This window comes from Rhinoderma darwinii, chromosome 4 (assembly GCF_050947455.1).
Source record: "Rhinoderma darwinii isolate aRhiDar2 chromosome 4, aRhiDar2.hap1, whole genome shotgun sequence".
Classification (NCBI taxonomy): Eukaryota; Metazoa; Chordata; class Amphibia; order Anura; family Rhinodermatidae; genus Rhinoderma; species Rhinoderma darwinii.
In genome coordinates this window covers 171,146,077-171,290,255 of record NC_134690.1, presented here as the reverse complement: position 1 = coordinate 171,290,255, position 144,179 = coordinate 171,146,077, and the positions used below count along the sequence as shown (strand labels likewise).

The window sequence follows — 144,179 nt, the reverse complement described above, 5'->3', positions numbered from 1 at the left end:
TCTTTTCGTGTGGTTTCCTGGCCCAGCTACAGCTCCTTCTATTTTGATCCTGCTCCATACAGACCCTGGCTTACTGACTACTCTTCTGCTCTTCGTTTGGTACCTCGCACACTCCTGGCTTGACTCGGCTCGTTCACCACTCTGGTTGCTCACGGTGTTGCCGTGGGCAACTGCCCCTTTCCCTTGCTTGTATTCCCTTGTATGTTTGTCGTGTTTGTCGTGCACTTACTGAGCGCAGGGACCGCCGCCCAGTTGTACCCTGTCGCCTAGGGCGGGTCGTTGCAAGTAGGCAGGGACAGAGTGGCGGGTAGACTAGGGCTCACTTGTCCATTTCCCTACCCCCCGTCATTACAGTCTTCACTCTTCTTCTTTCTCTTTGCTTTCTCTCTCGTTCTCCCCTTTCTTTCTTCCCTCACAGCGCTCAATGACCATGAACACTGATGTGAAGCTTCTCTCCTATAATGTCAGGGGCTTCAGAACACCCGAGAAGCGCTCTGTGGTCCTCGCGGAGCTGTGGAGACTTGGAACCCAGGTGGCGTTCCTTCAAGAGACGCACTTCAGAAAGGATAAGGTACCCAAGCTCTCCAATAGACGCTTTCCATATTGTTATCATGGTTGCTCAGAGGATTCTAGATCTAGAGGAGTAAGCATTCTTATAGCACAAAATGTACCATGGGTCTTCACTGATTCTCGAGCTGATCCCCGGGGTAGATTTCTGTTAGTAAAGGGCACAGTCTTCTCGCAGGTGGTCACATTGGCTAATCTATACCTACCAAACTCAGGACAATCGGTGGCTATTGCTGATTACATGGAACAGCTCCAGTCTTTTGGGGAGGGCCTTATTGTAGTTGGAGGGGACTTCAATGTGGCACTGGAGCCACATTTAGACGTCTCCAGAGGAGCTTCTCACCTTCCATTCTCACAAATCCGATCCATTAAAAAAACTATTCATGATCATCAGTTGGTGGATGTGTGGAGGACTCTGTACCCGGGTGTTAGGGATCTGCCAGGTACTACGTCTAGTTATACTCCTGGGATTAATCAATCCACACCTGAGGCCAGACCTGTTCGACTGACACCATCTCCCACCAACCAGGGTGGCAGGCTCAGGAGTGGGAGAGCCTATCGCGGCCTGGTCAGTCGGAGTTAGCTCCGCCCCCTGTCCTTTATTACCTGCCGTGTTCTCTTCCTCAGTGCTTGTAATTCTTCTGGATTCCTGGCCTCACTGCTGCTTGCTCCAGCCTGCTTCTGCCGTGCTTCTGCCTTGCTGCAGTTCCGCTTAACCTGCTTTGCTTTGCCCCTGGCTTGCTTCCTTCTCCGTGCTCACTTTGGTATACTCCACTTCATCCTGGTCCTGACTACGCATTCACCGCTCCGTTTCCTCGCGGCGTTCCGTGGCTACTGCCCCTTCCCTTGCGTGTTCCCTGTTTGTTCTCCCATGCACTTAGACAGCGTAGGGACCGCCGCCCAGTTGTACCCCGTCGCCTAGGGCGGGTCGTTGCAAGTAGGCAGGGACAGGGCGGTGGGTAGATTAGGGCTCACTTTTCCTTCACCTCCTTCCTGCCATTACATAATTACAAGCCCCTACCTAGTCTACCATTTCTCCTACGCTGACGCTATCATGGACCCCCTTGAGACCCTGACCCAGCAGATGCAGGGCCTCTCCCTACAGGTCCAGGCCCTGGCCCAGAGGGTCAACCAGGGTGACGCTGCCTTAGTAGTACCCCTCACCTCACCTCTAGAACCCGACCTCAAGTTACCTGACCGGTTCTCAGGGGACCGTAAGACGTTTCTCTCCTTCCGGGAGAGTTGCAGACTGTATTTCCGCCTAAAACCCCACTCCTCAGGTTCCGAGAACCAGCGGGTGGGTATCATCATATCCCGACTCCAGGAAGGGCCCCAAGAGTGGGCCTTCTCCTTGGCTCCTGACACCCCTGAACTTTCCTCTGTTGATCGTTTTTTCTCTGCCCTCGGACTCATTTACGAAGAGACTGACAGGACTGCTTTAGCCGAGAGTCAGCTGGTGACCTTACGTCAGGGTAGGAGACCGGTTGAGGAATACTGTTCTGATTTTAGAAAGTGGTGCGTAGCTTCTCGGTGGAACGATCCGGCCCTAAGGTGCCAGTTTAGGTTAGGATTATCTGACGCCCTGAAGGATCTGCTGGTTAGCTACCCATCTTCTGACTCCCTTGACCAGGTTATGGCCCTAGCAGTACGACTTGACCGACGTCTCAGGGAACGTCAGCTTGAATGCTTCAATGTGCTCCCCTCTGACTTTTCTGCGATCCCCCCCGAGGTCCCGTCTCCTCGCCCCTCCACGGAGGACTCGGAGGTACCTATGCAACTCGGGGCCTCCATGTCCCCTCGACAACGTAGGGAGTTTCGCAGAATGAATGGTCTCTGCTTCTACTGTGGGGACGACAAGCATCTACTGAACACCTGTCCCAGGCGCAAGAATAAGAAGCCGGAAAACTTCCGCGCCTAAGTGATCATCGGGGAGGTCACTTGGGCGCACAGGTATTTCCCGTTAATGTGAAACGCAATAAAATTTTGCTTCCCTTTCAGGTCTCGTTTGCTGGCCGGTCTGCCACGGGCAGTGCTTTCGTGGATACTGGCTCATCTGCTAATATCATGTCTGTGGAATTTTCTATGTCTCTAAAGATGCCTTTTATTGATTTACCGTATCCTATCCCTGTAGTAGGTATCGACTCAACTCCCCTTGCTAATGGTTATTTTACTCAGCATACTCCTGTTTTTGAACTCCTGGTTGGCTCCATGCATTTGGAGCAGTGCTCTGTACTGGTGATGCAGGGATTATCGTCTGATCTGGTATTAGGTCTTCCCTGGTTGCAGTTGCATAATCCCACGTTTGATTGGAATACTGGGGATCTCACCAAATGGGGTAGTGAATGTCTTATGTCATGTCTTTCTGTTAACTCTATTTCTCCCCGGGAGGAGGTAAACACGCTTCCTGAGTTTGTTCAGGACTTCGCCGATGTGTTTTCTAAGGAGGCCTCCGAGGTGTTGCCCCCCCATAGAGATTACGATTGCGCCATCGATTTGGTGCCTGGTGCCAAGCTTCCTAAGGGTAGGATATTTAATCTTTCATGTCCTGAACGTGAAGCTATGAGGGTGTATATCCAAGAATGCCTGGCCAAGGGTTTCATTCGCCCCTCGACTTCTCCTGTAGGTGCTGGCTTCTTCTTCGTGGGGAAGAAGGATGGTGGTCTTAGGCCGTGCATTGATTATCGTAACCTGAATAAGGTCACCGTAAGGAACCAGTACCCACTTCCTTTGATTCCGGATCTTTTTAATCAGGTTCAGGGAGCCCAATGGTTTTCTAAGTTCGATCTACGGGGGGCATATAACCTTATCCGCATCAAAGAGGGGGATGAGTGGAAAACTGCGTTCAACACACCCGATGGTCATTTTGCATACCTGGTCATGCCCTTTGGGTTGTGTAATGCCCCTGCTGTCTTCCAGAATTTTATTAATGAAATCCTGAGAGATTACCTGGGTCATTTTCTTGTTGTGTACCTTGATGACATACTGGTGTTTTCCAAGGACTGGTCCTCCCACGTGGAGCATGTCAGGAAGGCGCTCCAGGTCCTTCGGGAGAATAATCTGTTTGCTAAGACTGAAAAATGTGTCTTTGGGGTACAGGAGATACCATTTTTAGGGCAAATCCTCACTCCTCATGAATTCCGCATGGACCCTGCCAAGGTTCAGGCTGTGGCGGAATGGGTCCAACCTGCCTCCCTTAAGGCGTTACAGTGTTTTTTAGGGTTCGCCAACTATTACAGGAGATTTATTGCCAACTTCTCGGTCGTCGCTAAGCCTCTTACGGACCTTACTCGCAAGGGTGCTGATGTCCTCCATTGGCCCCCTGAGGCCGTCCAGGCCTTTGAGACCCTCAAGAAGTGCTTTATCTCGGCCCCCGTGCTGATTCAGCCCAACCAAGAGGAGCCATTTATTGTGGAGGTTGACGCATCCGAGGTGGGAGTGGGGGCCATCTTGTCCCAGGGTACCAGCTCCCTCACCCATCTCCGCCCCTGTGCTTACTTCTCTAGGAAGTTTTCGCCCACGGAAAGTAACTATGATATTGGCAACCGCGAACTTCTAGCCATTAAATGGGCTTTTGAAGAGTGGCGACACTTCCTGGAGGGGGCCAGACACCAGGTAACGGTCCGTACGGATCACAAGAATCTGGTTTTCCTAGAATCGGCCCGGAGGCTTAATCCTAGACAAGCTCGGTGGGCACTATTCTTTACCAGATTTAATTTCTTGGTTACCTATAGGGCTGGGTCCAAGAATATTAAGGCTGATGCTCTGTCACGTAGTTTCATGGCCAATCCTCCTTCCGAGAAGGATCCTGCTTGTATTTTACCCCCTGTTATAATCGTTTCTGCCACGGATTCTGATTTAGCTTCTGATATCGCGGCTGATCAGGGTGCAGCTCCCGGGAACGTCCCTGGGGACAAACTGTTTGTTCCCCTGCAATACCGGCTAAGGGTACTCAGGGAAAACCATGGTCCTTCTCCTCCGCCTTCCATCCCGAAACTAATGGCCAAACGGAAAGGACTAACCAATCCCTGGAACAATATTTAAGGTGTTTCATCTCTGACTGTCAATTCGATTGGGTCTCATTCCTTCCCCTTGCTGAATTTTCCCTGAATAACCGGGTCAGTAACTCGTCAGGGGTCTCCCCGTTTTTCTGTAATTTCGGGTTTAACCCAATGTTCTCCTCCGTTTCCCCTGGTTGTTCCAATAATCCTGAGGTAGAGGATGTTCATCGGGAACTGTGCACTGTCTGGGCCCAGGTTCAGAAGAACCTAGAGGCGTCCCAGAGCGCACAAAAGATTCAGGCGGATAGTAGACGTTCAGCTAACCCCCGGTTTGCCGTCGGGGATTTGGTCTGGTTGTCGTCCAGGAACTTGCGCCTTAAGGTCCCGTCCAGGAAGTTTGCTCCCCGATTTATTGGACCTTATAAGATCATTGAAGTCCTCAACCCTGTATCCTTCCGTCTGGAGCTGCCCCCATCCTTTCGCATACATGACGTCTTCCATGCCTCCCTCCTTAAACGCTGCTCCCCGTCCTGGTCCCCCTCGAGGAAACCTCCTGTTCCCGTTCTCACCCCTGAGGGGGTGGAATTCGAGGTGGCCAAGATTATGGACAGTAGGATGGTCCAGGGCTCCCTCCAGTACCTGGTCCATTGGAGAGGATACGGGCCGGAGGAGAGGACTTGGGTACCTGCCCGTGATGTTCACGCTGTGGTATTGATCAGGAGGTTCCACCTTCTCTTCCCTACTAAACCGGGTCCTCTTAGTAAGGGTCCGGTGGCCCCTCATAAAAGGGGGAGTACTGTTAGGGATCTGCCAGGTACTACGTCTAGTTATACTCCTGGGATTAATCAATCCACACCTGAGGCCAGACCTGTTCGACTGACACCATCTCCCACCAACCAGGGTGGCAGGCTCAGGAGTGGGAGAGCCTATCGCGGCCTGGTCAGTCGGAGTTAGCTCCGCCCCCTGTCCTTTATTACCTGCCGTGTTCTCTTCCTCAGTGCTTGTAATTCTTCTGGATTCCTGGCCTCACTGCTGCTTGCTCCAGCCTGCTTCTGCCGTGCTTCTGCCTTGCTGCAGTTCCACTTAACCTGCTTTGCTTTGCCCCTGGCTTGCTTCCTTCTCCGTGCTCACTTTGGTATACTCCACTTCATCCTGGTCCTGACTACGCATTCACCGCTCCGTTTCCTCGCGGCGTTCCGTGGCTACTGCCCCTTCCCTTGCGTGTTCCCTGTTTGTTCTCCCGTGCACTTAGACAGCGTAGGGACCGCCGCCCAGTTGTACCCCGTCGCCTAGGGCGGGTCGTTGCAAGTAGGCAGGGACAGGGCGGTGGGTAGATTAGGGCTCACTTTCCCTTCACCTCCTTCCTGCCATTACACCGGGATCTCGCGATTATTCCTACTACTCGGCGACTCATGATATGTTCTCCAGAATAGATTACTTTTTCATAAGCCATTTTCATCTTGATAGAGTAGTGAGAGCGGACATTCACACGTCCCCTATATCGGATCATTCGCCCATTTAGCTTTCTCTCTCTTTCGCTCCGCCCTCCCAGACGCAGGGCCATTGGAAACTTAATGAGTATTTGCTTCATCACCCTGAGGCACAGGCTGAAATACGCAGTGAGCTGGAACAGTATTTCGCTACCAATGCTGGCTCAGTGTCGAACCCGCTCATTTTATGAGAAGCTCATAAATGTTACATAAGAGGCTTTTTCATTAAATGGGGGGCGAGGCTCAAGAGAGAGAGGGTGGTGAAGACAAGCGATCTGTCGACTAGAATTTGTGAAGTGGAGATCAAACATAAACAAAGTCAGACACAGGAGACTAGGGGAGTCTTGATGTCCCTCCGGGAGGAACTTAGATCACTTTATGAAGTGAAAGCTAAAGCCACCCTGGTTAAATGCCGTAGAATATTTTATGAATGTGGAAATAAACCAGGGAAAATTCTGGCAAATGCCTTGAGGGCCCAGAGAGCTTCCACGTATGTCCCCCAGATTACTTCAAATACAGGTATGAAGGTTACCTCCCCGAGGGATATTGCCCGCTCTTTTAGGGAGTTTTATTCGTCTCTTCACCAGCTAGAGCCGCATTCCCCACCCACTCGTGTGGCTATTCAGAACTACATATCCTCTTCGGGTCTCCCTCAACTGTCCTCCGATGATTGCTCCGCATTAGACCACCAAATAACTCTTGAAGAGCTTTCAAGGGCATTGCAAGACATCAAACCAGTCCGGATGGACTGATGGTTGGCTATTATAAAATGTTCATGGCTCAGCTGGCGGACAGGTTTCTGGGGGCTCTCAATGCAATATCATTGGGCAGCTCAGTCCATTCAGATTCCTTGAATGCTACTATAGTGGTTATTCCAAAGGATGGCAAGGACCCCTCCTCATGTACTAGTTATAGACCAATATCCCTGCTTAACGTAGACCTGAAATTATTTTCTAAGATATTGGCAAATCAACTAGCCCCATTGATGACCACAGTGGTTCATAGAGACCAAACAGGTTTCATTCCATCTAGGGAAGCGAGAGACAACACGACTAAGGCTCTTAATCTTGTCCACTGGGCCAACTCACAGAAAACTCCTGCGATCGTTTTGTCTACAGATGCGGAGAAGGCCTTTGATCGGGTCGGGTGGCCATTTCTATTTGGAACTTTGGAATATCTGGGTCTGGGGCCCAACATGCGAACTTGGGTAGGTGCTCTGTATTCCTCGCCTTCGGCTTCTGTGAGGGTAAACGGTACTTATTCTTCTCCTTTCCGGATTCATAATGGTACGAGACATGGCTGCCCACTGTCACCTCTGCTTTTTGCTCTTGCGCTGGAACCCTTCTTGTGCAAGATCAGGGGTAACGTTAATGTGCAAGGCTTGAGGCTGGGGGATAAATCTGTTAAAGTGGCCGCATATGCCGATAATCTTGTAATGGCAGGGGGGTAGGGAAACAGACAGTGAGCCCTAATCTACCCACCACTCAGTCCCTACCTACTTGCAACGACCCGCCCTAGGCGACGGGGTACAACTGGGCGACGGTCCCTACGCTCAGTAGGTGCACGACAGACAAACAGACAAGGGGACACAAGCAAAGGGAAATGGGGCAGTTGCCCACGGCAACACCGTGAGCAACAAGAGAGGTGAACGAGCCGAGTCAAACCAGGAATGTACGAGGTACCAAACGCAGAGCAGGAGAGTAGTCAGTAAGCCGGGGTCAGTATGAAGCAAGGTCAAATAGCTAGGAGCTGCAGCAAGGCCAGGAAACCACACGAGAAGAATCACAAGCAAAGGAGGAACAGGAAATGCAGGTATAAATAGACAGAGGGCGGGAGCTAGCTCCGTCTGGCCAGGCTGCGATAGGCTCTCCCACTCCTAAGCCTGCCATCCTGAGTGGTGGAAGATGGAGTCAGTCTCAGAGACATAGAACCAGGTGCAGACTGATTACCCATGGGCGTATACACAGAAGTTGTGCCCGGCAGATCCTTTACAGTACCCCCCCCTTTTATGAGGGGCCACGGGACCCTTTCTAAGTGGACCTGGTTTATTGGGGAAACGAAGGTGGAACTTCCTGACCAATACCCCAGCGTGAACATCCCGGGCGGGTACCCAAGTCCTCTCCTCAGGCCCGTATCCTCTCCAATGGACCAGGTACTGGAGGGAGCCTTGGACCATCTTGCTGTCCACAATCTTGGCCACCTTGAATTCCACCCCCTCAGGGGTGAGAACGGGAACAGGAGGTTTCCTCGAGGGAGCCCAGGACGGGGAGCAGCGTTTAAGGAGGGAGGCATGAAACACGTCGTGTATACGAAAAGATGGGGGCATCTCCAGTCGGAAGGAGACAGGATTGAGGACTTGAAGGACCTTGTACGGCCCTATAAACCGGGGAGCAAACTTCTTGGACGGGACCTTAAGGCGCAAGTTCTTAGACGATAACCACACCAGATCCCCGACCATAAACAAGGGGTTAGCAGAACGTCTTCTATCAGCCTGAGTTTTTTGTATACTCTGGGACGCCTCTAGGTTCTTCTGAACCTGGGCCCAGACTGTGCACAGTTCCCGATGGGAGGACAAGTCCTTGGAAAACACGAGTATGTCATCAAGGTACACTACAAGTAATACCCCCAGGTAATCCCTTAAAATCTCATTTATGAAATTCTGGAAGACCGCGGGGGCATTACACAACCCAAAGGGCATGACGAGGTATTCGAAATGACCTTCGGGCGTGTTAAACGCAGTCTTCCACTCATCCCCCTCTTTGATGCGGATAAGGTTATACGCCCCCCGTAGATCAAACTTAGAGGACCATTGGGCCCTCTGGACTTGATTAAAGAGATCAGGAATCAAAGGAAGGGGATACTGGTTCCTTACAGTGACCTTATTCAAGTTACGGTAGTCAATGCATGGCCTAAGACCACCATCCTTCTTCCCAACGAAGAAGAAGCCAGCACCTACCGGAGAAGTAGAGGGGCGAATGTAACCCTTGGCCAGGCATTCCTGGATATACTCTCTCATGGCTTCACGTTCGGGACAAGAAAGGTTAAATATCCTACCCTTAGGGAGCTTAGCTCCTGGTACCAAATCAATAGCGCAATCGTATTCTCTATGAGGAGGTAACACTTCGGAGGCCTCCTTAGAGAAAACATCGGCGAAGTCCTGAACAAACTCAGGTAGCGTGTTCACCTCCTCAGGGGGAGAAATAGAATTAACAGAAAAACATGACGTCAAGCATTCATTACCCCATTTGGTAAGCTCCCCAGTATTCCAGTCATACGTGGGATTATGCAACTGCAACCAGGGAAGGCCTAAAACCAAATCGGACGATAATCCCTGCATCAACAGTACAGAGCACTGCTCCAAATGCATGGAGCCAACAAGGAGTTCAAAAACAGGGGTATGCTGTGTAAAATAACCATTAGCAAGAGGAGTGGAGTCGATACCCACTACCGGGACAGGTTTAAGCAAATCAATCAAAGGCATAGCTAGAGACATAGCAAATTCCACAGACATGATATTAGCAGAAGACCCTGAATCCACGAAGGCACTGCCGGTAGCAGACCTACCACCAAAAGAAACCTGAAAGGGAAGCAAGATTTTATTACGTTTCATATTTACGGGAAATACCTGTGCGCCCAAGTGACCTCCCCGATGATCACTTAGGCGCGGAAGTTTTCCGGCTGCTTATTCTTATGCCTAGGACAGGTGTTCACTTGATGTTTGTCATCCCCACAATAGAAGCAGAGACCATTCTTCCTGCGGAACTCTCTACGTTGTCGGGGGGGGCACGGAGGCCCCGAGTTGCATAGGTACCTCCGAGTTTTCCGTGGAAGAGCGAAGCAACGGGACCTCGGGAGGCATCATGGGGGAGTCAGAGGGGAAAACACAAAACCGTTCAAGTTGTCGTTCCCTGAGACGTCGGTCAAGTCGTACCGCTAAAGCCATAACCTGGTCTAAGGAGTCAGAACAGGGATAGCTAACTAGCAGGTCTTTCAGGGCGTTCGACAGACCAAACCTAAACTGGCACCTTAAGGCAGGGTCATTCCACCGAGAAGCTATGCACCACTTCCTAAAGTCAGAGCAATACTCCTCCACAGGTCTCTTACCCTGACGTAAGGTCACCAGCTGACTCTCGGCAAAGGCAGTCCTGTCAGTCTCGTCATAAATGAGTCCGAGAGCAGAAAAGAAACGGTCAACGGAGGAAAGTTCAGGGGCGTCAGGAGCCAAGGAGAAGGCCCATTCTTGGGGCCCTTCCTGGAGCCGGGACATAATTATACCCACCCGCTGGCTCTCAGAACCTGAGGAGTGGGGCTTTAAGCAAAAGTAGAGCATACAACTCTCCCGAAAGGAGAGAAAAGTCCTCCGGTCCCCTGAGAACCGGTCAGGCAACTTGAGGTGAGATTCAAGAGGTGAGGTGAGGGGTACTACCATGGCAGCGTCACGCTGGTTGACCCTCTGAGCCAGGTCCTGGACCTGTAGGGAGAGACCCTGCATTTGCTGAGCCAGGGTCTCAAGGGGGTCCATAATAGAGTGAGGGACCAGGGTAGCCTAGGTATATGGGCTTGTGATTATGTAATGGCAGGGGGGTAGGGAAACAGACAGTGAGCCCTAATCTACCCACCACTCAGTCCCTGCCTACTTGCAACGACCCTCCCTAAGCGACGGGGTACAACTGGGCGACGGTCCCTACGCTCAGTAGGTGCATGACAGACAAACAGACAAGGGGACACAAGCAAAGGGAAATGGGGCAGTTGCCCACGGCAACACCATGAGCAACAAGAGAGGTGAACGAGCCGAGTCCAACCAGGAATGTACGAGGTACCAAACGCAGAGCAGGAGAGTAGTCAGTAAGCCGGGGTCAGTATGAAGCAAGGTCAAATAGCTAGGAGCTGCAGCAAGGCCAGGAAACCACACGAGAAGAATCACAAGCAAAGGAGCAACAGGAAAGGCAGGTATAAATAGACAGAGGGCGGGAGCTAGCTCAGTCTGGCCAGGCTGCGATAGGCTCTCCCACTCCTAAGCCTGCCATCCTGAGTGGTGGAAGATGGAGTCAGTCTCAGAGACATAGAACCAGGTGCAGACTGATTACCCATGGGCGTATACACAGAAGTTGTGCCTGGCAGATCCTTTACAGATCTGTTATTTTTTGTGACCTCTCCCCATATTTCCTTTCCCTAACCTTATGAAGGAATTTCGGGTATATGGCTCACTGTCCAATTTTAAAATTAACTTTCAGAAATCGGAGGCGATGACGTTAAATATTCCACAGGATCAAGGGAGGGCTCTGGGTGCTAATTTTCCTTTTAGGTGGACACGTGATTCGATCGAATATCTGGGTATCAAATTACCGAGTTGTGTAGAACGGGCATTTCAGCTTAACTTTCCACCGCTACTGCAGGCATTGAGGGGTGATTTGGCCCAGTGGACAAAGGGGACCTTCTCGTGGTTCGGACGAGTGGGTATCATCAAGATGAATGTTCTACCTAGGCTCTTGTATCCGCTGCAGGCACTGCCAATTAAGATACCCTCTTCCTTTTTTTAAACGGTATATCAATACCTTACTTAATTTGTGTGGGCCAACAAACATCCTAGACTTCAGAGGAGAATCCTGGTTCTTGCCAAGCGCCATGGGGGGGATTGGGCTGCCTGATGTGGAGCAATATTACCATGCCATTCATCTGGCTAGATTGGTGGATTGGTGCCGCCATGAACCCTTTAAAGATTGGATAGCGGTAGAACAAGGTTTTACAGAACTCCCATTGAAATACTTACCTTGGATGGCTGCGGTTCATTGGAGATCACTAAGTGACCATCCTACCATATATCCAACTTTACAGGTGTTTCGAAAGGTGCGGAGTAGAGAGGGAATTTCACAACTGTTATCACCCCTCACACCGGTCTTGGGTAACCCGGAGTTTAGCCCGGGTCTGACTGATCAGACCTTTAAGACTTGGGTACAGCAGGGATGTTTTAGAGTAAGTCATTTTTATAGCGGCAACACTTGGTTGAGCGGAGGAGAGCTTTCCCAGCCAGAGGGTCTTCCGGGGACCTCCCAGTGGCAGACTATACAATTGACTCATTACTTATCCCGACTGCCTACACCGGCTTCCTATCACCGTACACTTACTCCCTTTGATACTTTATGCTCTCAAACGGGGAATGTGAGACGGGCCTTGTCCAGTCTTTACTGCGTGCTGCTTACTCCTGCTGAGGATTTCATCCCACCATATGTTACGAAATGGGAAAGAGATCTCCAGATTTCTCTAACGCAAGAGCAGAGGGAAAAGATCATGCTCCTCTCACATAAAGCATCTATTAGTAATGCTTATCAGGAAACAAATTTTAAAATACTATCCCGTTGGTACAGAGTCCCACATATGCTACATAAAATGTTCCCGGATGTTTCTTCTCTCTGTTGGAGATGTGGCAGGGAAGAAGGAACACTTCTACATATATTCTGGAGCTGTGAGAGCCTTCGCCCCTATTGGTCAGAAGTTCAAGATATCATATTTGAGATCACGGGAATCACGCTGGGAAATGATCCGGCATGGATTCTGCTGCATCATCACAACATATCCATAGTGTGTTATAGGAAGATGTTAGTGAGACATTTGTTGAATGCAGCCAAGGCTTGTATTCCAATGGGTTGGAGATCCTCTGAGCCTCCAGTGACTAGACAATGGCTAGAGCGGGTCCACGAAATTCGGAAAATGGAGGAGTTGCTTCATTCCACACCTGAGCGGGCAGCTCAGTTTCAGAAAACCTGGTTTTATTGGTTTGCCTTCTGCAAATCGGACAGATATAAGAGGGTCATGGGTGAACTGATTAGTGGGGGTTCTGGAAGTTCTTGAGTTCCCTTGTTTTGATGGGCTGTGGGGGGGGGGGAGTGATGGGAGAGCCATCTCCCTTTCTCCCTCTTAATGATTTTCTCTTCTACCCCCTTCCCTTCTCCTTTTACTCTGTCTTCCTTTCGTTCACTTCCTTCTTTGGACCAATCGTTTACTTATGATTGGTTGGGATGTGGGTAATGGAGGGTCTGATGAGGGCTCAGTGCTGGTATTTATATCTCTCTATACTAATGTTTGCTATGTACCTGAGGTATTTTGTTGAGGACCTTAGTTGCATACTTACTTAACTTTGTTGAAATAAATGTTGAAATGATATGCCCTTACAGGCATTTTCTGTACCCATGTCACCCTTTTCTTTTTTCTGTATCCCCACTTCCTTTCTTGAAAATAAAAACTTGAAATACAAAAAAAAACAAAAAACAGTGTGCGTCCTTATGACGCAGATACTATTGAACAGGTATCTCCCTATTCTGCTATCTACTAGGCCAGAGGTTCCCGACCGGGGTGCCATGAGAATCCTCCAGGGGTGCTGCGACACTCCTCTGAACCACAAACACGGCTGTGCTTTCTCTCCTCCTCCTCCTCACAGCGTGAAGTGCATGTGAGGAGGAGATTTTTTGCAGCCCCCTGTTGATAGCACCCCCCCCTCACCTCCATAGATGGCACCCTCCACCCCCCTCTTCCAGTACATAGCGTGACTGTAGCTCCCTGAAGGAGTGGAATCCCCCTTTGGCTGGGGATTTCGCTACTGGATACAGCGCTTAATGTCTCTGTCCATATATGGATAGTGACGTCAGGGGCAACTCCTGAAGCGGAATCCCTGTCCACAGCGTTGCCGGCGTGGTAGACAGTGATTCAGCTCCAGGAGAAGCCCCTGCCGACACTGTCCATAAACAGACAGAGACGTCAGGGGTTTCTCCTAGAGTGGAATCCCGGTCACAGTGTCGGCAACGCTGTGGACGGGGATTCCGCTTCAGGAGTTGCCCCTGTCCATATATGGACAGAGATATCAAGTGCTCTGTCCAGAAGCGGAATCCCCGGTTAGGAGGATTCCGCTCCTTCAAGGAGCTACAGTGGCGCTATCTACACGAAGGGGGTGGTGCTATCTACAAGGGGGCTGTGTGGCACTATCTACAAGGGGGTTGTGTGGCACTACCTGCAAGGGAGCTGTATGGCACTACCTGCAACGGAGCTGTGTGGCACTACATACAAGGGGGATGTGTGGCATTACCTACAAGGGGGCTGTGTGGTACTACCTACAAGGGGGCTGTGAGGCACTACCTACAAGGGGGCTGTGTAGCACTACGTACAAGGCGGCTGTGTGGCTCTACCTACAAGGGGGCTGTGTGGCACTACCTTCAGGGGGCATCTGTGAGTGGCGGACTGATGGTCATTTTAATGTGAGTGGGGGGCTGATGATTACTTTACTGTATGTGGGGGGCTGATGGTCTTCAAGTGGTTTCCACCTCTGACCTCCAATTGAAATTAATAGGAGGCAGAAAATACCCATGGCACTCGTTTGGAGTGCTTTTTTGCCCGCGTCTTTTGCATTTGCTTCAACTGCTTAAAAAAACACAAAATAATCTGTCAATTAACGCTGTCAATTAAAAAGCAGGTTTTTTTTTGTCTTATGAAAAACACTGTGTGAACAAACCCTAAGAGTGTAGTGCTTGTTTTTAGCCGTTTTCTGTCTTTCTTGTAATTCTTGGTAGGGGTGCCCTGAAGACATTTTTTCAAGGGGTGCCTCAAGTCTGAAAAGGTTGGGAAATTCTGTACTAGGCTACAGGCCTTTTGTTTGGGGGCACTGTCTACAAGGGGGATGTGGGGGGCTGTATGGCCCTATATAAGGGGAATGTGGGGGCTGTATGACACTGTCTACAAGAGGGAGGTGGGGGTTGTATGGCACTGTCTACAAGGGGGAGGTGGGGGCTGTATGACACTATCTTCAAGGGGGAGGTTGGAGAGACTGTCTACAAGGAGGTGATGGGGGGCTGTATGGTACTGTCTACAAAGGAGAGGTGGGGGGCTGTATGGCACTGTCTACAAAGAGGAGGTGGGGGATTATGTCACATTCTATAGGGAAGCTGTATGGCACAATCTACAGGGGGGCACTATCTATGAGGGGGGGCTGTGTGTGGCAGGGGGGCATTATTCTGTGTAGGGGCACTACAGGGGGCATAATACTGTGTGGGCACAATTAGAGGACAAAATACTATGTCCTTCAAAGGGTTATAATATATTATAATATTAAATATTATTATACTGTATGGGGGGCACTAAAGGGGCATTATACTGTGTGGGGGCACTATATAGGGCATCATACTGTGGGGGGCATTATACTTTTTTATGGGGCATTTTTTTATGATGGGGTGGGGTGCCGAAAGATAATTTTGCACAGGGTGCCATCTATCCTAAGGCCGGCCCTGTCAATGATGAATTGTGTTTCAGGGTCTTGATCTTCTAAAGTCAAAGGAGCGAGATAAGGCACCAGCCTTGACGTTTTTGTCAGGTGGGTCGATAATTGAGAAATAAATTAAATCTTGAGAACAGAGCCTAACGTACTTGACAAGTGTTTAGACAATGTGCCATATTTAGAGACAATACATTTTTGTGGTCGGTATAGATAAACATGATATGATGAGCCTCTATAAACGAAATGTCTCCATTCTTCAAGAGACAAGTTAATGGCCAGAAATATGCAATCTCCGATGCCATTTTTTTCTCTGCTGGGGAAAAGTCCTCGTAGAAGAATCCACAGGGGAGGGTTTTCCCATTGTCTTTTTTCTCAGAAAGAAAAGCGCCCACTCCTACATATGAGGCATCTACTTCCAGGATAACTTATTAAATAAGGTCCGGTCTGTGAAAGACAGAGGCATATGAGAAGGCCTGTTGAAACTGAGAAAAGCTGAATTAGCCTCAGGAGTCCAAATTTTAGCATTTTTTTAGTGAGAGCTTAGATGGGTGCCATCAAGTGTCGATAGTAGTTGGCAAATCCTAGAAGACGCTGAATGGCTTTGAGTACCTGGGAACGAGGACACTTAAGTACTGCAAACAATTTAGATCCATTTGAAGTCCCTGGTCAGAGCTAATATATCCAGGGAAAGGCAGACTGGATCTCTTAAAAAGGCATTTTTCTGGGGAGAAAACAAAAATGTCATCCAAATAAGCCACAACACAAGTGTAAAGGAGACCACAAAAAAGTTATTAACTAGTTCTTGAAAGACAATAGGAAAATTACCTCGGACCAAAAGGCATAACCAGATATTTAAACTGTCCATCTCTTGTGTTAAACTTGGTTTTACACTCATCCCCTTCATGGATACAAATCAAATTGTAAACACCCCGTAAATCTAGCTTGGTGAAAATCTTGGCTCCTTGCAAATAGTCAAAGAGCTAGGAAATAAACAGCAGAGGGTACTTGTTCTTTACAGTGACTTTATTTAGCCCGCAGTAGTCAATACAGGGCCGTAAAGTACTGTCCTTTTTCTCGATGAAGGAGAAGCCTGTTCCAGCAGGAGAAGTTGACTTGTGAATGAACTTTCTCTCCAGGTTTTCCTTCTCGCCAGGTTTTCCTTGATGTACTGCGACATAGCTTTAGTCTCGGGAACAGACTGTAATGCCCTCGGCCACGGACCACCGGAATCCCCCTCTTACCGGCAGCCACGACCGCAGGACTATGCCTCTTTGCTGCAGTCAAAGAAATGGCGACAGCACACTGCGAACACTAATGCCACCTAAGCCACTAAATATAAATAAATATGCATTACTGCTAAATCTACTTACAAATAGGGAGGTTCTTAGTGCACATTTATGCCTCTTTGCTGGCGTCTCCCTTTCCGGGGATGCCGGCGCGCTCTGCTCTCTGCGTCCTTTCCCTATTTGTTGCACACCAGTAAAATTGCCCCTAGACTATCCCTGCGCACCCTGGCCCTTATAAGTGACCCTGCCCCTTTTCCTAGGGCCTGAGCAATGTTGTTTGCTAACCTTGTATTAGTCTGCAAAGGTACCGTAGCCTGTTCCTGATTCCCGTGTCCGGTATCCGAGTCAAGTCCAGTGTCCGTGATGACTTCAGTTTCCAAGTCCGTGTCAAGTCCAGTGTCCGTGACAACTTCAGTGTCCGTGTCCGGTGTCAAGTCATGTGTCCATGATGACTTCAGTATCCGTGTTTGGTGTCCGTGTCAAGTCCAGTGTCCGTGACGACTTCAGTATCCGTGTCAAGTCCAGTGTCCGTGACGATTTCACTATCTGGGTCAGGTGTCCGTGTCAAGTCCAATGTCCGTGACAACTCAGTATTCGTGTCCGAGTCAAGTCCAGTGTCTGTGATGACTTCAGTATCCGTGTCCGTGTCAAGTCCAGTGTCCGTGACGACTTCAGTATCCGTGTCCGGTTTCAAGTCATGTGTCCATGATGGCTTCAGTATCCATATTTGGTGTCCGTGTCAAGTCCAGTGTCCGTGACGACTTCAGTATCTGTGTCAAGTCCAGTGTCCGTGACGATTTCAGTATCCATGTCCGGTGTCTGTGTGAAGTCGAGTGTCCGTGACGACTTCAGTATCCGTGTCAGGTGTCCGTGTCAAGTCTAATGTCCGTGACAACTCAGTATTCGTTTCCGAGTCAAGTTCAGTGTCCATGACGACTTCAGTATCCGTGTCTGGTGTCCGTGACAAGCCAGCTTCCGATAATCCAGCACAAACCAGCATCCGATAATCCTGCACAAGCCAGCTTCCGATAATTCAGCACAAGACAGCATCTGATAATCCAGCACAAACCAGCTTCCAATAATCCAGCACAAGCCAGCTTCCGATAATACAGCACAAGCCGCTTCCAGCTATCCGGCACAGCCTACCATCCAGGTACCACCGTCTAGTGACTGTCCTATATTGTTTGACCAGCTGTTACTCCATTACGGCGGAGTGGCTCAGTGGGTTCACATCCCCGGTGGACGTTACACAGACAAAGGTTGTACTCTACCCCGAGGAGGAGTGGAATTGGCTAAGTCAATTGCACAATCTATGTGATGGAAGGGTTTCCGCTGGTGTTTACAGAACACGTCTGAATAACTGGCATAAGGTTTAGGTAAACCGTCCAGAACTGATTCCATAGGCCGATGCCTTGACAGACAGATGACAGGCAGACATTGTCGGTTTATCTGAGCAGACATCCAATTGATCACTGGAGAATGTTTTCATAGCCAAAGAAGATCTTGTAAATGAGGACTGAGGGAATTTCTCAGCACGTAGAAAGAGATCAGTTCATGGTAAAGGGCTCTTATTTGTATGAAGACAGGCTTGGTAACCTAGTGGATAAATTCCGATAATAATTTCCATCCACGGATGCAATAGAAAGCGGCTTGTCCAGTTGGAGCACAGGGATCTGATAGCGAGTAACCAGAGAGTGGCAGAAAACGTTTCCCTGCAGAGATGGAATCCAGAAATGCTTGGTCTGCAAAGCAAACTCCAGCAGTACACAAACTGACAGGTGTAGTAATTTTTTGAGAGGCAAATTCCCTGCCAATGGTAGCCTCCTAGGCATTTGAGTTTCCAGGGTTTACTAGACAAATATTAAGAAAGCGTGTCACAGTACAGACAGGTTATTTGTGCTTCTTCTAAAGCGTTATTCAGAAGAGAAGCTAGAAGAGGTCTCTGAAAGGTGGGTGCCCGTTAGGGTACCTGACAGGCATATCTATCTCATGTTGTTTCCCTCAAAACCGAATATCAATACGATTGGCCAAGAATATCAAGTCATCCAATGTTTTAGGTAGATCCGGACCTGCCAATTTATCCCTGTTGTGGCTTACCAGACCTCCCCAAATTATAGCAACAAGAGCTTCGTTGTTCCATTGTAATTCTGTGGCTGGATGGCATATTGGCCAAGAGTAAAGATGGCTTGAAGGAGTTTGAAGAATTATCAAGCCGCAGATGATGCCCAACCTGGTTCCTCAAACACCTTTTAAAAAGTTGTAAGAAAAGCTTAAATGGTGTTCATGATTGGACTGTTTTTTACTAATAAAGGTGATGCCCAGGCCAGCGCCTCTCCAGACAGTAGAAATAAGATGTAGGCTAACATAGCCCAGTCAGAAGCAAACTGATGGCCATCACCTCAAAATAGATTGTGCATTGATTCAAGAACCCTCTACAGGACTTGGAGTCGCCTTCATAGGAATGGGGAGTAGGTAGATGCAATCCATGATTTATTTTTTTTTACTGCTCAGTGATTACATTTTTGCCCACTGAAGTGTTTTCTTTCTCTTTCCCTTAGACAGAAATGGCACTCGAACTAGTCATCTACTGTTATAGCCCATCCATGCTAAGGAATGACAAGTTGTGCATACGGACACGTTAGTTGGAGCACCAGCGTTGTATGTGGCTGCAATTTTCTTGACTGAGCACTGCCTGTTTGTCAGAAAGATTCTTGACATCCTCCTCTGACCCCTTTCTTGATGAGTTGTTTATGTCAACAGGATCCCCTGTCACTGTATGTTTTTCCTTGACTGTTCTCTGTATAGTCTTGACACTGTTGCATGAGAAAACCCCACAAGGTTGGCAGTTTTGAAATACTGGCCCCGGCTAGAGTTGTACTGATGACCATGCTTTGATCGAAGTCGATCAGATCGCTCGATTTTGCCATTCTAATTGGGAATCACATTGGAACTTGCTAAAAATTGTTAACTTGTTTTTTTGCTGTGTGTCTAATATCCATACAGGGCAGCTCCAATCATGAAAGGGCAGGTGTCTCTAATAAAGTGGCCATTCCGTGTACTTCTTCCAGTGACATCACCCCCCCCCCCCCTAATACAAAATACGAGTAATTGTCTATCAGCTGTCTCTAACATCATGTCCTCTAAATGAAAAGGAATTTTTCAACAACTGAGCTCCTTGTATTTCCACCATCTACTAACCTTCCTAAACCATCATTTCAGTGTGTGGCACCACCATAATTCTTAGGCAGCACGTACGCTGTCGTGAGGTTATTTTGGACTCTGATCTTTCCTTTAGTCCTCATATTCAATCACTTTCACGCTCATTTCAACTGCACCTCAAAAACATCTCAAGAATCCGCCCTTTTCTTTCTCTGGAAACATCAAAACTCTCATTGTCGCTCTGATTCACTCTCATCTTGACTACTGTAACTCATTACTGATCAATCGGTCTTCCCTTCTCTTTAAAGAGGCTCTGTCACCAGATTTTGCAACCCCTATCTGCTATTGCAGCAGATAGGCGCTGCAATGTAGATTACAGTAACGTTTTTATTTTTAAAAAACGAGCATTTTTGGCCAAGTTATGACCATTTTTGTATTTATGCAAATGAGGCTTGCAAAAGTACAACTGGGCGTGTTGAAAAGTAAAAGTATAACTGGGCGTGTATTATGTGCGTACATCGGGGCGTGTTTACTACTTTTACTAGCTGGCCGTTCTGATGAGAAGTATCATCCACTTCTCTTCAGAACGCCCAGCTTCTGGCAGTGCAGATCTGTGACGTCACTCACAGGTCCTGCATCGTGTCGGCCACATCGGCACCAGAGGCTACAGTTGATTCTGCAGCAGCATCAGCGTTTGCAGGTAAGTAGCTACATCGACTTACCTGCAAACGCTGATGCTGCTGCAGAATCATCTGTAGCCTCTGGTGCCGATGTGTCCTCGCTCGTCTGACACGATGCAGGACCTGGGGAAGTGACGTCACAGCGTGATCTCTCAAGAACACGGCTGTGTCTGCACTGCCAGAAGCTGGGCGTTCTGAAGAGAAGTGGATGATACTTCTCGTCAGAACGGCCAGCTAGTAAAAGTAGTAAACACGCCCCGATGTACGCACATAATACACGCCCAGTTGTACTTTTACTTTTCAACACGCCCAGTTGTACTTTTGCAAGCCTCATTTGCATAAATACAAAAATGGTCATAACTTGGCCAAAAATGCTCGTTTTTTAAAAATAAAAACGTTACTGTAATCTACATTGCAGCCCCTATCTGCTGCAATAGCAGATAGGGGTTGCAAAATCTGGTGACAGAGCCTCTTTAAGGAAATGTGTCGCCAAATAAAAAAAAGTTTTTTAAGTTACTTATTTTTATTATATTCTTTAAACATTTTTGCTGTATTTTATATTTCTTCTACAAGGTGGAAAGTATTAAAAATTAAATAATAATTTCACATGTTTTCCTATGTTGGCCACCAGAGGGAGCATTTCTTAGAATTACAGCAAGGTAAATCAGGCAAAGCAGCCTGACTTACAGCTGCTGTAAATGGGAGAGGGAGACCCCCTCCCTATTTTTGGCTACAAGCCAGGAAAAGTTGTCAAACTGCTAAGCAGTGTCCAGCTCCCATTTTGGGAGTGTTTTTGGCAGAAGCTACAGTACACACCAAAAGGCTTAGAATGATGAAAGTCAAGAGGGAAGACCCTGTGGTGAATGACTTTTCAGTTGGCAGGTTCACACAGCGTGTTTTTGACGTGGTTTTTGATGCATTCTACACGCCGAAAAACTTGTCAAACGCTTGATTAAGCTTCCGTTAGTACATACAGCACGATTTTTTACGCAAGCGTTTCTTAAAAACGTGTTGCGGAAAAAAATAAGCATCTTGTCAATTCTTTGGCATATAAAACGTGCCAAATGTACCCATAGTCTGTGGGACTTATAATTATGCGCAAAAAACGTGCTAAAAGCATGCAAAAACATGTAAAAAGCCTCTTGAAAGACGCGTCAAAAAACACTTGATTAAGCTTCCCATTTAAATCAATGGGAAAGCGCACGGTTAGTACATGCAAAACGATTTTTTACGCAAGTGTTTTTAAAAAACGCGTTGCGGAAAAAAAGAAGAGTCTTGTCAATTCTTTAGCAAGTAAAGCGTGCCAAATGTTCCCATAGTCAATGAGACTCCCAATTATGCAAAATGCGTAAAAAAAAAAGTATTTTAAAAGGCGCTTCACAAGAAACGCTAGTGTATTTGATACATCTACACGTCGTGGTTTTTTTTTTGAGCGGCGTGTTTACATGCCCTAAGGGAATTATTTTTCATTGGCCTGTAGCTTCTATTGCGGTGCAGGGAGAAGACAGAAGTCACTGTAGGTCAGAAGATCTTTCTTTTTTATATTCCGAACTTTATTTTTAAACTAGCTGTGCCAGCGACTCCGTACTCGCAGACCACTGAAAAAAGTACCGATGACGTTTTTTATAAGTATACTCCTAGTCTTGGGCCATACTCAAAACAACGTGAAAAAAAAACAAAGACAATAAACAAACTTCAATGAACCCTTTACCGACATATGACGAAAATGAACGTCATGGTCGGCTGCTAGATCGCGCATCATGACGTTCATTTTCGTCAGTATTTCGAACTGTCACTCTGTGTAAACACAGAGTGACAAGCACGCGCTGACAGCTGTCCTAGACAGCTGTCACATCAGTCTTGCCGGTCAGCGGACCATCGCCGCTGCTTTAGGCATTTAACCCCTTAAGTGCGGCGACGGATTGCCGTCGCCGCATTTAAGTGGTTTGAAGCAGATCAATGGGGGCTGCCGATGCTTGTTGTGGCAATCGGAGGCTAGACAATAGCCTCCGGGTTGCCATGTACGGAAGCCTCGGAGGAACAGCCTCCGGCCGGTCTTCTTTGGCTTCCTGTCAGAGTGACAGTTACGTCACAATGACAGTTAGAGTACATTACACTACGTGTGTAGTGTAATGTACTCTAGCAGCAATCAAAGCTGCAAGTCTAAATGTCCCCTAGTGGGACACGTAAAAAAAGTAAAAATAAGTATATCTACAGGGGGGCTATATACAGGGGTGGGCTATCAGTGGAGCACTATATACAGGGGTGGACTATATCTGGAGCACTATATACAGGGGTGGGCTATATCTACAGGGGGGCTATATACTGGGGTGGGCTATCTGTGGAACACTATATACAGAGGTGGACTATATGTGGAGCACTATATACAGGTGTGGGCTATATACAGGGGTGGACTATCTGTGGAGCACTATAGGGGGAGCTATTTGTGGGACACTATATACATGGGTGGGCTATATGAGGGCACTATCTACAGGGAACTTTATGGGGGGCACTATCTACAGGGGTCTCTATGGCAGGCACTATCTACAGGGGGCACGGTATGTGTGTGTGTGTGTGTGGGTGTGGGTGTGGGACACAGTGTATGGTGTATGGTACGCTATTATATTTAGGGACATAGTGTGTGGTAAAATGAGAACTTTACCTTTGTTTATAGGTGTAGAAATGTTGGAAAAGTGAGAAGCTGAAGACAACTGAGCAGCAAACTGCAGAAATGGGCTGTGACCGGGAGAAGTTATCATAGAGGTCTGGACCGGATTGAGAAAAAGAACTAGAATCTGAGACGTCACCGGTGAGTCACTTAATGTAAATGTTTATTCTGCCTCTAATCAGTAATGTAGTCACTGTATGATCTGCAGCGAGATGATGGGTGGTATGATTATGATATGATTTATTTTTTGTGAAACAGCAACTCCCAGCATATCCTTACCATTGTTCGGGCCATGCTGGGAGCTGAAGACAATTTAGTGCAAACCTATACGGCAGGGGTTGCACTAAATTGAGCTGTATTTGTGCTGGTGCTGTATATATGTACTGAGCTTGGTTCTGGTGTTGTGTATAGAACTATATTGCTTGTAAAATGTACAAATGTTTTTATGCTCGAGTTACATTTAAAAAAAAATGTGTAAAAGAAATGACACGTCATTGATTGGTAGAGAAAACAAACATGGCGAGGAGGGAGGAGAAGTCGGGAAAGAGGTTGGGGGGGCACCAAACTGAATCTTTGCCCTGGGTGCTGGAGAACCTAGCTAAGCCTCTGGGTGCGGGCATACCATATTGGGAGACAGAATTACCCCCTATAGATGTAACTATGTCTTGGATAGCCAGCAAACATTGATTCATATTACTTTCACGCAACATGTCGTTCAGTTCGCCGTTATTGTTTAGTTGTGCATTCCTGAAAAAGTCTTCAACTAATTTTTCCTGATATTTTTGCCACAACTGTGCAGCATCCGAAAGTCCACAAAAAAACAGCAAAATGGCAATCAAATGACACAAGCAATGTGGACTATCGCTGACGCATGCTTCGGTCAAAGCGCCATCCCAATGCTAATCACCATCTAGCAAGTGACGCACTCGGCAAGCAGCCTGGTAAGTAGGATATTAAATATCGTCAACCTTTTGCAATTTGGCAAAAGAAGTAGGTCCTCGCACTGTATGTAGAAGTAAGCGTAAGTAATTGCATTCAGAGTTGTTTGTATAGACTCTTCCAATGACGTGTTCTTTTAAAATGACGGGCTCGCCATTCACAGCTGTTTCACGTCTTCTACGGTTGAAAACACCTTGCTGCTTATTATAAGTATAATATGACGGAACTTCGTTATATAACAGTGTTTTTGCGAAATCATCTGTTCTACAAAGTTGAAAGTATGCCAGCAAAGTGGTTTGTCTCGGGTTTTCTCACCACTCTGCCACATTTTCAGGGTTGACGTACACCCGTTGCCCGCCTTCAAGGTGAACATCAAGATATATCACTGGAGGATGTCTGTCGTGAATGTGGAAGCTCAAAATGCGCCCAATACCTCAGAAGAGCTTATATATCGGCCAGATTGGAACCTCGTGACTTCGTCGTATTCATTATTATTTCTCATTGCAAACGTGGCCTGGTCACTGCCCTTATTGACGTATTTACAGATATATTTGATGGCTTCGACGCTGTTACATATTTCGACGTTGATGTGAGCTTGAAATGTTCTTGATAACACCGGTGAATAGGGTACAACCCATCGATTGTCCAAATCAATTTCTTGACCATGTAACCTAACTGTAGCTGTGAAACCGCCTTGTAGGGGGGATCTTCGACGATACAACGGATACCCATTTTCCCCTGACACAGTTTGCTCTAATAGCGCTCTAGGGTATCTTTTAGAGCAATGACCATACTGCATGCAAGGAGAGTTTCTATTAAAAGCGCCGCATGGCCCATGAACCATGTGCGTCTTTACAATCTCATGCAATATCGTATCCTAGTTCCGGTCAGGAAATTCAGCACTTATGACCGTGTCAACAGCATCGTGACAAATTTTTTCTTGCAGCCACAGGAGAATGTGGGCGTGTGGCAAGTCACGCATTTGCCACTCAACGCTGTACATGAAACAAAGAGCTGAACTGAAAACTTTTTGTTTTGTGATCAGGTCGATTAAGTGGAAAACTCTGGCTATAATATCATGTCTATCATAAGACGCCTGTCCTGCGAGAAGTTCTTGGGAAATTTCGTACCACTTTGGATTAGTTGTGAACGTTATGAAAAGGTCAGGCCGGACATATTTTCGTATGTAGCAGAAAGCATCTTGTGTACGTTTATGCATGTAACTGGATGGCAAGATAACTAATCGCCCTAAGTTTTCCACGTTATTATCTTGTTGAATGGCATCAACTAAAACCACTGCAACTTCATCTGTGACAGGTGGGCGTTATACCTGGCGTGGTGTTTAGCAAGCGGACGACTATCTGCGCTGATGATCAGTTTGTAATCATTGCATTGCCCCTGGGGAATAGACTGTAATGTAGATTTGAAACTATGCACGTACGGATTCACCTGATGCAGCATGTTTTGAAATGGAGATATAAGGTTACTATTTAGTTGTGGAAAGTTCTGATTTCTGATATTGGCCTGTTCATTGTAATCTGATTCTAAGTAAGTCTGTAGAAATTTTGGCTCATCTTGTGGTAGCAAAGATCCGATGAGATGGTAAACTTGGGCCTGCACCTTGAAGGTTGGCAGGAATGGTCCCTCTTTAATTAGTTTTGCCCCAAAAGATGTAATTTTAAATGTGCTGTTATATAAACGGATACTGTCTAAGAAGTGTTTTGATTGTGGATGGTCACCATTTAAAAGTTGGTTTATAAGCTCTGGAGGTTCTTGAAATTTTTTAAATGTGAACTTTACCACTTGAACAACAGATTCCATTTGGTTCTTTTCACCATTTGAGAGCACCACAAAAATTGCAGATTACGACCATACTACCTACGGAAGCGAAATCAGCATAGTCAATCCGAGGCGAATACATAAAACCTGCTGTTTCCTTATTGACCCAAGGAACAAATTTGTTTGCTGCACCATACTCCTGAGGCTCATCGGAATCTTCTGATGAAATAGACATTCTATTAAGAGAGTGTCGAATTCGATCAGCTTCTAAGCGTGATTGACGTTGTTCTTCTGTTTCTGCCTGTCGTATTTCATCTACTCTTTCCCTTTCAGTCAATAAATAACTTTCATTATCTTGGTGCGTGCGTTCATAATTCTCTCTGGCTGATTCCAATCATCGTTAATATTGGTCTTCGCTTTCGAGAGCTCTGGCATAGTTGTGACGTTTGCGATCGGCGTTAATCGTGCTTCGCGTTCTTCACTACTTTCAAGCTCTCGAGAGGCCGCTGTGCGAGCTCTCTGACAACTCAAGCGAGATTCTCTGTCGGTGAAAGTTTCAGACTCGCGTGACGATGCATGGCGCTGTCGGTCAGCATAGTCGCGCTTCGCGTTCCTCGTTTCTCTCCAGAGACCGAGAGGCCACCATGCGAGCACGCTGTGTACTTAGCCAAGACTCACGCTGGGTAGAAGTTTCTGATGCGCGAGTTCCGGCCTGACGTTCTTGAGCTGCAGTAAGTGTCGCCCCATGATCTTCTTCAGATTCTGTAATGACGGGGTAGGGAGACAGACAGGTGAGCCCTAATCTACCCGTCACTCAGTCCCTGCCTACTTGCAACGGCCTGTTCTAGGCGACGGCGTACAACTGGGCGACGGTCCCTACGCTCAATAAGTGCACGACAGACAAACAGACAAGCGTACACAGAAGCTAAAGGAAATGGGGCAGTTGCCCACGGCAACACAGTGAGCACAAAGAGTAGTGAACGAGCCGAGTCAAACCAGGAGTGCACGAGGTACAAATCGCAGAGCAGGAGCGTAGTCAGTAAAGCCAGGGTCAAAAAAATGAAGCAAGATCAATAATCATAGCAGTAGCAGCATAGCCAGGAAACAGAAAAGAATCACAGGTAAAGGAGGAGCAGGAAATGCAGGTATAAATAGACAGAGGGCGGGAGCTAGCTCCGTCTGGCCAGGCTGTGATAGGCTCTCCCACTCCTCAGCCTCCCAGCCTGAGGCCTCATTTACACGAGCGTAATATACGCGCGTGCGACGCGCGTGCTTTTCACGCGTGTCGTACGCACCTATATTACTCTATGGGGCAGTTTAGACGATGCGTGAATTTTGCGCAGCGTGAGTGCGTTGCGTAAAACTCACGACATGTTCTATAATCGTGCGTTTTTCGCGCATCCACGCACCCATTGAAGTCAATGGGTGCGTGAAAACCACGCATGCCGCACGGAAGCACTTCCGTGCGAACTGCGTTATTCGCGCAAGAGCTGTCAAAAGGATGAATGTAAACAGAAAAGCACCACGTGCTTTTCTGTTTACAAACATCCAAACGGAGTGTCAAATTAGAGATGAGCGCACCGAACTTCACCGGGTTCGGCCGAACTCGTTTTGACCGAACCCGGCAAAAAATGTTCGGGTACGCGACGTCAGGAGACAGTCACTGCCCACGGTGCTGAAAGACTTAAACTGTTTCAGCACCATGGACAGTGACTTTCGATCACAATATACATATACGTGTAAAAAAAAACAGAAGTTCGGACTTACCGATAAGTCCCGGCTCCTTCCTCCAGTCCGACCTCCCGGGATGACAGTTCAGTCCAAGTGACAGCTCCAGCCAATCACAGGCCAAGCACAGGCTGCAGCCAATCACAGGCTGCAGCGGTCTCATGGACTGCCGCGTCATCCTGGGAGGTGGGGCCGGACGACAAGAGAGGGACGCGTCACCAAGGCAACGGCCGGGAGACCGGACTGGAGGAAGCAGGCAGTTCATGGTAAGTTTGAATGTCTTTCTTTATTCACAGGTTGGTGTATATTGTGATCGGCATTCACTGTCGAGGGTGCTGAAAGAGTTACTGCCGATCAGTTAGCTCTTTCAGCACCTTGGACAGTGACGGGCGTCGACTAGCCTCATCTCTATGATGGCGGCTGCGCGAAAATCACGCAGCCGCGCATCATACACGGATGACACACGGAGCTGTCAAGTGCCTTTTGCGCACGCAAAACGCAGCGTTTTTTGCGCGCGCAAAACGCACACGCTCGTGTAAATCAGGCCTGACTGGTAGAAGATTGTGTCACTCTCTCAGACTTAGGAGCAGGTGCAGACTGATTACCCACGGGCGTCGACACATCTGCTGTGTCTGGCAGATCCTTTACAGATTCTTGAGAACTAATTAGACTCATTCTTTTTGCATTTCTGCTATATTGAGAAATATTTGATCTTTTTCTGAAAGGCATTTAGGCCTTATTCACACGACAGGGAAAAACGGCCATGTGATGTGAACAGGCCCTTACTCTCTTGAGACCGAGAGGCCTTTGTGCGAGCCCTTTGAACCAACCAATCAGATTACAGTTTTTTGAGGCAGCTAGATGCATGAAAGCAGCGAGCGGATTGGGTGCTTTATCTCTCTTCTATGTGCAACATCCAATACAGACAAATGTTGGAACTGTTGTCCATAGCAACCAATCAGATTACAGTTTAGATTCTTGTGAAGTAGCTAGGAGAATGAAAGCAGCAACCTGATTGGTTATGTTATCTCCCTTCTATGTGTAAGAACCAAAATAAACAAATGATGGAACTTTTGTCCATAGCAACCAATCAGATTGTAGTTTACATTCTTGTGAGGCAGCAGGTAAATGATAGCAGCGATCTGATGTTACTTCAAGTTGACCCCTATGTTTTTCTAAAAACTCCATCCGAATTGGGTCAGTAGTTTTTACGTGATGCGTGCACAAACAAACAGACAAAAATTCCAAAAATAATCCTATCACTTATCCTTCAACCTCCAATTATTTTTTTTAGCAATTATTTTCAATGTACAGACACGCAAAGTTTCCATATTTATTATACGTAGAGATTTTGCAGGTTCTGCTCGACCATTTGGACTACGTTGTAGATACGTTGGACTACTTTGATGATCTATGTTTTGCTTTTTTTTTTTTAAATAAAATGGTTAACACGGGTTGTGCGGGATAGTTTTTATTTGAATAAAAAAAACATTTTCTTAGGGTGTATTCAAACAGTTCGGCAGAAAACCGCACTGGAAAAACTGTGCTAAAAATGCATGCGCTATTCGATGTGGTTTTTGGCCGTGCGGGAAAGATGAAACAAAACTGCACTGTGTGAATACACCTTTAGGCCCTGTTGACACAAATTTTTTTGCAGGCGGAAAAAAAATGTGCCTCAGAATTCCTTCAGGAATTTTGAAGCCGATTTTAGACTGCCTGCACTTTTTTTCTGCTATCTTCATCCACTGCCATTGAAGTTAATGCAAGAACCATTGGCAAAAACGCCTCTGAAACGATTTCAACGGGAGGTCAGAGGCGGAAGCCGCAAGAAAGGAAACGGTGCTTTTTTTCACCCCGTGAGCGGACAAAAGCCACCGGAGGAAAAAACGCCTCTGCCTCCCATTAAAATCAATGCAGAGAGATTTCGGGGGTTTGATGGCACTGATTCCCGACGCGATTTCCACATCAAAATCAGCGCCACCAAGCTCTGTGTGAACAGGGAGTTATAGCTGTTTTTTAATACTTTATTACCACCTTAGTAATGGCAGTTGTCTGTTTGACGACGTCCATTACTAAGGCGGGGCTTAGTGTTAGCCAGTAAAAAAGCTAGCAGTAACCCCTCATTATTACCCCTTTACCACCACCACCAGGGGTATCAGGAAGAGCTGAGTACGAACCAGTACCGGACCATCTGTAGTGATGGTCGGCCACCAACTGTTATTATTAGGCTGGGAAGGGCCAAAACCAGTTACCCTTCCCACCCTGGTAATGCTAGGCTGTGGCTGCTTTATTGTATCTGGCTGGTTATAATAAATAAGGGGGACGTAGTTTTCGTAAATTTATTCTTTTTTTTTTTTTTTTTTTTTAAATTACGCAGGGTCCCCCCCCATTTTTGTAACCAGCCAGATACAGTAAAACAGCCGCAGCCTAGCATTACCAGGGTGGTAAGGGCCACAGTTTTTGACCCTTCCTGGCCTTAAAATACTAGCCTGCGGCCGCCCCGGTGCCCGACCCTCACTACAACTAGTCGGGTACTGGATCGTACCCAGCTCTTTTCGATATCTCTGGTGGCGCTGCGTACCGGGGTAATAATAGGGGTTTAGTGCTAGATTTTTCACTGGCTAACACTAAGCCCCGCCTTAGTTCTGGATGTCGTCAAACAGACAACTGCCATTGCTATGGTGGTAATAAAGTATTAAAAAAAACAGATATAAGAAAATAATTTTTTATTGAAATAAAAACTCCCCACACAACCCTCTTTCATAATTTTATTAAAAGAAAAGAAAAAGTAGATAATCTAAGTAGTCCAATGAATCTACGATGTAGTCCAAACGGTCCAGTGGAACCTGCAAAACAAAAAAAATAAAAGTTAGTAATATGCCGCTGCTTCTTCATTCATTCATTCATGTAGTTACACGCCGGTTCACAGTAGGAGCAAGGTACGACGAAGCAGCGGTGCTTGCCGCTGATCCTTCAAAACATCCGCCAATCAGCTCTTTTGAAGGAACAGCGGCAAGCACCGCTGCTTCATTGAGCGCACCCCCCCCTGCACAAACTAACCCGCCCCAAACATGCAACCACACCACACACAGACCACGCACACACCTTACCTGAATGTTTGGGGGGGTTTGTGTGTGTGTGCTGGGTCGCTCTGAACTGCACATGCGCAGTACAGAGCGAGACGGCAGAAGCACAGGATGTGACGAACGGCTTCCTTTCATTATGTCCTATGCCCTGTAGCTACCGTATTCCATCTGTGTATGTGTCGTTAAAGAGGCTCTGTCACCAGATTTTGCAACCCCTATCTGCTATTGCAGCAGATAGGCGCTGCAATGTAGATTACAGTAACGTTTTTATTTTTTTAAAAACGAGCATTTTTATCCAAGTTATGACCATTTTTTTATTTATGCAAATGAGGCTTGCAAAAGTCCAAGTGGGCGTGTATTATGTGCGTACATCGGGGCGTTTTTACTACTTTTACTAGCTGGGCGTTCTCACGAGAAGTATCATCCACTTCTCTTCAGAACGCCCAGCTTCTGGCAGTGCAGATCTGTGACGTCACTCACTTCCTGCCCCAGGTCCTGCATCGTGTCGGCCACATCGGCACCAGAGGCTACAGTTGATTCTGCAGCAGCATCAGCGTTTGCAGGTAAGTAGCTACATCGACTTACCTGCAAACGCTGATGCTGCTGCAGAATCAACTGTAGCCTCTGGTGCCGATGTGTCCTCGCTCGTCCGACACGATGCTGGACCTGTGAGTGACGTCACAGCGTGATCTCTCGAGAACACGCTGTGTGTCTGCACTGCCAGAAGCTGGGCGTTCTGAAGAGAAGTGGATGATACTTCTCGTCAGAACGCCCAGCTAGTAAAAGTAGTAAAAACGCCCCGATGTACGCACATAATACACGCCCACTTGGACTTTTGCAAGCCTCATTTGCATAAATACAAAAATGGTCATAACTTGGCCAAAAATGCTCGTTTTTTTAAAATAAACACGTTACTGTAATCTACATTGCAGCGCCTATCTGCTGCAATAGCAGATAGGGGTTGCAAAATCTGGTGACAGAGCCTCTTTAAGAGACACATACACAGAGGAAATAAAACATGGCAGCCCCCAGTGAATTAAAAAAGTGTTAATAAAAAAAAATATTTGTGAAAAAATAAAGTACATATAAAAATTGTATTAAATAAAAACACCTAAATTAATAAAAAGGTTATTCAGTGATTGGTGCAGCTTTATAAATAGTTTTATTAAAAAGCAGTTGTACCTCAAAAAGTAAAACAAAATTTTAATAAAAACTATTTATAAAGTTGCACCAATCACACGGACTGAGCTCTTTACTAAAAAATTGACATTCAAAGGTTTACATAGCCTTAAAGAGGCTCTGTCACCAGATTTTGCAACCCCTATCTCCTATTGCAGCAGATCGGCGCTGCAATGTAGATTACAGTAACGTTTTGTTTTTTTTTAAAAACAAGCATTTTTGGCCAAGTTATGACCATTTTTATATTTATGCAAATGAGCCTTTCTTAAAGAGGCTCTGTCACCAGATTTTGCAACCCCTATCTGCTATTGCAGCAGATAGGCGCTGCAATGTAGATTACAGTAACGTTTTTATTTTAAAAAAACGAGCATTTTTGGCCAAGTTATGACCATTTTTGTAGTTATGCAAATGAGGCTTGCAAAAGTCCAAGTGGGTGTGTTTAAAAGTACAAGTCCAAGTGGGTGTGTATTAGGTGCGTACATCGGGGCGTTTTTAATACTTTTACTAGCTGGGCGCTCTGATGAGAAGTAACATCCTCTTCTCTTCAGAACGCCCAGCTTGTGACAGTGCAGATCTGTGACGTCACTCACAGGTCCTGCATCGTGACGGCCACATCGGCACCAGAGGCTACAGCTGATTCTGCAGCAGCATCAGCGTTTGCAGGTAAGTCGATCTTACCTGCAAACGCTGATGCTGCTGCAGAATCAACTGTAGCCTCTGCTGCCGATGTGGCCGTCACGATGCAGGACCTGTGAGTGACGTCACAGATCTGCACTGTCAGAAGCTGGGCGTTCTGAAGAGAAGAGGATGTTACTTCTCTTCACAGCGCCCAGCTAGTAAAAGTATTAAAAACGCCCCGATGTACGCACCTAATACACGCCCACTTGGACTTGTACTTTTAAACACACCCACTTGGACTTTTGCAAGCCTCATTTGCATAATTACAAAAATGGTCATAACTTGGCCAAAAATGCTCGTTTTTTAAAAATAAAAACGTTACTGTAATCTACATTGCAGCGCCTATCTGCTGCAATAGCAGATAGGGGTTGCAAAATCTGGTGACAGAGCCTCTTTAAGTACAACTGGGCATGTTTAAAGTTATGTCCAACTGGGCGTGTATTGTGTGTACATCTCGGCGTTTTTACTTGTTTTACTAGCTGGGCGTTGTGAATAGAAGTGTATGATGCTGACGAATCAGCATCATCCACTTCTCTTCATTAACACCCAGCTTCTGGCAATGCACAGACACACAGCGTGTTCTCCAGAGATCACGCTGTGACGTCACTTCCTGCCCCAGGTCCTGTATCGTGTCAGACGAGCGAGGACACATCGGCACCAGGCGACAGAGGCTACAGTTGACGGAAAAATAAAAAGGTTATGGCTCTTGGAAAGAGACGATGCAAAAACAAATAATTTCAGTTCAAAAGTATTTTTATTGTGCAAAAGTAGTAAAACATAAAAAACCTCTACTTATGTGGTATCATTGTAATTGTACCGACACATAGAATAAAGGTAACATGTTATTTGTGCCGCACGGTAAACGGCGTAAATTTAAAACTCATAGAACAATGGCAGAATTGCTGTTTTTTTTTCTATTCCCCCCCCCAAAAAAGTTAATAAAAGATAAGCAAAAAATTATATGTACCACAAAATGGTGCCAACTAAAGTACAACTAATCCCGCAAAAAAAAAAAAAAAAATCCTATGTAGACAGCTATTTAGACGGAAAAATAAAAGTTAGAGCTCTTTAAATCAGACGATGGAAAAACTAGAAAAAATTGCTTGGTAATTAAAGAGGCTCTGTCACCAGATTATAAATGCTCTATCTCCTACATAATCTGATTGGCGCTGTAATGTAATGTTATTTTTATGCTAATTACTTTCTTATTGCCCAAACTAGGAGTGTTTTTACTTTTTGACCAAGTGGGCGTTGTACAGAGGAGTGTATGAGGCTGACCAATCACTGACCATACATTTCCCTCCATTCATGTCCATTTGTATTCACTGCACAGCGTGATCTCGCGAGATCACGCTGTGCTGTCACATACACCCACATTAACTTTACTAAAGTTTCTTGAGAGTGAATAGACATTGCCTCCAGCCAGGATGCGATGTCTATTCACACTGCCGACACTTCGGTAAAGATGACGCTGTGCTGTCATTCATAGCATGATCTCACGAGATCACGATGTGCAGCGATTAAGTCCCACACAAACTTTACCGTTGTGTCAGGATTGTGAATAGACATCGCATCCTGGCTGGAGGCAATGTCTATTCACTCTCAAGACACTTCAGTAAAGTTAATGTGGGTGTATGTGACAGCACAGCGTGATCTCACGCTGTGCTGAGTACAAATGGACATGAATGGAGAGAAGTGTATGACACTGATTGGTCAGCATCATACACTTCTCTTTACAACGCCAACTTGGTCAAAAGTTAAAACACGCCCAGTTGTATATTAAGAAAGTCATTAGCATAAATTCAAAATTGCTCATAACTTGCTCAAAAATGATCGTTTTTCAAAATAAAAACCACTGCTGTTATCTACATTACAGCGCTGATCAGATTATGTAGGAGATAGGGCACTTATAATCCGGTGACAGAGCCTCTTTAAGGCCTAAAATAGGCTGGTCACTAAGACTTTAATTTAGGGGTACGGTGTCTAAATTAATTTAAAGGCCTGTTCAGGGGTCTGATTAATATTGGGGTCTGGTTTTCTCATTCCAATGTTTGGTACCTGGGCCAGCAATTTCTAGTTACGCACCTGCTCCCTAGCCCAGGCTATTGAAGATTTTTGAATTTGTTACTTTATTAAATTTAGGTTGATGAAGAATTAGGACTCCAAATGACTATTTCTGCCTATATTATGGTGTAGAATAGACCTTTAATTAATGGATCAGCAAATCTAAGCTGTGGGCTATAAAGATGATAACATGTCAGAATTACAATAGTGGTTCTGGCAGCACAATAAGAGGGACCGTCACACCCAGGCCTAAAATGGCCTCACTCATATCTCCACACAGAACGTTCCAGAGGGTGCTGCCGCAGCACGAACGTGGGGGCGTGGCTCCGGCAAGAGGCCATCCCACGCTTCTCTTTGATAGCACAGTGACGCCTCTACTAGGCCAAGCGAATCCTGGGAGTTGAAGTCTTTAATTAGCATTTCTCCGAAGCTGTTCAGTTATACAAGAACTACATTTCCCGTCTACCAACGAACTACAGCCAGCCTCTACTGACACTGAGCAGGCGCAGTGCATTTCTCCCTGGACTCCCCCGCCGCCCGGCTGCTTGTTTTGCTGAGTTGAAGAGCCGCAGTGGAAGAGACAGGACCGGAGCTTGTAACAGCACTGAACCCCAGCTACCTGCGCTCACAACCTGCCAGGTAACGGGGCTCCTTAGCGTCACCGACGTTTAGAGGAGAGTGAATTTGAATGAGCTGTATGAGGGCGCAGTCAAAGTTACCCCCATATTCATTCCTAGCGTCAGAAGCTCTCCCATTGTCATTCGACACCTGAGGCTCTAGGAGCAGAACACAATAGTCATGAGTCTGACCGTTAACGGCCCGCCGCCTTCCTGACGCAATGTCGGCCTTTATTACTAGACAGAGGTGACATTGCTGGTGCTATTCTTCTAATCCGGTTACCTCACACAGTCGGCAGTTTTAGCAACCGAAGGAGCGAAGTGACCGCTTCCTGAGAGATATATTCTGACCGCGTCCTCTAGAGATGCTGCTCGGTCCGGCTGCAGGGTGTTCGGCTCTTGCTGTGCCGCTTCCCTTTTTTTTGTTTGTCTGTCTAATTTTTATACCGGACTCTAGGGGGCGTACTTAGCATATCGCTGGTTCCTTTCTCTTCGCACAGTGCAGGTGGGGGTGGCATACTGTATGCTGGTATTGTTATATAGTTATTACTGGCACTGTAGTTGGCAGAGCTGCCGCACTGATCCGCAGAGATACAGGTATTTATGAAGACTGCAGCATGAAGCGCGATCCCTGGGCTCTGATAAGGAGGAGATGCCGGGTATTCATGGACTTGTGCTAGATTGTGTGGCCTTGTTTCAGTGGAAGGTGACTGAGCTGGAGGCCTTCATTAACCGAGCTATAACTACAGGTCTTGATATTCCATGGTCTTCAGGCACTACAAGTATTTAGTCTTAAAATAAGAAAAAACTTGAAGTGATCAGTAAATAATTTAGTGTTAAACTTCCCATTTCTCTATATGAACAACTTCTGATCTAAGACTAGTGCTGGCCATAACCATTGTAACCGGTGTAATATCAATGGCTTGTATTCTGCCAACCCTGATGCGTCTATTCTGCTCCTATTTTTCCTTTTTATACTGATCCGCCTGCTGCTTTTTCTCCAACCAACGTATGATGTCATGATTCAAGCTATGCAGGCAGAAATGAAATGAAGCCATTCTAATAGAATCCCTCGATTCGTTCTATCAGCCCCCACTTATTGCAGACTTGCCCGGGCATGTGCATAGTTTTGGATAAGCATGTGACCAGGGGCAATGAAATGACTAGTCAGCTGGTTTTAGAGGAGTTAATGGTGATGCGAACTTTTATTAAGTAAACATTTTATTTTTGTTTTCCAGTTTTAGTGAACGCTGAGTCTCTAGAGGCACTCAATGCTAAGAGAAGATGAAAGATTTAGATCTAGGAGTCGAATATGTCATACCCAGCATTGGGTACAGAAATGTTCGAGAGCAAACCAACCAAGATGAGAAAAAAGAGCAAGAGGACTTCAGATATTCCAAAGCAAAATCACCGGTTAGTTTGACTTCTATTTTGGTTTTGTAATAATTTTGGTCACCATCTTCTAACGTATAATAAAAGATATGTATGTATATATTTCGTTTGGAAAACTTAATAATTGATCACAATTATAATTATATATAGATTTATTTTAAGAGGGAGGATTGTTTCCTGGTATTGTGGTTGCCACAATCCCATAAAGGGTGCAGCATCAGGCTTGTGGCAGCCACAATCCCATAAAGGGTGCAGCGTCAGGCTTGTGGCAACCACAATCCCATAAAGGGTGCAGCATCAGGCTTGTGGCCTTCGGTACATAGTGCATTATGTTTAGAGAACACAAAGGAATAGTTATACTCTTACGCTACGTATCAAAGCAAAATAAAAAAACAATATTAAATAATGGCATGATCTACGTGCAAATGGATTGGTTTACCAGCCGTTTCTGAAAATCTCTTTTGTCCTTTGTTGTTGTTCTTGTCCGTTTGGGTCACTGTTGTAAAATATTTAATTAGATCTTCTCCATATTTATCATTCTGCATACTTACCAGTCTATAAAAATGACTTGCCTACTGTTTTCTTAAATTCGACAAAAGCGAAAAGATTGAAGAAAGGCAGTATCACTAGTTTTCCATAAGCTAAACATTTGATGGGCCGAACATGTTCAGCATTATTGAATAAACCCCCCCCCCCCATATGTATCCTGTCACACTGATCTTTGTTTAAGGGTCACACAATAGTATTTTGTTTCTTTACAACTGGTTTGGTTTCAGTGTGCTTAGGGGCATGGAAAATTAGAGAATGTTTGTATTGTTGAAACTCTATTGTTGACCCCATGAGGGTTTATATTAATGACTGCGCACCTATATATTTATCAGGTATGGTTTTGTTTTGTTTTTTAGTTTTCCCAGCCTAAGTATGTAAATAAGATGACTGCTTCACATAAAAGGAATGTATAACGCGCACAAACACACTCAGGCGTACGGTTAATTCCGAACATCCGCCTACACCCAAGTGTGATATTTAATAACTAGGTAATCACATGATTGGGCCATCATAATTAATGTTAATAGAGGAACAGTTAGAAAACCAGTTCTTTGTGGTCTGCAGATAGGAAACAGCCCATGAATGTTGGTAGCAGATGGTGCTTGAGAAATGGCACCTATTCCAGGTTTCAGTGACGGAGCAAGAATAGTACAGCAAACCTTCATCTGCATTCCTGATAAACTGAAGAATGTTAAGCTGTTGACTGGGAAGGAAGAGTTCTCCAAATGGCAGTACAGTATTATTGAGGTAGAAAAACCACAACGAATGCACGGCACCTTGTCACTGATGCCTGTAAAACCAACCGTACCAAAATAGAGGCATAACTTCAAAGCCCTTCACAACAAAAATAAACCGGGACAAGAAGAATCTTAGCGCTCATCTACACTTTAAAAAGAAAACTTCAATACATAGCATATGATCATGACTAACCACCGTCACAACTGGTGGAAACAAGCTAAAGGTGGTGTCGTAGAGATCACCTGTCTTACTTTCAGCTGTAGTTTACCATTCAAGACCTGTCTGCTATAACAGCACCTCTTCACCCAAATGTTAAAAACAAACCGCTTCACATATTAATTTGTAATGGAGTAGTCTTCTACTTAACCAGTCAACTACAGGTTTACACCCCTGCTCTGTCTGCTCATCTGCCTATTGTGGATCAGCACTCAAAGCGAAGACCATCTACATGATGTGTACATAGGAAAATAGCAATGTTTTTATACCCACTCTGGTAAAACATGCACCAGTCTAAAAAAATAAGAGATTGGTAATCTGGTTTACAGCAGTTGTCCAGGAGCCAGCGTGTTTTTAAAAAACCCCAAAAACAAATACTTAAAAAAACAAACCAAAAAAAACAACCCCTATAATATACTTATCGTTTCAACTGCAGTGGATCTTCATAGTCTAATGCGTTTACTAGCCTACCATGATGTAATGTCACACAGACGAGTGAACCGTAACTGCCCAATAGCTTAAATTTCAAGTAATGGTAGCGATGGGACAGAAAAATTCTGATTTTATTTTTCAGATTCTTTTCGGCTCCAGGGGTTTTGGAGAAGGACCATATGCCCAACAGCCGTTTTGAAGGAGGTTTCCTGGGGTTTTAGAAATGTGGTTAAAAAGGCCAACTTTGTCCTAAACCTTCATAATGTTCAGACCACAAAAACGGGTTCTTGGCCGAAGCTTTCACTGCCGTTTTGTTTGTTACGTGTTGATTGCTCCCTGCAGTATTATCTAAGTCTTGTATGGAGGTTTCTATAAGACACACATCCTCTCTGTACGGACTGTAATTTGTAGGACTAGACATCGTAGGCTTTTACCCACTTATATAATCCCAGAGGACCACTTGATAAGGCAGCCTTGTTCCAACATTCGTGTATACTGTGCAGAGGCAACAAAGGGTTTGGTGCTAACATTCAAGACAAAAATCCTTGTACCCATCCTGTCAGCCATGTAAGCAGGCGGTTTTGCTGTAGCAGACTGGGAAATGGCGGGTGTTACATGCTATTCACAGGGTGAATTTTCAGCCATCAATCCATTTCTAGGTATATATTACATACCCATTGGCCAGACCTTTTTAGAAATCTTAAGATATTTAATTGTACCAATGAGAAAGATGTGCCTGCCTTATTCTCCCACTCGTATTCCTCTCTGCTGTGACTCACAGTTGTGGTGATTGAAGCCGTGCTGGAATCCAGTCATATTACTCATATGTGAGCCTAAAGAGTCATCCGTTTATTTACAATGATAATGGAGATGACCTTGTTACATTAATGCTGGTTTACTGATCTGTGCCTTCTCAGAGCTTTGTTGTTCACAAGGAAAACCCATATACATTTATTATTATTAGGTAAAATAACACCATATTCAACAAGCAGCTGTCTTTCTACCAAGCAGTGGAGGCAGTCATGTTGTACTTCTGTAACATTTATGTTTTTCGATGTCCATCAAATAGGTTCTGTGCCACTTAAATGGTGATATCTGCGAATCCTAGGGCAGATTAAGGATAACATAAATATATTTTATGATTTAGTTCTCTATCCAAAAGCACTTGTGCAACTCAAAGACAGATCTCCGATATAGCTTAAAGTTAAGCACAAGGAGCCTGTATCACAAGGGGAGAGATGCGAGCTTATGACCGCTATAGCTGTTAATGTGGACTTTAGGACTCTTTCACACAGCAGTATTTTGCTTCAGTATTTGTAATCCAAAACTAGACCGAAAAAATATAATAGACAGATTTGTAAGTCTTTTCATGATTTGGAACCAACTGGTTTTGGCTTTCACATACTGATGCAAAATACTGCCGTGTGAAAGGGGCCTGAAGGTTATATTAGTCTAATGACATCCTCTGATAATAACGTACGTGGAACCTAAAATGGATACTAACTTTTCAAACCACTGATGCTAATCTAATCGTATACCTGATATACATCAACTTTGTCATTTACTTACTGTTAAAATTTAGCCTCTTTATCCATGCAAATTCTGTGTGAAGCTACTGCCACTAGGTGTCTCCCTTCCTGTAATCTGCTGTTCACCACCTGTTGTCAAGCAAAATCCGTCCCTAGTTCTTCTGCTTTGATAAGTAAAAGGCTGTGCAAACAGAGGACAGTTCACGTTTTATTATTTTGGTGGCGATGTACTATAAAAAAGCATTTCTCATAAAAATGCATAAAAGTAGATTTTTGTATTTATTTTTTTTCGTGCAGGTTATTTTCTTCACCCAACGAACACTATTCTCCTCTATGTATCTTAATCAATGTGACTGCTCAGGAATATTTATTTATGTCCTGTCCATTACTTCCTTTATCAGCCTAGATCAGGGTTAGATAATTTCCTAGAACAAAATAGTATTAGCTCCTATGTGTAGAATTTTTTTCCGTCCCTTGGTTGAACTTGATGGACATGTGTCTTTTTTCAGCCGTACTAACTATCTAACCTCCTCTATGCTGACAACTGACTGGTCTGCAAGTGACCTCACCTACATTGTTGACCAACATTTAATGTGATTGCTCAGAACAAGTCTACAAGATCCAGCATGAGCACTTAGTCTAAGATCATTGCCAGTCATTTGTATCTAATTAAAATTTTATTAAAAACTGCTTAACGAGACGCTAAAAAGATATGTTCTTATCTTTTTAGCATCTCGTTAAGCAGTTTTTAATAACATTTTGATTGAATAACCTCGACAAAATATTATAACGTGTAACTAAGCTTTCAAAAAACTTCTGACGTGTCATAGTTACCTGTCAGAAGTTTTGGTCCTTGTGGGTCTGAGCACTGAGACCCCCACCAATGGCTAAAACAAAGTGGTGGAGTAGCCCGGGTGAGTGCCTAGCCGCTTTAGTTTCTGATCGGCTTTTCTCAGAAAGCCAAGCAATTGGTGTACGGGCTCAATAGAAAGTTTAAGCCCATACACCGTTAACTCGGCTTTCCGAGAAAAGCCGAACAGAAACGAAGCGGCACAGCTCACCCGAGCCCTTCTGCTGCTCCGTTTTAGCTATCGTGGGGGTCTCAGTGCTCGAACCCCACCGATCAAAACTTCTGACATGTCAAGTTTTTTTGAACGTTTACTTACCCTATAAGTGATAATTTATTAAAACTAGATGTAGTGACCATTGCTCTTTTATGGCACAGACATTGCTTTTTTGGTTACATGCAAAATACATGAGGCAAATTTTAGTGACCGCTCCTGTAGCCTGTCCTCACTGGTTGTAATTGTGGCCAGTCTTGCTCAGCGACCGTGTTCTCAGTACTGGTTCTGTACCGTGGTTGTCCTCCGTGTTGGTTTCTCAATGCGCAGCGGGCAGTATTACATCTACAATACTTTTGGCAGTTTAGAACCTGGCATTGTGCTGTAAAAACGCTGTACATAAGGCTTCATTCACATCTCCGTCAGGGCTCCGTTCAGGCGTTCAGTTGGAGCTTTCCGTCAGGGGGAACCCTTGAATGGAACCCTGACAAACAAACAAATCGAAACCATAGGTTTCCTTTTGCAACACCATTGATTTCAATGGTGACGGATCCAGTGCAAATGGTTTCCGTTTGCCTCCGGTGTGCAAGGGTTCCATCGTTTTGACGGGATGAATACCGTAGTCAACTACACTATTCATTCCGGCAAAACGGCGGAACCCTTGCACAACAGAGTCAAACAGAAACCATTTGCACCGGATCCATTACCATTGAAATCGACGGTGATGTAAACAGAAACCTATGGTTTCCGTTTCTTTGTCAGGGTTCCGTTCATGGGTTCCCCTGGCGGAAAGCTCAGACAGAACGCCTGAACAGAGCCCTGACTCCGATGTGAACGAAGCTTAAATTGTAAGTTGTCCGTCTGACATGACCTTGCATATAATAAAGGTTTGTTTGGAACATTTGGTTCACTAGCGTTCAGTTTTTCCTTGGGGCTGAACTGGCTGGGTGTTGGGTGGTGACTTTTCACCTACATTTGGTCATACATTGAGACTTTGTGGTTTTGTGAACTTACAATTCAGCTACAGTCATGTGGATCTGATGTGCGTGGTGACAACCCAAGACCATTCTATATTCTACATGTTTAATGTCTAATTTTCATTACTTTTAATGTCATTTCTAATACTATTTACAGCCGGCTGGTTCTTTTTTCCTTGTGTGGTCCTCTGATATTGTTGAAACGTTTTACTTGATTCGAATTAATAATAGCAGCCATTGCCTTTTCTTCTCTTGTTTGTACTGTACAAGAAGAGTGCTTGCTCATTTCTCTGGAAGTCCCCCTTCCCCCTCTTTCTTTGTCTTTACAGCTGTGTGTAGGGGTCTGCTTATGTGAGGGGCCTTTCTGCTCGTTTTTTAGTTACCACGGTTAGGACTTTGTAAAAATAAAAAAATACTGGATGCTTTTAATGTGACGTTATACTGCTTATATGTAACCGTTATTGCTTGTGTATTTGTCTCAACACAATAGTTGTCCATAGTCACGTCAATGAATGTACAAATATTATAATTTTTTTATATACTGTAATGTTTTTTTTATATTCTATTTGTTATATCACAAACATATGGTTTGTTAGGGCTAAAAAACAACAACTAAACCCTGAATATTTGTCCTACTATCTTCAGTTATTAACCTATTTAATGTTCACACGTTTCTCTGCCTCCTACCCTATAATGTTTATCATACAGAAGCAAAGATTTGTATTGTACCCTAAACAAAACAAGCCATCAACTCTAAGTGGATTTTATATATCCAATAGTGTGAACGGGTGGAAGGATAGGGTTAATCAGGAAGTACTGGATGTACCATATTTGCATTATGTCAGCTTTTTGTAAGGGTGAGTCAGCAATGTGTGAGGCCGCTTCCCTATTTTTCCATCCTTTGGGATGATTTTGCAATGTGTCGCCGGCTGTGGCCGCATACAGCCATTGTCATCTTCCTGCATGTGATAATTGTGGCTGTTCATTGGCCAGTAACTAGTCTCTGATGTCAGTGTTTCCTATGACAACAGCTTTCTCATTGGCTGAATACCTTTTATCCCAGCTAGTAGTCCTGTCTGCCAGTTAACTAGAAGGGAAATGCTTATTGGTTGGCTTTACTTTCTGTTACTTCCTCTTTCAAAGTGCACATTTAGCAGATATGAAGGCATGTGTCTGGGTAACTGGAAGAGGTGTGTTTTTTTTTTTTTTTGTTTGTTTTTTTTTTTCTGACTTTTTTTTTTTTTTTTTGTTCTTGCAACACTCCTAATGTTAACTATATATGATGACCTGTAACTCTCTTTACTTTTAGATATGTAGACGTTACATATAAAGTACTCAAATTGCCAATGATCAGGTCTATAAAACCACAATTTTACAAAACTCTACAGAAACAAACCCTCAGCCATGAAATCCCTATCAATTTTGGCATTCTATATTATAATTTTTTATTTTTTTTTAAGGGCGTTCACAGTGCGGGTTAAATAACTAACTTAATAATTTTATAGTGTGATGTTACTAATTATGAGTACTTTTTTTTTTTTTTTCTCTTTCTAAATATTTTTTTTTAATATAACCGTTTTTGTTTAGGAAAAAGGGTTTGTCTAGTTTTACTAATATTTGTTAACATTTTATTGATCTTCCCTTTTTTTTTGTAGTCGTCCCACTAAGGCACTAGACCAGGCGATCGTTTAATGGACACCCCACTTTATTTTTTTTATTGTACCCCCCCCCCCTCATTTGTACATTGGTGTTTAAGTGGGGTGCTGTGTGTAAAAATACTTGCCGATCCCCGCATCTTGTATTTTTCTGGTCAAGCGCTGCTCATGTGATTCTCTCTCTGACTTGTCTGGAGTCACTGCTTTTGAATAAACCGGAACTCGGGCTCTCAATGCATTCCTATGGGAGCCAGAACGAGGCTCCATAGGAATGCATTGAGAGTCTTACTTCCGGTTTTCTGAACAGCGGCAATTCCAGACCAGGTCAGAATGAAGATCACGTGAGCGGCGCTTGACCCGGAAAACGACAAGATGCGGGAAACAGTAAGTATTTTTGCACACAGCACCCCACTGAAACACCAATGTACAAATGGAGGGTGAAATAAAAAAATAAAGTGGGGTGGTTCTTTAAACTCATATAATACGCTGCAATACTTCTGTATTGCAGTGTATTATGCCTGTTAGCTGAACATTGACAGGTGTTCTATTAGGCCTCATGCACACGACCATAGCCATGTGCATGGCCGTGATTCCCGGGTCAACCAGCCACAGAGTGACAGCGGCGAGCTGCCCGCAAATCGCGCGCTGTTTACATTTCTGCGGCCGTTATTTTCCATGAGCCCGGACCGCAGAAGCATTCACAGAGCGGGTTCAACAACACTATATTGTGAAAGTTCGGACTTTTACTGAAGCGACGATACCTGTTATGTTAACAAAAATTTGTTTTTTTTTATACATTGATTTAGGGGAAAAACGTAAACTTTTAATAAGTTTTTTTTGGAACATAACAAAAAACCTTATTTAACAGTTTTGTTTTTTTTTACTTTTTGGATCGCTTGCATGATATACTGCTATACTAATGTATTGCAGTATATCGTGATTCTGACAGACTCCTCTGAAGCCCTGCCGGAGGCAGAGCTTCAAATGAGTACAAAGATGGCGGACCTGGGGGCCTTTGTTAGGCCCCCATGCTGCCATAGCAACCGTTGTTACCGGCCGATCGCGCCACAGGGAGGGGGCGCGATGGCGTGTTTGAGGTGGTGTCCCCCTGATTCTAACACTTTAAATGTCGCGATTGACCGTGGCATTTAAGTTGTTAAACGGGCGGAATCAAAGTGAACTTTGATTCCGCCCGTTGCAGTGAGGTGTCGGCTGCGTGTAACAGCCGTCACCCGGTGTGTATGGTGCGTGCTCAGCCTGTGAGCTCACTGCATACTTTCCCTTTACCCTCGTCACATACAGTTACATGATTTTGTGTTAAGGGGGTTAATCCGGTATACTATTAGATCAGCATAAATTGTTTGAAAAGTTAAGGCTCTCTTACACAGTCGAATCGGGCAAACGAGCGTTCATATGAACGCTCGTTCCCGATAATTGCCCTATGTAAACAGGGCAACGATCAGCTGATCAACGAGCAAACACACGTTCATCAGCTGATCGTATCGTTTATGCAGCAGAAAATATTCTAGTTTTCAGCAGCACATCTCCCTGTGTAAACAGCAAGATGTGCTGCCGACATAATGGTAATGCATGGGGACGAGCGATCATAGTAACGATCGCTCGTCCCCATCCACTACTGATCATGGCTCCTTGTGAAAGGAGCAAACGAGCGCCGATAAATGAGCTGCCTCGTTGATCGGCGCTCGTTGTTACGGTCAAAATTGGCCAATGTAGAAGGACCCTTCGTGTTCATGTAAGCCCACCGTTTGACCTATACGTTAAATATAGACTGGGATGGATGGCTGACGGTGGTAGCTATCCCCAGTCCTGACTAATATGTCAAATGTGAAGATGAAATGCAGTGTGAAAGGGGCCTTCTATGATTATGGAGACAGCCGTGTTGCCTGAGCTGTTGCTCAGAGGGCCGTTATTTGTGGAGAGGTTTATCAGTATACTGTGTTGGCTTTTTCTTTTTTTTTTCTTTTGGTAGTTGTCGAGTGCAGTACTTGGAAATGACAGATCTGCATCCTATAAATAGAAGCCCAGACCAGGTCACAGATCACGGCGGAGGTTGATTGGATACTTTTTATTTCAAATTGTGACATTGTCCAGAACGACAACCTTCACAGATCAATCATGAAGGACAAGTCATTCAGATAACGGCCGTCTGAAATCACTAATGTATGGCCGGCTTTATCTGTACATGGTCTGATGACCAATTGGTGGCCGCTGGGTTCCATCACATATCTATGGCCTACTTAATATATACGCTGCACTATAAAAACACTGTGAGGTCTTGACGATTTTAGTATTTTTTTCAACTGTTTAATTGTTTTCTTTGTGATGTCTTGCATTTGTAAAGTTTAAAACATTCTCTTTCTACAGCAATAGTACTTTGGGCTCGATTGTGATTTTGACTTTTAGGCTAAGTAATGCATTAATACTGAATGTACCGGATAAGGAAGCATTGTCGGCTATTTTTACATTTCTGAGACTAAGGTTGCATTTGACAGTAATTCTCATTGGGTTTAGCTTCACAATGGAAGAATCATTCTGTGCAGTGTTTTATTATGATGAAGCACCATTGAAGAACACTTAGAGAAAGTAGAAGGTGGTTATGACATCTATTTGAGTTCTTTGTTTTATTTTAGGAGTATTCCGTACATTGTGGAAGTTCTTTTTTGATACTTGTCTCTAAATCTTTTGTTAATGCACATAAATTGACTTCAATAATTTTCAGTTTGATTTATTATTTTGATATTGTCTCTTGTGCAAGTCCAGATGTAGAGTGGTGTGCTGGTGTCTCTCGCCAGTGCGGCAATTGCCACATTTATCAACAAGTTGCAGGCTAATATGTGCCAGGCTAAAAACAAAGCTTATATATCAATGTATTTATGCCAGGTTGTGCCCCATTGTATCTCTTCCAGTGCAAACTAAAAAGCTTGTTAACCCCTTAAGCACGCAACTATTTTGGGCCTTATGGAAACTGATATTTTTTATTTATTTATTTTCCCTCCGCATTCCAAAAGACATTTAATTTTTTTTTACGTCGACATAGCCACATGAGGGCTTGATGATTTTCGGGACGAGTAGTATTTAAAATAGTACCATTTTGTTACATATAATGTGTGTTGTATATTAAAAAAAAACACAGCAATTCCACTGTACTTATTTGGGTTTTGTTTTTACACGTTCACCGTGCGGTATTTTATTCCCTGGGTTTATATGATTACAGCGATATCAAATCGATTTTTAATTTTTTATCTTAAACTACTTTTGCACAACAGAAACGCCTAATTTTAAAATCATTTTTATTTGTCGCCGCTTTCCATGCGAATAACATTTTTAGGTGGGATTCACACGACCGGGTCGTTCCCGAGCCCGAGTGTCGGCCGGTAAAATCGGCCATTTTGCCCGGCCGGTTTGCATTAAGTTTTGCATCCGTGCCGGGCTGGGCAGATCCAGACAGTGACATCAGCGGCAACTCCTGAAGGGGAATCCCCATGTGTTCGGGGATTCCGCTTCAGGAGTTTCCCCTGATGTCACTGCCCAGATATGGACAGAGACATCAAGCGCTCTGTCCAGGAGCGGAATCCCCGAAAACACGGGGATTCCGCTCCTTCAAGGAGCTAAAGTGCGGCTAGCACATAGAGCGGGGAGATACCTCCCCGCTCTGCTATAGTGGCGTCGCTAAAGTAGCAGCAGCTGCTAGCGGCGCCATCGAAGGTGTCGCCGGGCCAGGGTGCTTTTCAAGCAGGGGAAGGGAGCCAGCGCAGCGCTCCCTTCCACCTGCTGTACACCCCGGCCCTGCCACACAGTGTACAGCGATGCCATTTGTCAGAATGGCATCAACTCCTCCTCCTCCTCACATGCACTCTGCGCTGTGAGGAGGAGGAGATAGAGCGCAAGCTCCGGAAAACCCGGCCATCACTCGGGACACATCCCGGTGATGGCCGTGTATTACCCGGCCCCATAGACTTCTATGGGAGCCGGGGGGCCGGGTACCCGGGCGAAGATAGCGCATGTCCTATTTTTTGACGGCCGGTTTTTCCGGCCGTCAAAAAATCGGTCGTGTGAATAGCCCCATTAGGGGTCTATTATTCCTAATGCAGCCGGGTGCCGGCCGATTTATGAACGGCCGGCACCCGGCCGGAAAACTCTGCCGTGTGAATGAGGCCTTATTTATTAGCTGTATGAGGGCTTGGTTTTGTGGGACGAGTTAAAGCACTAGCACTATTTTGGAGTACGTTCGACTTTTTATTACATTTTATCCTGTTTTTTTTTTTTGCCAAGGTCATGTTAAAAACAGCGTTTCGGTCATTGTTTTTCTGTGTAACTCTTGTGTTTTTTTGCGGCGTTTAACGTGGTGAATAAATAACGAGTATTTTGTAGTTCTGGTTTTTATGCATTCGGCGATACCAATTACGTGTAGATTTTTGTATTTTAGATTTTATTTTTTTTGCCATAATAAAGCCTTTTACATAGTACAGTTGAAAAAAGACACATGCTCAACCAAGGGAAAAATAATTTTTGTTTATTTTATAACTTTCTATCCTTTTTTTTTTTTTTTTCATGCAATTGTTTTATTCAATAGTACACTGCAATACTTCTATATTGCAGCACATTAGGTTTCCCAGCAGAAAACAGCTTATTGTTGGGTGCCCCAGCACTGGGGAATTTTGTGATCTGCTTATTGTCAAGGGACCTTTCTGACAAGTAGGGATTGCTCAAAGTGGACAACCCTTTTCATGGTAAAGAACACCCCCCCCCCCCCCCCCCCACACACAAAAAAAAAATAGATGCTGGAAGATAAGGAGTTTTTTCCTACTTACCTGATTTTCAGTATACTTGATTCCACCTTAACTTGTTCCTTGGCAGAAATTATTGGTTGCTCAGTCCGCAAACTTTTGATTGTCTTGATTTCACTAATATGAATGAGAAGAACATTAATGCCTGCCCTCTGGGGCTGCACTGAGGTGCCATTACTGTGCATATGCCATCTCCTCTGATAGATATTCATGTGTCTCTTTACAAGTCAGATGTTACTGATGCCCCACTGTGCACTCATACAAGCTGCTTATTTATGTTGCATGTTGTTATTTAGTAGGAGCCTTTATTGTTTACATCCAGTGGATACAATTCTCTCCACGGTCACATGTCCATGGTCATGTGATGGACACACTGGTACATGGCTCTACAGTATGTGTATCAGAGCTGTGTCTTCTAATGATCCCAGCACTTGCAGGACCATGGACAGAATTGTATCCACTGGAAGTAAACTATGAATGTTCCTACTAAATAACAACAAGCAGAGATCTTGCAACATTGAGGGATAAATACAATATTACAGTATATTGGAAAATGATATAACTCAATCATACAAAAAATAATTTGCTGAAACTAGATAATCCCTTTAATATATTTGCCATATATACTGCTGACGTAAATTAGTTTGACTGGCATTTCAAACACGTCTTAATATGTTCCCTCCATTTAGCTAGTATGTCGGTAGCCTTCCTGACGTACACGCCAAACGTGGTGTGCACTTGTCCTTATGATGCGGCAATCTGCGTTATGGGATATCCGGATGCAGGAAAGCTAGCTGTGCATGTTCACCAGTGAACTTTGTGACATGCTGGTAAATCTAGGCTATGCAGCAAGTTCTGTGTACGCTTGCTGAAGTTATTTCCCATGATGTTCATTCTCACTCTGAATTATACTCCGCTGATTAAAATTGTCCAGTTAAAGTCTATTCCTAGTGCTATAAGATTATTCTTTTCTGATACCTGCAGTATTCTTTCCTAATCCTTTGGGTTTTTTTTTGTTTTATTTGCAGAATGTGGACTGCCAGGATGCCTTGGAGACTGCTGCACGAGCAGAGGGTCTTCCATTGGATGTTTCCATGCACTCACACTTGCAGTTCTTGGGTGAAAACCATCACAATAGCAAATACCACTATGGTCTACACTTGCTCAAACCTTTTCGCATTACTTCCAAGTAAGTTATTCTTCTGCGGGCTAGCATGGTTTTATTTTCTTCTTTTCCCCCTCTTAATAAGTGAAATCTTATATTTGCCTTTGTCCTCTTACAGACACCAGCACCCTGTAGATAATGCTGGACTGTTTTCCTTCATGACATTCTCTTGGCTTACGCCTCTGGCACATAAAGCATACAAGAAGGGAGAATTGTTTTTTGAAGATATTTGGCCATTGTCCTGCCATGAGTCTTCTGATATCAACTGTAAACGGTAAGTTATTATTTATGTAAATGCCAGTTTACTATAAACATTATTTTTCAACAATTATTTGATTTAGGCAGAAATGTGTTTATATATCCTTAGAAAGCGAGGAAAGGAACTGTAGTACTCAAGATTATCTCATAGATTGTAAACTCTTGCGAGCAGGGTCCTGAATTCTCCTGTCTGAATTAGGGATGTCACGATACCAGAATTTGGATACCGATACTTCGTTTAGTATTGCGATTTCGAGAAAAGTTCTTCCATTTTCTGATGTGAGGCGCGTGGTGTGATGATGAATTTAACCTCCATGTGCCTCACATTACTAGTGATTACTAGTGATTAACCCCATCATGTTTCTCAGTCATAATGGGTTAATGCATAAGGTACATGATGGGGTTAATTATTATTGTGAGGCACATGGAGGTTAAATTCATCACACCTTGTGTCCCACAATAAGTGATAGAAAGCAGTAAATGATGCAAAAAATTTGTTGTGCAGGTTATTACAGATGCCCCAATACCAAATGTGTGAATATTTTATGTATTGAAACTTATTTTAATGTTTATTGTAAAAAAAGGTGTATTTTTGTATTTTTATTTAACATAACTTTTTTTCTTTAACTTTTTTAAACTTTTAATGTACTGGCATATACAGTGAAGGAAATAAGTATTTGATCCCTTGCTGATTTTGTAAGTTTGCCCACTGTCAAAGACATGAACAGTCTAGAATTTTTAGGCTAGGTTAATTTTACCAGTGAGAAATTATATATATATATATATATATATATATATATATATATATATATATATATATATATATATATATATAAAAAAAACTGAAAATCACATTGTCAAAATTATATATATTTATTTGCATTGTGCACAGAGAAATAAGTATTTGATCCCTTTGGCAAACAAGACTTAATACTTGGTGGCAAAACCCTTGTTGGCAAGCACAGCAGTCAGACGTTTTTTGTAGTTGATGATGAGGTTTGCACACAAGTTAGATGGAATTTTGGCCCACTCCTCTTTGCAGATCATCTGTAAATCATTAAGATTTCGAGGCTGTCGCTTGGCAACTCGGATCTTCAGCTCCCTCCATAAGTTTTCAATGGGATTAAGGTCTGGAGACTGGCTAGGCCACTCCATGACCTTAATGTGCTTCTTTTTGAGCCACTCGTTTGTTGCCTTGGCTGTATGTTTCGGGTCATTGTCGTGCTGGAAGACCCAGCCACGAGCCATTTTTAATGTCCTGGTGGAGGGAAGGAGGTTCTCACTCAGGATATGACGGTACATGGCTCCATCCATTCTCCCATTGATGCGGTGAAGTAGTCCTGTGCCCTTAGCAGAGAAACACCCCCAAAACATAATGTTTCCACCTCCATGCTTGACAGTGGGGACGGTGTTCTTTGGGTCATAGGCAGCATTTCTCTTCCTCCAAACACGGCGAGTTGAGTTAATGCCAAAGAGCTCAATTTTAGTCTCATCTGACCACAGCACCTTCTCCCAATGACTCTCAGAATCATCCAGATGTTCATTTGCAAACTTCAGACGGGCCTGTACATGTGCCTTCTTGAGCAGGGGGACCTTGCGGGCACTGCAGGATTTTAATCCATTACGGCATAATGTGTTACCAATGGTTTTCTTGGTGACTGTGGTCCCAGCTGCCTTGAGATCATTAACAAGTTCCCCCCGTGTAGTTTTCGGCTGAGCTCTCACCTTCCTCAGGATCAAGGATACCCCACGATGTGAGATTTTGCATGGAGCCCCAGATCGATGTCGATTGACAGTCATTTTGTATGTCTTCCATTTTCTTACTATTGCACCAACAGTTGTCTCCTTCTCACCCAGCGTCTTACTTATGGTTTTGTAGCCCATTCCAGCCTTGTGCAGGTCTATGATCTTGTCCCTGACATCCTTAGAAAGCTCTTTGGTCTTGCCCATGTTGTAGAGGTTAGAGTCAGACTGATTAATTGAGTCTGTGGACAGGAGTCTTTTATACAGGTGACCATGTAAGACAGCTGTCTTTAATGCAGGCACCAAGTTGATTTGGAGCGTGTAACTGGTCTGGAGGAGGCTGAACTCTTAATGGTTGGTAGGGGATCAAATACTTATTTCTCTGTGCACAATGCAAATAAATATATATCATTCTGTTTTGTTTTTTTTAATATAATCTATCTCTCACTGGTAAAATTAACCTAGCCTAAAAATTCTAGACTGTTTATGTCTTTGACAGTGAGCAAACGTACAAAATCAGCAAGGGATCAAATACTTATTTCCTTCGCTGTATCTATATTACAGTACATTAGCCTGATAGTACACAGGCAGTTATTAGGACATAACTAAGTATGCCCTAACAACAAGAAATATGGTAGGACAGCCCTGGGGTCCTTCAATGGACCCTGGGCTGTCTGCCCATATATGGTATGTCCTTTAATCGCGTCACAGGAATTCCCTGTGATGCGATCCAAGGGGCAACCTCCATTCTCACTTTCCTCTTGAATGCTGCAGTCCGCTTTGATTGCAGCATTCATGGGAATAGCGGCAGAGATGAGAGATTTCTCTGATCTCCACCAGCGGGGCTGCGGCCGTGTAATACAGCCATTGCCCCGCTCCGGACAGGAAGTGCGCTCGCGGTCAGCATGAGGTGATGCGGCCGGCGCTGCACTAATGAGCGGCGGTTCAGGCACTGAAGACAGAACATGGGGGTGTTTTGCACAGCACCCGCCGTGTTCTGTCTTCAGTGCCTGAACCGCCGCGCATTAGTGCAGCGCCGGCCGCATTGCATCATCCTGACCACGCATACTTGTTATCAGGACTCAGGAGCGGGGCAATGACTGTATCACACAGCCGCAGTCCCGCTCTCATACATTCATGTGTTACTATACTGGGCTACGCAGCTAAGTATCGAAATACATGAAATAACGATATCGAACCGTTTGGGGATGCTGAGTATCGAAGTTTCGATGCATCGTGCATCCCTAGTCTGAATTGTAAATTAGCTTTGTCACTATGTAATGTCTGATATTGTCTGTTTATGTTCCCTCTAAATTGTAAAGTGCTGTGTAATGTGTTCGCACTATATAAATAAAGATTATTATAATATTATCCAAAAATTTTTAGTTTTTATTCACCAAGCATAAAAACACTTGCAATGTTTAAACGCAAATTGGGTCTTTATCAATTTCAATCAGGATGCTTGATAATGACCCAATTTGGGTTGAAACATTGCAAGTGTTTGTATGCTAGGTGAATAAAAACCCACACATTTTTTGGATAATCTGGAATTCTGCAGTTCCTTCCCTCGCTTTGTATGCAATTTGTTTCCCTTGGACGGGGATATCTTTCTCTGCGTGCACCACCCATGATTGGCGAGTTGTCCTTTCCTGCTGGTGAAACCTCCCTTGCTGTGCTGCTGATGTCTTGAATATCCTATGTAATCTTAACCATGAATAACTTCAGTTAAACGTGTCTATCACACTGTGAAGTTCACTAACCCTGCACTTCCAACGAAGAACATTATTTAAAAAAAAACAAACCTACAACTCTATGCAAATGTTGTGATTGGTCAGATTTGAATCCAAAACTCCAGTGCTGTGAGGTAACAACGATTGCCACTGGACAATGGGGCTGCCCCTGCGTAGACAGAGTTAAAGGGGTTGTCCCAAATAAACAGCTATTGTCCATATACCCAATTAGGACACATGGACGTCATTGAGGGGTGTACACATGTCTGTTTCCCTCTATTAGCCAGGTCACAGAGATGCTAAAAAGATCATTTTATTGGACACAACATTTCCACTGAAGGGAAAATATGTGGCCATCTGTAGCTTCCTTTAGCCAAATCCGTTGGGTTTCAGGAGCCATATTAGGGGCGATCAGCTGATAGCCGGGGCAGCTGCTTATTAATAAGTGGTTATGCAGTTGTTAAGACCAACCTTTAAATAATAAAATCCTGTCTCTCTGCAGATTTATACAACTCGAATTGAACATCCATAGATATTTCATATACAATAATGATCTAACCCCTCTTTCCCCAGTGTTAACTGTCGGCAACCAGAATTTTTAAATTTAACTCTATGGCTATAATTTGGAGCAAATGATACATTTTTAGAAAAAACCCACACAAAAACAGCCAGGGTAGAATAGAGTTCCCCTTGGTAGTTAGTTTCACATGTAGACACTACTAGAAAGTTGTATTGTTGTATTTAAGCATCAGAGATGGAGATTTATAGCATCCTATTCACTTTAACATTGTTTAAATGAACACTACTTGAGCATTGCATAATAATGCACATTATTATTATTATTTTTTTTTACAGACTGGAGAAACTGTGGTTTGAGGAGGTGAAGGAGCGAGGAGGAGACGAAGCCTCTCTTCGGGGTGTTGGGTGGAGATTCTGTCGCACAAGGCTGATCATCTCCATCATGTGCCTGATGCTCACTCAACTGGCTGGCTTCATTGGTCCAGTAAGTAGTTTCCACCCTGTTTCATGTGCCCAGAGGTAATATCATCTTTAGATTTTTTTATTTTATTTTGGCTTTTTTTTTTTTTCCTTTCTCTCTCGCTGTGCGCTCTTTGCCCTACTAGTTAGTTCTTTAGTTTAGATTTTCAGAATTAGTCCTGGTTTAATTTCTTTTTGTGTAGTGTACAGTTGGCCTCTGGCAAATACAACACATTGCAGAACCAGGGACCCAATGATGACACACACACACACATACACACACACACGCTATGTTTTATTTAATATAAAGTAGTAGTGCCGGCTTATGCCTGTCACTAAGGACGTATTATCTGTGCAGAACAAGCGTTCTCTTGCTTAATGTAAGACAAAATAAGCAAGAATTACTTTTCTTAAACCCTCAGTAGGTACCATATACCTCACATTATTCCCACAGTGGTTGTATGTGCATGTATCCAGAAAGCCATAGTATCCTATTCTCTCCAATGCTACTTATTGCCAATTTTTCCTAAGGTGTAGAGCAATTCACTGCTTTTTAGTACTAATTTTCAGTGTGCTGTTTAAAGATGGAGGTGCAATAGATGGGTAAGTACATATGGGGCACTGTTAAAATTTGTTAAAATATTTTTTATCTATTTTATTTTAAATTTTTACTAGCAACTTTTTTTTTTTTCATGAGGATACAATTGTTATGGTAATGTTGAGTCTAAAGGTGTAGGTGTACTGTTAATCTTAGAATGCCCCAAACTTAACAAAACAAACTTCATTAAGAAGAGCTTCTGTCATTGTTACACTACATAGGTAATGTAATGTAATAGAGAATATAGGATTTCATAGAGGACAAGGCTGTATTAGTTTTGTCTGTGTTGGTTCCATTGTCTCTAGATCAAGGTTAGGAAGCTACATGCATGTTAAATATTTAATGGATTTAGTAATGTTGGTATTTTATGGCTACATCAGGTGATCTGATTTTATCTTATTGCAAATGTGCAAATTTATCTTATTACAAAACAAACCATGCCTTCCTGTAATATGAAGTATACCATGGTAGAAACCCGTACCTGTTCTAGTCCATAGGAACAAAATGAGTGCCACTGGGCAACTAATGCATGATACTCTTAGAGCTGTTATGTGTGGACCCTTGATTTGTGAGCAGTAGGCATACATATCTTCTGCGTTTAAACATTTATTTTTTTTAAGCCATTTTGGGAAGATTGCTTTAGTAGTTTCTCTTCTTTCCTTTTATTTTTTTAATGATCCGATATGGAGTCATATGATTCTCTACCGCTTAGAAAATCCTTTGGCAGATGACCTCCAATCCCAAGGTGAAATATTTTTGTACTTGAAAAGTTGGTTTAAAGGCTGTACCAGATAAAAACAATGAGAATATTTGGAGATCTGGAAGGTACAATACTCTATTTTATACTCTACTGTATATTTGAGAGCTAGAAGACTATTGGATTGGACCATAAGAGTACATTGGTTTTGTTTTACATGTTTTTGTCTCTTTAATCCAACCTCTCCTGTTTTCCATGTGAGACGCTGGACTAATGGTGGGGTGGGAGAGGGGTCATTACTAACGTAACCTCTGTAGTGGAACCAATGACAGAAGCTATTCTTTAGAATTTCCAGGGTGGCAGTTCTGCGGCCAGATTCAGCCAGGCAAGCTGGGCAGAAACACACGCAATGCAAGATTAAGGTAAGGTTTTATATATTCCACGGGAATGCTTACAACCACAAGAAGCTTCAGCCTATGGTAACATTAATCTGCAGAGATTCTCCCATTAACTCTTAACAGTGCTTTCATTATTTGCTTCCCATTCTACATATGTTTTTGTTTTTTTGTTTTTTTTCACCTGGTTGATAAATTTAAAATTGTGAATGCTGAGCGTTTCTTTTATTATCCTTTTTTTCATTGGATATAGAACGTACTGCTTTTTCTTGAGTCTCTGCCTGGCGTCAGGAGGTGCGCAAACCTCCTACAGTGCCTCTGCAAGGCTCTCTAGAAGCAGGTCTTCAGTTATCTTGCTATATCTGTGTTCTTTTTTTTATTTTTTTTATTATTATTTTTGTTTTTTCTTATATGTATCCGGTGTCTTAAAAGTAGACTGCTTCATCCTTCAGTGCCAAAATTTTATACAAGCAGGTACCCCAGTACTCCTTTCCCAAACAAGCAGCCTTATTTGCAGTCTCTCCGCCTTTCCAAGTGCTGCCTTTCCCTTATACAATTATGAGCTGAAAGTTACCCCAACAGGGCTGATTTGGGGAAACCACAAGGACATGGACTCATCGGACTCATCCTGTAATAGGAAAGGCAGGCTGGGTAATGCGTAACCTCAGGTTCCTCCATACCTGCCGATGGCATACGCTCTCAAAGCTTTTCATAATCTGTGCCAGCCACATGCCAACTGATTGCTTGATTGGCTCCGCTTGAAAGACTGATGTACAAGGACTAGAAGAGACTCAAAAGATTCCAGCCATCCTATTACCGTTCTGATCTTGAATCTTTGTTTATCGTCTTGATAAAATCTCTTTTGGTCATCTTGATGATGAATTATTGGATACAGCTCAAGAAAATTATGAATAGGAGTTTTTTTTTTTTTCTCTTATACTTTTTTCCAGAACCAGTTCGAATGGATTGTTAGAATGTTTGAGATATGTATATTACCCACTTGCTCTCTTGTTTTGTTTCTGAATTGTATGTGATTCTGTTATTACAGAAGTGCTTGTTGGAATCTGTTTGGTGAAATACAACCCCACTCCCTTAATAAAATTTTGTTTTTTCCCCTAAGTTCATAGTTTTTTTATCCATAATAGTTAACTGTTCACTTGTTGGCGCCATAGCTTTGAAGTAGTGTAAATTAATGAATTTATTTAGAGAGAAAGAAAATGACAAATAGGAAAGATCATTATGAAAAAGCCGGCTGGAATATGAACCATTCAGAGCTTTTGGTATAGTGGAAGACTTTACTGGTTGCCTGGGTAAGCGTAATGTGTCCGGAGTACACAATTGGCTTTGTATTGCTTTAACTTGCTTGTGTCTTCTTCTTTTTTTTTTTTTTTTTTTTTTCTATAATAATAAACTGCTGATATTTATTTTCAGGAATTTATTGCCAAATTGTCCTTCTCTTCCCCGTACAACTGTAGGTACAATTGTTCCTTTTTATCCAATGCGCACGTTGAAAAAAATGTATAAAATATTTGCATTAAGTTTTTTTGTTTTTTTTAATTTTTTTTTGTTTTTTGTTTTCCTTTTTTTTTTTAAATGCCTCTGTTTTCTGTTAAACTAGTTTTATATTGATATTGTCTAAACTTCTCATGAAGTAAGTTTTATGTTAAGTTAGAGTGCTTTGAATCCTGTCACAACTTTTATGAAGGTTTATGTGTAACTAAATTGTATTTTGTCTGTTCTCTGTACCTTCTATCCATTGTCTCCAAATGTTACACACTTTCCTTCAACAGTACTATTTTCCTGGCAGTATTCTAACTTAGCATAAAGCTTGGTGAAATTGTTGTGAAAAGGGTGCAGACTCCTCATGCCTCTTTGCCTCTCTCCCCGTAGGCGTTCGTAGTGAAAAGCCTCTTGGAATATACCCAGAATAGTGGTACGGAACTCTCATACAGCTTGTTGTTAGTGTTTGGGCTTCTCATGACAGAGATTGTCAGATCTTGGTCCCTGGCACTCACATGGGCTTTAAATTATCGAACTGGTTCCCGTCTTCGAGGAGCGATACTTACCATGGCCTTCAAGAAGATTCTTAAGCTAAAGAACATAAAGGAAAAATCACTGGGAGAGGTGTGTTCTCAGCTCCGTTTTAAAGCACAGTTTTGCTTGCGTTTTCTACTAGCGATTTAAAAATTAAGTTGCCGTTTATTCAGTTAACTTGGAAAAGTTTTGCTTTTTCTCTTTGCTGTAATATGTTCTATGTTATGTGTTTTTGTTTGTCCATAAAAAGTGTTTTTATGGTACCTGACCGGACTCAATATTTTGTTTTGTAAACATAAGATTAACCCCCTTCCCGCCACAGCCCTTTTTCAGATTTTCATTTGTTTTTTCCTCCCCACCTTCCAAAAGCCATAACGTCTTTATTTTTCCGTCGATTTAGTCCTATGAGGGCTTGATTTTTGCGAGACGAGTTGTAGTTTTTCGTAGCACCATTTATTTTGCCAGATGATGTACTAGGAAACGGAGAAAAAAGTATTTGTAGGGTAGAAAATGAAAAAGCAGCGATTCCTCCATGTTTTTTTGCGCGACGTTTTTACGGAATTCACTGTGCAATTAAAACAACATGTTAACTCTGTTCTGTGAGTCAATACGATTACGGCGATACCAAATATATATATAGATATATATATCTATATATATATAGTTTTTTCTATATTTTACTACTTTTACAAGTAAAAACCTAAGTGTAAAAAAGAAAATTCCGAGAGCTATAACTTTTTTATTTTTACGTTGATTAAGTGGTATGAGGGCTTATTTTTTGCGGGATAAGCTGTAGTTTTTAATAATACCATTTTGGTGTACATGCGACAGTTTGATCACTTTTTATTTCATTTTTTTGCGGAGGATTAGGTGACCAAAAAATAGAGATTTTGCCATTTACAATTGTTTATTTTTTTTACGGCGTTCACCGTGCGGGTTAAATAATGATATATTGTTATAGTTCAGACTTTTACGGACGCAGTGATACCAATTATGTTTATTTTTTTTACTATGCTCTAGGGGGAAAATGGGAAAAGGGTTTTTTGAACTTTTAATGTAATTTTTTTTTATTTATTTATTTACACAAAAAAAAAAACTAACTCCTTTTTACTTTTTTTCTTATTAGTCCCCCTAGGGGACTTCAACCAGCGATCGTTAGATCGCTTGCACGATCTACTGCAATACTAATGTATTGCAGTATATAGTGATCCTGACAAAGATGGTGGACCTGGAGGCCTTCATTAGGCCCCCAGGCAGCCATAGCAACCATCGTCCCCCCGCGATTGCGGTGCGGGGGGCGCGATGAGCTGTTGGAGGGGGGTCACCCCCTCTTTCTAACGATTTAAATGCTGCGGTTGCTAGCAGTCTGAAGTGTTGGCTTGTTACAGCCGACACCCGCATCGTATGGAGCGGGTTCACTACGTGAGCCCGTTCCATACTTCCCATACCCGACTTTGGCGTATGGATACTTCAAATGTCGGGAAGGGATTAATGTAGGTAAGTAGTTTTTGTTGCATGAAATACATGATTGGGGTTTTCACTGCATTTTTCTGCATTCAGGTCACAGCCAACAATGATCTATTGGCTAATGGCTTTAGATCACTTTCACCTGCAATATAGCAATCTGTCTATTAATATAAATGCTGGTAAAATACGGACTATTCCTTTAGATCCCAATCCAGTGCAGTAACTGCATCCACATTAAAGAATAAAGCATTCAAAGTAAGCGCTGTGTTTGACAATTTTTGTGATGGACAACAGATTATTTCAGTTCCCTAAAATGTGAGGCCCTGTTTACATCACTAGTTTTATTTACATTTAAGGTTAATGTCGGGAAAGCTCCCGACGTAAATGCTAAACTTGTTTAAGGGGCTCCATTGTCAGACGGAGGCCAACACAGTATCCTCTTGGTTTCCGTCTGGCTGGTATACATCCATATCAAAGCAAAAAAAAAAAAAAAAGTATGAAATAGCGTAGGAGTTCAGTAAAACACTAATATGTTACATTTTTTTTTTTATCATGGCATTTTATGGGTGACTGATGGCATCTGTTAAAGGATACGTCATTCGCTTTTCATGACCGTCTATAAAACGCATGCCATTGCAGCTTGTGCGTTGAATGGATGCCTAACAGTTTAACAGATATGCCATGAATAGTGTCCTGATAGTTTACCGCATCTTTTCCCGGCAGAATACGTCAAGGGTAGAAAAAACATGTATTGTGAACATAGCCTTACAAGGTCAGCGTGATCTAGTTGCGCTCTCTATAGTGTAATCTACAGATGTATATTGGAATAGAACCTAAATTAGGAGCTTCACTTTGTCAGATTGTACCGCTCTAAAAGGCCACACTAAAACTTAAGAGATAATCTCTATCTAGGACATGAATGTCTTGACAGGTAGAGGTTACACTTTTGGGACCTCACCTATCGGGAAAACGCTGATACGGCCTACTGTTTCCAACTTGTATAAATTACAATGGAGAGAGCATCATTCATGTCTGATCTCATGTCTTCTGGAGTGCCCAACTAGGGATATGCCATAAATGTCTCAGATTAGAATCCCCTTTAAACGATCACTCTGGGTATAAATTGTCAGAGGAAAGTGTTATTTTTTTTTATCTCTGTTAATTTTAAAACAAAATTGTCAAATCTTTGTTGATTTGATCGTGGTTTAAGTACAGGTTTTAATATGTACCATGTTCTCATTTACAGCTGATAAATGTTTGCTCCAGTGATGGGCAGCGAGTGTTTGAAGCTGCAGCTGTTGGCAGTCTTCTGGCTGGAGGGCCCATAGTTGCAGTTCTTGGAATGGTGTACAACGTCTATATATTGGGTCCAACTGGCTTCCTCGGCTCTGCAGTGTTTATCCTATTTTATCCGGCTATGGTAAGTTATTTCATACAATTTTTCAATTGGTCAATGTTTTGCTGCTTTTTTTTTTTTTACGAAGTGACCACAAATAATTTATTTTCATTGATAGTAGATAACTGTTTCTGAACATTTCCCATTTGTTTTGCACGATTTCATTTCGATCATTTATTTACATTGGCATATGGCTCCACGTTAGAGCTGTAAATTTAGGACCGAAAACGCCAACACATGCCCCCAGGAAACCTGTCTTAAAAATAAGGTGGAAAAGTTTCCTGGCATCGTTCTGATGTGTTAACCCCTTAATGACCAGCCTATTTTAAACCTTAATGACCAAGCCATTTTTTAAGTTTTTCCATCGTCGCATTCCAAGAGCTATAACCTTTTTATTTTTGCGTCGGTATAGCTGTATAAGGTCTTGTTTTTTGTGGAACAAGTTGTATTTTTTAATGGCACCATTTTGAGGTACATATTATTTATTGATTAACTTTTTTTGGGGGGGGGGGATAGAAAAAAACCTGAAATTTCGTCACACTTTTTCGGGTCTTAAATCTACGCCGTTTACCGTGTGACATAAATAACACAATAAGTTTATTCAGCGGGTTGTTACGATTGCAACGATACCAAATTTGTATAGTTTTTGTATGTTTTACTACTTGCACAGTAAAAACGCTTTTTTTTTCAAAATTATTTGTTTTTGTGTCTATTTGAAGAGCCGTAACGTTTTTATTTTTTCGCCGATGCTGTTGTATGAGGGCTTTTTTTTTTTGCGGGAAGACTTGTAGTTTTTATTGGTAGCATTTTGAAGTAGATGCGACTTTTTGATCACTTTTTATTACATTTTTTTTAAAGTCCGGATTCACAGAAAACGGCAATTTTTCCGTAGTTTTTTTATTACATTTTTTACGGCGTTCACCGTGCGGGTTAAATAATGTAATAGATTTATAGTCGGGGTCGTTACGGACACGGCGATACCAAATATGTGTAACTTTTTTACTTTATTTTGGTTTTTTAATAGTAAAGCAGTTTGTAAGGGGAAAAGGTGGGGTTTTCATTTTTTTTCACATTTTTTTTAAAATTAACTTTATTAAACTTTTTTTTTTACTTTTTTACTAGTCCCACTAGGGGACTTTAATATGCGATTCTCCGATCACTATTATAATACACTGCAATACTTTTGTATTGCAGTGTATTACTGCCTGTCCGTTTAATACGGACAGGCATCTACTAGGTCATGCCTTTGGAGACACAGAGACTCGGCGATCGTATCGCCAGGTGTCGGTGGCTGGCATTGTTGTCGGGCACTGTGGCTGGCATTGTTGTGGGGCACTGTGGCTGGAATTGGGGTACTGTATCTATACCATATTGCCCGAATATTACCCAGGAAATGTACAGTTAAAGGCAAAACTTTTGTTTCTCATCTTTTATGCTACAAATTATGGGTGCCTCTTATGGTACAGTGTGTCCTATAGTCTGAAAAATATGATAAGGCCTCCTGCACATGACCGTAGCCATGTGCACGGCCGTGATTTTCGGGTCGGCATGGGGCGGAGTGTCACCCGCAAGCCGCCCGCAAATCGCGGGCCGTGCACATGGCCGCGGCCATTATTTGCTATGAGCCTGGACTGCAGAACACGGCCGTAATAAGACTTGCTCGTTCTTTCTGCGGTCCGGGCTCCTGGGCCGTGCACGGACCGTGGAAACCACGGTCATGTGCATGGCCCCATAGGAATGAATGGGGCCGCAATTCTCCCGTGGATTTTCGGGGGAATTGCGGCTGCAAAAGCATGTTCGTGTGCATGGGGCCTTACACTGTTCATCTGGTTTTGTGCATCTTGTGCTGTTAAATTGGATGCTCACCGCACGTACTTGACTGTCTTCGTCATTGTGTTTTTATTTCTGATGGCACCGTGTCTTCCTGGACAATCCTTTTTAAGTTGCAATTTTTTTTTTTGTGCCATCTTCTCACGCCCCCTGTTGCCTGAAAGAGAGGCTTTGCACACAAGCCTGTGTAGCATGGAGATGCAGTCTATTGCATGACTGATGTTATCACTCCTGCTAGAAGTATTCAAATGTTAGTAACTTGAAGTACCATAGCCTGAAAAATACAGTAAATAGGGGATAATAATTAGGTTCTACTAAATTTAAATTTGTCTGTGATGTTATTGCAGTGAAGTTAACACACTTGGGACAGCAGTTGGTTTCTTACATTCTCATCAGAATAATGCGTTCGTAAACATGGCTTTATTATTTTTTTGTGCAGATGTTTGTATCCAGACTCACTGCATACTTTAGAAGAAAATGTATTTCAGTCACGGATGAACGTGTTCAGAAGATGAATGAAGTCCTAACTTACATCAAATTCATTAAGATGTATGCTTGGGTGAAAGCAATCTCCCAAAACGTGCTGAGTGAGTACAGAGTTCTTTCCGGGAAACTGGATTTTCAACTAATTTATTATTTTTATTGTCGCAAAACAAAAGTCCATTTCACTTTAACCCCTTAATGACCGGGCCTGAAAACCTCTTCATGACCAGCTAAATATTTCTGTTTTTGCCTCTCTGCCTTTCAGCAGCCATAACTTTTTTTATTTTTTCATTGACGTGGCTGTATGAGGCCTTGTTTTATGCGAGAAAAATAGTATTTTTTTTTTCCACAGTTTGGGGGCTAAAAAAAAATTCTCGACATTGTTTTCCTTGTTTATTTTTTATCCCGTTCACGTTTCACGCTAAATAACCCATTAGATTAATTCTTCAGGTTATTACGGTCGTGTAGATACTTAATATGTGTCGTTTTTATTTAGTGTAGGGGCAATAAAATGTATTTTATGCAAAATAATGACTTTTTTTAGGACTTTTTTATTTATTTATTTATTTTTGTTTTATTTTTAATCCCATCAAGGGATAACTTTATTTATAACTTTATTTTTTACTTGTAATGTATTAGCATACTCCTGTATGCTAATACATTACACTGTCACTATGACACAGGCTGCTGATCGGGCAGCACATAGTGTGCCCGAACAGTAGGCAAACGGAACAGACAGCTCTGGGGTCCTTTGTAGGTCCCCAGGGCTGACTGCAGAGGGATTCCCTGGTGTTTGATCGCATCACCGGAATCCCGGTGATGCGATCAAAGACGGGAATTCCCTTTGATCAAGCCGCGGTCATGGAGCGCGGCAATCAAAGGGTTAAACAGCTGGGGTCCGAATGTTTTCCCACCCTAGCTGTATTCCGGAGGCTGCTCTAAGATCAGGAGCTGTTAGTTACAGCTCCTGCTTAGAGGATGAGCGTTCACACGAGCGCTCATCAGCCTGATCTGCAGCGATTCCAAAAGACGTCTCTGTAGACTAAGCACCCGCACCGCCTGACGTCAAAAGATAGTTGGTGGTCGGGAAGGAGTTAAGAGTCCTCTACAAAACCTTTTTTTCCCATTATACACATTTTAAGGTATATCAAAAAGATCTTCCATAAATGTTTGATAGGTAGGATTCTGACTGAGACCCCCAACAATACAGAGATTGAGCCCCCAGTCTCCCTTTTCAGGAAGAAGGTGGCTGCTGCACCAGAAGTCTAAAACTCTAGTGAATTATAGATACAGAAACAACTTGGTACACTCTGCTCTGAATTATGATCTGTTGCAGGTGCAGAAACATCTGCACATTCAATAAAACATGATAGGGATTGACTGGTGATGTGCGTAGATTTCCCTCATCAGCTTTCCATAGATGTCAACCGGAGGCAGATTTTTAGCATCTCATTTGGGAATGTTCATTTGTTTCGGACTTTTGGAAACCGGTATATGACACGATTGCACCACTATTACCATGTCCTCTATTGTATACCCCAAAGGTTGCCTTATTAGGAGCAATGGACACATCACACTTTTTTTTAAAAGAATCTTTATTTCTGGCTAGGAAAACTCTAGCCATGCACTGGATGGCAGATACTGCTGCGTCAGTGTCATCATGGAAATCACTTGTTCATACTGTCCTTACCTACGAGCAACTAGTATATTGCCACCGAGGGTGCCCTGACAAATTTCATAAGGACTGGGGTCAGTGGATAACTACCTTTGACATACCTAATGATGAATCCCTCCCTGTAATTCCACTTTAATTCCTTGACTTCTTAATGAGCGCAGACATGACTTCCTTGATTGCTTTGAACTGCGACATAGGCGACTTATTCTATTCACTTGTTTACTTGTAGAATCTAAGACATTATTTTATGATACACTTGCACTTCATTTTATGATTAGGCGACTGGATAAATTGTACTTGCCGGTCATGTGTGTGTGTGTGTGTGTGTGTGTGTGTGTGTGTGTGTGTGTGTGTGTATATGTATATATATATATATATATATATATATATATATATATATGTGTGTGTGTGTGTTCTCTTGCTGATTTTTCTCATTGTGCTCATACTGCTATTGCTGTTATTGTGATCTATTATCCAATTGCCATAATACGTTTCAATATTTTGAATAAAACTAATTGAAAGTGTAATTAAACGTTTGACAAACTTCTGACATGTCGTAGTGATGTCAGAAGTTTGAATTGGCGGGGATCCGAGCACTGAGACCCCCACCAATCGCTAGAACGAAGCAGCTGAAGCACTCGTGTGAGCGCTCAGCCCCTTCGTGTCTGTTCGGGTTTTTTCTGGAAATAAATGTATAGTATACGGACTCAATAGAAAGTCTATGAGCCCGTACTCCGATACATTTATTTCTGGAAAATGCCAAATAGACACGAAGCGGCTGAGCGCTCACACGAACGCTTCAGCTGCTTCGTTCTAGCGATTAGTGGGGGTCTCCGTGCTTGGGCTCCCACCAATCCAAACTACTGACATGTCAGAAGTAGGGATGTCGCGATACCAGAATTTGGACTTCGATACCGATACTTCGTTTAGTATTGCGATTTCGATACTTTGCCAACCGTAATAAAAAAAAAAAAGTTCTTCCATTTTCTGATGTGAAGTGTGATGATGAATTTAACCTCCATGTGCCTCACATTAATAGTAATTAATGGGGTTAATTACTATTAATGTGAGGCACATGGAGGTTAAATTCATCACACCTCGTGCCTTACATTAATAAGTGAAAAGTTTTTATTTTATTTTTTTACAGCGTACACATCATAAATGACGCAAACAAATTGTTGTGTAGGTTATTACGCCCGAACCAATACCGAATATGTGTATGTTTTATGTATTGAGACTTATTTTAATGTTTATTGTAAAAAAAAAAAAAAGGTGTATGTGTATTTTTTTTAAATGTAATATTACTTTGTTTTTACTTTTATTTTTAAACTTTAACCCCTTAATGACCGCCGATACGTCTTTTTACGGCGGTCATTAGTGGGCTTTATTCTAGAACGCCGCTATTCCACGTCGCTGCTGTAGAATAAAGTAAACAGAGCAGGGAGCAGTGAAATCTCACTGCTCTCAGCTGCCAGAGGCAGCTGAGGGCTGGGGGCGTCCCTGCTCTGCCGGGTGAGATCGATATTAGTATCGATCTCACCCGTTTAACCCTTCAGATGCGGTGCACAATAGCGAGCACCGCATCTGAATGGTTTTGGAGAGAGGGAGGGAGCTCCCTCTCATCTCACTGACACCCGGCGATAAAATCGCCGAGTGTCTGTGTCTTCTATGGCAGCCGGGGGTCTAATAAAGACCCCCAGGTCTGCCTGGAGCGAATGCCTGCTAGATCATGCCGCAGGCATGACCTAGCAGATGCCTGTCCGTTTTAAACGGACAGGCAGTAATACACTGCAATACAAAAGTATTGCAGTGTATTATAATAGCGATCGGAGGATAGGGAAGTCCCCTAGTGGGACTAGTAAAAAAGTTTAATAAAGTTAATAAAAAAAAAAAAGTGAAACAAAAAAAATGAAAAACCCACTTTTTCCCCTTACAAAATGCTTTACTATTAAAAAAAACTACAATAAAGCAAAAAAGTTAGACATATTTGATATCGCCGCGTCCGTAACGACCCCGACTATAAAGCTGTTACATTATTTAACCCGCACTGTGAACGCCGTAAAAAATAAAATAAAAAAACAATGGAAAAATTGCTGTTTTCTGTTAATCCTGACTTTAAAAAAATGTGATAAAAAGTGATCAAAAAGTCGCATCTACTCTCAAATGGTACCAATAAAAACTGCAAGTCGTCCCGCAAAAAACAAGACCTTATACAGCTATGCCGACGCAAAAATAAAAAAGTTACAGCTCTTTGAATGTGACAATGTAAAAAATGGCTTGGACATTAGGGCCCAGAATGCAAGCAGGGGGAAGGGGTTAATGTACTGGCATATGTCTATATGCCAATACATTAGCCTGTGTACGGATAGTACACAGGCAGTTGTTAGGACATACCCAAGTATGCCCTAACAGGAAATATGGTAAGACAGCCCTGGGGTGCTTCAATAGACCCTGGGCTGTCCGCCCATATATGGTGTGGCCCTGGATTGCGTCACAGGAATTCCCTGTGACATGATCCAGGGGCATCCCCCCTTCTCACTTTCCCCTGAATGCTGCAGTCCGCTGTGATCGCAGCATTCAGGGGAATAACGGCGGAGATAAGGTTTCTCTGATCTCCGCTGTTATAGAGCGGAGCTGCGGCTGTGTAATACAGCCATTGCCATGCTCCTGACAGGAAGTGCGTTCGCGGTCGGCGTAAGGTGATGCGGCCGGCGCTGCACTAATGAGCGGTGGCACAGGCACTGAAGACAGAACACGGGGGTGTTTTGCAGTGCGGCCGCCATGTTCTGTCTTCAGTGTCGGTAATCATTAGTGCAGCGCCGGCCGCATCGCATCCTGACAGCGCGCACTTTTCAGGACTCAGGAGCGCAGCAATGACTGTATCACACAGCCGCAGCCCCGCTCTCATACATTCATGTGTTACTATACATTCATGTGTTACTATACGCAGCTCCGTATCGAAATACATGAAACAACGGTATCGAACCGTTTGGGGATGCAAAGTATCGAAACCGTATCGAAGTTTTGATGCATCGTGCATCCCTAGTCTGAAGTTTGTCAAACGTTTAGCTACACTTTAAAAAAAAACAAAAAAACAACCTAGTCATTAACCCCTTAAGGACGCAGCCTAGTTTGGGCCTTAAGGCTCAGAGCCCATTTTTTAAATCTGACATATTTCACTTTATGTGGTAATAACGTCGGAATGCTTAAACCTATCCAAGCGATTCTGAGATTGTTTTCTCGTGAGACATTGGGCTTTATGTTAGTGGTAAAATTTGGTCGATATATTCAGTGTTTGTTTGTGAAAAATTGCAAAATTTAGAGAAAAATTAGAAAAAATAGCATTTTTCCGAATTTAAATGCATGTGCTTGTAAAATAGATGGTTATACCAGCCAAAATAGTTACTAGTTCACATTTCCCATATGTCTACTTTAGATCTGCATAGTTTTTTGAACATTTTTTTATTTTTCTTGGACGTTACAAGGCTTAGAACATAAACTGCAATTTCTCATATTTTTAAGAAAATTTAAAAAGCCTTTTTTTTTAAGGTACCTGTTCAGTTCTGAAGGGGCTTTGAGGGGCCTATGTATTAGAACCCCCCATAAAACACCCCATTTTAAAAACTAGACCCCTCAAAGTATTCAAAATAGCATTTAGAAAGTTTTTTAACCCTTCAGGCATTTCACATGAATTAAAGCAAAGTGGAGGTGAAATTTGCAAATTTCATTTTTCTTGCTGAATTTCAATTTTATTCTATTTTTTTTCTGTAACAAAGAAGGTTTTACCAGAGAAACACTACTAAATATGTATTGTCCAGATTCTGCAGTTTTTAGAAATGTCCCACGTGTGGCTCTACTGCGCTCGTGCACTAAAACACAAGCCCCAGAAGCAAAGAAGCACCTAGTGCATTTTGAGGCCTCTTTTTTATTAGAATATATTTTAGGCAGCATGCCAGGTTTGGAGAGGTGTTGAGGTGCCAAAACTAGGAATCCCCCAAATCTGACACCATTTTGGAAACTGCACCCCTCAAGGAATTCATTTATGGTTATTGTTACCATTTTGACCCCGTAGTTTTTTCACAGCACGTATTTGAATTGGGCTGTGAAATTAAAAGAATGACAATTTTTCCAATAAGATGTCATTTTTGATCAGAATTTCTTATTTTCACAGGGAACAAAATGCCCCATTTTGTTGCCCAATTTGTCCTGAATGCGGCAATACCCCATTTGTGGTGATAACTGCCGTTTGGGCCCATGGGAGGCCTCAGAAGGGAAGGAGCGCTGTGTGTTCTTAGGAGTCCAGATTTTGCTGGATTGGTTTTCGGGTGCCATGTCGCATTTGCAGAGCCTCAGAGGTATCAAAGCAGTGGAAACCTACCAGAAGTGACCCTATTTTGGAAACAAAACCCCTCAAGGAATTTATTTATGGGTGTTGTGACCATTTAGACCCCACAGTTATTTCACAGAACTTATTTGAATTGGGCTGTGAATTTAAAAAAACAAAAACTTTTTTCCAATAAGATGTAGTTTTGGCTCAAAATGTCTTATTTTCACAACGAATAAAATACCCCATTTTGTTGCCCAATTTGTCCTGAGTGCGGCAATACCCTATTTGTGGTGATAAACTGCCGTTTGGGCCCATGGGAGGGCTCAGAAGGAAAGGACCACCATTTGGCCTACTGGAACTTTTCTGGTGCCAAGTCTTGTACGCAGAAGCCCCTAAGGTACCGGTACAGTTGAAACCCCCGAGAAGTGACCCTGTTTTAAAATCTACACCCCTTAAGGCATTCATCTAGAGGTGTAGTGAGCATTTTGACCCCACAGGTATTGTGTAAAAGATAATGTGCAGCAGTTGGTGCAGAGTGAAATTTGCAATTTTCTATACATATATGCCAATTCAGTGTCCGATATATTGTGCCCGGCCTGTGCCACCGGAGACATACACCCCATAAACTGTAATGTCGGTTCTCCTGGGTACGGCAATCAGAGCGAGTAAAACTGGGGTAAATTAAAAATAAAGGGATGGATGATAAATTTTAAAACACTCTTTCATACAGAGCCCTGGTTTTTCGGGACACGTGTCACATTGATATATTGTGTCCTCCCTTATCCCCCTCTTATAGCAGACATTGCACCTCTTTTGACTTTTTCCCTTCTTGCCAGTTTGGGGAACTTCTCCTAAAAAGTGTTGCCCTGAAACGATGCGTGTGGCCTCGCTTCCAGAAGTACTGTAGGGCTTCAGGACTTGATCTGACAAGTCCACCCCTCCCATGTACCTATTGTAGTCCAGGATGCAGTCTGGTTTGGGGGTCTCTGTACTGGTACCTCGTACTGGTACATGGGTACAGGTGTGGCATCTCCCTTGTCTTGTACGTGACACACAATATGTTGCTGCTAGAGTGTGCCCTGCGCTCACCCCTTCTTGTTTGCCCAAGCAGAGTCTTAGGGAGGCCTCTCAGATTTCTTCTAGCAGTGCCGCATGCCGCAGTACTTCTGGAAGCGAGGCAGTTGGAGAGTGGGACGCTGGTATAAAAATTATCCAGGTAGAGGTGGTGACCCTGGTCCAGCAGTGGGTGCACCAAATCCCACACAATATTTGTATTAACTCCCAGTAAGGGAGGGGGGCATTCTGGGGGCTGAGCACTGGTGTCCTTCCCTTCATATATCCTAAATCTGTAGGTATACCCTGATGCACTCTCGCACAGCTTATACATCTTCACGCCATACCTTGCCCTCTTACCCGGCAGGTACTGGTGGAATTGAAGCCTCCCTTTAAAATGTACCAAGGACTCATCAATGGAAATACACTTCTCGGGGGTGAATGCTTGGGAAAACCGGGCACTGAAACGGTCTAATAGGAGTCTCCGTTTATACAAACGGTCAAAACTAGGGTCATCTCGGGGTGGGCACTGCTCATTATCAGTATAATGTAAGAAGCGAAGTATTGCCTCATTTTTATTTTATTTTTTAGTTTCTAGCTCAGTTCTGAAGTTGCTTTGAGGGTCCCATATATTAGACACCCCTATCAAACACCCCATTTTAGAAACTAGACCCCTCAAAGTATTCACAACAGCGTTTAGAAAGTTTATTAACCCTTTAGGTGTTTCACAGGAATTTAGAGCAAAGTAGAGGTGAAATGTAATTAATTTAATTCAATTTATTAGTCACCATGTCCGGTTTGAAGAGGTCTTTTGGTGCTAAAACAGTGAAAACCCCCCAAAAGTGACCCCTTTTTGGAAACTAGACCCCTTGAGGAATTCATTGTAGTTTTCTTGGGGTGCATGAGACTTTTTGATCAGTTTTTATTCTATTTTTAGGTAGCGTGGTGACTAAAAAACAGCAATTTTACTATTGTTTTTTATTCTATTTTTTTTTACAGCGTTCGCCGTGCGCTATAAATGACATTCTTTTTATTCTGCGGGGCGATACGATTACGGCGATAACAGTTGTTTATAGTTTTTTTTATGTCTTATGGCGTTTGCACAATAAAATACATTTTGTAAAATATAATTTACTTTTTGTGTTACCTTATTCTAAAAGCCAGAACCGTTTTATTTTTCCATCAGGAAAGCCGTGCGAGGACTTATTTTTTGCGTAACGAACTGTAGTTTCCATCAATACCATTTTTAGGTACATGCGACTTTTTGATCTCTTTTTATTCCATTTTTTGGGAGGTGAAGTGACCAAACAATTGTGATTCTGGGACGGTTTATTATTATTTTATTTTACGGCGTTCACCGTGCGGGATAAATAACGCCATAGTTTTGTTGTTCAGGACGTTACGGACGCGGCGATACCAATTATGTATAGTTTATTTGTTTATATATTTTTATTAATAATAAAGAACTGATAAGGGAAGAAGGGGGATTTTTACTTTTAGCACTTTGAAAACTTTTATTTTCTTATTTTTACACAACTTTTTTTTACTTTTTTACACTTTTTTTTACTTTGTCCCACTAGGGGACATGAGGGCAGGAGGCCCTGATCGCTATTCTAATACACTGCACTACATACGTAGTGCAGTGTATTAGAGCTGTCAGCTGTTCGCTGACAGCAAGCATAGTGGGTCCTGACTTTGTCAGGACCCACTAGGCTTCCGTCGATGGCGTAGCCAGAGTCCATTGTTAGGATTCTGGTTGCTATAGTAGCCATCGCGGCCCGCTATCGTGTAGCAGGCCGGCGATGGCAGCTTAACCCCTAAGAACCCGCGATCGCTATTGAACGCGGCTTCTAAGGGGTTAATCGGCGGGGACCACCGCGATCGGTCCCTGCACACTAAGCTGTGATACCTGCTGTCGGAAACAGCAGGTATCACAGCTCAAACACGCGCCGGGGAAAGATGGCGCTTTGTTAACTCAGGTCAGTACTATTACTGAGCTGAGCGCGAACGATGCGCTCAGCAGGACGTAATAGTACTGACCTGAGATCGAAGGGGTTAAAGGGGTTGTCCCACAAGCCATTGTTTTTCCTAAGAGCACAGTACACGTTCACTTCTGATAATAAAGTACCCCATGCACAAAAAACTTACTTTGAAGCTTCCCATGTATATATTTCTATTCCTCTTCTCCAGTTTGCACAACACTCTTCATAGAGCCAACTGGGGGTCCTGTTGCTCCTACCATTTGGCCGCCGATTTTTAACTTGGGAACTACAGTTCCCATAAGCGATCTGAGTATTCCCGCCTGCAGGCATCTCTCTTACATTAATGGTTCAAGTGGATGATCTAGTTCGCACGCTCAGCTGCGTCTGTCAAGCAGCCGAGCGGTGCATATCTATAGTATGGGAGAGAGTCACAGCAGTTTTCTCTGCACATGCTCGCCCTGTGAAAACGGGGATACCGTGCATGTACGGTATTCCCTACTCAGAAAGAGCCATCTATTCAATAGAAAGCAAACTGGGACAAACAGAGTATGCTCGACCGCCGTTAAGAACTACTGGAGGAGGCGTCCAGTAGCAACGGAGGGGAAACTGACTTGCCATGGGTTTTTAAGGGGGTGAGTACTGAGAAATTCTACATTTACTGAAATAGTGTAATTGGGAAGGTTATTTATTTGATACACAGAACAAATTGAACCATCAATGCTATCTTGGGAATACCCCTTTAAGGCTTAGAACGTATGATATTAAGGGGTCATATCAACAGAAAAATTGGCCTTGTCCATAGCAACCAATCAGGCCTTCGTTTTTATTTCTTAAACTTCTCTGGAAAATGTAAAGCTGCACTGTTATTGGTAACAAGGCCAGTTTTTTGGAGTATGAGGCCCACTGTCCAAACCTATGGGAGGCAGCAGACATTGCTTGTTAATGTGTAACTAAAACGGTTGTTTTTACTCTTGGATATAATGCACATCTATTCTTTATTTTAGAAATACGAGAAAATGAACGCAAGATCCTTGAGAGAGGTGGATATTTCCAGAGCATCACTGTGGGAATCGCTCCCATTGTTGTGGTCATTGCCAGTGTGGTGACGTTCTCTGTGCATATGATTCTTGGATATGATCTCACCGCTGCCCAGGTAAGAAATGGAGATATATAGGTAACCTTATTTAACATATAACTTTTAGGTATGACTTTCCACCATATTTTTGGAAGGGTTAGTAGAGGTGTTTCCACATCAATGTGTGAAAAATTGAATTCAGTTCTTCTAGGGGAGAACTTGATCCAATATATGGCATACAATGGAACGTGCTTATTTATATTTTATATATAATCTATATCGGAGCCCACCAAAAGTTCCGGAACACCCTCGTAACTTTTGAACGGCTCGAGATAGAGGGTTGATATCTGGTGGGATTTAATGGGGTCATAAAATCTACCAGTTGATGCCAAAATAAAACACCCCCACCCCTTTGGGGGTGGTGGGGTGGACGGGGCAGCAAAATCTTACATGGCACGGAGGGGGAGTCGAGTGGGGGCTCATTTGAAAGCTCTTTTTAATACAAAAATGATTTTTAGATAGGATTTTTTTTCTTTCGCTGAGATATTTAAAGTTTTTTTTTTTTTTGTACAGGTTAACATAACTGGTATCGTCGCGTCCGCAAAAGTCCGAACTATCCCAATATAGCATTGTTTAACTTGCTCGGTGAATGCTGTAAAAATTATATATATATAAAACACGCAAATTGCTGTTTTTTGGTCACCTTAGCGCTCCAAAAAAATGAAATCGAAAATGATCAAAAAGTTGCACATAGCTCAAAATGGTATCCGTGAAAACTACAGCTCGCCCCGCAAAACTTAAGCCCTTACATCGCTAAATTGATGGAAAAATAAAAAAGTTATGGCTCTGAGAATACAGCGACACAAACGTTTTTTTTACTTTAGCAAATGGTTTTATTTTTTTAAAAGTGGTAAAACAAAACATAAATTTGGTATCGCCGTAATCGTATCAACCTGTAGAAAAAGGTGAATATGCCGTTTTTACCGCCTGATGGACGCTGTAAAAACACAACCCCCCAAAATATGACCTAATCGCTGTTTTTTGCCACTTTCACCCCACAAATAATTATTTTTCAGCTTCCCGGTACATTATGCGGTGCAATAAATGGTGCCATGAAAATCTACAACTTGTCCCGCAAAAAACAAGCACTCATATGGCTATATAGACGGAAAAATAAAAAAATTATAGCTTTTGAAAGGTGGGGCGAAAAAAACCAAAAGTGAAAATTTGAAAAAGGGCTGTGTCCTGAAGGGGTTAAACCAGGTATTGGTACTTTTAGCAGTGTGGGTTGTACAAGTATGGAGTGCATATACTGTACATACATTTCAGTAGGCCAACATTTTGGTATGAAAAATAAATTTTGAAATTGGGCTTCTAGAATCTTCTAATTTTACTCTTAGCCATAATCGACAACATTAAAAGGAAAAAAGTGCTGGAAATAGATCACTCTGTGTGTAATGAGTCTATATAATCTATGAATGTCAAAGCAGTAGAAAGGGATAATCTAGTTGTGATTTAATTTAATTTGGTCAAATTGCAGATGAATTAACTTTTGGATAGAACACTAAGCTAAGATCGACCCAGGACAGAGGTGCAGTCTCTCTGGTAAGAGAGAAGTAGCCTTTATAGTGAACAATGCCCTTACAGCGAAGTGAGGGGAAACCTTGCATTTTTATTTTTTCTTAATGTTTAACTCTCCTTCTGGTGAAGGGGGGGCTGAAATACTCCCCTCATATATTCACCCAATCTTAAGGAACCCTCACACTTGGCTGCCAGGAGTCCAGCATCGTTACTTTTTTAGCGTGCCTCCATTTGTAGAGGTAAAATACAACAGAAAAATAAACAAAACTTGTTGGACCTGCCAAGCAAGTAGGCCCCCCTCCTATGGACACTAAGCTAAAATTGGTTATCGCAGTGTCTACAGTAGGGGAATAGCCTGGTAGGAAGAGTTAAACACTTTTTTTACTTAGTGTTCCTAATGGCAGCAGCTATACCCACTGGTATCCCCCGCAGACCAAGTTGAGAAAATATGTTTACATGTGTATATTTTATGGTTGTAGGTATTCATCTTTTATTTTTAAACTTGGCGGGCTGACATGGTGGAGGCACACACTTCATTCCTGTACTGTCTGCATAGGCTGTGCAGTAGGAATTGTGTGCTTTATGGCAGTTGCAATGAATGGAAGTTAAAGAGGCTCTGTCACCAGATTTTGCAACCCCTATTTGCTATTGCAGCAGATCGGCGCTGCAATGTAGATTACAGTAACGTTTTTATTTTTAAAAAACAAGCATTTTTGGCCAAGTTATGACCATTTTTGTATTTATGCAAATGAGGCTTGCAAAAGTACAACTGGGCGTGTTGAAAAGTAAAAGTACAACTGGGCGTGTTGAAAAGTAAAAGTACAACTGGGCGTGTATTATGTGCGTACATCGGGGCGTTTTTACTTCTTTTACTAGCTCGGCGTTCTGACGAGAAGTATCATCCACTTCTCTTCAGAACGCCCAGCTTCTGGCAGATCACGCTGTGTCGTCACTCACAGGCCCTGCATCGTGTCAGTCGAGCGATGACACATCGGCACCAGAGGCTACAGATGATTCTGCAGCAGCATCGGCGTTAGCAGGTAAGTCGATGTAGCTACTTACCTGCAAACGCTGATGCTGCTGCAGAATCAACTGTAGCCTCTGGTGCCGATGTGTCCTCGCTCGTCGTCTGACACGATGCAGGACCTGTGAGTGACGTCACAGCGTGATCTGCCAGAAGCTCGGCGTTCTGAAGAGAAGTGGATGATACTTCTCGTCAGAACGCCGAGCTAGTAAAAGTAGTAAAAACGCCCCGATGTACGCACATAATACACGCCCAGTTGTACTTTTACTTTTCAACACGCCCAGTTCTACTTTTGCAAGCCTCATTTGCATAAATACAAAAATGGTCATAACTTGGCCAAAAATGCTTGTTTTTTAAAAATAAAAACGTTACTGTAATCTGCATTGCAGCGCCTATCTCCTGCAATAGCAGATAGGGGTTGCAAAATCTGGTGACAGAGCCTCTTTAATGTACAGTATGTCTCCAGGAAGTGATGGGGAGAATTTCCCTTCCCTCTGATACCAAGGAGTGACGTGGAGATGCATGCAAAGCCTAATCTATGTGTATTTTGTTGCTATCCTACCTTATCTAGGTTTCCAGCAGTACAATAGAGCTGTCATTATATCCTGCCCCTATGCCCTATGCGGACTGTCCCAGTCTACACACCAATGCTTGAAAGTGAGCTGCAGAAAACAGGACGTTTTAAAGAGGCTCTGTCACCAGATTAGAAGTGTCCTATCTCCTACATAATCTGATCGGCGCTGTAATGTAGATTACAGTGGTTTTTAGTTTGAAAAACGATCATTTTTGACAGTTATGAACAATTTTAGTTTCATGGTAATTAGTTTCTTAATAGACAACTGGGCGTGTTTTTACTTTTTACCAACTGGGCGTTGTAAAGAGAAGTGTATGACGCTGACCAATCAGTGACCAGTCAGCGTCATACACTTCTCATTATTCCAGCCCATTGTTAGTGTGATTGTGCAGTGAAAGAAGCTGGGCTGGAACAATGAGAAGTGTATGACGCTGATTGTTCAGCGTCATGTACTCCTCTGTACAACGCCCAGTTGGTAAAAAGTAAAAACACGCCCATTTGTATTAAGAAACTAATTAGCATAAATCTAAAACTGCTCATAACTTGCTCAAAAATGATTGTTTTTCAAAATAAAAACAACTGTTATCTACATTACAGCGCCGATCAGATTATATAGGAGATAGGGCACTTTAATCTGGTGACAGAGTCTCTTTCAATTATTGCGTCTACTCTAGTGGCCAGCTTGAAAACGGCAATATTTCAATACTTATTTTTTTAAAGGCTATGTAAACCTTTTGAAAGGTATTTTTATTTAAAAAAAAAAAAGACAATCCGTGTGATTGGTGCAACTTTATAATTCGTTTTAAAAAAAATGAACTTAGATGTGATAGTTTACATGTGGACCGCGGACACTGAACCCATCGGGTAAGCGGGACAGACTAATTCATCAGGTCTTCGCAAATGATACAGCTGCTCTGTATGGAGGATACATAGTAGCTGTATCTCAAAAAGTAAAATTATTTTTAATGAAAACTAATTATAAAGTTGCACCAATCACGCTGATTGGCCTTTTTTTTTTTATAAAAAAAAAAAAAAAAGCAAGCCTTTCAAATGTTTACATAGCCTTATAAATCTGGTGACAGAGCCCCTATAAAGTGCCCTATCTCCTACATAATGTGATCGGCGCTGTAATGTAGGTAACAGCAGTGGTTTTTATTTAGAAAAACTATAAATTTTGACCAAGTTATGATCTATTTTAGCTTTATGCTAATGACTTTCTTAATAGACAACTGGGCGTGTTTTTACTTTTTGACCAAGTGGGCGTTGCAAAGAGCAATCAGCGTCATACACTTCTCTCCATTCATGTACTCAGCACATAGTGATCTTGCGAGATCACTATGTGCTGTCACTTACTCACACATTAACGTTACTGAAGTGCCTTGAGATTGAATAGACATCGCTTCCAGCCAGGACGCGTTGTCTATTCACACTCCCGACACTTCGGTAACGTTTGTGTGGAACTTAATGACACCAAGCGTGATCTCGCTGTAAATGACAGCACAGCATGATCTCGATGTGCTGTGTGAGTGACACCCACTTGGTCAAAAAGTAAAAACACGCCCAGTTGTCTATTAAGAAAGTAATTAGCATACATCTAAAATAGGTCATAACTTGGTCAAAATGTATAGTTTTTCTAAATAAAAACCACTACTGTTACCTACATTACAGCGCCGATCACATTATGTAGGAGATAGGGCACTTATAATCTGGTGACAGAGCCTCTTTAAATCACATAAGAGAATTAATTTTTTTTTTGTAAAAACAAGAATTCAATAATATATCATTTTCTGATGATTCTTTTTAATTTTGCTTATAAAATATTCTGTTGTATGCTCTATCCTAGATCAATAAGTTGTGCTGATGGGTAATTATGATGCTCATTATTCCCGGTGACCCTACGTAGCGGTTTTGTGTTTTTGCGGCATTTATCATAATTTTTTTTTCTACTACCAAAAGAAGTTTTAGCGCAGTTTTTTTGAAGGCACCAAACTTTATTCAGTAATTGAATTTAGTCAATCCTCGTCATTCATTCATATTCTGGTACCTGCATTAAAGGTTTTTTTTTCTTTCTTGTAGTAGGGACAGAGACATTCGTTCCTTCCTGGCCATCATGTTTTTAGGATATCTTCTTGATCAAGAAAGTTGCATCTGGGTGCTTTTCTGCTGCCCTTCTTTGCACTAATTGATCCACTGAGTAACAGGGTTACAGGTCACTTATGCAGTCTTTACAGTGCGACACTTTAGAGTTACTCGAATTACTGTTTCGTAAAGTAGAACTCTCGTTAAACTCATGAGACTATGCTGCCCTATTTGAAAAAAAATGTGTTTTGGCTAAAAGGGGCGTGTCACTGCTATGTACAGTGTAAGACCTGGGGAGAGGAGAGCACGCATGCGCGTTCTCATCTCTTGTGAGTGATCAGTCTTGAGCTTGTCTGCCGATCTGGCAAGGGAGCGTGTCACTGCTACGGACAGTGTATGAGCTAGGGAGCAATTACACTGTCCGTAGCAGAGACACGCCACCTTGCCAGTTCGGCAGACAATTAAAACAGATAAAAACAAGGAGACATATACAGTGGAGGAAATAAGTATTTGATCCCTTGCTGATTTTGTAAGTTTGCCCACTGTCAAAGACATGAACAGTCTAGAATTATTAGGCTAGGTTAATTTTACCAGTGAGAGATAGATTATATATAAAAAAAAAAAAAGAAAATCGCATTGGCAAAATTATGTATATTTATTTGCATTGTGCACAGAGAAATAAGTATTTGATCCCCTACCAACCATTAAGCGTTCAGCCTCCTCCAGATCAGTTACACGCTCCAAATCAACTTGGTGCCTGCATTAAAGAAAGCTGTCTTAAATGGTCACCTGTATAAAAGACTCCTGTCCACAGACTCAATTAATCAGTCTGACTCTAACCTCTACAACATGGGCAAGACCAAAGAGCTTTCTAAGGATGTCAGGGACAAGATCATAGACCTGCACAAGGCTGGAATGGGCTAAAAAACCATAAGTAAGACGCTGGGTGAGAAGGAGACAACTGTTGGTGCAATAGTTAGAAAATGGAAGACATACAAAATCATTGTCAATCGACATCGATCTGGGGCTCCATGCAAAATCTCACCTCGTGGGGTATCCTTGATCCTGAGGAAGGTGAGAGCTCAGCCGAAAACTACACGGGGGAACTTGTTAATGATCTCAAGGCAGCTGGGACCACAGTCACCAAGAAAACCATTGGTAACACATTACGCCGTAATGGATTAAAATCCTGCAGTGCCCGCAAGGTCCCCCTGCTCAAGAAGGCACATGTACAGGCCCGTCTGAAGTTTGCAAATGAACATCTGGATGATTCTGAGAGTGATTGGGAGAAGGTGCTGTGGTCAGATGAGACTAAAATTTAGCTCTTTGGCATTAACTCAACTCGCCGTTTTTGGAGGAAGAGAAATGCTGCCTATGACCCAAAGAACACCGTCCCCACTGTCAAGCATGGAGGTGGAAACATTATGTTTTGGGGGTGTTTCTCTGCTAAGGGAACAGGACTACTTCACCACATCAATGGGAGAATGGATGGAGCCATGTACTGTCAAATCCTGAGTGACAACCTCCTTCCCTCCACCAGGACATTAAAAATGGCTCGTGGCTGGGTCTTCCAGCACGACAATGACCCGAAACCTACAGCCAAGGCAACAAAGGAGTGGCTCAAAAAGAAGCACATTAAGGTCATGGAGTGGCCTAGCCAGTCTCCAGACCTTAATCCCATCGAAAACTTATGGAGGGAGCTGAAGATCCGAGTTGCCAAGCGACTGCCTCGAAATCTTAATGATTTACAGATGATCTGCAAAGAGTAGTGGGCCAAAATTCCATCTAACGTGTGCAAACCTCATCATCAACTACTAAAAATGTCTAACTGCTGTGCTTGCCAACAAGGGTTTTGCCACCAAGTATTAAGTCTTGTTTGCCAAAGGGATCAAATACTTATTTCTCTGTGCACAATGCAAATAAATATATATAATTTTGACAATGTGATTTTTTTTTTTTATATAATCTATCTCTCACTGGTAAAATTAACCTAGCCTAAAAATTCTAGACTGTTCATGTCTTTGACAGTCGGCAAACTTACAAAATCAGCAAGGGATCAAATACTTATTTCCTTCACTGTATACACAAAAACACAGAAAAAGGCCATTCTTACAAATGGACACACAGGTCAGAAATGCTGATGGAGAGTGAACAGGTGCATTAAATAATAATAGCCACTCCCACTAGTCTTAAGGGGAGTGGGGTGTGGTGCATGGGATGTGTAGTAAAAAATAATAAATGAATAGTGTGTGTGCGAGTGATAATAATATAAGTGAAATATAGGGGGCAGTAATGAGTAAAGTGCCTAAATAAAAATAAATAATGGGGTGCAAGTGTGTGAAATATGGAGGATAGTGTGCAAGTCATGAGGCGCAGCGTGTATAGCCAGGTAGAAGCCTATTTGTGACGCCTTGACAATACATAGAGCGGGCTACCCTGCTTACTATGCCAAACAACAGCACACCATACTCTCCCAGCATCAAAAACCCGGCTGTGTCCAAAAGAAGCAAATATAAGTAAGAATGAAAAATACCTGGGGTATTCGTAATCATTTTGGCCAAAAGGACGCAAGCTCTCAATCCACGACAAGGATCCCCAGACATGCGAGTCCCTAACTGGAACTTATTGTTCCTGATATACAAACCCAAACAGATAAAAACAAGGGGACATATATACACAAAAACACAGAAAAAGGCCATGCTTACAAATGGACACTGACACAGTTCGGCAGACAATACAAGACTGATCTCTCGCAAAGAGCTGAAGGCCCTTAGGCCCTGTTCACACAGAGTTTTTTTGACGCGGAAATCGCGCCAAAAACGGCCGAAAATGCCTCCTGTTGATTTCAATGGGAGGCGGAGGCGTTTTTTTTTACCGCGAGCGGGAAAAACCGTCTTGCGGTAAAAAGAAGTGTCATGCCTTATCTTAGGGCGTTTACGCCTCTGACCTCCCATTGACATCAATGGGAGGCAGAGAAAGCGTATTTCGCGGCGTTTTTTCCCATAGCACTCAATTGGCGCGAGCGAAAAACGTGGCAAACGGCGTGCAGGCAGGTCAAAATCTGCCTCAAAAGCCCAAACAGAATTTTAAGGCAGAATTTTCCTCCTGCAAAAAACTGTGTGACACGCCCCTTTTAGCCAAAACGCATAGTATTTTTTTTCAAATAGGGCAGCATAGTCTCATGAGTTTAACGAGAGTTCTACTTTACGAAACAGTAATTCGAGTAACTCTAAAGTGTCGCACTGTAAAGACTGCATAAGTGACCTGTAACCCTGTTACTCAGTGGATCAATTAGTGCAAAGAAGGGCAGCAGAAAAGCACCCAGATGCAACTTTCTTGATCAAGAAGATATCCTAAAAACATGATGGCCAGGAAGGAACGAATGTCTCTGTCCCTACTACAAGAAAGAAAAAAAAACCTTTAATGCAGGTACCAGAATATGAATGAATGACGAGGATTGACTAAATTCAATTACGGAATAAAGTTTGGTGCCTTCAAAAAAACTGCGCTAAAACTTCTTTTGGTAGTAGAAAAAAAATTCTGATAAATGCCGCAAAAACACAAAACTGCTACGTAGGGTCACCGGGAATAATGAGCATCATAATTACCCATCAGCACAACTTATTGATCTAGGATAGCGCATACAACAGAATATTTTATAAGCAAAATTAAAAAGAATCATCAGAAAATGATATATTATTTAATTCTTGTTTTTACTATTTTTGTAATTTTTTTTAAATTCTCTTATGTGATTTAAAGAGGCTCTGTCACCACATTATAAATGCCCTATCTCCTACATAATGTGATTGGCGCTGTAATGTAGATAAGTGTTTTTTTTATTTAGAAAACCGATCATTTTTGACCAAGATATGACCTATTTTAGATTTATGCTAATTACCATTTCTCGGGCATAGAAGTTCCAAAAACCGCAGATATCTCATTATTCATATTGCCAGAATCTGAGGCCAAAATAAAGGGTTAGTATATGGACAACTGTAAAAATGATGTCTTCAGATCGTAGTACAATTTGTGCAATCTTCTAACTCCGTACAACCATTTTTCTATACATACAGTAGCAGCGTTTTTGGCCAAAATAGAACATAGGGATACTGCGTAACGGATCAGTCGAACAGACAACAAATGGATCATTGCGGATCTTAGCAGATTTCTTGGATTTTGTAATCGTTGTATCTTGCTCTACAGCTACAAAACAAAGTGGTTCTCTGAATAAGCGAAGCTTGCTAGATACCGGAGCTTCCTGTTAGTGACGATTGCATCTTTTTTTTTCTTTTTATAGGCATTTACAGTTGTCACAGTCTTCAATTCCATGACCTTTGCGCTAAAGGTGACACCATTCTCTGTGAAATCTCTGTCTGAGGCTTCTGTATCCATGGAACGGTTTAAGGTAAGCTGTGATCCACAGGTCTGATCCCATATTTTCTTCAGTTGTCCAGATGACATGCTCTTATTTGTAAACGTTTGAATTAGGGTCATAATTTAGGGGATGATTATTAATACGGATTTAATACTAGTTTTTGGAAGTTTTAGTCCTACACTGTTATTGGCCACTTCAATTAATGCAGGGAATATTATTTTTCTTTTAACAGTATTTAACTGTTACATATATTTGGGTAGTTCCTAGCTGCGTAATGTTGAGGCAATCCACCTCCATTATTACAGCTGGACTTCTCTGCAGATGTTTCTTTTTAAACAACTCACCTTTTGTGCTTAACCAGTCTTTAGGTCTATATACATAGTTATGTCATGCCAGTTAAAGTTACACTGGAACAGGCAGAGGGACCTATGGGCTCCTGAGAAGGTAATGTAGGCCCAAAAGAGCATGCCAGCTCATAAGAAAAAACATAAAAATAAACACTAACAGTCATTTGTTTCAGCTCTAGCAAATCAAGTCAGATTGGTCTCCTGGTCAAATCTCACAAGTCTGTAAGTGTTAAGTTTACTAGGTGTAGCTGCACATGGTATGGCTAAAGGACATTTTGAGGCTGATAAGGTGGCTAGTTGATTTTATAATAGGTTATATTGGGATGAAGTTGGGATTCCTTCATCGAGGTCTTATGTGTTTTTATTGCAGGGTGAAATAAACCTATTAATAATTTCTTTTGCTGCATGTTTTCTAGGTTTAGGTGTTATTGCTTTGAGTTTGTTATACACGTGCAGGTCCACATTGCTTAGTGCCTCCCCTAGATAACTGGGAGTTGGCATTGTCTGGGCTATTTGAGTAAAATGAAGTTACTCCAGAAATGCTCCCCGTCCCCCTCAATCTGAAGTCAGTTGACTCTAATGAGCTACCTTTTGCTTCGCAGCAGCTTCCTTCCTCTGTATAGCCTGATGTTTTTGCTTCCTGCGTGACCTAGACCTGACCTGCTGTCTCATCTTTGCACCTTTCTCACAACCTCCTATCAGAGTTTATTTCTAATGGAAGAGGTTCACATGGTAAAGAAAAAGCCATCTTGCCCAAACATCACCATTCAGCTACACAACGCCACATTAGCATGGGATTCTTCCCATGCCAGCACCCAGTGCTCTCCAAAGACGACCCCTAAACTGAAAAAAGACAAGAAGGGGGCAAAAGGAAAGAAAGAGAAGGCTAATTTACAGAATGAAGGACCACAGGCTGTCCTGGCAGAGCAGAAAGGACATCTACTGGTGGATAATGATGAGCAAGCCAGCCCTGATGAAGAAGGCAAAGATATCCAGCTATCAAGTACGAGGCTACTGCGAGCTTTATACAACATTGATCTGGAGATTGAAAAGGTAGGTTTGAAACCGTAAACTTTTTGATAAAATACTTTTTGCCTGCATTTGAGGTATATGTTGGGAAAACACTCCTGGCGTGAACGTTAAAAGTTAGGCTGTGATGGATGCCCAACAGTGGCATTCGTCACCATAGACTTTGATTTGTTAAATGGATACGTCGTAAACTATGGTCATGAGGCATCCGTTTAACGTATCCGTCGGCCATTATATGTCGTGAAAGGCTATTGAAAAGCCCATGACATATTCATTAAACGTATACCTGGGACATATGTCATATAGTGGCATATATCACCCATAGGCTCCCATGAAGAAAAAAAAAAATTATACCCTGGTATACCTTTTTTGCGGCATACTGCAATTCACACACTTTTGCCCCCTTTGGGCATGTTTAGTATGTATGTTTGGAGCTTTCCTGACATAAAAGCTAAACATAGTAAACATAGGGCGTGAACGTGTTGTGAACAGGGTCTTAAAGGGGTTCTTTATTAAAACATAGATTACTATAAATTCATAAATGCCTTCACTTATTTATGAACGCTCGTCTTGTCTAGAGGATAATTTATTAGGTTAATTAAAATGGCTGCAATAACACTAGGATACCTGTCCTACATTGGAAAACACAAGCAGGACAGGCTGCATCAGGCTACAGGGCTCAAGACCGGCGTAAGCCATCCTTCAGTAACCAGAGACGTGAGCACGCAGTCAGTGTAGACAATGACCTATTGGATGTACATCTACTGTATGACAGCCGACACTCCTCTCAGCGGTGTCTGTGTGTCTCCGAGCCTATCCAGGAATAGAGTATACACCGACTAGGGATGCACAATGCATCAAAACTTCGATACTGTTTCTATACCGTGCACCCTCAAACAGTTAGATACCGTTATTTAATATATTTCGATACTAAGCTGTGCGGTCGCACAGCTTCGCATTGTAACGCGTGAATGTATGAGAGCGGGGCTGCGGCTGTTTAATAGTCATTGCCCCGCTCCTGAGTCCTGACAAGTGCGTGCGCGGTCAGCATGATGTGATGTGACCAGCACTGCACTAATGAGCAGTTGGACTAAAGACAGAACATGGCGGGCACACTGCAAAACACCCCCATGTTCTGTCTTCGGTGCCTGCGCCGCTGCTCATTAGTTCAGTGCCGGCCACACCACCTCATATGGACCGCGCGCGCACACTTGTTGACAGGAGCGGGGCAACGGCTGTATTACACAGCCGCAGTCCCACTCTAACTGTGGAGATCAGAGAAACCTCTCATCGCCGCTGCGATCAAAGCTGACCACAGCCCTTTGGATCACGTCACAGGGAATTCATGTGACGCGATTGAGGGCCACACCTTATATAGGCAGACAGCCCATGTTCCATTGAAGGACCACAGGGCTGTCTGACCATATTTCCTGTTGTTAGGGCATACTTGGATATGTCCAAACAACTGCCTGTGTACTATTAGTACACAGGCTAATGTACTGGCATATAGATATATGCCAGTACATTGAAGTGTGAAAAAAAAAAAAGTAATACATTTAAAAAAACACACACATTGCAATAAACATTAAAATAAGTCTCAATACGTAAAATATACACATTTGGTATAGTCGCGACCGTAATAAATTTATAGCGTCATTTATGTTTATGCTGTTATAAAATAAAAAAACTGCTTTCTTTCACTTAATACCTTCTGCCTCACATTAATATGAATTTTGAATTTCCATGTGCCTCACATCAATAGTAATTAACCCCATCATGTACCTCACACATTAACCGAATGTTGTCCATTATGACTGGGAAACATGATCGAGTTAATTACTATTAATGTGAGGCACATGGAGGTTCAAAATTCATCACACCTCACGGCTCGCATCAGAAAATGGAAGAACTTTTTTTTTTTTTTTTTTTTAAATTGTTGGCAAAAGTATCGTTATGGTATTGAGTATCACAATACTACACAAAGTATCGGTATCGAAGTCCAAATTCTGGTATCGTGACATCCCTAACACTGACATGACAGAAATGGTAAGGAGGGTCTGAGCAGTAAGCGGAAGAAGAGGCACGAGATGTTGGCTGTTAGAAAACTAACAGCCCGTGTTTTACCCCTCCTTACCACTTCTGCTGTGTCTGTGCGCACTCTGTCCCTGGATAGGCTCTGAGGCACACAGACACAACTGAAATAAGTGTCTGCTGTGAACTGTATATCCAATAGTATTGTGAAAAAGTATTCGGCACACTGAGTCGTAAGTATCAATTTCTTGAAATTTTTATTTATATTTGATGCTAAGGGGTTGGTGCAACGTTTCGGTCAAAGGACCTTCGTCAGGCACTATAGGTACACAGAACATTATACGTTGGTATATTAGCATCATATACATACATGAATCAAAATAAAGTAGAATAAAATATGACGTATATAAGGACAAATCAAATCTTACAAAAAACAGAAAAAATTATATTGTGCTAAAAACATCACAGAAATGAAAATCTATATCCAATAGGTTTTCTCTTGAGTGACTGTGCGTTCACGTACCTGGTTGCGGACAGCAAGTGCAGGAAAGGAGGGCTTACGCCAGTCTCAAGCCCTGTATCCCGTCCTGCTCCGTGTGTTCACCAATCTAGGGCAGGTTTCGAGTGTACTAATGTGACGGTGGCCATTTAATTAACCTAATGATTACCCCGTAGACTAGCATTCATAAATAATTGAAGCAATTTGTACATCGTGATATATGAATTAATTATTTATTTTTCTTTCGTTCCCGGAGAACACCTTTAAGGACATATTTATATTTGTGATGATTACTTTACATGTATAGTATTTATAAAAGCTATGGATCTTGCTTTAACAGCTGTCAACACTACCTATTTCCCAGTTGTCTTTATATTACAATTTGATTTCTATTTAGTTTGTCTTTTTTGTGTTCTAGTGCAACAGTGAATGTCCTTAACCACACTGTATTGTGTAGTGCAATATTTAAATATTTTCATTGAAAAAAAACAAAAAAAGTTTTCCTTACAGTTTGGCATATATAATTTGGTGTTTTTTTTTTCGTTTTTTTTTCTTTTGTGGTCCGGGTTAAATTTGATAAACACTAATATATTATCAGCAGTGTCTGCAATGGCTTGTCTATTAGCAAATTCCATTTAGTTACATTGAGATCTTATCTGCAGATAAATGGTTAGTGGCAGCCTGTACTCTGAACTGGACACAGACTGATTTAAAGGGGTTTTCCAATACTTTTTTTTTTTTTTTTTTTTTTAAATCAATGCAATGTTCCTCTATCAATATATTAGTGCACTCTGACTATCTTTTTCTTGATAATAAATGGTTTTAGTAACACTACTCCCTATTGTTTACCTTGAGAGGTTTGTTTTGCTCAGTAAGTTCATTCCTCTTCTCTTCCTGTGTTTCTCCTCCCTGCATGCACTGCTCTAGTCCCAGCATGCAGCAGTGCACTTGCTCCGCCTACTACACCCAGCTCTACTAACTTCTGCAATCTCAGTCTTCATTTTGGTGCTCTCATTCTATTACTGATAGCACAAGCTGAAATCACTGGATATCTGTGTTTTTAACCTCTTAAAGGGAATGTGTTGCCAGCAAAACATGTTTGTTTTTTTTAGTTAAACAATTAGTGTGTAGGTGATTAAACATTGTTCTAATTTTTTTAATTTTTTTCACGAGTCAGGAAATATTATAAATTGGATTCAATTTATAATATTTCCCAGCACTGGTCACTAGATGGAGCAATTCCCAAAATTGCAGCATTGCATGTGGTAAAGCAACCACATTGCTTTATGCTGCAAAATTGGGAAAAAATCCCTCGCTCTAGTGAGCTCTCAGAATCCGCCCCTCCTTTATCCTGGCTAGTGCCGGGAGAAACGAGGGGATTGAACGGTCAAACCTCCTACACTGTGTGTCGCCATTTTTTGAGCTAACACACAGTGTAGAAGGTTTACATACAGTAGTAAACACACACTGAAACACGAGCATACATAGAAATCACTTACCTGCTCCAGTCGCCGCCGCTCCCTCTGGTCCGTCCGCTCCGTCTGCTGCCGCTGCTCCATGTGCACAAGTCCGGAAGCCGCGACCGGAAGTAGTAATCTTACTGTCCGGCCGCGAATTCCGGTCCACAGGAAAATGGCGCCGGACGGCGCGCATTTCAAATTGGACTGTGTGGGAGCGGCGCATGCGCCGTTCCCACACACACGGCGTACACCATAGTGGATGGAACGGGCCCCGTTCGCAGTCCCTATGGGACTGTAGCTGCCGTATTCCATGTCTGTATGTGTCGTTAATCGACACATACAGAAATGGAAAAAAAAATGGCAGCCCCCATAGGGAAGAAAAAGTGTAAAAATAGAAAAAAGTAACACAAATAAATCTAAACGTTTTTAATAAAACCCTAACATAAAACTGATATATAAAAAAAAATTTTGGTGACACTGTTCCTTTAACGCCGAAGGGCGGATATATCCATCCTCAGCAGCTGCTAGTTCGCGCAGGAGGACGGATATATCCGTCCTGTAATCGTGCGGGTACTGTCACTGTACCCACGCGATCAGCGGCAGGAGCACGGCTGTTATACACAGCCTGGCTCCTGCTGCAACTGCCGGAATCGAAGCGCACTCCGATTCCGGCAGTTTAACCCATTAAATGCCGCTGTCAATAGTGACAGCGGCATCTAATGTGTTTGACAGAGGGAGGGAGCTCCCTCTGTCACCCGATCGGCGCCCCCGCAAACAAATCGCAGGTCGCCGTCGGGTTTCCATGGCAGCGGGGGTCTAACAAAGACCCCCAGGTCTGTCTTCAGCATCTGCCTGTTAGGCGATGCCGGAGGCATGACCTAACAGATTGCCTGTCAGTTTTACACTGACAGGCAATAATGCTTTGGTATACTAAGTATACCAAAGCATTATATATGCAATCGGCACATCGCATAGTGAAGTCCCCTGGTGGGACTAAAAAAAAAATGTCAATCCGTTAAATAAAGTTGGTGAAAAAAAAAAAAAATTTACAGTGAAAATCAAATAAAACTTTTTTTTGCCCAAAAAGTGGTTTTATTTAGTAAAAGTGTCAAAACAAATCACACATACACATATATGGTATCCACGCGATCGTAACAACTTGACCAATAAAATGAACACATTAATTAAACCGCCGAATGAACGGCGTCCAAAAAAAAACGGCAAAATTCGCTCTTTTCTCCCATTCCCCCCATAAAAAATTAAATAAAAATTAATCTATAAGATCTATGTACCCCAAAATAGTACTAATGAAAACTACACATTGTCCCGCAAAAACCAAGCCCCCATACGGCCACAGATGGAAAAATAAAAACGTTACGGCTCTTGGAATGCGGCGATGCAAAAACAAGTAATTTTTTTCTAAAAGGCTTTTTATTGTGCAAACGTAGGAAAACATATAAAACCTTTACATATTTGGTATCCCCGTAATCGTGCCGACCCATAGAATAAAGTGAACATGTTATTTACGCTGCATAGTAAACGGCGTAAACTTATAACGTGAAAATCAATGCTGGAATAGCTGCTTATTTTCAATACTCTCCTAAACTAAAGTTAATAAAAGTTAATCAATATATTATAAGCATCTAAAAATGGTACAATTACAAAATACAACTCGTCCCGCAAAAAACAAGCCCTTATACGGCTATGTCGACGGAATAAAAAAAAAGTTACGACTCTTGGAATGCGACGGTGAAAAAACAAACAATAATCCAAAGGTCATTAACGCGCAAAATGGCCTGGTCATTAAGGGGTTAAACGGTTTGAAGAGGTCTTGTGGTACCAAAACAGTGGAAACCCCCAAAAGGGGACCCCATTTTGGAAACTAGACCCCTTGAGGAATTCATTGTAGTTTTCATGGGGTGCATGCGGCTTTTTGATCAGTTTTTATTCTATTTTTAAGTGGCGCGGTGACTAAAAAAACAGCAATTCTGCTATTGTTTTTTTTATTCTATTTTTGTTACAGCGTTCACCGTGCGCTATAAATGACATATTCACTTTATTCTATGGGGCGATACGATTAGGGCTCATTTACACGAGCGTGTTATACGTCCGTGCAACGCGCGTCGCAGGGACCTATGTTAGTCTATGGGGCCGTGCAGACAGGTGCGGGATTTTCACGCAGCGTATGTCCGCTCCGTGAAACGCACGACGTCCTATATTTGTGCACTGTTCGCGCATCACGCACCCATTGAAGTCAAAGGGTGTGTGAAAACCACGCATGTCGCACGGAAGCAATTCCGTGGGACAAGCGTGGTTCGCGTAACAACCTTGTAAAGGATGAATGAAAACAGAAAAGCACCACGTTCTTTTCTGTTTACAAACATCCAAACGGAGTGTCATAATGATGGCGGCTGCGCGAAAAGCACGCAGCCGCGCATCATAAAGGGCTGACACACGGAGCTGTTAAGTGCTTTTTGCGCACGCAAAACGCCGCGCTTTTTGCTTGCACAAAACGCACACGCTCGTGTAAACTCGGCCTTACGGTGACACCAGATGTTTATAGTTTTTTTATGTCTTATGGTGTTTGCACAATAAAATACGTTTTGTAAAAAATCATTCACTTTTTGTTACCTTATTCTAAGAGCCAGAACTTTATAATTTTTCCATCAATAAAGCCGTGCGAGGACTTATTTTTTGCGTAACGAACTGTAGTTTCCATCAGTACCATTTTTCGGTACATGCGACTTTTTGATCTCTTTTTATTCCATTTTTTGGGAGGTGAAGTGACCAAACAATTGTGATTTTGGTACGGTTTATTATTATTTTCTTTTACGGCGTTCACCGCGCGGGATAAATAACTAAACAATTTTGTAGTGCAGGCCGTTACGGACGCGGCGATAACAATTATGTATAGTTTTATTTATTTATATATTTTTATTAATAATAAATGACTGATAAGGGGGAAAAAAGGGGATTTTTTTTTCACTTTTTTAAAACTTTTATTTTCTTATTTTTACACCTTTTTTTTTTTTACTTTATTACTTTGTCCCACTAGGGGACTTGAGGGCAGGAGGCCCTGATCGCTATTCTAATACACTGCACTACATGCGTAGTGCAGTGTATTAGAACTGTCAGCTACTCACTGACAGCAAGCATAGTGGGTCCTGACGTTGTCAGGACCCACTAGGCTTCCGTCTATGGCATAGCCGGACGCCATTGTTTGGTGTCCGGTTGCCATAGTAACCATCGCCGCCCGCTATCGTGTAGCAGGCCGGCGATGGTAACTTAACCCCTAAAAAGCCGCGATCTCTATTGAACGCGGCTTTTAAGGGGTTAAACAGCGGGGACACAGCGATCGGTCCCTGCTGTAGGAGCTGCGGCAGCTGCTGCACGAGAGAGCAGCTGTCACATCTCCTGCATCGGTCGGGAAGACGGCTGAAATGGCCGTTATTCCCGCAACTTCATAGTCCATTGCTAATTTCACAGAGCATGCGTGGTGGAGTGTGTTAACCACGCATGCTCTAATCAGATAAAGAAGCACGTGGTACGGTTACGTCACTTGTGACGTAACCGTACAGTGTGAAAACCGGAAGTAAGGTAGCAGACCAAATGTACGGGTCTGCACAGGAAGTGCAGATTTTGCTTTACTAAGGGGGCGGTGACGGAAGAGGATATACGACGCTACAGCCATCTGATGAAACGTAAGTACATTGTAAAGTTGTATATTTTTCATTGTTTAATTTAAATGAATGTAATTTTTTACTTCTGGAAAACCCCTTTAAAGCAGACTGAGAAGCTGTGTTGATTATACGTTTAAGAGACCTAAACGTTGGTGGCCTATCCTTCACGTTTGCCATCAATCTTGTATTAGTAGGGATTCGACCCCTGGAACCCTTTGCGAGTGCTGCATCCCCTTCATTGTTTACATGGGTAGCTGTGTTTGGTATTTCAGTACCAGCCACACTTGTATGCACAGGGCTGTTCTTGTATTAACCGTGAAGAGAATGCAGCTAGAGTGCTGGAGGTTGTACCCCCACCGATCTAACATTCATGGCCTATCCTAAGTTTTGGAAAATCTATTTTGAACCATTGTAAGGCACTCTTCACGTCGTGTTAATTGCCTTTCATCAGAGGTATACAGTGGGATGGTAAGCCAATATCCCTAAGTAGGATAGAAAAGATTGGATCCAGCGCTGCAGTAATGTGATTAAAAAAGGAACGTATTCCCAATTTTATTTGTATCAAAAAAAGCTTGTTTAAAATTCGGTAACAGGCAGACTTGACATCAAGGCAGTAATCGGTAGGTGTAGTGAGCCTACGCGTTTCAAGCACGTCAAGTGCTCTTAGTCATGGCATTCATTATGAATGCCATGACTAAGAGCACTTGACGTGCTTGAAACGCGTAGGCTCACTACACCTACCGATTACTGCCTTGATGCCAAGTCTGCCTGTTACCGAATTTTAAACAAGCTTTTTTTGATACAAACAAAATTGGGAATACGTTCCTTTTTTAATCACATTACTGCAGCGCTGGATCCAATCTTTTCTATCCTACTATTGCCTACCGTGGACCGTTGCGGAGATCCGAGCGAAGCAGGACTAACAGGCGTTGGGCTGGTGAGCTGGAGGTTTCCTCCCCCTCTTCCAATATCCCTAAACCAGTGTCCGGGAAATCCGGCCCTGTGGAAGCTCCTGATGTCAATTTTCCATATATGGACAGTGACGTTAGGAGCTTCCCCAGGGCCGGAATCCCAGGGCAGTGCGCTACCTTATGATCTGCCTGGGAAATCCAGCTCTAGGGAAACTCTTGACATTATAGTCCCTAAAGGAACAGACGCCAAGAGTATCCGAGCAGGGTGCTTCCTCTGCCCAGGGAGGCTCTTGGGGGAGCTAGGTCCTGACGTCACTGTCCATATATGGACAAAGACGTTAGGAGCTGGACAGTTACAACACTGGAGCTTCCCAACGTATACGATTACAGTGTAACTGTCACAGATGACTAATAGTGGCATTTGTCACCCATAGACTTCCATGAAAATTAAAATAAATGTATACCACACGGTATTCTTTTATTTGCGGGATCCCTCACAATCGAATAGTGAAGTCTGCTACTCTGTTTATCCTTTAAAAAAAAAAAATACACCGACGTACACCAGCCTCACAAAGGCCATAAAGATACACTTTTGGCCTTTGCTGGGCAAATGAAGCTCTATGGACCTGTTTATCATGTACGTCGGGAGCTTTGAAGAGGGTCTTGTAAATGGAAGTAAACAAGGGGAGAAGAGGACAAAATGGCGCTCCTCTAAGTTTTGATGGTAAGATAACAGAAACAATGCACAGTGAGCTGGTAGACTCACCTGGTTTGGTTGCGCAAGTGTAGGCACAACACTACTGCTTTGCATCAATGGAAAAACGATCTTTCAAATGGATGCCGGCTGCCACCCACTACTATCCCACGGACGAAGTCCACATTGCCGGGGGGAGAAGGACTCTAATTGAAGGGGAAAAAAAGGTGTCGCTTTTGGGGCACGGCGCCCGGCAGGTAATGGTTGGAGTGAAGACAGGTATTCTTCAGTATACATTCTTTATTAACGCACTACAACTGTGTGTTAATAAAGAATGTATACTGAAGAATACTTGTAGTCTTCACTCCAACCATTACCTGCCTGGTGCCGTGTCCCAAAAGCTACACCTTTTTAAAATAATAAATGAAATCTGAAACTGTTCTGTTAATGAATTTTGTCGTGGTTAATTTCAACGCATCCTATATTTTTTTTTTTTTAGGGCAAGCTGATCGGGATATGTGGTAGTGTGGGCAGTGGAAAAACATCCTTAATTTCTGCTATACTGGGACAGGTAATGTACTGAAATTTGTGTGTATTTATATAAATCTCTCATAAAAAATCAAACCTGTCCTTTCCTTGCTCTTTCCGATGGGAAATATCAGAGTGGTCAAATCACAGAAAATGGGATCAAATCTGCTCAAAATCACAAAAAAGCCATCCTAAGGCTTCATTCACATGTGCGCTAGGGCTCGGTTCTGTTTTGAGCTTTCCGTCGGAACGGAGCCCTGACCGACACAAACGGAAACCATATGTTTCTGTTTCCATCATCATTGATTTCAATGGTGTTTGATCTGGTGCCAATGGTTTCCGTTTGTCTCAGTTGTGCAAGGGTTCCGTAGTTTTGATGTCGTTTAGTCGACTACGCTATTGATTCCGTCAAAACGACGAAACCCTTGCACAACGGAGACAAACGGAAAACATTGGCACCAGATCCGTCACCATTCAAATTAATGGTGACGGAAACCTATGGAAGGGGACCCTAGCGCAGATCTGAACAAAGCCTTACTGATAGAAGAGCAAGTTAAAAACCACATCCCAACAGCATGCAAACAAGCCACACAGTTATATGGGTGATGAACAGCCACTCGCACACCTACCACTCAGGAGGGGGGTGGCTGCTTATTATTATAATTGCACTGAGATAAGGGTTCATTGATACGTTGCGGTTGAGGTGTGGCTAGAACCGCATTTAAAAAAAATGCTTTAGGAAACCGCATGCAGTTTTACTGCGATTTAGGTTTGTTTTTAGATGCGGTTGTGTTTTTTTTACTGCAACTGCATCGAAAAACCTGTTAAATTGCGGTAAAAATGCATGAGGTTCTAACCACACCAACAAGTGAATGGGGACTCTAAGGCTTCTAAAAGGTGGCAGTCACACAGTTACGTGTAGTGCGCCATACTGACTTACAGCCTGTTATGTATGCCCATATTATTAGATCTGGCCGGCTGCCCAGCACCTTGTGTACAAAAAAACAGTACGGACACCACCGCCCCCACAACATCACAAGGCCAGACTGCATCCTGCAAATATGTTCGTTGATATTTTGGCCAAAATGCGCAAGCTTGCAACCCCCGTCACGGGTCCTCATTGCCATAACATCAGAGGGTTATCGACTGTCCACATATGCATTAGAATTTTCGGCAAGTCTTTGCCATAAGGGAAATTCGATTTTTAACATTGTTTGATGGCTTCGAGCAAATATGCCAAGAAAAGGTTATTATTACCTGTTCATACATAAATATCACTGTTCGCTAAAAGGATATTAAAAATTGTCATTGTCCTGCTGGAAGGGGAACCTTCATCCCAGTCTGAAATCTCTGGCATACTGCAACCGGCCATGTATTTACTGACATCCATCTTTCCTTCAATCCTGACCAGTATTCCAGTTCCTGCTGATTAAATCATCCCCACGGAATGATACTGCCACCACCATTCTTCACTGTGGGAATGGTGTTCTCAGGATGATGGGAAGTGTTGGGTTTTTCGTCTCACATAGCATTTCCCATGATAGTTCAGTCGTAGTCTCATCTGACCAGAGCACCTTCTTCCATGTGTTTGTGGAGTCTGCCACATGCTGTTCGGTGAACTCAAAATGTCTTTTATATTTTGCAGAAGCAATGGCTTTTTTTTGGCCACTCATCCATAAAGCCCCACTCAGTGGAGTCTACGACTTAGGATCAAGGCACACGATGCGTATTACGTGCAGTTTTGCAGTGCGGATTTGTGTGAGGCAAATTTGCAGCGTAATACAGTACCAGCATAGTCAATGAGATTCCAGGAAATCTAACGTACCGCTGTGGTATTTTTCGGGACTGAAATTGACCTGTGGTGCGTTTTTTAGAATCCGCAGCATGTCAATTTATCTTGCATTTCTGCTTGTGAATTCTATCTGCCTAGTACAAAGGTAAATCGCTAGAAAATCCGCAGCATTAAAATGCGCCGAAAAACCCGTCAAAACTGAAAAATGCACCTTCAGGTGCGTTTATTTCCTGCGAATTCCCTGCGGTTTCCTGTGATTTCGCTGCGTGTTTTCCGCAGCAAAATACACGTGTTCATGTAGCCACAAAGTGGTGCTATGGACAGATTCTTCCATCTCTGCTGTTTATCATTGGTGGTGTCTTAGTTAAATCTCAGATTTTTTTGAGTTTTGGTGGGTGGCCTTCTCTTGTCAGGTTTGTAGTTGTGCCGTACTCTTTCCACTTTGTTATAATGGATTCATTGGTGCTATTTTGGATGTTTCAAGTTTGGGATATTTTTTTAGAACCATACAATGATCTGCACTTCTCTACCATGTTGTCTCTGACCTGTTTTGTGAGCTCCTTGGTCTTTGTTTTTTGCTTAGTGATGTGCAGACTCGGGGACCTTTCAGAACAGATGTATTTACCTTGACCTCATGTGACTTTGATTACACACAGGGAGACCTTATTTAATGCATTATGTGACTTCTGATTATAATTGGTTTGACCAGACCTTATTCAGGAGTCTTATTTCAAACTGGGGTGAATACGTATGCACTCACATCTTTTCATTTTTTAGGTTTGTTTTAGGTTTTTCTTTTTAACAATTTTTTTTTTTTTTTTCATACCACTGTAACAACTCCCGACTATTTTGGCAGGTCACCAAGTGGGTCAATACTTCGCAAAGGCATTGTACAACTTGTATTGTTTTCAAGTGTAACACAAACCAAATATTACCTTTGAATATGAGTGTTGCTTCTATGTACTAGGACCGCTTTGTATTTTCCATGACATGCATGTCAAAAGAAATCCTGCTTTATATAGCTTCCAGCCCAATTCTCTAGAATGCATATTTCCCATGCATATTTTTTCTGATATTTCCCCTCCCCTTCCGGGACTCAAACCACCGTCCAAACAGGAAACTTATTTCCTATTTAATATGCCCAGACTCTTCCTGCCTACTCCCCTCCAGTCCTCCGCCAGTGTAAAACCTGATTCTAATCCTGCCTCGTATGCAGAAATCGTAAGAAGTTCTTCCAGAATAAAATATATATGAATAGATCATTATTTGTCTGCCATGTGCACTTCTCAGTTCGAGTGGGGAGCCTAGAACATGTAGTGGACCTAGGGTATAATCTGTCAATAGACACCCACAGATCAGGGTCCGGAAAAGCACTGATGAGAACGGCAAAGAATGGATTGATAAATTAAGCAAGATGTATATTTCGCAGTGTCTCTTACACGAGCACTGCTACTATGTGTAGTTTTTGTTTTTTTGTCCTGTCGTCGAATCCCTTAAAATGATATAACATTAGATCTAGTTTGGTCTTTTATATCTTATTAAAAGAGAGAGGTCTCGCATTGGTTTTTCACAGCTTCATGTGGGAGAGGTGAAGATGATGGGTCTTAGACTTTATTTACAGTATGGGGCCTCTTTTCACCTCTCCAGACCGGACCTGAAACCTCGCTGAGCAGATCACTGTAGTTTCCTTCAAGCAATCAGAAGGGTTTCCATTTTGAAAATTTATTTAAACTTTAAGGGGTTTTCTCTGTTTCTATTTTTTCTTTATTTAGCCTTCTTGTTCATAAAAAATAGAGGGCTTTTTAATAAAAAAAGAAATAAAATATAAATCCCCTCCCCCAGGCACCTACGGGTTCCCCCTCTCCCTCAGTCTGTGTAATGTATGGGACACCTGTACACTGCACAGAGTGACTGACTTTCCCAACTGCATCCGTGTCCGATATGAGACACGACTGCATCAAGAAAAGCCTTGATCACAGGAAATTGACTCGTCCAGTATGTCGGCTAAACCTTTATGGGTGGGGGTAAACATGTACGGACTTAAGTGCTACTGCAGTGTTTACAATTTACAGTACAAGTGGTGCCAGGGGGGAGGGAATCCTGACATTTGAAGTACATGTATGTCACAATTTGGAAGAGCGGGGGAAGGGGGGTATGGAGCGGGCCCACGGCCTGAGCCCTCTCCTTATGCTGCGTGTGTCAGCTGTATATTACATCTGACCGCTCGCTATAACGGCTGGGATTGGAGAGAACTCTGATCCTGGCTTCTTAGATGGCGCAGTTTATAGTGACTGTGGCATCTAAGCGGTTACAAAGAGGGGGTGCCGATGGGTTGTTATTGCAGCCGGTCCCTAAAGAAGAATCCAGCTCTGCCATGTTTAACCTCCATCGGCACTGCAGCAAGAGGCAGGGTTTAATAGGAAAGTGTTACAAGTACCGTACACTGCAATACATAAGTATTGCAGTGTATGATACTAGCGATCTAAAGATAGCATGTTTAAGTTGACAAGAGGGAATAAACATTTTTTCTAAATAAATGTTATACAATTTTGAACAATATACACAAAAAAAATTAACTCCCTTTCCCATTTTAAAATAATGTTTAAAAAAAACATATGTGGTATTGCCGCATCTATACAAGTCCAAACTATGAAAATATAACGCTATTTATTCCACGAGGTGAACGCCAAAACAAAATGCTAGAATTGCTGTGTTTTTGATCACGTCCCCTCCCAAAAAATAGTGATCAAACAGTTGTATGTACCCAAAAATGGTACCAAGAAAAACTGCAACTTGCCCCGCATAAAAATAAGCCTTCACACGGCTCCATCTACTAAAAAAAAATCTATTGGTTCTCAGAATATGGTAACACAAACCATTCTTTTTTTTTTTAACAAATTGTTTTATTTTGTAAAGGTAGTTAAAATAAAAAATCCTTTTTGTATTGAACCGCAAAATAGTTTTCATTTTTAGCGCACTGGGAACGCAGTAAAAACTTGCCGTGTTTTTTTCCATTTCACTTCATAAAATAATTTTTCAAAGTTTCTCAGTACATTAAATGGTGGCAATAAAAACTCATCCTGGAAAAAAAAATCCCCCTGTGGCTATGACGACGAAAAAAAAGCTTAAAAGTTATGACTTTTGGAAGGCGGGAGGAAAACCTAAAATGGCTGTCCTTTCTCAGGATTACTTAGTTGTGTGTTTTTTGCAGATGACACTTCTAGAAGGCAGCATTGCTGTCGATGGGACATTTGCCTATGTTGCTCAGCAAGCATGGATATTGAATGCCACTCTGAGAGACAACATTCTGTTTGGAAAAGATTATGAAGAGGAAAGGTATGTGTTTATTTATTTATTTTTTGGGCACTCCACATATTGAACACGTAAAAAGGTTTCAAAAACAAGTTACAGCTTTTGTCTACAGTGCACAATTTTGCTTTTATGCTTTGTTTTTTTAATATTTATAGGAGATACATACACCACATACTTGCTTCCATGATCAGCATTTGCGGTGTTGTTACCTGGCCACCAAGTTGGCCATATTGTACAAAGCAAAGACCAAAAACCCAGTAATCACTTCCAGCATACCTCAAAACTATTTTTTATTTTAACCCTATTTGCATCTGCATCTTGATGTGCGCTACACACAGCTCCACAACCCATTAGAAGTGAGCACTGATACACTTAGGCTAGGTTCACACAACGATTTTGCATTCTGTTAAAAGTTTCAGGGCTTTTCTGTTTCTTTTTTGTAAAATTTACATTTAAAACTGCGTGCAACAGGACAAATTATGCAGGCTACCTGTCTCTCCTATTGTAGGACAGGAACCAGACTGATCCTGTTTTTCTAACAATAGTAATTTTCCGCAGAATTCAGAAATGTGGTGTGAACCTAGCCTTAACGGGTTATTCCTATATAAGAAATGTATGGCAGATCTACAGGATATGCCATAAATGGCTGATAAATGCGGGTCCCTGCATTGGGAGCCGCACCTATGTCGAACGGGGGTTGGGGTGGGGCAGCTGCATCCAGGTGGAGAAAGAATGGAGAGATGTACGCAGCTCTCTCCATTCTGTTCTATGTGAGTTATTGAAAAAGCCAAGAAAGCGTGCTTGGCTGTTATATTTTACTCTCATAAAAGTGAATAGAGAGTCACACATAATGCGCGGCTGCCTCTCCAGTCTTTCTCCCGTTGATATGCTATAAATGTCTAACATGGAAATAACCCTTTTAAAGGCTGTGTTCAGCAGTTTGTCAGTGCCATAGCCTTTTCTGTCCTGTTGCTGCAGGACTCGTGCTTGACCACCATTCAACTGCTCCAGGTTGCGAGTATCCAACTGTCATCACCTATCCAGTGGTTGGGGGATAACTTGTTATAACCGGAATACCTCTTTGATGAACCATGTCCATGTGTCGGCAATAAATCCATATAAGCAAGAATTTCTCCATTCAATGGCCGTGAGAAATGGTTTTAAAAACTGGTATAGAATTAAAACACAAAGTATTTTATGAAGTTGCAAACCAGTTCATTATACAGGAATCAAGCCGAAAGCCGTTTCAACGCAGCTATCATTTCTGAAAAAATTACACTCTCGGTAAAATCTTTCTTTTACTTATTGGGGGACACCGCACCGTGGGTATAGGCCCTTACCACTATGAGGCTCACACTGGGTAGGAAGAAATTTTAGCTCCGACGAGACAGATCGTACCCTTTCCACAGATACTGGCTTCGGTTTGTACAGAAAGCAGTAGGAGAAGATAAGGAACAAACCTGTCCACAGTACTGGGAAAAAAATGCCAACCAGCCGGAACAGGTCACGTGCCTAGAACAAACCAAAAAAAGGGCAGGATCTGTGTCCCCCAAAAAATATATGAGAGATTTTACGGTGGGTAAAAAAATAATAATAATTTCTCGTTTATATAATTGGGGGACACCATACCATGGGATGTCCTAAATCAGAGGGTGGAAAGAAATTATAAGAAAAGGTACAACCATGCGACCCATCCAATGCACAGCTACCTTCAGCACATTGCGACCCAAACTGGCATCAGAGAAGGCCAAAGAATGAATCAGGTAAAATTTTGTGAAGGTGTGCACCAAAGCACAGGTAGCAGCCTTGCAGAAACGAGCAACTGATGTCTGACTGCCCAGGAGGCATAAACAGCCCTTGAAGAATGGACAGTGACTCGAAGGGGAGGAACTTTACCCTTGTACTGATTTCCAAAATCAGTGTCTGGATCCAATAACAAAAAAAGAGTGCCGAAATGACCCAGTCGCAGCCAGATAGACACAGACTGGGCTCACCACGTCAAAGCAATGCAGTGCCCATGCTCTCGGATGAGATGAGGAGGGTGTAGAAAAAAAGGTGGAGACATCTTTGGGAAGAAAGGACGGGGGAGGTTGGAAAACCACCTTATTATAGATGACCAAAAATGGGAACTTGCATGACAAGGCAGCGAGTTCCGAGACTCCATCTGATGGAAGTGATGGCCCCCAGGAAGGCAACCTTCCAAGAAAGTAACGCAGTGAAACGTCCCTCAAGGGTTCAAAATAAACCACCTGAAGCGCTTCCTAGACCAAATTTAGATTCCAAGATTCAGTGGGATGTTTAAATGAAGATACGGCATGAGCCGCTCCTTTCAGGAAATTCTTCGCTTGAGAACGAAGAGCCAAGGCCAGCAGGAGAAGAATAAACAGAGACTAAACATTACCCTAAAGGGAAGACAATCCATGTCACAGATCAAAGCCTTCTAGCAGGAAAGACCGGATTCTAGGTGTAGTGCATACAAAAGGATGGAGCTACGCTGTTCGTACCAGGAAAAATAAGCCTTCCAGATACGGTGGTACACCCTGGCTAATTTAAGGCTGTATGGCCTTCAGCGTCATCCGAATGTATGGCTCAGAAAACCTCAGAACCTCGGCTATAACTTAAACACATCTGATTTAAAGTGGGGTGGAATAACGAACCTTGGGAAAGGAGGTTGTGTTGGAAGATGCCAAATTGCGTCTATGAGCAGGTAGTCTAAGAAGGCTGGCCCAGCGCCACTAGGATAGTTAGTCTAACCTCTTAAGTCTTTTGGGCAAGAGCGGAAATTGAGTAACAGATTATAGCAGGGAGAACTCTTTCCAAGAAACGACCAGGGCGTCCACCGTAACGGACTTGGGATCCCCAGCCCTGGCCACGTAGTTTGGAACCTTGTGGTTGAGACGTGATGCAAAGAGTGTCTGTCTGGTGTGCCCCGCTTCAAAGTAGATGGAATACGTCTTGGTAAAGAGCCCACTTTCCTTGGTCCAGTCTTTTCTGACTTAGGACATCTGTGGCCCAGTTTTCCACTCCTGGTATGCGGACCACTGACAATACTGGTAGATGACTCTGCCCATAGGAGAATCCGAGAGGACTCTCCAGAATTGGACGTAGTGGCTTTTGTTTTGTTTTTTTTTTTTTGTTCTTTTTTTGGGAAATGTAAAGAGGTTTGAGTCAAACCCCTGAAACCGTTTTGCTTAAGGAACTGGGACGACGACCGCCTGCAGGAGTAAGGCCTCGTGCACACGACCGTAACCGGATGCACGGCCATGATTTTCAGGGTCGGATGGCTGCGGAGTGTCACTCGCGGGCCGTGCACATGGCCGCGTGCATTAATTTCTATGAGCCTGGACCGCAAAACACCGCCGTAATAAGACATGTCCATTCTTTTTGCCGTCCAGGCTCTGTGGCCATGCATGGACCGTGGAAACCACGGTCGTGTGCATGGGCACATTGAAATGCATGGGGCCGCAATTCACCCGCAGATTTGCGCGTGAATTGCGGCCAAAAAAATACGATCGCGTGCATATGACGCATTAGTTATTAAACCGCCTGTAAAAAAGCAGAAGGGCGATCTGGTGCACGAGGTTAAGTCGGCAAAGATCTTTCCTGTGGGAAGGGCAGAGAACTCGATTTTGTTACGTGACCACACCAACTTGTGTACCCAGGCGTTTTCGGGAGACATGGCTTGCTCATGTGGAAAGGAAAGCAGTAGACCCCCCCCCCCCCCCTCCCCAGTGTCAGTCTCCTAGCGGCAAGGGATTGTGGTGTTGTGTCCCCCAATGTTATAAACGAGAAACAGAGAATTCAAAATTGTACATGGCAAAATACTGTGTAGGAGCACAAATTATTATAAGCTGATAATCTTAACCATTGCGATTTTAAATTAAAATAACTTGTGAAACTCCTATGGAAGGCATGTCATAATACTATGTTTGTTCTTATGATTCGTACTTAAAGGGCTTCTCCCATTATTGAATGTTAATGCAATATAATTCAGCATTAAAAAAAAGTATTTTGTTTTTGAATTTACCTTTTAGGGTATGTGCACACACTAATTACGTCCGTAATTGACGGACGTATTTCGGCCGCAAGTCCCGGACCGAACACAGTGCAGGGAGCCGGGCTCCTAGCATCATAGTGATGTACGATGCTAGAAGTCCCTGCCTCTCTGCAGGACGACTGTCCCGTACTGAAAACATGATTACAGTACGGGACAGTTGTCCTGCAGCGAGGCAGGGACTCCTAGCATCGTACATAAGTATGATGCTAGGAGCCCGGCTCCCTGCACTGTGTTAGGTCCGGGACTTGCGGCCGAATTACGTCCGTCATTTACGGACGTAATTAGTGTGTGTGCACATACCCTTATGTTACAAAATGCTCCAGTTGTGAGATATTCCCTTTAATTTTTAATGGCGCCCCCTGGTGTGCAAGCTGTATAGTAATGTGCATGTCCTCCTACTGAGCTGAATGAGGAAGGACGCACGCACACTCTCAGTTCCACACTCCAACTGCCACCAGCCAATACAAAATGCCTGTTCTGCTTGTCCGTAAAGAATTATAGAAGAAGCTTTTATTCAGAAACGCGGCTTGTAGTGTGGACAGAGACTCACACAGTAAGGGTATGTTCACATGCAGTGTTTTCAGGCGTATTTCGGGGCGTTTACTCCTCGAAAAACGCCTGAAAAAACGAAGGCTGAACGCCTACAAACATCTGCCCATTGAAATCAATGGGAAAAAAAGCATTTAGTTTATACGGGGTGTCTTTTTACACCACAGTTTAAAAAAAACGGAGGGTAAAAAGACGCTCTGTAAAAAGAAGTAGCATGTCACTTCTTGAGGCGTTTTTTAGAGCTGATTTTCTATTGAACACTATGAAAAACGCCTGAAAAGAAGCCTCAAAAGAAGATCCTAATTTCATTTTCCGCTTCAAAAACGCCTGAAAATCAGAGGCGGTTTTCTCTGAAATCTCCTCCGTATTTTCAGACGTTTTTTGTTAAGCGTGTGAACATACCCTAAGAAACACACCGGAGAGCCAGCAGTTTGCTTCGATTGAGAACCTGCATACAACACTGCTTACATACCGCTCTCCTGCTCATTCTCTCACTGTGTAAGCTGCAGGCTCTCCCTCTACTTGAATTACATAGGGCTGGGCTCTCCCTCTTAAAATACATGTAATGGGGGGCATTTATAAAGATTCCCCTAGAGAGGAGGAGGAGGAGGCGGCAGTGAAACAGAATAATTTGCCAATACAAGTTATGACCGGGAGGGGGGAGGCTGCAGCTTTTTTCATCAGTCTAATCTGTAATTGCATCTATAAGGACAGTTGAAACCATTGTAATTTGAGACATTATATCTCTGCTAGACGGAGTTCTGCTATGGCTGTTTTGTGCATGTTCTAGTTCCCCTTGAATTTATAATAAAAAAAAAGAATTTTGGGCCCACATTCTAATGACAGAGAAAACTACTTACTAAGTATACCACAAAGGTGCATCGTCTGATATTGTTATTTTGATGTATATGTGCCTTTTTTTAATTTGTGTTTCTTTCTCTAGGTATAACACTGTGTTAAGTGTTTGCTGTCTGAGACCAGATTTGGCCATACTCCCCAATAGTGACTTGACAGAGGTGCGTTCTTACTGCTTTGCCATTTTCATTGCAACCCTAGTGGTAAACGGTTATATGACACGTTCTAGCATTATTTGATGCTTGTATATAACCACCATTGTCTGCATCTCTTTAACAAGTAATAACAATAGAGAATGATAGAAATAATTGCCTCTTGAGATCGTTACCTAAACTGTCATATGAATAGTTTGAAACCGTGGAGTCCCATTTAATTTTTATATGGTTCATCACATGCATTAATATAAAACCTGCCTACCTGTTGTTGTTTTTTTCTTTGATTGTGGTACACTGTTGTTGTTTTTATAGATTGGAGAGCGAGGAGCTAACTTGAGTGGTGGCCAGAGGCAAAGAATCAGTCTGGCAAGGGCCCTGTACAGTGACCGCACAATTTACCTTTTGGATGATCCCCTCAGTGCCTTAGATGCCCATGTTGGCAACCACATCTTCAACAGTGCCATCAGAAAGCACATAAAATCTAAAACTATTCTGTTTATCACCCACCAACTTCAGGTAATGGCCAACGCCAAGAGAGGTGCTAAGAATGGTGCCAGTGTGACATAGCCTGAACACAGATAAATTTGACACCCCTTTCGTCATTTTGTGCCCTATTTAACACTTTCTACCTCCAGTACCTTGTGGACTGTGATAAAGTAATTTACATGAAGGAAGGATGCATCACAGAAAGAGGGACTCACGAGGATCTTATGAAGCTCAATGGAGAATACGCTACGATTTTTAACAACTTTCAACTAGGAGATGCACCTCATATTGAGGTAAGCTTAGGACTTCTTCTATTTAGTCTACATTCTCCATCATTTCATTAGGTACTGTTTTTGACAGGTAACAATTACTGGTGCAGTACTACCAGCATTGTAATTTTATTTAAAGGCTCTGTCACCAGTTTATTAATTCCCTAAATAATCTAATAGGCGCTTTGATGCTGAGCACTACAGTGTGATTTGTTTTAAATAAAATAAAAAAAACGTTTATGATTTTAAAACTTATGTTCATTTATATACCTATGCTAATTTGGCTCTAATAAACAAATAGGAGGTTACGTTTTATTTTTGCTCTGGGCAGTGAAAGACAACTGTATGACGCTGTCCAATCGGCATCATACATGTCTCCGCTTCAATCGCGAGATCACGCTGTGTTGTCCCTTCCGGCCGCAGGTCCTTCACAGCGACTTAGCGGTACTCCAAGAAAACGGTCCCTACATCGCTTCCAGCCGTGACTAACGAGATTCATCCACCGCAGCAGGACTGTTTTGGATGAGTTTTGCTACTAAGCCCAGACGCAGGGCTTAATAGGAGCACAGAGATGGCATACCAGGCTGCCATGACAACCATCGGCACCCCGCATCGCAGCGGGGCCTACAGAAGTCAGAGGAGGTTTCCCCATGTTTCTTACGGCTTAGATGCAGTGTGATCTCTTAGAGTGATCTCAGTCTGTGAGCCCGCTACATACATACATACTTTATGCTCCTTTTTTTTTTTTTTTTTTTTTTTTTAAATCTTGGAATTTATTTATTCTATAAATTTTAATCCCCACTATGGGGCTGGCCCATGCGGTTATTTTATCTTCACTTCGGTATTGCAGTGTATTATGCCTGTCAAATCTAAGTTGCTGCAGAACGAGTCACTTCATTGGCATAAGCTCAGCCTTTCATTTTGATATAGAGGTGTTTTGTTTTTTTTTGTTTATTTTTGCTGAAGCTAGAATTTGCAAATAATTAACCCACTTGTTTGTTTTCTCTGTACTAGCCTTTTCTTCTGTTTGCCATTAGCAAATACAAATGTTAACATTTAAAAAATATATATTTTTATTTGCAGGTGAGCCTCAAAAAGAATGTGAGCAGTTCATTAAAAAAGCCTGTGGACAAAGGAAACAAGCCAGGGTCTGTAAAGAAAGAGAAGGTCACAAAAAAAGAAGATGGTAAATTATTTCTATATTAATAGCAGTTTTTGTCACCTTATATGAGTGTATTAACCACTTCCCGACGAGCTGGGCTTCGTGCAGCGGCGACGTTCATTTATGTTCTGCCTTTTGTCGGCGATCGGGTCCACCAGAGTGCGTCTAGCATGTCCTGATCAGGTGATCGCTATGATAGCCAATCATAGCAACCACGGGGAACGTTTGTTGTAGTAACAAACTTTCTCGGTGTCTGAGGTTTATAAAACCTTCTCACTCCTCCTTTCAGTGTGAGATCGGAGGAAAGAAGACTGTCATTGTGTATTACAGCTCCTCGCTTGTACCCACAACTCATCTTCCCACAATTGATATATAAATTATTTACAATAATATATTTATTTAGCTTTTTAGTGTTTAGTTAGGTCAGGTGATTAGGGTATATTAAGTTAGTTAGGAATTAAGGTTTTGCTATTTATATAGTGTAGGGTTCATTAACTTATCAAACCCTTCCAGACATGTTCAGGATATATATGGTGCAGTTGGGAAGTGGTTCCCGCAAATCGCAGCACAGTTACGTCGCAGTTAAGGCGCAGGCTCAGAAAATGAGCCCGCACCATCACCAACAGGTGTCCGCTTATATTACTGCTGAAACCCTGCTGTAACAACCAGGACCTGAGCTAGCCTCCGGTCCGGACGATTAATCCCTTAGATGCCACAGTCAAAAGCGACCGCAGCATCTAAGGGGGTTTATAGCCGATGGGCATCCACGTGACGCATTGGTATGGCAACCGGAGGCCTAACCATGTCCGCCTGGTCTGCCTCCGGCATGTCCTATTAGGCTTGCTGACCGTGTCACACCAACATCTCTAATACATTGCACTACGTAGGTAATGCAATGTATTGGTATAGCCTTCAAGTCCCCTAGTGGGACAAAAAAAAAAAAGTTTAATAAAAACCAAATTGCCTTTTTTTCCCATAATAAGACATTTATTATTGGAAAAAACAAATAAATCAAAAATATATATATACATAATTGGTATCACCGCATGCATAACTACCCACACTATCAAGTAATTCATCCGGCACGGGGAATAAATAGTCATATTTACCCCGAAATAGTACGAATAAAAACGACAGCCCTTTCTGGAAGAAAAAAAAAACAAGCCCTCACACAGCTCCATCGACTGAAAAATAAAAGTTATGGCTTTAGTAAGGTACGGAGGAAAAAACAGCCTTATGTGCATGCCAAAGGTAAACCTTCCTTCCTGCAGTAAAACATACCAAATTTATAGTGTTTGGTTTTTTTATCGCCGTAAACGTTCTGACCCGCAGAATAAAGTTTACATGTCATTTATGCTGCACGGTGGACACCATAAAGAAAAAACAATGCCAGAATCACTGTCTTTTCGTCTTTAGCCTCCCAAAAATGGTAGAAAAAAATGATCAAAAAGACGCATGCCCCCAAAAATGTTACCATTAAAAACTACAGCTTGTCCCGCAAAAAAGCCCTCCTATGACTTCGAGGATGGAAAAAAACTAAAATAAGTTATGACACTAGTAAGGCGGTGATGAAAAATCATCATGATGAGTAGGCCAGATGGGAAGATTCCTTCAGTTTCAAGAAGTGGTTGTCAAGGCCCTAGTATTTGGGAACCAGGATGGGTAGGGCCATAGCACATCTGCTGGAAGCGATGGCACCTGTATTGTACCAGGACAACACTTTGCCAGCAAAGTTTCCCAAACTGCAAAGGAGGAAAAGTCCCAAAAAGGTGCAGTGTGTTCCAGTAGGGGGTATAATAAAGGACACCATTTATCAGTGTAACACTGGCCTGTGCATAACGAATTGCTTCAGAGCGTACAACACATCTATGAATAGTTTATTATTTACCCCATTATTATGCCTTGTTATTTATTATGCCCTGATGTACTCCACACAGATTACATATGCCCGAACATTATAAGCTGAAATAACGGTAAAACTCAAACAAAACTACTACCACGCAAAATCCACAATCCAAATGGCCCTCCTTCCCTTCTAAGCCCTACAGTGTACCCAAACAGCAGTTTACACCGACATATAAGGCATTGCCATACTGGGGAGAACCCGCTTAACTTATGGGGTAAGATTCTCCAGTGGCACAAGCTGTGCACAACATATTGTGCAGTGAAATTATCTATCAGTTGAAAAATTGCAATTTTTGCTTTGCACCATCCACTGAGTATTAATTTGTGGAAAACTCCTGTTTACATAAATGCCTTTAGGGGTCTAATTTCTAAAATGGGGTGACTATTGTTTTGGTACATCAGGGGTTTCGTGAATGCGGCATGGCGTCCGCAAACCATTCCAGCTAAATTTGAGCTCCAAAAGACAAATGGCGTTCCTTCCCTTCTAATCCCTCCCATATGTCCAAACAGCAGTTTATAACCCCATACTCGGGAGAAATTGCTTTACAGATGTTATGGTGCTTTTTTTCCTTTCAGTACTTGTGAAAAATTTTAGCCAAAACTACATCTTATTGGAAAAAATAATTATTTTCATTTTCGCTGCCCAATGCTAATCAATTTAGAAGACAAATTGTGGGGTCAAAATGCTCACTATATCCCCTAGATTAATTCCTCAGGGGATGTAGTTTCCCAAATTGAGTTACCTCAGGGGTTTCCATTGTACTGGTATCACAGGGCCTCTGCAAATGTGACGTGGTGCCAAGAAACCAATCCAGCAAAATCTGCGCTTTAAAAGCCAAATCGCGCTCTTGGGCCCCATGCATACGAACGTGCTTTTGCGGCCGCAATTCCCCTGAAAATCCATGGGTGAATTGAGGTCCCATTAATTTCTATTGACCCTTGCGCACGACCGTGGTTTCCACGGTCCGTGCATTGCCGCAGAGCATGGACCGCAAAAAGATAGGTCATGTCTTATTACGGCCGTATCTTACAGTACAGGCTCCTTAAAATGAAGGCAAAAGCCAATTGCCAATCTTAGGGGAAAAAAAACCTTCGCGACTCCAATATTGGAAACCAAATAAATCCCTGGATCAACAACCAATCTGCAGTAATCTAGTAACCCTAATTTGTAATATGACTACATCCAAAAAAGAGATCCAGGCATGAGTAAAACCTCAATTGTCACTTCTCTGCCCAAGCCTCCAACTTCTCCAAATCCATTTTTAATATAGCATAGGGCCCAATACTAATCCCTGTGGTACCCCACTAGTAACAGTGACCCAATCTGAGGATGTACCATTAATAATCACTCTGTTTTTTGTCACAGTGCTAGTTACTTACCTACTTACACACATTTTTCCCCAGACCCAGCACGCATTTTATGTACCAGCCTTTAATGTGGCACAGTATCAAATGCTTTGAAAGTCAAGATATATGACCACCAATGACTCCTGACAGTTGTCTACAGCTTACCTCCTCATAGAAGCTGATCGGTTTAGTATGACAGGACCGATCCTTTATAAACCATGCTGACATGGAGTTCTACCTTTTATTCTCATTGAGATACTCGCGAATAGCATCTCTTAGAAAACCTTCAAACATTTTACTCACAATGGAGGTTAAACTTGCAGGTCTATAGTTCCCAAGCTTTGTTTTTAACATCTTTTTGAAAATTGACACGACATTGGCTATGCCTCAGTCCTGTGGAACAGACCCTGTCACTATAATAGACTTAGACAGACCATTATTTATGATATTTATCACTGTGCTTAATATCCTTGGAACTCAGGGGTGTATGCAAGATTTGTTTATCTTAGTCTTTTTAATGTGGCTCTGCACCGTCTGCCTGGCTTAGACAGGTGACATTTAATGGAGAATTTACTTTATTCCTCTGCATTTCATTGTTTGTCAGTGATCACAGTGGGGAAAAAAAGTTTAACAAATTAGCTTTTTCCCCATTAACCTGCACAATTTTTCCCTCTTTACTTTTTAAAGGGCCAACACTTTTTACGTTTTAATCTATTATTTATGTAATTAAACATTTTAGGGTTTGTTTCACTCTTTGGCAATTAGTCTCTGTCTCCAGCTTTGCTATCTTTATCTATTTTTTTTACATCATTTTATTTTTTCCCCATAGCTTTTTAGCGCTTCACTTCCTTCTGTTTTAGTAGTTTAAATGCTTTCTTTTCTTATTTATTGCCCCATTTACACTTTTATTTATTCACATGGTTTTCTCCTGTTCTTAGTCCATTTATTCCCATAAGGTATGCACCTCTCCCAATGAAAATGTAAGGAGCTTTATGTAATATCCCATTTACTATCTGAACTCTTATTGTATAGGACATTTGTCCCAGTAAGGGCATCTCTAAGCTGATCAAACTTTGCCCTTCTGAAGTTCAATGCTTCTGTGGCTCATGGACAAAACATCCTATTAAAAGACAAGTGGAAGTAAATTATATTATGGTCACTATTTCCTAGGGGCCCCCCAACCTGCACCTCTGTTATTCTGTCAGGTCTATTGGTTAATATTAAAGAGAACCTTTCACCTGCCCATACATGTGCAGCATGTAATGGGCAGGGCTGCACAAACCCTGGGGCACTTTAAAAAAAAAATCCTATCCTCCGTTCTTTAGATATCGGTGCTGTTATATTTGGTGCCCGATATTTAAATAACCCCCTGAACTGGCAAGGGGGAGTGTAACATCGCTGTCACTGCCCAATCCGCTACGGACAGTGTCACAGCAAGAGCTGGAGAGAGGAGAGTGTGGGCGAGCCTGCGCACAATCTCACTCTTTAGCTCTCGGCAGACAAGCTGAACAAGACTGATCACTCGCGAGAGATCACACAGTCTTGTCCTTGTCTGCCGAGAGCTGAAGAGTGAGAGCGTGCGCGCACAGCTCCGATGCCGCTGCCGAAGATACTCCCGCCGCCATGTAACAGAAATAGTCCCCTTCTTCTTCTGTTCTGTGGTGGTGGTGGAGCTGCGTGTGCACGCACGCACTCTCCTCCCTCCAGCTCCTGTTGTCACTGTCCGTAGCTGATTGGACAGTGTCACAGCGATGTTACACGCCTACATGCCAATTACACGCTACATTGACAGTTCAGGGGATTATTTATCTAAATAATGGCAAAAGATAGGAACATTTTTTTTATAGTGAGACAGGGTTTGTACAGCCCTTCCCATTCCATGCTGCACATGTATGGACAGGTGAAAGGCTCATTAAGTCCAAAATGGCCCTCCCTGTACGAGTTGGGAAAGGTAATTCTCTTTAGTTATTGATATATATGGTTATAAGATCCCCAGGTTTCAGTTTCCCAATTTATATTGAAGTCCCCCATAATAACAACCTCATTGTGATTTACTGCCTCATTTATTTGCCTTACCAGAAGATTTTCTATGGATAGCGTTATATCCGTTTTTTATTATGGTTTTTACCTCCGTGTATTTCTACCTATAAATACTCCACATCATTTCCCCCTTATATATCATCCCGTAGCATGGGCTTTAGACCGGACTTTACATAAAGGCAAAGCCCACTTTTTTTTTTTTTTTTTTTCCGATCCTTCTTAAAAAGACTAACCCTGTAAATTTGCCACCCAGTCATAGCTGTTATCCAGCCATGTCTGGGTAATCCCCACAATTTCCTCTGACATTATTAATTCCAGTACATCTATTTTAATTGTCAGGCTTCTAGCGTTGGTTAGCATACAGTTTAGCAATTTTTAGGTCATTTTTTAATTCTAACCTCTCCCTCCGTTCCACCCCTATCTTCGTTAATACGTCCCAGTTCTCTATCTTGCCCTCTACATATGTAGTTGCCCTCCCCACCTGATCCCTTCTCCAACCTTCTAGCCATCTTCTCCCCAAGCACAGCTGAACCGTCCCCACTCAGGTGTAGCTTATCCCTACCGAAGATCCAGTAGCCAACAGAGAAGTCGGCCCAGTTCTCCAAGAACCCAAACCCCTCTTTCCCACACCAGTGGCCTCCTGGTTTTGGCTGACCAAATTACGGTACTGCCATGTGAAAGTGGTTTTGTTTTGCAGGGTAAAGTCTGTTCTATTGAATTATGTTAAGTATTATTTGGACTTCGTTATAAAATAATTATAAAATAAGTAACCATTTTGTATGGAATGTTATTTTCTAATTTACAGGCCAGCTTATGCAGATGGAGGAGAAAGGAAAAGGATCAGTGCCCTGGTCGGTATATGGAGTTTATATTCAGGCAGCTGGAGGTCCTTTTGCGTTTTTCGTCATCATGGCCCTGTTTGTGCTCAATGTTGGAAGCACAGCATTCAGCAATTGGTGGCTCAGTTATTGGATTAAGCAAGGCAGTGGGGTAAGAACCTTTTAACAAAGTGTTACATTTTTCTTTGGATTGAGAGAGATTTTTGTATTCTTTTGAACCAGTAGGATATAATATAGTGTTTTGCAGTATTACTGTTTTTTAACACACTGTTGTATTCCTACAGAACACTTCGGTGCTATTACACAATGAAACTGTGGTCAGTAGCAGCATGAAGGACAATCCTCATATGCTGTACTACACTGGCATCTATGCTCTATCTATGGTTGTCATGCTCATCCTAAAAGCAGTGCGTGGCGTTGTTTTTGTTAAGGTAATGCATTTTCCGTCATTTTTAGTTAGTCTGCTGACGTGTCTGCTCTATTTGGATATCTAATCTCCCTTTTTTTTAAATCTGTTTTAGGGCACTCTTCGAGCTTCTTCTAAGCTTCATGATGAACTCTTTAGACGCATTCTCAGGAGCCCCATGAAGTTCTTTGACACCACCCCCACAGGTCGAGTTCTCAATAGGTTTTCTAAAGATATGGATGAAGGTTAGTTTTCTTATGTTCCTGGAGAGGTCATAAATAATTGATAGTAAGGGAGTTGCTTGTTTCTTGCCTAGTAATAACCAAATCTGTTTTTTTGTTTGTGTGTTTGTTTTGTTTTTGGTTGTTTTTTTTCTTTTGTTTTTTTTTATTTTCGTTTTTTTGTAGTGTCTTAGGCCCCTGTTCACATTGAATTTTTTGCAGGCAGAAAATTCTGCCTCAAAATTCCGTCTGAAATGTTGATGCAGATTTTGGTCTGCCTGCACGCCGTTTGCCGCGTTTTTCATGGCATTTTTTGCTTGCAGCCATTGAGCGCCGCGGTCAAATAACTTAGCGAAAACTGCTTTCTCTGCCTGAAATCAATGGGAGGTGTTTTCTGATGTTGTATCGGCCCTTTTTCTAACGCGGTTTGCGCATCAAAAAAAGTGTAAAAAAAGAACTGTGTGAACAGGGTCTTAGTGTAAAAAAAAAAAAAAAAAAGGATATAAAAATCGATTTTATAATTGCTTCACAATCCTTTTATACAGACAAAAATTTGCATCTTTGGTTTTCTTTTGTTTATATTTCTTTTGAATTTCACTAAAATATATGTGCAGATGAATCATAAGGCTGGGTTCACACGTGGCGGAATTTCACTTGAATTCCGCAGCGGAGCCGTTTCTCCATTGACTTCCACTTAAATTTAGAAGTGTTAGTTTAGACGATGCGTAAAATTCCGCTGCGGAGCATAGGCTGCGGAGCGGAATTTGGTGTCCGCAGCATGCTCTGTCTGTTGCAGAGCAGTGGCGGACTGGTTGCGGACTCATGGCGGAATTTCTCCATTGACTTCAATGGAGATTCTAAATTCCGCAATGAAGTCCGCAGCTGTCATGCACATGTTATGTGTGCTGCGGATGCGTCTTGCTTTTTTAACATGACATTTCTTCATTCTGGCTGGACCTATGTATTTCTAGGTCTACAGCCACACTGAGGAAGTCAATGGGGCTCCCGGAATTACGCGAGCGTTGCTAGGAGACGTCAGTAAATAGTCACTGTCCAGGGTGCTGAAAGAGTTAAGCGATCGGCAGTAACTGTTTCTGCACCCTGGACAGTAACTACCGATCTCAATATACAGCAACCTGTAAAAAAATAGAAGTTCATACTTACCGAGAACTCCCTGCTTCTGTCTCCAGTCCAGCTTCCCAGGATGACGTTTCAGTCTAAGTGACGGCTGCAGCCAATCACAGGCTGCAGCGGTCACATGGACTGCCGTCATCCAGGGAGGTAGGGCTGGATGCCGAAAGAGGGACGCGTCACCAAGACAACGGCCGGTAAGTATGAAATTAGTTTACTTTCACTAGGGAAAGTGCTGTCCCTTCTCTCTATCCTGCACTGATAGAGAGAATGGAAGCACTTTTTCCGCAGTCCGCAGCAGCTAGTCCGCATCAATTTACTGCACATTTTGGGCAGATCCGCAGCCGTAATCCGCAACCCGGATTAGGTGCGGCATTGATGCGGACAGTTGCGGAGGAATCCGCCACGTGGGGGGATGCCCTAAGAAAGACCAATATACCCCTAAAATGAATAGGACAAAGCTCTAGATTATGGCACCCTTGGAATTTTTACTTCTCTGCTACATCACTCCCGATTCTGCGCAGTAAAGGACCTGCAACTCTGCTCTGTTCACTTGAATCAAGCTGTGTTGCAGCTCTCTGCACAGTGTCTCTGCACAGTGTCTCTGCACTATGTAGAGAAAAAGTCAATTTGGGAATCCCAGTGGTCAGACTAACACTTGTCAAATGGTGATGACATCCATTAAAAAAGATATGTCTGGTTTAATAACCCATTTTGAAATACCCTATTACAGGATTTTGAGTTCATGTAAGAAAGTCCCTCATACGTGATCTCCATCAATTAGATGGAGTGGAGCCCAGCTACAAAAATAGTCTCTCTGGAGCCAGCAAGTCTGTGCGTTGATTTTGATGGGCACCATTTAATGCTTCATGTTCCTTGTGGCACTGCAGGGGGATTAGACACTTGATGCCTAGTTCCTCTGAAGATTACAGCTACTTACTCATGAAGACCACCTCTATTAGGGCAAATTGGCCATCATTCGGGGTCACAAACCTACAAGCCAAAACGGAGAGCCACTGTGTAGGAATGGGTTCACTGGGCTCATGCTGTCTATGTATTACATGATCGACCATATATCTGAATGGCTACCATGTAATTCTACATTGCAGGGCAAATGTTTGTTGTATGCCACTTGTGCTGAAAGCCAGACTCATGGTGTTCATCTGCTCTTTGTGGCAGCTGCAATCTGAATGGGGTTCTTTGGTCAGGCAACCCCTTTAAAGGGGACCCTTCTAAGAAATATTAATTATCAAAAGTGGACAACCCGTTTAGTTTTGATGCCTATGTAATCATTTTGTCTGCATTTGTCACCTTGATTTTCTAACACCAAAAAAACTTTTAAGATGTTTTTAAGAATACTCATTTATGTGGCATTTCTGGCCCGTGTCATTGGGGGGCACCGAAGACACTGGGTACAGTAAGCAAAAAAAAAAGTGTTTTAGCTCCACCTACACAAGGTTTACCCCTCCTGCAGACACTGAAGATAATCCGTTTTAGCTTTGTGTCAGCAGAAGGCAGGCTTTTGCAGCAAGACTATTTTTTTTTGTTTTATTTCTTTTCTTATATTTAGGTTAGTAAAACAGGTTGACACTGACTCACTGTTCTCCCCATCCATGCCTAGGGTTCATGGTGTCAATCCTAATGCGTTGTTTTCTGCCTTCCTAAAAACACCAGAACAATTAGGGCTCCTGTCGCCCACCAGCCAAAGGGTCACCGAGTCTCCAGCCTGCTCCCCATCAGTTTTTCTACTCGCCAGAGATAGGTAAACTGGTGGGGTCATCCTGCTGTTTTGCACCTGGGAGCTGTAGAAAAGAGGAACCTGAAGGGTGAGTATAATAGGGATTAGGTTGGTATATTCCCTTCCACCTCGATCCACTCGGCTAGATTTCCTGTGGGTCCTTAATCTGCCAGGACAGTGTAACAAGTCTCCCCAGGTTTTCTTGTCATCAGGCCGAGACCCTTTTCCTCCCACTTGCTCTGGGTCCCCCCGCTGTAGCGCCCAACGTTTTATTTTTTTGGGCCTTCCACTGCAGCGTTTTTTCCCTTCATGACCCCTGTCCTCTTTTGGGCCATCTTTTCCACCTCCCCCTTGGTAGTCACATCGCACGGTTTTCTCTCTGGCCACACTGCTTAGGAGTAATTGGCGGAGTATTTTTCTACCCTCCTCTTTTGCTTGTTCATTATACAAGCTTACTGTGCCTCTACCCTTTCTCGTCTTGGCTCCGGAACAACCCAACGCACAGCATTACATCACAGCCAAGCCACAGCACTAGTTGAGGCCAGGCTTCATTGCGGCCTACTATGCCACACTCTTCTGATGTATTGGGAAGAGTTTCTTCCACACCCTTCTCTTATGCCAGCACAGCATGGGCTTACCCTGCCTTATCCTTTTCCTCTTAGTGCTTGAGTTTGTAAATGGGGACCCTGTAGGCGGTGCTAACCAGACCCCCTCCTCTAGCCCCCCCGCCTTCCACTGGTGATGCAAGCCTATACCACTGCTCCACAGCTCCTTTCCTGTGGCACAGAGGCACTGCCTCAGAACATCTGGCAGCATTCTGGTAGGACAAAGTATACTGGAATGACCAGCCTTGTGTTACTCCTTTGTGTTGCAGTTGTAATTTGCTACATAATTATTGCGAGCATCAGGGAGTTATTGTGAGCATAGTGTGCCACATCTCCCCCTTCTATTGTCTGTGTAATTGTATTATTGCAGACTACCCACTTTTACCTAGTCGGTGCAACTGACATTGCAATGTGGTTTTTACAAGCATCAGACACGTTACCCTCTTCCATGGCTAAAGTTATGCAGGTTACGTTCCTTTGCTGGACGCTGTAACTGAAGTTGGCACGCAAGTGTTGTGAGCATCAGGCAGCGACATTACCCCCTTCCATACGCGGAGTATTGTGCTATGCATTACCCATTTTTGAAAAACAGTGTAACTAACATTGTTACGCAAGTGCTGTTAACTTCATTCAGCCACATTATCCCCTTCCACAGTTGGAGTAGTTGTGCTATTGCAAGACCCTGTACTTCTAGCACCATATAGCCACTTTACTCACATACATAGGTGGAGTAATAGTGCTTACACTAGACTGAATCTGACATAGCTACACAGTTACTTACTATTGGCTGAGTTATTGTGCTACTGCTCATTACACTCTCTTTTCTAGATCGTTCAGACATCTCAAGTTGCAGTCGAGTACCCTGAGTGGTAAAACGTCCCATTCATTTTTAGTAGACCATTTTTTTTTTATTTTTTTTTTAATTAGAACCTTCTTTTTTTTTGACCTAGGTTCAACACTAAATCCATTGCTCTCTGTATCCATGCAGTCAAGACTACAAAGCAAGACTGGCGAGTCCAGCGTTCAAGTCCAGGAAGTTTAGTTCCTGACAAGTCTATTAAAATGTTTTCAGTCTTGACCCCGCTACCCTGCCTGCCAGACTCCCAAGGATTCCATTCCTGGCCCCGCCTACTCCTGAGCCGGTGTCCACTAATTATGACTGGGCACAATCCCTATCTTTGATAGGGAGACCTAGTAAGGTCAGCATCTTCCAGTCATGGACATATTTGGCTGTATAGCTGATAGTTCCCTTCCAAGGAGACTGCCGACTGCACCTCAGTGTGAAGGCCTACCTTGCAGCAGCTGCCGTAAAAAAGGTTTAGGTATAATACTCCCCTTGACCCTAAATCATCAACTTCCCTTGACCAGAGGTTCACTCTGACTCTTTACAAGTTGAGGATTTATTTAAAGGAGAAGTACCTGATCCTAAATCGAACTTAGATGCTATGCAGTGCTACAGAATGGCTGTCACATGGGAAGCCTTATCACTGGAGTCTGGGATGCGCTCCAGATCGAGGCCCCTGTATCCTCCGCTCCACTTTAGTCGTGAGGGTTTTTCCAATCGGAATGTCATACGTTCGTCAAAAATGTTTTCCTCATCACTCAGTCATGAGTCTCTTTAGCAGTGGCAGCCTCCTGATGGGTGTTCATACCACTCCAAACGGTCTAAAGACCTCCAGCCAAGCGTTCAGCTTCTTATGTGGTAGACCTGGTCTGTCGACTGGGCACTACTATCCCCATAGCAGACCTTCACTCTTTAAAAACGCCATAGCATTTTGTTTGGCGCAACCCAGATGACATTGGTGTACTCCATTTTACTTTTCAGGAAAACACACTGCAAGGCTCCTCTGAATGCAGGGAGACTCTTGGTGCACTTCAATCCAAAGCACTTATAGGGTCGATCTTTTGCACTGTTTGGTTCAGAGCTTCCAAATGCCCTCTCACGGGTCTCCTCCTGTCTGACACCTGTCTGATTCCTGTCTCCTGAGGTTACTGGCAGCAAGAGCGCTTACTTGCTCCAGAATAAATTGTGCCGCTCAGCGTATCCACCTCTGCATGATGTCTCGAGTTGTGGGCAGGCTCCTTCACTTTAGGGACACTTGGGTCAGTCTCCTCTCAGGCGCACGAAGTAGGTCCTCAAAATAGAGCTGTTACTCCTAGCTATTGCGCTAAGGACTACCTGCTCCAGGATATAATCGCCAGTTACTCCATTTGATTTTCTGTTTTTTTTTGTTTTTTAATTCCAGTCTTCGTGATCCACAAAAGGACAGGTCTGGCTGCCCCATCCTGGATTTAGAGCGCCCTAATAGTTTTGTCAGGGGCAGACTTTTAGATGTAGTCTCTGAGGGCCGTAATCTAGTATTCTTTCTGCAGTCGATATCCGATCTCCACATCCCAATATGTCCAGCCCACCAGTGTTCCCTCAGGTTTTCCTTCAGCCGGACGTCTGCTCCTTATATCCTCCAGAAGGTTCTCGCCATGCAAATGGCAGTTTCCTGGTACAGGAGGATTTCGGTCACACCATACTTACATGACATCCTAAAGGAGGCTCCCTCTTGTTTCGAAACCGGGACTACCTTTAATTCATTCTAGACACTTGATCCTTCCTCTCTTCATCCAGATGTATTTCCAGTGTCTTCCTTGGGTCCACTCTCCATATAAGCCTTCACCTACGCTGAGCGTCACACTAGCCCACTTTATCAGGCGATTCTGGTTTGGTAGGATCGATCTCTGACATTTCTGGTTCATTCTATTCTTCCTTCCCTGGCGGTACATTGTGCACCCCAGCGGGGGTTCTCCTTTCCATCCATTCCCCAGACATTCCCCAGGGTCGCTTCTTTCCCAGTCTTTTCCTCACTGGACTTCCCTTCTAGTGGGGCGTCCAATCCCACTCAGTCATTCAATGCCACCACAGTGGACTACTTGAGACATCAAGGTGACCTACAGCTCAACAGTGTTGCCAGGGTCAGCCAGGTTCCTATTGTGGGTTGGATGCCATTTTTCAACTCTATCTGGGGCTCAAATTCCGGTAGTGGTCTGCTGGATAGCGATCTTCCACAGCAGAAGACATCTGGACACAGGCAAGTGGTTTCTTCCTTCTCTGGCAGTTATTCCTTTTCCCTCTCCTTCTCCCTAGGATGTTCAGGTGGATTGAGGCAAAGGACATACCGTCAATCCTGTTCGCACCGGACTTGCCTCATCGAATGTGGTATGCTCACGTTATCTCTTTCCTGCATGACGTTCCCTGGCATCTGCATCTCTGAAACTACTTACTCTTGGTTCATTCTCCTACCAGCTTTTTAGAGTCCCTGCGCTTGACGACCTGACTTACCAACCACAGTCATCACAACTATTCTGGAAGCCAGGTGAACTTCCCCATCTCATATTCTCTACAAGTTCTAAAAGTCTTGTTTAAGCTAGTATGAGGAATGTCTCCAGCCCGCTCCTCCTTTTTTCCCTGCTCAGTTTTTTGGCTTTTCCCCAGTAGGGTTTGTATTGTCATTGGCAGTTTTCTTCCTATCGTTCTCCATCTAGTTCCGTCCTTCATCTAGTTCCGTCCTTCATCTAGTTCCGTCCTTCCAATTCTAGGTAATGCTCCCCATTTCATCCTGATGTGGTCACCGCTCTTCGGACCTATCTGTCTCATACAGTCTCCTTATGCTAGTCCGACTCTTCTTGTCATCTCACTGGACAGCATCCAAGGCTATTGTGCTAATGGCAGAGCTCTCCTTTTCCAACTTACATCTCATTTAACCGGTCCTGTGGGGGTTTCTTCGCCAGTGCGTCATTGGGTCTCTTCTTTAGGTGCGTTAGACAGCTACCTGGTCTGCCTCCACCCCTTACTCTGTTCTATAGGGTGCACACTTTTGTATCCTCTGAAACTTTTCCCAGTCGCTAGGTTCTGTAGGCAGCTGTAGATTAAAGGACCAGTTTTGCAATACGTTCCCTCCCTGGGGACTGCTTTAGGATGTCCCAAGGTCTTCTGTGTCCCCGAATGACCACCGCAAGAAAAGGTGATTTTATTTTTTTGAGAGTACTCTTGATAATTTTCCTGTGGAGTTCATTTGGGGACACAGCTCCCACCAAGTTATTTTTTCCTGGTGTTTAGGAATCTACTGGTTCTCGGTTCTGACCCTTAAGAATTTCTGTTGGCTTCTCCTAGTCGCTACTACTGCTTTTGTACAAACAGATTAGCTCAGTGTCTGCATGAAGAGTATAGCCCTTGTAGGAGCTTACCCTTTTTTTTGCTTAGTGTCACCTAGTGGCAGCAGCCTATGCCCACTGTCTTTTGTGTCCCCCCAATGAACTGGATGAGAAATGTATTTTACGGTGAGTAATTCTGTTTTTCACTTATCTGACCCCCATCTATGTAAAATGTTACCCGTAAGCATAATTCTAATGTCTTTCTTTTTCAGTTGATGTCCGCCTTCCCTTTCAAGCTGAAATGTTTGTTCAAAATGTCATACTAGTTTTCTTTTGTCTGGGAGTCATAGCCGGTGTCTTCCCATGGTTTCTGGTAGCTGTTGGACCACTTGTTGTCTTGTTCACTATTTTGCACGTGGTTTCAAGGCAAGTGCTGTGCTTCAGACATTTGAGTCTTTTACAAACTTATATTATATAGGGTGCATTTTCTGTTTTAAGTTGATATGTTTAGATGGGTTTTCCAGGGTTAGAAAAGAGACCGTGCCAAATCTGTCCATGGGCTGTGTCTGGTTTTGCAGCTCATAACTATTTATTTAAGCCCTTCCCGCTTCAGCCAGTTTTGGCCTTCCTGACAGAGGCAATTTTTTTTTAAATCTGACGTGTCACTTTATCTGGTAATAGCTTTGGAATGCTTATCCAAGTGATTGTGAGATTGTTTTCTCTTGACACATTGGACTTTATGTTCGTGGTAAAATTTGGTCATTACATTCAATATTTAATTGTGAAAAACACCATAATGTAGCGAAAAATTGCAAAAATGTTTATACATTTAGGCCCCATGCACACGACTGTGTTCGGTCCATGATATACGATCCGCATGTCCCAGACCGAACACAGTGCAGGGAGCCGGGCTCCTAGCATCATACTTATCTATGACGCTAGATGTCACTGCCTCGCTGCGGGACAACTGTCACGTACTGTAATCATGTTTTCAGTATGGGACAATAGTTGCGTGGACAGGCAGTGACACCTAGCGTCATACAGAAGTATGATGCTAGGAGCCCGGCTCCCTGCACTGTGTTCAGTCTGGGACATGCGGATCGTATATCATGGACCGAACACGGTCGTGTGCATGGGGCCTAAAATGCATCTGCTTGTAAAACATATAGTAATACCACACAAAATAGTTACTAGTTAACATTTCCCATATGTCTACTTTAGATTGGCATCGTTTTTTGAACATCCTTTTATTTTTTAGGACGTTACAAGGCTTAGAACTTTAGTAGCAATTGCTCACATTTTCAAGAAAATTTCAAAAGGCTATTTTGTTCGGGACCAGTTCAGTTTTGAAGTGGCTTTGAGGGGCCCATACTTTATAAATCCCCATAAATTACCCCATTTTAAAAAAACGGCACCCCTCAAAGTATTTAAAACAGGATTTAGAAAGTTTCTTAACCCTTTAGGCATTTCAGAAGAATTAAAGCAAAGTGATGGTGAAATTTACAAATTTCATTATACAATTTTTGCAGAAATTCATTATTAATCTATTCTTTTTCTGTAACACAAAAGGTTTTACCAGAGAAATACAACTAAAAATGTATTACCCAGATTCTGCAGTTTTTAGAATTATCCCACATGTGGCCCTAATGGGGTAATGGACTGAAGCACAGGCCTCAGAAGCAAAAGCGCACCCATCGGATTTTGGGGCCTTCTTTTTATATGGATTATATTTTAGGCACCATGTGAGGTTTGAAGAGGTCTTGTGGTACCAAAACAAAGGAAACACCCCAAAAATACCCAATTTTGGAAACTACGCCCCACAAGGAATTTATCTAGCTGTGTAGTGAGCATTTTGACCCCACAGGTGTTTCATAGATTTTATTAGAATTGGGCTGTGAAAATTAAAAATTTAAAAAATGTTAGAATTTTTTAAATTTCCACAAGGACCAAAGGAGAAAAAGCACTGCTACATTTGTAAAACCATTTCTCCCGGGTACAGCAATACTTCATATGTGGTCATAAACTGCTGTTTGGACAAACAGCAGTGCTCAGAATCGAAGGAGCGCCATTTGGCTTTTGGAGCTCAAATTTTGCTTGAATGGTTTGTGGAGGCCATGTCGCATTTTCAAAGCCCCTAAAGGGGCCAAAATATTGGAAACCCCCCACAAGTGACCCCATTTGGGAAACTCCACCCCTCAAGGAAATTATCTAGGGGTATAGTGAGCATTTTGATCCCACAGTTTGGGTTTTTTTTGCAGAAATTATTGAAAGTAGGCTGTGAAAATTGAAATCTACGTGTTTTTTTTTAAATTAAATTCAGGTTTAACTACCTTTTTTTTTTTTTTTTTTTTTTTTTTTTATATATATATATATATATATATATATATATATATATATATTTATTTTTTTTTAATTTCCACAAGAACTAAAGGAGAAAAAGCACCCCAACATTTGTAAAGCACTTTCTCCCAAGTACGGAAATACCCCATATGTGGAATAGTTTCTGGGAGCCGTTTCACTTTTGCTGAGCCCCTGTAGTACTAGTACAGTGGAAACAAACACCAAAGTTTTCCAAATGGAGTCACTATACCCCTTGAGGAATCATCTAGGGAGGGTGGGTACAGTGAGGAATTTAACGACCAAAGGTTTTATGCTGAATTAATTAGAATTAAGCCGTGAACATGAAGAATTTAATTTTTTTACAATAAGATGTACTTTTAGATAAACATTTTTCATTTTCACAAAGAATAAAGAAGATAAAGCACCCAAACATTTGTAAAGCAATGTCTCCCGAGTACGCCAATACCCTACCCCATATGTGGTTACAAGCTGTTGTTTACACATATGGAAGGGTTCAGAAGAAAAGGAGTGGTATTTGACTTTTAGAGCGTAGATTTTGCAGAAATGGTTTGCGGACGCCATGTCGCATTTGCAAAGCATTTAGACACCACAGGTGTTTTTCAGAAATTAATACGCAATGGATGATGCAAAGTGAAAATTGAAATTTTTCAACTGATATGCCTCTTCATTGTTCAATATGTTGTGCCGAGCTTGTGCCACTGGAGAATCTTACCCCATAAATTGTTAAGCGCGTTCTCCCGGGTATGGCGATGCCATATATATGGACGTTAACTGCTGTTTGGGCACACTGTTGGGCTTAGAAGGGAAGGAGCGACATTTGGAGCGTGGATTTTGTTTGGTAGTAGTTTTGAGTATTACTGGTATTTGTTTATTGTGGGGGCATATGTAATCTGTGCGGAGTACATCAGGGCACAATAAGAGGGTATAATAATGCGGTAAATAATACAATTATCCATAGATGTGTGGTACACTGAAGCTATTTGTTATGCGCAGTCCAGTGTCACACTCATAAAAGGTTTTCTTTCTTATCCCCCTTTTGTAAACTCTGCAAATTTTGGCGACTTTTCCTCCTTTTGTAGTTTAGGTCATTTTGCTCGGAAAGTGTTTCACTGGTATAACATGGGTGCCCTCGCTTCCAGCAAATATGCTACGTCCCTTCCTAGTTCCTAAATACTAGGGCCCTGAAACTGAAGTAATGTTCCCCTCCGGCCTGCACATCAGCATGTTTTTTCATCTCCGTAATTCTAGTACCATAACTTTTTTTATTCTTCGCGTGATGGAGTCTTGTGTGGGGTCTTGTTTTTCGTAAGACCAGCTGTGGATACATCCGACTTTTTTGGAAGAGGAAATGACCAAAAACAAGCAATTCTGGAATTGTTTTTTGTTTTTTTTTGGGCATTCACGGTGCTCCATAAATTACATGTTAACATTATTCTGCAGATCGATACGATTACAGCGATACCAAGTTTATATCGTTTGTTTTTTTTTGTATTGCAGCTTTTGCACAATACAATCAATTAAAAATAATAAGAATAATTTATTTTCTGTATCGCCATATTCGAAGACCCATAATTTTTTATATTTTTGTGTGGACAAAGCGGTGTCAGGGATTTTTTTTTTTGCAGGACATTATCGTTTTTATTGGTACTATTTTGGGGTAAATGTGACTTTTTGAAGACTTTCTATTCCATTTTTTTGGAGACCTGGTATTTCTTTTTCATATTTTGTTTTACAATGTTTGCCCTGCGGGAAAATGACGTAATAGTTTTATAGTTTGGGTTCTTACGGACACGGCGATACCAATTATGTATAGCTTTTTTGGGGGGGGGGGGTTATACGTTTTGTTTTTTTCCAATAATAAAAGACTTATTATGAGGAAAAAGGCGTTTTTGTTTTTTTTAACTTGAAACTTAAATTTTTATTAACTTTTTTTATTTTTGTCCCACTAGGGGACTTGAAGGCCTGAAGCCCTGATCACTATTGTAATACACCTCACTACGTACGTAGTGAAGTGTATTAGAGCTGTCCGTTATTCCTCCGGTGGGTTCTCATAGGCTTCCGTACAAGGCAGACACGGAGGCCATTATGAGCCCGCACAATCACTGCGTCGCGTAACTGTACTGCGGTTTGCGAGATCCCCTTCCCAACAGCGCCGTATATATATGTCGTGAAGGGGTTAAATAAAGATGGGTTGCGATATGAGACACAGCCGGGGAAAGAAGTGGAGCTGTTTATGTAGAAAATCCCTTATTTTCCAAGAGCCATAGTTGTTCGTTTGTTTTTTTTGTTTTTTTTTGTCAACAGCCGTATGAGGGCTTGTTTTTTGTGGGACGGGTTTTATTTTTTTAATGGCGCCCTTTAATGTACCATATAATGTAAATTTATTTTGTGGGGTGAAATGGAAAAAAATAGCAATGCCGCCATAGTTGTTTGGGTTTTGTTATTACAGCGTGCTTCGTGCGGTAAAATTAACATGTTTACTTTGTTCTGCTCGTCAATACGATTACGGCAATAACAAATTGATAGTTTTTGTTTCTTTTCTTTACTACTTTTACAAAATAAAAAACAATTGTTAAAACAAAGTTTTTGATATGGTTCCCAGAATATGGCGACACAACTTTTTTCGTTTTCTGTTGACAGATCTGTGTCAGGGCGTGTTTTTTTTGCGGGATGAGCTGTAGTTTTTAGTAATACCATTTCGGGGTACATGTGACTTTTTTTTTTTTTTTTTTTTTGATCGCTTTTTATTCATTTTTTTGCAAGGCAGGGTAACCATAAAATATATAAAAAGGTATGGTTACATGGTTGCCCTCCCCTAATATATCACTGTCGGCAGTTTTGAGGCCTCAAATCTACTGACCGATTGCCTTTTAAATGTCTTTTTCCCCTTTTATTTTTGTCTTACTAGGGGACTTAAACATGCAATCATTTGATCGCTTACACAATGCACTGCAATACTTTTGCAGTTAACTGTGCATTTTGCGATCTTCTATTAAGCCCTGGTCTTAATAGGAGGACTAAAATGGAAGACCTAGTGGCCTTCATTAGGTTGCGGGAAGCGTGATTGGATGACAGAGGGAGTCATCCCCCTCTTTGTCTAGTGGCTTTGATGCTGTGGTCACTATTGGCTGCGACATCTAAGTGGTTAAACGGCTAGGATCAGAGTTCGGCTTTATGCACACGACCGTGCCCGTAATTATGGGCACGGACGGTCGCGGACAGCCGGACATTTTTACGGGCCATGCTCTCGTTATAAAGTATGGGAGTACGGTCCGTAAAATAAAAAAATAGGACGTGACCTATTTTTTCGGCAGGTTTCTACGGCACGGACACCCTCCCGGCCATAAAAACGAATGGGACCGTAATTACGGGCAATTTTTCGATCATGTGCATGGAGCCTCAGAGCGAGGTGTCAATTGTAATATTTAACGGACACCCGCTGTGTACGTCATTTTGGGTTAAGGGGTTAATGATGCAAAATGTCGTGTTTATCAGCTCCAATTGGCTTAAATCTTGAGCAGTATTTTTTATTGTTTCTCCTCAGTTGTCATCAAGGTACACAACTGTATGACATAGTAGTATGGCACAGGCAGGCGTCTTAGGAGGCCCTACGCCATACTATTATGGGGCACTGATCGCTCGGTCATTGCTATTGATCCCATGGGATCAGAGGCGGAACAATGGTTATAATGCACAGCTTCTGTCCCACTCTAACAACGAAGATAAGAAACCTCTTAACCCCTTGTATTCCGCGATCAAAGCTGATCACAGCATAAAGGAAGGGAGGGAGAACTTATGACATGTCCTCATACCATATGATGTTTTCAGGAATTATGCAGCTACGCATCTTTTATTTGTCTTTTAATTAAAGTATTGTACAATAAATCTTCCACAGGGTGTTCATCCGGGAGTTGAAGAGACTGGATAACATTACACAAAGTCCTTTCTTGTCGCACATAACATCTAGTATTCAAGGACTTTCCACAATTCATGCATACAGTAAAGGTCACGAGTTTCTGCACAGGTCGGTTGTCTTGGCGTTTTCATTTATTGTAGTCTGTTAAGTTGTGGATCTGTTGATGGTTTGAATATAGTAATTTCTTGCTTTATCCAACCTCTGGTTCTCTTATTTTTTCTTATTTGCCTTTCAGGTATCAGGAGTTGTTGGACAGTAACCAAGCCCCCTTCTATCTGTTTAGCTGTGCCATGCGCTGGTTGGCCATACGTCTGGACATAATCAGTATATCCCTCATTACTACTACAGGCCTTATGATTGTCATGATGCATGGGGACATCTCTCCAGCATATGCTGGTCTTGCTATGTCATATGCAGTACAGGTAATTATTAATTTTGCTTTACGTTCTGTAATAGGTCAGAAACGTTCTTGCAACTTTGTTAGTAGTTTTAAATTGGATTTTCATTGTGATGTTCCAGAACATTTTATTCTCTTGTCTTTTAATGGTCTAGTTTTTGTTTGTTTTTTTTGTTTTTTTTATTTTTAATGGTCTGTTTTATATCTATGGACTAGTCCCTGCTTGTACAAAGGGTTTTTCCTTCTAGAGGTTGTTCAGTTTTATGACTTTTACCGTGGCAGATTTCACTCTTTTTACTGACCAGTGAGTCACCATCGTTCTTTGCTTTCATAATTGTAAAGAAATATATCCAATTACTGCCATACGAGTGAGGTACAGTGCGGCATACTGTACCTTAATCATATCTAGTCATGTTTAAAATGGGCAGGATTAGTCATTAAGCTGTGCGGTTGGCGTATATTATAACATGCGTTTTCACTTTCTGTGTGACTATAAGTAGATGGGTAGCGATGGATCAGGTTTGCGCATGACTGTTTTTTTTTATGTTTTAAATTCCAGTTGACTGGATTGTTCCAGTTTACAGTTAGACTTGCATCAGAAACAGAAGCTCGTTTCACATCAGTAGAGCGTATCAGTCATTACATCAAGGTAAGCGTTTGTGTTTAAAGAGGACATGTTATCAGGTCCTAACATCCAATTTACATGTATTACCGTTATACCGCTCCCTCCCTGTTTTTCCATCGCAGTGTGTTTTTTTTTTTCTCCCCCGCTTTTGAGTAATTGTCCTCCGTTGTTTTGGCCCCTGATGTGGTAATTCACAGTAATTAGCCAACGGGACGTAAACTATAGTGAATCTCCTCGGTTAAAGCCATCTTCACAGCCTCTGACGCTGCCCAATCAGCGCGAGGCAGCTTATGACAAATGTGCTTGGTGAGAAGTCTTCTCGCAGCGTGCTTTTCCAGATCACGTTGGACAAGCCTGGTCTCAAGCAGGATGAGAAGTGTGATGCTTTAGACCTGGGAGCCCTGCGGAAAAATGGCTCCGCTCTAAACCAGACCTTCTCAGGAGCCATGCTCACCTCCAGTGTAGTCACCAGTAATGATGCATTACAAGGTCAGTCTAAACCCACATTAAAACATATATTTTTGGCAGTCACATTTTGCAACACTGCTATTACTTCTCTGACTAAATAAGTCAGGACTCTTAACCCCTGCATGCATTCTGGGCCTTAAAGGGGTTTTATTAGAGACATTTATGACTCATCCACATGATATGTCATAAATGTCAGATAGATGCAGGTCCCACCTCTGCGACCCGCACCTATCTCTAGAACGGGGCCCCCTAAACCCCATTTTACCACTCTGTGTTGTGGCTGAAAAGTGTGATTTTTTTTTTTGACAGTGAATTGCGAAAACAAGGTAGCTTGCTGTCCATCTCACATTTATGACCTATCCTGTGCATATGTCATAAATTTTTCTGATCGGAAAACCCCTTTAATGACCAAGTAATTTTTTTCGTTTTCCATCTCCACATTCAAACTACTATTAACTTTTTTTTTTTTTTTTTTTCAATTTTCCCATTGATGTGGCTGTATGATGACTTGTATTTTTCAATGGCACCGTTTTGGGGGTATATATAATTTTTTGATAAACTTTATTTTCGGGGGGTGGGAGGATTAAAAAAAACCTGCAATTTAGCCATTGTTCTATCCATTTTTAATTTACGCCGTTCACCATGCGGCCTAAATATTCTACCTTTATTCTATGGGTCGTATACGATGATGCCAAATATGTATGGTTTTTTTATGTTTTACTACTTTTGCAGAACAAAAACACTTTTGAACTAAAATAATTTTGTTTTGCATCGCCGCCTTACAAGTAGGGATGTCCCGATACCAGAATTTTTACTTCGATACCGATACTTTGTGTAGTATTGCGATTTCGATACCAAAATGATACTTTGCCAGCAGTAATAATAATTTAAAAAAAATAAAAAAGAAGTTCTTCCATTTTGTGATGTGCGGCGCGAGGTGTGATGAATTTTGAATGTGCCTTACATTAATAGTAATTAACCCCATCATGTTTCTCAGTCATAATAGGTAAATGTGTAAGGTACATGATGGGGGTTAATTACTATTAATGTGAGGCACATGGAGGTTAAATTCATCACACCTCGTGCCTCACAATAAGTGAAAGAAAGCTGTTTTTATTTTCTTTTTTACAGCGTACACATCAGAAATGATGCAAAAAAATTGTTGTGAAGGTTATTACGGCCGCGCCAATACAGAATGTGTGTTTTATGTAGAGACTTATTTTAATGTTTATTGTAAAAAAAAGTGTGTTTTTTTTAAATTTAATATTACTTTGTTTTTACTTAATGTTTAAACTTTAATGAACTGGCATATGTCTATATGCCAGTACATTAGCCTGTGTACTGATAGTACACAGGCAGTTGTTAGGGCATACTTTTGCATGTCCTAACAGGAAATATGGTAAGACAGTCCTGGGGTCCTTCAATGGACCCTGGGCTGTCTGCCCATATATGGTATGTCCCTCAATCGCGTAACAGGAATCCCTGTGACGCGATCCAAGGGGCAACCTCCGTTCTCACTTTCCTCTTGAATGCTGCAGTCAGCTTTGATCACAGCATTTAGGGGAATAACGGCAGAGATGAGAGGTTTCTCTGATCTCCGCAGTTCTAGAGCGGGGCTGCGGCTCTGTAATACAGACATTTCCCCGCTCCTGACATGAAGTGCGTGCGCGGTCAGCATGAGGTGATGCGGTCGGCGCTGCACTAATGAGAGGCTGTTCAGGCACTGAGGACAGAACGTGGACGTGTTTTGTAGTCCACCAGCCATGTTCTGTCTTCATTGCCGGCAATCATTTGTGCAGCGCCGGCCGCATCGCATCATCCTGACAGCGCGCACTTGTCAGGACTCAGGAGTGGGGCAATGGCTGTATTACACAGCCGAAGCCCCGCTCTCATACATTCATGTGTTACTATACATTCATGTGTTACTATACTTAGCTGCGCGGCTGCACAGCTTAGTATCGAAACACATGAAATAACGCGTTTGTGGATGCACGGTATCGAAACCGTATCGAAGTTTCGATGCATCGTGCATCCCTACTTACAAGTGCCATAACTTTCCATCGATGTTGCCATATGAGGGCTTTGTTTTTTGTTGTTAGGCCTCGCTGCCATGGCAAAACATCCACGGCCCGCGATCGCATTTGCGGGCCACCGATGGGTGACAGAGGGAGCTTCCTTCCTCAGTAAACTACTAAGATGCAGCAGTCGCTAATGAGGGGTTAAATGGATGCGATGGAAGGAAACTTTGATTGCTACTGTTGGAGCAGGAGCCTAGCTGTTAACGGACAGCCGAGCATCGGCTCCAGCCTGCACGGGCACTCGTGTAGGACTTTGATTAAGCCGCTGTGAAAAGGTGGCGGCCTAGCATAAGGCCCCTAAATGACTGATGTGAAAAGGCATATTGGCGGTCATTAAGGGGTTAAAGATGATATTGCCTTTTTATGACATGGAATACAAAAAGTGTCTGAGTGCACAGTTGCGGCTAAGAGGGCTGGATTAGTGATCTAGAGAACCGGATCACCCCTGTAATAAGAGATGTCTATAATCACATTAGTCGGCAAAGTTGACAATTTTGAAAATGGGCTGAGGCGTAACAATATGCCCTTGGTGGGAGTTCCTGAAAAAAGTAAGGATCTAACCTTACTGATTACTTTGAAACCTGGCTTCAATCCGTTTTGGCAAGGAGATTCTTACACCATTGTATGCAATAGAACAGGCACATAGGATCCCAACCCGCCCATTGTCTTCCAGGGTCCATCTGTGCCTGGTCCTGGTCAAGCTGCTACACTATAGGAACCGTGACATCATTTTTAAAAGGCATGTGAAATTGAAGATATCAATGGCAAGTCAATTGTCTGCTTTCCCGACTTCTCTGCTGAGATCCAAAGGAAACGGGGTTAATTTTGTGGATGTTAACCGGCAACTCTGAAATTTACAGACCCTATACAGTATGCCATACTATATCCAGCTAAACTGCGGATGGCGGCACTGGGAACCACTCACTTCTTTGAGAACCCGTAGTAAGCTCTCATTTGGCATTATCATAATGAACAGAAGTTTCTACGACCAACTTCTCACAGGTTGCCATTCCTTCACGTGGGGTTGCCACTTGTATTTTTGGCCCATGGGACGGTTGATCTTGCTTTGTGTTTGTTCTGGGGAATGTTTTAGGTACACCAATATTGCCCTGCGTTATATGTACGATACCTGCACAAATGTGTATAACTTTTGTGAGATTGATGGATGGGGGAGGGGTTTCTACTGGACAAGGATCTCCGTTCTGATCTATCCATTTTTTAAACCGTGTACCAATGGCTGATAAATGAACATGTATCTCATGGGATGTCAGAGGCATAGGGATCCCATTAAACGGTACACTATATTTAACTATTTTATCTCTGCAGTAATAATTCTACAGGTAATGCATCTTACTAAAGACAATATGTGCACCTTGAATAGGTTGTGGATGGGATCCTCGTTTCACACTCCTATAACTCATAAATGACCTTTTATATCCCAAAGTCACATTGAATACCTTACTAGAACACTCTCCGACCGCTCCCCCTTGATATTAAAAGTTAAAGGGTTCTCCGGGAATTTTATATTAACGGCCTTTCCCTAGGATAGGTCATTAATATAAGGTCGGTTTGGGTCTGACTCCCAGCACCCCCACCGATCAGGTGATTGAAGGGATAAGCCATCCTTAGAATAGGCCATCAATCTAAAAGTCTCATAGAACCCGTTTAATTTTCCTCAGAATAATGTGGACGCTGCATGCCTTTTGGCTTTTCCGATAAACTATCTAGATATAGTTAACATATCATATTTTGCTATTAATGGTAGATTGGCGAACTCTGGTGTGGGACACGGTGGACGCACGCCCTAGTTACAGGGGAAATCAACCCTGTTATAGTGACTATTGTCACTGTTAGGGCTGTTCTGGGTCTAGTTAGACCCAGCAGCAGCCTCCTACTACCGTCATCCTGGCGATCATGTGACATGACCACCTGGACCGTTTGAGACATCTATTCTAATCACCCCACTTGTTGAGCAATGTCTACATGACTACAGAGAAGATAGAAATGATGAAAACCACTTCTGTCTTCTCTCCGGGGTCCTTGGCAGTCAGACATTCAGCTGCCCAATCGCTCCAGTATCAAGCTTAAACCCGTGCCGTATACATACAGTGCGTGGTCTTCAACCAGTTAAGGTGAAAGTGAATACTTAAAGTAAATTGCCTTCATATGTGGTAGGTCAAAACCAACCTCTTTTAAAATTATATGGATGTTCAAACTATTCTATATTGTACATAACTTCCCTGTTTGGATACTGCAAGGTTTTTTAAATTATTTTTTTTACTAAATCAATGGCATATTTAGTGACCTAATCTGGCGTAGGGGGGATTGCTCAGATTAAATTGGAGACTCTGCAGAGGAGCAAGTATAGTGGCTGAACACCTCATGGGATGGGGGATGCCTGAAATTGACCCTAATAAGGCTATGATTTAACATTTTTTTCTTTATCCCGAGCGTTTATTTGAAGTTTTAGCGGCTCATAAATTTAAAACGAACTCAAAACTATTTTCTATATTGCATATGATTTATACAGTATGGTGGAAGGTTGTACTCCTATTTGAAATATACCATGGGTTGGGGGGGGGGGTGGCCTGGACTCTGGAAGAGGCCGCATTGCTGGGGATCTCTTTTGGAGAGGCCTATTATCCTCCTCCATCCTTCTTCCGGGGCTGCTCTTAGGCATCCCCGGCTACTCCGCAACGTTCAGGGGGAACGTTTTCAGACTTTTTTTGACTCTAATCTCTCTAAGGAGAGTTTTGGATCTAATTCGGCGGCCGGTTTCCCGGCCTAAATTTGCAGCTGGAGATGGCTACTTCTGGCCAGACTGGAACGGGAGCAGTGTGACACGCTGCAGTGGAGGCCTTTGGAAAAGGCCCACAATCTCTGCCCTGGTGCCTTGTTACAGGGGAGGCCAGGACTAAGTGAGATCCTGAAGAAGACTGTGTTCTGGTGAACTTGTGTGGACTGGTGATCTGATCCCTGGGAGCACTGAAGTTCCTAATTCCCAATGGGGGTGTGGCTTATCTGTACTGCCCCGGTCTATTGTTGTCCTGCGGGTCTGTATTGTATTTAGTATCATTCATGGAGACGTTACGCCATCTTAGAATTATCTCCTGGGATGTGAGAGGACTTAATGACAACCCGCATATCATACTTTTACAAGAGACTGATTTTTGCTCGGTTCCAAATTACGATCTGGTGTGACCATGGGTCAGGTATGGCTATCATGCTTCTTATTCCTGTGGGGTCTCATTGTTGGTCCACAAGTCTTTTCAATGTGAGGTTACATCTTTTAAAACGTAATCCTAGAGTTGGATTTATTGTGATGCTATGTCCGGTCCATTTTACATCCTTTTATTCTTGTTAATGTCTATAATCCCCCTCTGGCCACTGTCCATTTACTTTCTGATATAATGTTGCTGGTAGCTGAATTTGGCCCTGCTCCTCTTTTGTTCCTTGGGGATTTTAATCTATTGTTGTGCTCTCAATTGGATAGATTGGGCGGAGTCCCAGGAAGTAGTCCCCTTTTGGCTAATTGGGCTGCCACTTATCACCTGCGGGAAATCTGGCAGACTCTTTGTCCTTATTCCTCAACTTATTCATGCCACTCACCCGCCCATAGGTCCTCTTCCCGAATTAACCTGGCTTTTGGAAACGCTGCCTCTCTGATATATTTGGTAGATGCACAATATCTCCCTCAGGAAATATCGGATCACTCTCCCCTCAAGGTCACTCTGGGGTTCCCTGAAGTTGCTAAACTGAGAATATGGCGATTTGAGTCCCCTATGGCTCTCCTGCACAGAGGTCGCGACTTCCTTAGAAAAAGAAACAGGTTTTTGGAACACTAATCTAGGCTCGACTGATAGTAATTTGGTATGGGATGACTTCAAAGCATATATGAGGGGGGTGGTCATACGGGCAATCTCCTCGCATAGGAAGGAACGAACTAGGCAGCGTACAGACTTGGGAGCTGGTGGAGGTAGAGTATCTTAAGACTAGGGACTCCTCGACCTTTACTACCTTCACAACAAAGCAACGAGAATATACTCTTTTACTAACGGATCTCACCAGGAAGAAAACTTTATATTCCCAACAGTATTTTTGAGCAGGAGGATAAGAATGGTCCTTTGCTGGCCTATTTTGCTAGAGAGGACACCACACCAAATCCTATTTTAGAAATTACCTCATCTGCTGGGATGCCTGTTAATGACCCCTTGGCTATCAATGGCGTCTTTGCTAAATTCTATTCTGATTTTATATTCTTCTAAGATTTCAAATAATCCCCCTGAACTGAAGGCGTATTTAGATACCATTATTTTCCCCACCATGGATATTGAGGGTGTTAGTTTTTTAGAATCTGATCTCACCATAGGGGAAGTAGTAGAGGCAATTTGCTCCTTTCCAAACAGGAAAACCCCCAATCTGGACGGTCTGCCAATGGAATGGTATAAATTTCATATTGACCTGTTTGCCCCCCACTTACTTAGCCTTTTCCAATCCTTTAGTGGTGTTACTCCCCTCCCCCCATCTATGAGAGCTCTTATAGTGCTGATTCCTAACCCCCGTAAACATCCTAAGGACTGTAGTTCATACTGACCTATTTCACTTCTTAATTGTGATATTAAGATATTAGCCAAAATTCTAGCGACACGTATGCAGAAGATCATCTGTCATATTATTCATCCAGACCAATCTGGTTTCATGCCGGGGAAGGCCACTGATATTAACCTTCGGAGGCTCTTTACTAACATATCGTCTACTGTAGGGTCAAGTGGCACCAGAATTGTCGCTGCTTTGGTTCTTGAGAACGCATTTGATTCGGTAGAGTGGTCCTATTAATGGTCAGTACTAGGCAGGTTTGGATTTGGTCCCATATTTATCCAATGGATACAGTTACTATACTCACAACCTATAGCAAGTATTAAAACCAATTGTCATATTTGCCCCTCCTTTACGATGGCCTGAGGGACTAGGCAAGGTTGCCCTCTATCTCCTTCCCCTTTTGCACTGGCCATTGAGCCACTAGCACTAGCTATAAGAGCTTCTCCTGATTTAAGGGGTTTTGAGATGGATGAGCATGAGGAGCGTCTCTCTACGCGGATGATACGCCACCGTTCCTAAATGACCCAGGTCCATCTATACATGCGACGCTACCTGTTTGATTTATTTACATCCTTCTCTGGACTACGTGTCAACTGGTCCAATTCTTTAGTAATGGCAATAGATGCTGCAGCAACACTTCCTTCACCACTGCAATGGATGGACAAAATTACCTTTCTAGGCATAGTGATTAGCTCTGATGTATGTAGTTTTATACCTGACAATATCACTCCTCTGATACAGTGTCTCAAGTTGGACTTTGATAAATGGAAACCCCTCCCCCTCAGTTACTGGCAGAATTCACTTGTTTTAAAATAAAGTCCCTTCCTAGATTTCTGTACCTTTTTCACAATTCTCCAGTATGGCTATCATATTGACAAAGATCTTCGATCTTTTATGGCGGTGGCGCGAATTCTGTAAATGGCCAGAAATGTAATCATGCAACATTTGCTGCGGGAATCCCACATTTGCAGCAGGATTTTTTTTATTTTATAAAATTGATTAGTTAATATCCATGGAAAATAATATTTATATAAAACGAGGAGCTAAAATTTGAGGCCTTCCGATCAGATTGGGTAGACGGATTGGGATTCTCTCTGCCGAATTTAACTACTGATAGTCTTTCGTACCCATTATAAATCATACTGTCATCTGTACATAGAATGGTTAATGTCTTTTCTTCTTGTGCTAGCAACCGCTTCCTGAGTCCTATATAGCCTCTTTATTCATGGGATATTGTCAGGTAGGATAACAAGGTCCAATCCCATCTCTTTGAACAGATAATTCATGTACCTTGTTTGCTAGGGTGGGTGGGTAGAGGGAAAGGGATGGATTACCTGTTTAAAAAAAAAAAACAACCTCCAGTCAAAACGTATTTATTTTAAGCAAATATTGCGGTAGATGCCAGCCAAGGGATCCATTATTTCTTCCTATGAGAATCTTTTGTATGTTTTTGTTGTTGTCCCTCTGCTGGGCTCTAGTTATACGTTATGTTGATCAGCTTCTTCATGTATTATGACAGATTTGTTTTGAGATGCTCATTGTCCTCAATGATCCTTGTTTTCCACTTAGACTTTGGCCCTAGAAGCTCCTGCCAGAATTAAAAACAAGGCTCCCCCAGCAGACTGGCCACAAGAGGGAGAGATCATTTTTGAAACGGCAGGAATGCGATATCGAGAGAACCTGCCCTTGGTACTGAAGAAAGTGTCATTTACTATTAGGCCAAAAGAGAAGGTTGGAATTGTGGGAAGAACTGGCTCAGGTGAGAGAAACATAGATCGATTGAAGAATGCCATTGTGCAGTTACGTTATTGTCTTTATTATTCTAGCAGTTCCGTTTTGTTTTTTTAAATAATTTCTATGTTTATCCCCTTCCTATAGGAAAGAGCTCCCTCGGCATGGCACTTTTTCGACTTGTGGAACTTTCCAATGGTTGTATAAAAATAGATGGTGTAAATATTAGTGACATTGGGCTGGCAGATCTGCGCAGCAAGCTCTCTATTATACCCCAGGAGCCTGTCTTGTTCAGTGGCACTGTCCGGTAAGCACATTTTAAAAAAAAGTGTCTGGATCCCACACCTTTCCCTATAAACTGTTTATTTTTCAGTAGTAGTCCACTTTCGAGTTTACTTAACACTTTTTTTAGTGAGAGAATTTTTAGTATTGAGAGTACCATACTAGCATGACATTCAGAGGAACAAGAATTAAGTTGGAATTGGCAAGAACATGTTTCTAGGCGGTCTATGGGGGTTGTTTGGCTGCCCTATACTAAGTGAAGACTGGTGGAGTGCAGTAAGCCCCTAGACCTTCTGCTGCACTTGCCAAGCTAATACGCATTCTTCTCCAGTTAAAGGGGCATTTCGGTGACATCAAATTTATAGCCCATTTTCAGGATAGACCATAAATATCTGATAGGGGTCCAACTGTCGGTAGCTGTTTGGGTCACTACAGCGGGAAGAAGCTTTAATACTGAGCACCACCTCTATGAATGTGACTGCATTGTGCAGTATGGAGCTGTGTAAGAAATGAAGGGGAAGCAGCCTCTTTAAACAGGCGGGGGTGTAGAGAGTTTGACCCCCACCGATCAGATATTGATGGTCTATCCTGAGGATAGGCCATCAATTTTCTTTCAGCGGAATACCCTTTTTAATTTCGACTGGTGGATTTATTTTAAAGACAGGTCTACCAAATGATGCTGAAACAATGATGTTAGGACATGTAAGTTTTTTATTTATCTACAGAAGTTTTTTTTTGCAAACTGGAGCTTGTCACATTTGTGTAAGCAAATTCTGATATTCATATACTTTTACATTTTTAGTTCCAACTTGGATCCCTTTAACCAGTACTCAGAAGATCAGATTTGGGATTCTCTGGAAAGGACACACATGAAAGAATGTGTAAGTTAATATCTCCAAGTACATTTTAAGCAATTGAATAAAAATGTTCGTCTGCTGCACGTTTGCAGCTTTCAAGCTTTTACATTTCTACAATATGTCTGTATCTTCTTTGTAGGTTTCACAACTACCTCTCAAACTTGAAACTGAAGTTTTGGAGAATGGAGAGAATTTCTCAGTGGGAGAACGTCAGTTAATGTGCATAGCGCGAGCTTTATTACGTAGATGTAAGGTAAGTCAGCAACTCTGTATATCAGAACTTTAGTTTTAAAGGGCGGATTCAGATTAAGGCACCGTCTGTAAGAATTTGTGTACTTCCCATTTAAAATACTGTAGAACTGATCTGTGTTTGGGAAAGGCTTTTATTTATAAAGGAGGTTGTATAGATACTCTTTGTACAAACATTTGACATTGCATGGCTTTCATAAGTCAATTTTTTTATGAAAAGTAAAAAAAGCTTTAGGCTTGAGGCACACATGGAGTTTTTGTGGCAATTCTTATTTAGCCATACAGAGAGGAACATTATTCCTTTATACTTGTATGATTCAATTGTCATATGGTGTTTCACTGTCATTTATACACTACATATTATTGACTCTTTAGATGGGTCGACATTTTTCGATTATGTATCTGTATTCATTGATTATAGCTTTATTAGGTATTTCCCAATTCTTGTATGTACTTCCTATATAAACCTGGCATTGTGCACGGTCCGGTAGCTTGAGAAAGGTTCTGGGTTGAACCGAAACGTCGCTCACTTGAGGTGAATAAAGCAACCGTTTATCATCTGCATTGAAGTCCCGGCGCTGTTCCTTTTATGTATATTTGGAGAAAAGTTTTGCATGAGTGTGCAAGTTTGGTATTAAAGTTGTTTTAATCTGTACTGGGCAAATATGAAATCTAAAAGACTGCTATCCTAGGACTGATAGGGGAAATATTAGGCTTCACATTTTTGAAAGGTACTGTAACTTGGGCCACCTTTTATTGTATTTCCAGAAGATGTAGTATTTTGTAAAGCTTTAAATACTAATTTGACATGTAACCCAAAAAAATTATTCTCTGTTTCAGATTCTAATTCTTGATGAAGCCACTGCAGCCATGGACACAGAGACTGACGTTTTGATCCAGGAAACTATAAGGGAGGCATTTGCAGACTGCACAATGTTAACTATAGCTCACCGTCTCAACACTGTACTTGGGTGTGACCGTATTATGGTGCTAGCACAAGGACAGGTGAGTGAGGAGAATCGAAATATGGGATCTTTATTGTTCAGGTTTTTACTGTTCTCACGCATTTTTTTTTGTTTTATTACTTTTTTTCTTTACTTAGTACGTTGTAAAAAAAAAAAAAAATTCTCTTGTAGCCTGTTAAAGTAGCCATAAATTCCTTACCATTTATTACCATGGAAGTTGGTGTACCATGGGATGTCTCATATCCTTGCATTGACCCATGTGTTTTTCTTACTAAACACCTTTACCACTCACAAACAAGAAAGAATGTAAATATGAAACCACAACTTTTCCGACCAATGAGGCAGAGCAAACGACGTCTTGCTAACAATCGTTCCTGCAGTTAAAGACTATATCCTACTGTTTTGTATATGCATCTTCTATGCAGACCTACGTGTCTTCGTAGTTCTGAACTTTAATCTCTTGCTGCTTTATTTAGTACTGGAGGGGCATAATGGTGTCTTGCTATGGATGGGCAGTGGGCCTTATTGGTTCAATACCTTGATACACCTTGCATGCAGCACATAAATATACAATGCGATTATTTGGTATCCATAAGACTATTTGGATTTGAACATGTTAATAAACTAAACTGCACGGAGTAATTCCAAAAGTCGGCTAATACCTAAATATCTTCCATTATCAGAAGCTTACCTGACTGAGAAAAGAAATCCTTTAATTCTACAATAAGTGAAAACCGCAATGTCGAAAGCATATGTTGCAATTATACTAGAAAAAAAGTGAAGCTACACTTTAAATTGTCCATTGTTCGTGCTGAATGGGCTTTTTCTCGATTCATTACTAATGTGTGTGTTTTTGTTGGTTGTAGGTGATGGAATTTGACACCCCATCTGTCTTGCTGTCCAACGAGAATACTCGGTTCTATTCCATGTTTGCTGCAGCAGAGAACAAGGTTACCGTGAAGGGCTAAATAATGACCGTCTCAGCTAAACCCTACATTGTGGGGCTGTGCGCTGCTTCTCATTCCCTGCCTGTGGCAGGCTCAATCCCTACTTACTTTTTTTAATTTTTTTTTCTTGACTGAAAATATGGTATATTTTGCCTTTTTTTTTTATTTTCTCTTTTCTCATGTTTTAGTTTATTGGGTTTTTTATTTAGCACAAACCAATTCAGGACTGATTTAGATATTTTTTTAACTGTTTAAAAGAATATTCATGTTCTATTGTATTTATTCCTATTACTAAAGGTAAAAATGTATGCGTTTTCGTTATGAAATGCACTGAAAATTTAAAATGGTTCAGGCAACCATAGTTCTGTATGTAGCCAGCTTAGAATGAAGCTTTCTACATGCGTTTGTATATAGCCTATATTTACTGTGAAGATGTAAGCTGGTTTATTTTATATTAAAATGAGCACTGGGTTAACTATGGAACGTGTGTGTATATTTTTATTAAATAATTAGATCGTAAGATTTTTAAAATATTTTTTTTATTAACGTTTTGTATTTCAAATAATCGTAAAAACAATTTGCAACGGGAGTCAACAAAAGGGGACATAGAAAATGTGACCTATTTTCCAATGGTGTTGAAGACCAGTTCTCAGAAAATACTTGCACCAGAGTCAGAGTCCATCTTGGGAGTATTCAGTTATATTAGTTTACTATAAGCCCCAGTTCACACAGTTTTTTTGGTGCTGATTTTGATGGGGAATCCGTGCCAAGATATGCCCCAAATCCTTTCCCACCCCCCTATTGATTTCAATGGGAGGCAGAGGTGTTTTTGTTTGTTTGTTTTTTCCTGTACAGCTTTGGACCGCTCGTGAAAGAAAGAAAGAAAAAAAAAGCGGCATGCCCTTTCTTTGAGCGGGTTTTGCCTCTGAAACTCTATTGAAATCAATGGATGCTAGAAAGAAATGAGCCACTCATTTGAAATGTTTGATTTTTGCATTTGATTCATTAAAAAAAAAAAAAAAAAAAGGCTGAAAAGCACAGCTAAAAATGTTTAAAAAAAAATTCTGACACTTCAGAAGCTCCCTCAAAAATCCTGATACAATATTGAGGCAGATTTTTATTTTTTTTCCTCTGCCTGACAAAAACCTCTGTGTGAACTTACCCTAACTTTTATTGCGAATGAATGTAGAACAAAGTACTGTAATCCTTTATGTTTGGTGGATCTGCAGTAATGTTAGTGTTTGTGTATGAGGCTGCATATAACGATATAGCTATATCGCTATCTGCAGAGTAAATGAATGGAGAGAAGTGGATGACACTGATTGGTCAGCGTCATACACTCCTCTGTACAACTCCCACTTGGTCATATAGTAAAACACGCCCAGTTGTCCATTGAGAAACTCATTAGCATAAAGCTAATATAGGTCATAACTCCATCAAAAATTATAGTTTTTTCTAAATAAAAAACTTCTGTAATCTACATTACAGCGACGATCACATTATGTACAAGATAGGCCACTTATAATGTGGTGACAGAGCCTCTTTAACCCCTTAGTGACCACTAATACGCCTTTTAACGTGATCCACTACTGGGCTTTAGGCTAGGCTGACGCCTTTTCACGTCAGCCTAGTCTAAGTCCTGCACGGGTCTCCCGTGCAGGCAGGAGCCGGGGCTCTGCTGTCTGATGAGAGCTGAGCTCCTGCTCCAACGCCCGCGATCGAAGTAAACTTCGATCGCGGCCGTTTAACCCGTTAAATGCCGCCGTCAATAGCGACCGCGGCATTTAACTTTGTTTACAGAGGGAGTGCGCTCCCTCTCTCACCCATCGGCGGCCCGCGAATGCAATCACGGGTCTCCGATGGGGTGTCATGGCAGCCGGGGGACTGATAAAAGCCCCCAGGTCTGCCCTGGACATATGCCTGTTAGGACGCGCCGGAGGCACGTCCTAACAGATTGCCTGTCAGATTTACACTGACAGGCAATAATGCTCTGGTATACGAAGTATACCAGAGCATTATAGCAGCGATCGGAACATCGCACAGTAAAGTCCCCTAGTGGGACTAATAAAATCAGTCATCAAAGTGAAATAAAGATTATTAATAAAAAGTACAGTAAAAAATAAAACCATTTTTTCCCATAAAAAGTGGTTTTATTTAGTAAAAGTGTAAAAAAATAAAAAAAAGTACACATATGTGGTATCGCCGCGACCGTAATGACTCCATTAATAAAGTTAATATGTAATTTAAACCGAAAAGTGAACACCGTAAAAAAAAAACGCAAAAAACTATGGCGAAATTGCAATTTTTTTCCATTGCCCCCCAAAAAAGTCATAATAAAAATGAATCAATAAGTCCCATGTACCCCAAAACAGTACCATTCAAAACTACGTCTTGTCCCGCAGAAAACAAGCCCAAAAAATCACTACATTGATGGAAAAATAAAAAAATTACGGCTCTTGGAAAGCGACGATGCAAAAACAAATAATTTTAGTTCAAAAGTGTTTTCATTGTGCAAAAGTCGTAAAACATAAAAAAAACCTCCACATATGTGGTATCGCCGTAATCGTACCGACCCATAGAATAAAGGTAACATGTTATTTACGTCGCATAGTGAATGGCGTCAATTTAAAAACGCATAGAACAATGGCGGAATTTCAGGTTTTTTTTATAATTCCCCCCCAAAAAGGTTAATAAAAGTTAATATAAAAATTATATGTACCCAAAAATGGTGCCATTAAAAAGCACAACTAATCCCGCAAAAAACAAGTCCTCATACAGCTATGTAGACGAAAAAATAAAAACGTTATAGCTCTTTGAATGCGACTATAGAAAAACGAATAAAATAGCTTGGTCATTAAGGCCTAAAATGGGCTGGTCACTAAGGGGTTAATTATACAAAAAATGTTGGAAAATACAGAAACATTTATGCAAGCAAGGAACCTGAACATATCAAGACCCTCTGCCACTATCTCCGATGAAAATATTATCCCTAGTCAGATTGGAAGGGGCCAATCCAGACCTATCAAGCCAACAGGCCCAAAAGTCCTGACCACACTGAACCCCTTTTGATATAAATTCATTATTCCAGGGTAATAAACCACTTACCCTTAGGCCGGGTTTTCCGCAACGAAATTCTGTGCGGAAATTCCGCAGCATTTACAGTAGCAGCAAAGTGAATGAGATGTAGAAAATCTAATGCCACGGTGAGGGAAAAAAAACACAAAAGAAGTGCGGAAAGTGTTCTGCGGTTCGACTTTTTAATTTCGCAGCATGTAAATTTATGCTGCGTGTTCTGTGCGGAGATGCTGCGTGTTTGGCCTATAGACTTTAATGGGGAGCAGAAATTCTGCAACAGATTTATTTTGTGGAAACCCAGTAAAAACTCCTGGGAATCAGCAGGTGCACATATACTTTTTCCATACTCATTGCATTTCCGCAGCAAAATTGCATCATTTGGTGT

General features: G+C 42.5%; 1 protein-coding gene across 4 annotated transcripts; it reads left to right on the top strand.

Annotated features, from left to right (window-relative positions):
- The first annotated feature begins 34,981 nt into the window (after positions 1 to 34,981).
- On the top strand, positions 34,982 to 141,202 carry ABCC5 (ATP binding cassette subfamily C member 5). Of its 4 annotated transcripts, none has more exons than XM_075861871.1 (30): positions 35,023 to 35,199; positions 36,416 to 36,590; positions 49,563 to 49,723; positions 49,818 to 49,973; positions 54,286 to 54,433; positions 57,989 to 58,222; positions 60,846 to 61,019; positions 63,265 to 63,412; positions 73,350 to 73,498; positions 82,976 to 83,083; positions 84,103 to 84,453; positions 94,204 to 94,275; positions 99,236 to 99,360; positions 104,886 to 104,958; positions 105,265 to 105,468; positions 105,588 to 105,731; positions 106,791 to 106,893; positions 112,967 to 113,151; positions 113,285 to 113,431; positions 113,522 to 113,651; positions 121,517 to 121,670; positions 127,501 to 127,629; positions 127,757 to 127,943; positions 128,478 to 128,567; positions 137,258 to 137,447; positions 137,567 to 137,726; positions 138,504 to 138,582; positions 138,698 to 138,811; positions 139,648 to 139,812; positions 140,639 to 141,202. In XM_075861871.1, the coding sequence occupies exons 2-30, from the start codon at positions 36,462 to 36,464 to the stop codon at positions 140,738 to 140,740; spliced, it is 4,311 nt and encodes a 1,436-aa protein (XP_075717986.1). In that variant the 5' UTR covers positions 35,023 to 35,199; positions 36,416 to 36,461; the 3' UTR covers positions 140,741 to 141,202. The 4 variants fall into 4 exon arrangements, with proteins under 4 accessions (XP_075717989.1, XP_075717988.1, XP_075717986.1 ...); XM_075861872.1 differs by lacking the exon at positions 35,023 to 35,199 and adding an exon at positions 35,715 to 35,774; XM_075861873.1 differs by lacking the exons at positions 121,517 to 121,670; positions 127,757 to 127,943; positions 128,478 to 128,567; ... (4 more) ...; positions 139,648 to 139,812; positions 140,639 to 141,202 and having other exon boundaries at positions 34,990 to 35,199; positions 127,501 to 127,619.
- Positions 141,203 to 144,179: the final 2,977 nt, after the last annotated feature.

Bases quoted from the DNA above. Each gene is read 5' to 3' on its own strand.
- ABCC5 (XM_075861871.1), top strand. From the start codon at position 36,462: ATGAAAGATTTAGATCTAGGAGTCGAATATGTCATACCCAGCATTGGG. The intron at 63,413-73,349 runs GTGAGTACAGAG...TCTTTATTTTAG, and splicing joins AATCTCCCAAAACGTGCTGA to AAATACGAGAAAATGAACGC. The intron at 104,959-105,264 runs GTGCGTTCTTAC...TTGTTTTTATAG, and splicing joins CCAATAGTGACTTGACAGAG to ATTGGAGAGCGAGGAGCTAA.